The following is a 144179-nucleotide window of genomic DNA, read 5'->3' as shown; positions in this document are numbered from 1 at the left end:
CTGGGGCACAGGAACGACAGAACCCAGAGCACTGGACAGCTGTAGATATGTGGTCCAGTCAGTAGGTAGAATCAAGACAGTCTCCTGCATCTATAGAGCAATCAGGAGGGATGTCCAGAAGCCCCTGGAGCACTTGAGAACACAATGGGAGGGGGATCTGGGGGTGCCGATCCCAGAAAAAGATTGGGAAACCATTGTCGAAAGTACCCTTAAATTATTGAGAAACGCCAGATTCAACCTCATAAACTATTATGTTCTGCATAAAGCGTACTTAACACCAGCACGTATAAGGCGATACTTCCACACAGAGGAAGCGGCCTGCCCGAGATGTGGGGAGAAAGAGGCGCATGTATTGCATATGTTCTGGGATTGCCCGAGATTGAGCGGTTTTTGGGAAGAGGTACTACACATAATTGAAAGAGTTATAGACAGGGAGGTACCACATACCCCTGGACACTGCATACTGCACTGTTTCCCGCACACAGCCAAGACGAAGGTTACTGGGAGGTTTCAGGGCCTGACGTATGTATTACCAAAGAGAGAAATTGCCAAAAATTGGAAGGCTGCAAGAGGGCCAAAAGTAAAGACCTGGAGAAAAGAATGCGAGAAGTGGGCAGACACAGAAAACAGAATCTTGCAAAGAGGCAAGGTGAGGTATAGGGAATTTAGAAACAGCGAGTGATTACGGAGGGTTATCAGATGAAATGCGGACACCAGACCTTGATGAGACAGAAGAAGCCCAATCAAACCCGCCTACACCAGAAAGGGGTAATGAGAGGAGACCCTCAGGAGACTAAGATCAAGAAACAGATGCTGGCCCTTCCCTGCCCCACAGGAATCCAGGACAAGAATAAAACATAATACGACAAAGGTGAACATATGATGCCAAAAACAATAAGCGACAAGTTAGCGACTCGCTGGGGGGGAGGGAGGGAGTTGGGCTTTGGCCTCTTGTATTGCATGTGCGATAAGAACAGTAAGAGAACAATAATGTAATTTTTACATGTATGCACAAATCCTGCTATTGTAATGCTAGAAATGCGTATAACTTAAATGTCAATTAAAAAAAAAGAACCACTTCCGGGTCTGTGCATGATTGGTTATGATGTTCATGATATGGTACTTGTACGTTTGTATGAGGGGATGCTGCTTCTAAAGGTATGTTTCTCAGACCAACACAATGTAAAACTAACAATAGGGTTGGGTGCAGGACTTTCAGGAAGGGCATAGAGGCTACAGGTGTCGGCATGCACATTGATCTTTGGTGTCACAATATTGATACTGGAGCTTAAGGAAAGAAAATATGCGTCCCGCTCTCACTGAAGGAAGATACGTTTATGGTGGTACCACTTCCTTTAGACTGAGACCATGCTCGCAGTCCAACTGCAAACCTGCTGACCAAAGCACAGCAATGTGCAATGAACAGTGAGCTGAAGGCATATGAGGGGTGAAAGTAGGTTTACAGACTCCAGGAGGTCCTGGAATGTGGCAAATGGTCAGCAGTGGCTTATCTTGGATCGAGTGGGTCATAGCGAGAGCATCCATCACAGAGAGGTGCTTAGAGATAAAGACTACACCTATACAGCTTCGACACTGAAGGCAACAAAGAAGGAAAAGCACAGCAAAATTGGTGTCTGCCTGTTTCTACTGAAATGCAAATGTGTTTTATCATTTACAATCGGTTTAACCTGTAATTCCAAAACACTAACTATATGTATGGAGAGAATGAGAATTTACTAGAAGTCGGGTCTCTAGGGAGGTCTTTGTTTAATGAGACAGATCTTCATTTTTTCCAGAGGTGAATGATGGAATGGACTTGTCGGATCAGGATACCAACGAAATTCCACATCGTAAGAGGGTATGCACAAAGGCACTGGTATCTTGTTTTCCTCTTCCTGCTCTTTCTGAATTCCACCCTGGCTGTGTTACTCCTTACGAAGAGAGGTGGGAACGTCCTCCAAGGATCATCGCTTCTTTTTTCATTTGCCAGATATGGTGGAGTCTTTAAGATCACCACCTTGAATTTGTTGAGGCAGAATCTGAAGGCAAATCAGGCAGGTAAGAAGGAGCCAATGGAGTTCTCCAAGGACAGGCGTTAAGTGTACTTAACCTGGACATTAGAAGGACAAGCATTGGCAAAGCCAATAATTCTGGTGTTGACTGACAGACTTTTTTCTTCGGATTGATTTTGGTCTCAAAAAGCATAAATTGTCATGGTAGGCCCTAGCACGTATGGGAACGTTGAGTTCAGATGTGTTCATTGCAAAAGGGCAGATTGTTGTCATTCACTGTGAAGTTAACCAATTCCTGAAGTGAGCTGGCCCATTGCCCAAGCTGTACGCTGTAAGGAGTGGAAGTAAAATGGGAATGACACAGTAAAAGAGCAATGGATGAAGAAGGCTGAGTGAAAACCCCTAAATGTAAACATATTATGCATTTAATTTTAGTGAAATCAAAAGACCTTTGCTAACGCCAGACCACAAAATCAAAGTAGAAGCATTAAAAAAAATTATCTTTCTGCTTTTAACAGTAAAACCTTCAGTCCCTATATGCTTAGCAAAATTTATTTTCTACATACTCTGGCCTTAAGACACTCTTTTACAATCCACATTAGTGTTCTCAATATCACCGTCCCCGCTGACAGCAGACTTTTTGGACGCACATCAGAATTAACTTAAGCATAGACATCACAGCCAACATTAACTGATCTATAATTATCCAAATAGGAATCATTGTCTTCCTTTGATGTTTCTTAATCTACTTCAGCAGATTATAAGGGAGTAAATTAAACTACAATGACATCCCGTTTACTTCCCTTTCTGCTGATTACTTTGCTGCGCTTTCTTCTTTGATAATATTTCCTTTACTTCGTTATCGGCCATCATCCAATGGAAACGTTCTTATCATTAGTGTATGTTCTGAAAAAATAGACATCCTTTCCAGGTAAGTTCTTTACCCTAATTATATCACCCTACTTTGCTCTTTCTCCCCCACTCTTCTCTAAACCCCTTAGGATCACCAATCACGTGATTACTTCCATGTGCTTCCTGAAGCTATCTTGGGACTAACTTAGTAATATTATCTCATTGTCAAGGACTTCCAAGGTGAATCTCCAGTATTGGAATGCAGTGTAAGATGAGACTTCTAGGCGCTCTCCTCTTCATGTGACCCACATGTAACCCAGAAGCAACTGCTGTTTGAGTCCATTCTTTAATAACTGTTTTAACTGTTATTTTACTATCTTTTGACTCGGAACTAAAGAGCATAAGATGCATTATATGATTTTGAAATTAATTCATAATAGCTGGACTAATCTGGATGTCATGATCAGAAATGATAACTGGGAGTAAAGTATTCTAGGGAAACAAATCTCAGCTCACATGCAACTTTCGCGAAAATCTGAAAATGTTGCCCTTCAATTTGTCTCACGTGGCTGCCCTCTGCTTAATATGACATTTTACTTCCTGCAACAACACAAAATCATTCATCAAAGCAACTTCCACTCCTCCACTGTCACTGTCTCTTTCTTTTTCCCTGGCACCAGCAAAGTCAACCACTCCCTCAGATACATCCTCTTTATTTTCTGGATCAACGTATTCATCCGGGAGGCCAGACAAAAAGGCAGCTCTGATGTTAGCTCCTTCAGGGATGAACTGCATGCTAAAGTTATAGTTCAATAATTTCAACAGAAAGCATGCTAGCACTGGGATAGATCTACCCAGGCCCTCGTCTCCTGTTAACTCACCTACGATCGATGAGTATTTACTGCAAAAATAAAAATACTTCTGAGTTACAGGGCAAACCAACCACGGATCGCTCTACACTGGCAATGAAGACAAACTCACAGAGAAAAGGCAAAATGCACATTTATATCTTCCCACAGACGTTTCTAGTATCAAACGCTTGACTACATTCTCACCAAGAGCCCCAGCAGGTGCAGAGAGGAGTGCAAGAGAGAACGCATAGGTGACTCTGACGCCTGAGTAACAATAATGTACACGGTTTCAGCTGAGCAATCAGTATTTTTAAAATTCACCCCTCAAGAGTCAGGGCACATTTTGTCTCGTCTAAGATAAGGGCACATCCAGAGAGCTGCTCTAGCATGAGCAGAACGCGACAGTTGTCAGTTACTGCTGTCAAGCATTAACATTTTAACTTCACTCTCCTAACAAAATAATAAGTGACATGTGACCAATAAAATGTCTAGAAATGTCTGATGGCTCAAACATGCAAGGCCTTCGTGTTCAATTGTGTGGAAATGGTGTTGTGTCTTTCTCAATAGGTCTGAAGTGAAGGTGCTGTGTCCTAAGGGCAGGCTTTAGGGCAGTGCGACCGCTGCCACTGCCCCAGGCGCGGACTATGGGTTCAGCGTTTACCAGCTTATTATGGTTTTTAAAGCACCTGCTGCCGCGTTCCTTGCCTCCAGCAATTTCCAGGCTACAATAAAAATGTCGAGTAACTCCATCAATTAATGTTCTTCTTGGAGAGAGATGAGAGTTTTGTCTAGTTGAGGCTTTGACTCATCATAAAATACGCCTGCTTCAAGGAACGTGTACCATGCAGATCACAAAGCGCATACAATGTAAATAGGTTAATGGGTAACTGCTTTTCTAAGAGACATCCTTTTATTACTTGCAGTTCATAAGTTAAAATCCTCATATAGAACAGTGAGCTTTTAACTGTCATCAAAGATCCGCATGCACACTGCAAAGTATAGATTAGAGCATAGATTAATGTTGCAAAAAGGGATGTTTTGAATAGAAATTGATTCTTATTATCAAAGAGAACCCCCAACTGGGTTATTAAGTTTTAAATTGTGAGTTTCTGCTTCTCCAGACCAAGCACTCAAACTACACTGCTTACAAGTTTGGATGGAATGTCACTTCTACACCTTGTAGTCCTCTGGCTCATGTAACATTTCCTACACACTGATTTACAAACATATGATGGATTGTCTCTGTGTATCGTGTGGGTGATGCAAAGTGCCCTGACACCCTACATTGGTATGAGTGGCACTATATAACTAATAAAAAAGCATCTGAGACAGAGTGGTTATGGAGACTTGAGGGTCACTGTTAAAGGATGGTGGTGATAAGGAAATCTGTGGTGGAGGTGGGCACTAGCAGGGCGCCAGCAAAAAGTTTTGCACCGGGTGCCACCAGGACTGAAGCTGGTAACGTGTGTCCTTGTTGACTTCCAAGGCCATCATTGGGAGTGGTGTCTTAATCCCAATAGGGCTGTCAACATCAAGGCCCCATTGGAATTGAGATCCGCGGGAACACCGCAGATCTCTTAACTTTCACCTGGAAGTCTTGGCCGCAAAAGCAGCAAAAATTGTGGGGTCAGAGCCCCAAAATGAGGAATTACTAAGGGAATGAGAGCCGAAATTACTGATTTACCTGATAATTCCTCCTTTCTTATTAGACCTCCTGTTGCTGGTGGGCCTGGTATGGGAATCTCATGGGGTGGGGAAAATCTGAGTTATGTACCGGAGCACCCACAATGAGGGTCTAAATATTGATTTAAAACTGTACCTGATCCATGAGCCACTGAAATCTGTGTGAGACTCAGAGGAAAAACATGCAGGAGCCTTTGCAGGAACACTGATTCCCACGTTATTCCCCAAACATGTAATCCCTGTTATTTCCAAATCCCTGGTATGACCAGGACTCTCATTAATAGCAATTAATGTTTTTTTTATGGGCCCCTCATAATGAGCACCATAGTCCAGTGCCGTCTTGACGCATGGACACGCTGGGCAGTTGCCCGGGGCCTCACAAGCTAGGGGCCCCATGCTAATCTATTTTATAGATAATTTGCATTTTTATTCCCGTGAGTGGTTGTGTAGGCACGGCCCAGGGCCCTGCTTTGGCCGGGGGTCTATAATGCTTTTAAGACGACCCTGATAGCAACCAGGACCAGGGTGCACCCTCTATGTCTCAGCACCGCAGACACCGCGTATAATTGTTCGTATTATCACAGCACCAAAAATTCATCCACCCCCATGGGTTAAAAGGCCATAAACAGACGCAGAACAATGAAAGACTGATGAGGAGATCTAAAGGGCTAATCAAACATAACTCGATTACCAAACAAAAATAGCCCAAAATCCAAATGCATTGCGAATAAAATTAAATATTTGGCTGACCGGGCTTGCTGTTGAAGGAAGGAGAGTAAACCTAGGTCACGGACTGAAAGCAGTAGAAACAATATCGTATATGTGCTTACAGGCTTTACTGGATAACTGTGGGGTTCAAAAAGAGCCAAGAGCCACAAAAGGCCGGGAAACCCGCCGCTTATTTTGTAGCATGGACCCCTGTACAAGAAGCTGCTGAAAGTTCTGAAACCAAATGGCTGATTTTCCCATCTTCCCACACTATGTTTTTTTTTACATTTTCTTTCCCTACTCTCCTTGTGCTCATTGCTTACTTAAAAAAAAATAATAATATTTATTATAAGTGCTGGGGCCTGGAGTTTTTTTCTGGAGCCAACCAGCGGTATTTCCAATACCAGGACTGCTGAATACTAGGCCTGGGGGGAGTTTGCGGAGTTCAACTACGTAGAACTCTGTAAATTGACCCAAAAACGCGTAGTTCCGCAAGCAGCGGAAAGTGTTACATTGCGCTGTTCGTGTGAATTTTTAGCGAGTGTCACAACGCACCGCGCAAGAAGGTGCTGCTTCTTTCTGATGCTCGAGTAGTAGTTCTACTCCAGCGGCAGATACCTCAACGTGAACTGAAGGTTTTTCAACGCAAGCAGTAGCGACTATCCGCGACCTTCTGCACTGTGAAATCTCACCGAGAGGTGGTCTAGTATAAGATTTTCCTCACTCGACAACTTAACGTTGGTGAAGCAGAGCAAGCAAAGAACTCCGCTCTGTGGAGTTTTTCGTAAATCCTCACAGCGTGGAGTGGGAAAAAATCTGCAAACTCCGCAAGCGGAGCAGAATTTCACCCCAAGGACTACTGTCTTATGGCCCTATCCCACACTTCCCGTCTCTTTATCTCACTCTTGCAGGTTCTTGTTCAACCTTGCTTTTGCCACTTGACACTATTTTCATCTTTCTTTTCCTCAGTCTTTCTCTCTTTCCTTCCTTTCTCTCTCTTGCTCTGAGTCAAGGTCTGATGATGAAAAATAAGTCACGGTCCCAAAATGAGTGCACTTCCCACAACCTGCAGACACCAGCACAAATTAAGCAGTGCTTCTACTTTGTAAAGAGTCCCTTGTCAGAGGAGGCAGCAGTAGGGCCATAAGTGACTTTCGTTGCTGAAGCTTTCATTAGATAAAAAGGCCCTCACCCTGCTACTATTACCACGAATCCTACTTCACAGTAGTAGTAGTAGTAGTTAGAAGAAGCAGTAGTAGTAGCAGCATTGCTGGCAGTAATAGTATTGTCAATAGCAATAATGTTATAGCAACAGCTGTAGTAGAAGGAGTAAATAAAGTATAAGTAGTAGTACTAGTATTTTTGAATGAGTAGTAGTAGTTGCATTAGTAGTAGTAGAACTAATAGTACTAATATTAATTTGAATGAGTATTAGTAGTTACATTGGTAATAGTAGTATTAGTAGTAACAGAAGCAGTGCTTATAGAAGTAGCAGAAGTAACAGTAGTCGCATTCTTACTAATAAATTGTTACAGCGGTACTAGCAATAGTAATACTGGTAATAATAGTAGTATTAGTAGTGTAATCAGAAATCAATGCAATTTTTATCAGTGCTAAAATTAGCACTAATTAGTATTTTTGCTAGTTCTGCGAGTAGTTGTAGTAAAAGTATAAGGAGTAGCAGAGCTGGTAGTGGCAAATCTCCTTAGCCCCTGCAGCTCACACACAGCTGTCTGTCATCATCTATAAGGACATACAATAACGTATAAGCAGGTATCAACAAAGTTGGTATTTCCGCCTCTTGTTTCATGGTGACATTATGGCTCGAGATTTGCTCCAGTCACAGAGTACTAACATAAAACTAGGGCACTAACTCTGTCCTCAGAATGGCCCAACATTGGGCACCACACTGCAGTACCAAATAGTCTTGGAATCTTTCCTTTTTAAATGCTACAAGCAGAGGTGAAGGCAGAAAATGTTCCTTGCTTGCTCTGGTACCAGTTATACCAGCTTGGAAGGTACTGTAACTCGTTACTTATGCTTCCTTGTGTTATTTATATGTGTTACTGCTCCAGCGGAAAAGGGCAAATTTACATATCCTCCCTATGTCACAGACTCGTCACCACATTAACTCATTCATACATTCATTGGTGGGGCCCATAACACCAACACTCATATGTCTCACTCTAGGCTGCACACAGGAGGAAAAGAAGCGCTAGACATGTGGGGGTACCTTGTTACCTATCGGGAGACATTTCTTTACATTATATACATGATATACATCAGTAACTATAGAATCCTAAATTTAACATCAAGGCACTCCACCACTTGGTCGATGGACCAATTAGTTGGACTGGTTGATGGTGATTTAGAACCAGCTAAAACACATTTAAAGTTTCTGAACCTTTTGGTTAACTCTCAATACCTTATTAAAGAATCACAAACTCATTTCTTATTAATCAAAGTTTAGTTTATCTAATTAGTTCATTCTGTGTTGGCATATTCAGGATTACAGTTCAAATCATAATTCTATTGAGCGATTTCCAATCTTTGATCTTGAACATAAATTGACATAACATTTGTATTTACATAAACTTGAATATTGGCGACTACCTCAGAAGAACCCGTCAACCCACAGCAATAATCAAAACCCTTCAGATGGAATCGTCCTTTTATAATCAAAGAAAACCCAGGTAAGTCCAGAAAAACTCCTTCAGCACGACGCAGTCCCCACGATTTAACCAAGGGACCAGGCGACCGCGCCAACGAACCAACAATCCAGCAAATCGACTCTCCACATCAACAGCCTCCGACAGTGAAAATGACAATACCCCTCTCTTCCAAATCCCTCTCTTTTATACCCTTTTCCTTCCTTACTTTTAGGATGATGCGCAACAATTTAGGGGTAGAAAAGTGTTCTGATTGGCTAAACCCTCAGAAAATTGCAAGTCTCTTCAATATTCTCATGTTTGCCTGTTTCCCATGAGACTGGGCATGACATTTCTCAATTGTATTCTTTTTGGTAGTTTCACAGGCAAAAGTTCTGAAGTAACAACATGTAAGCTTTCTTCTACAGGTCTCTCATTGTCCATCGGTCATTCACACTAGTTTTTATCTTGGCAGTCCTCCATGTTCCTATCCTTGACAAGGAACATCTCGGTTCTCTTCGGAGGTCGCTTGGAGATCTTCAGAGCCATCCGAGACTGCACAGTAGACATCGCGCTCACATGACGGTGGCCACTTCCGAACTCCATTTTAAGTACTGCGACCTAGTAGGCCCGAATGCCAATTTAAGCAAAAACAAACATAGCAGTAATTAATATATAGAAATGAAGATTCTAATCTTAAACCCGCACTAATCCCGATATATATTAGTATTTTCCTTGCTTGTAGCAACATTCAAAGCAATAATACTCACCATTCTGCAGCACTGGAAGCACAAACCATCACAAAAGCAACATGAATCATGCAATTCTCTATTTCAACACATCCTTAAGTTAGTTTGCGTACCACAGTTAATCATTCAAATCAAATAAAAATTGACTTTATTTCGGATATATTGCAATCCATAAAAGTACACAACATTAAACAATTCATATTAAAAAAAACATCACAATAATTACAAAGTCAATCTAAGTTACATACAACACATATATTTCTTAAAAGAGTGCATAGACCCACAGGACGACTCACAATCAGACACTTCCGACTAGTAGGGGAGCACGCGGAGGGATTGGGGGAAGGAGATGAGGGAGTATTGAAGGAGACAGGTGTCAAGATAATGAAGAACCCGACAGGGGTCTCTCCTGTTGATTACGATTGTATTCGCAAAAGCTGTAATGTACGTTGTGAAACACGATATGGTAATGCAGTAAAGGTTGTAAGTAAAAAGGTTAATAAAAAGATTACAAAAAAAAAAAAAGAGTGCATAGACAAAATCAGTACAAGAAAAGTGCAAGTAGTGCCCACATACAGAAAAAGTGCATTAGTGCATTGGGCTGCAGATGATTCATAGTTACTCATCTAAACATTTTCTTAGTCTCATGGTTAGTTTTAAAAATTCTAGCACCTGGAGGACACTATCAGAGTGCAGCAGCTGTAAGTACATAAGGGCGGGTCTAATTTGTTTAAGATTTAATTTCTTTAAAAGAGTAACAAGATACCGCCTACGGGGATATTCATAAAATGTACATAAAAATATAAAATGCAGCATATCCTGTGGAGACTTCCCGTCGCAGCCACAGGGAGCTGCAGGTTTCTTAAAAATGTCCGACGTGGGTCTAATTAAAAGATGATGAAAGATGTTAAACCTAAATCGGGTCAGCAAAAATTTCTCATGGGAGGTAAAGGAGCATGTTAGGTACATTTCCATAGAATCACAAGTTCTCAACATAATATACTTTCTAACATTGGGTTTCGAAAGCTCAACTTCATCTCTTAGGGCATTACAATGCAAGAAAAATGCTCTCTTAATTGTTGCAACATCACCCATAACTATATCCCTCGGGTTATCAAACAAGTTCAGGCGGCCAAGCTTCAAAAATTGGGACTTCAGATATTTAAGCCAAGGTACACACGTTGCATGATCGAGTGATACAAGATCTTCCACTATCTGGTGTGTTAAAGGAATTACATCACTTAACCATAATTTTACCCAGCCTAACAGTGGTTTCAATCCAACAATGTCGGATAAATACAGGCAACCAAGTTCTTACAATGTACAGCTAAATTTGGTGTGCTACCTGGGACACATAACAGACGCTTTAAGAAATTATTTTCAACTATTTGTAGTTGTTCGCCATTTATGTAGCCCCATATCTCGCTTCCGTATACTGCGGTGGCTATGGATTTAGTGTTGTATAATTTCATCATAGCCACATTTGGCTTTTTCCCCAATTTAGAGGCAAAGTTGAAGATGGAGGCATTTACTCTAGTCATTTCCCCCTTCTTCTTGGCCAAATGTGGGGCCCAACTAAGCTTCGTATCAAATAAAACACCCAAATATGAGAACGTCTGGGTGATGGGGATCAGAACATCATTCAGTTTAAAATTGAACTTCTTTTTAGGTTGACGGCCAACATGCATTATGTAAGATTTAGAATTGTTGACCATAAGGTCCCTGTCAGACATAAAATTATTAAAAGCATTCAAAAGTGCCTGGAGACCTAATTCTGTTCGTGAAATTAAAACCGCATCGTCGGCATATAAAAGTAAAGGAATACCCCTCGCACCAGCTCTAGGACAATCTGATTTTACCTCTTGTAGTTCAGCCTCTAAATCATTTATATAAAAATTAAAAAGAAAAGGGGCCAGGATACACCCCTGACGTACTCCTTTATTAATACTAAAACTTCCTGTGGTTTCCCCGGTCGATGAAAACATCACGTTAGCTCTTGTGTCATTGTGCAGATCCGCTAGGAACTCCACGATCCCCCTATCAATACCTTTATCCTTCATGGTCTGCCACAGCCTCCCCCTGTTAACACAGTCGAAGGCTGAGGGCAGATCCATGAAGGCAAGGTGAATTACTCCTTTCTGTACAACAGTATATTTATTCAGAATAAGAAACAGATTGAGACACTGAGTTATGGTAGAGCGCCCTTCACAAAAGCCATATTGGGAAATCGACATGGTGTTATTTTCATTCGACCAGCTTGTTAGGCGTTGAAGTATAACTCTCCCCATGATCTTAACCATTGAATTGATTAGGGATATTGGTCGGTAACAAAGAGCACTTCCCCTATCTCCCTTCTTGAAGACAGGAACTATAGTTGACAGACCCCACGTTCCTGGACAACCCACTATGGCCGCAGCATTAAAAACAGCAACCAGAATGGGAGCCCAGAAAACTGGATCAGATTTGTAAAGATCCGGTGGTATTCCGTCAGGACCTGGCGCTTTATTTGCAGTGAGACCCATTATGGCAGCCACGACCTCACTTTTGTCAAAAATAATGGTGCTGTCCTTATCATGGGGGGCAGCAGCCATGGTTCCAGAACCCTCAGAATAGTACAGACTTTTAAAATGACTTTCCCATTCCTCTTTGGTTATGCAACAGACAAGTCCATCTCCAGGGTCCTCGGTCAAAAAAGGTTTTTTAACCAGGGCCCAGAATTTGGTGCTGCTATTCAGGGTGGAGGGATCAAGCAGTTCCTCCCAGGCCTCTTTCCTCAGAAACTCCTTGCGGGCAACAGTAATAGCCTTATATTCCTTTCTACAGAGTTTTACGACCTCCCGGTTCCTCGGGGAGGCTGACAGTGCAAGCCTCAGTTTGCGAGCAGCTATAGTGCAGTCGTGGCTAAACCATCTCGGGCCTATATTAACCTGAGTTTTATTAGGGACCGATAGAAACGCTGACACCTTCTCCGAAATATTTTGATAAGCCTCTAGAACCAGCCTAGGTTCACCCCCCCGTTGGTACAGACTTTAATATCCTCTGCACACCCTACAGAGATGTTCTTATAGAGGATATCCGCAGAGACCATAGACCATTTTAACCGCCTCCTCCCATCTGTTGTGCCCAATATACCTTGATTGATGATCTTATTACCTTTTTTTAACCAGGGACATTTTAAACAGATTGTTAGAGGGTTATGGTCGCTGAATTCGCTAGGAACAATGCAAAAAGAATCTAAAAAAGTTTGCATCGTCCGCGAAACAAGTATGTGGTCTATAAAGGTACCCCTTCCATGCCCCTTAAAGGTAGGGGTATCAAAGCAATATAGCAGGTCCTTTAATGACATAGCCAGAGAGAGGTCATAGTCATTCAGTAGGTCATTGCACATTTCCCCCTCCTTAGTGTGCTCCATATGGAGACAGTCCACACGTTCACAAGTCATTTCTGATAGGCACTTGTGCAATGAGTCTATACAAGGATGCAAGTTAAAATCCCCCATAATCATGAGGTTATGGCCCACATTTTTCATAAATTAGAGACAAAAGAATTTAATATATGAATGTGATTCCTGCCTGCACTATCATAAGCAGCATTGTAAAAATTCACCAGGCCCACAAGGACATTACCTCCAGTTAGAGTTAAGCCCATTACACCTGTATGTTGTGCTTCAATTCTTCGTACTTCACAGGGTATTAGTATGGAAACAAAAATTACAAGACCCCCCTTGGGCCTACCCCGCAAAGATGGCAAGGCTGGCACAAAGAAGGCCTTATACCCTTCTAAGAAGAGGTTACAGCCCAGCTCCCAGGTCTCTTGTAAGCAAACAATCGAAAATTGCTTAATGTAAGTCACCCAATTTTCATCAGACATTTTGGCCGCAAGACCAGCAATATTCCAAGAGACAGCAAGACATCCTGGCATTTTGCCCACCGGGTTATCTGAGTTTATAGATTCACCTGTAGCCCTAGTATCCTGAGCCGCAGGTGCCCCCCGTCAATCACACAGCTCAGGACCGGATAACACTTCATACCTGTTCTGTGTGTTTAAATTCGACCCATATTGATAGTGTCCAGCACTGGGGCCCCTGTTATAAGGTCCAATGGGTCCACCTGACCCACAAGGATTAGTGATGATGTAAAGGGATTGAGTCTCTTGCACAGGAGTATAAGGTTCAAGCCCCCGCCTGGTTAGACTCTGTTGTGGTGGAGATTTGCACAAATGCGCATAAAAGTAACCCAGGGGGCGTACACAGATACTGTTCATATTATATACCAGTGCAGAAGCTCTCAAAAGAACAGTTGCCACATGCTGGGTGTTTGAAATTTACAACTATACAATCCCCAGACCCAGACTTTTTAGACGGCCCCACCCAGTTTACACGCCTTACTGTCATTATCTGGTCAAAATATGAGATGGGAAAACCACAGTTTTTGTTGAGCCATGACACTGTCTTATTTTTCAAAGAGGTTTGAGATTCATCAAAAGGAGATGCGGGATGGGTACCACAGGGGGGGACATTAGTCAGTACTACCACAAACGGAGCACAGTCTGGTGGTAAATTAAGATAGCGGTTGTACCTCGGGGGTCTGGGAGCTCTACTGCTTTGGGGGTTTATAGATGGTTGTTGCTGCGAGGCAGTTGCCACAGGGATATCCGGTCAAATAGGTGTTACAGATCCTGAGGCCACTGCAACAACAATATCCCCCCTCCCCTTATTTCGTGTATCATTAACTTCAGCAATTTCTCTCCCTTTCCCCCCAGAGTGGACATTTCCACTAGATGTTACAATCTTCTGTGACAATAACAGACCACCCAGCCTTGTCACTTCCTTGACTAGGTTATCTATCTTAATGGTTAATGGTTTAATAAGCTCCTCCATTTTTGCTGTTAAAGAGACTTCTAAGTTTTTTATAAGTGAAGCAAGCAAATCAGGATTTAAATTTACTCCATTACCATTACCATAGCCATTAGTGCCCGTGAATACAAAAGGGGTTGTTATAGCAGGAATGATAATTGCCTTACCATCCTTTGTTTTAGACTTAGAATTGTTATGTTTCCCATTCTCCCTTTGAGACAGTGTTCTACAAGATCTCAGATGCCTGATTTCAGGTTGGATCTCATTCAGCACACCAATGTCTGGACTTGACAGCGCCCGTGAGTCAGGATGAACCTCCACATTCACTAAAATGGGCGCTGGAGGGTCAGTAGAGATGACATCACTCGTGTTAATTTCACAGTCTTGGGTCAGACTAATAGGGAAATTTTCAGATCGTGTTTCCCCTATCACAATGCCTTTCCCCAGAGATACACGTCTATCATTATTAATCTGATTTACTTTCCTAACCAGGAAATTGTCTAGGGTAGCAGGGCCCCCATCACTTTGTCAGTTTTGGATTTAGACATTATGAGCAGTAATGATGTTAAACTTCCACGCAAATACCCTTAAGTCTAAACACTCACAAAAAAAAAAAAAACGGAAATAATAATAATGTGTAAAATGTCTTACATGCTCATAGCACGTTAGAGGTCCAAAAGAGGCACTATAAAGTTCCTGGCCCAGTCCAGTCTCCTCAGGCCTCTGAGGGCCACAGAGGGCCCGCCCTTGTCCCGGGCTTAGCCCGGCGCAGACCCGCGCGCGACCCGCGTCGCGGGGGAAGTCCTCCGATTTAAGCGCCTCCGGGCGCGCTACTGACGAGGGCGGGCTTCCGCCGAGTAGGAGCTTGGGGGCTGTAGTCCTCGCTGTGCCCCGCGGTAAAGTTTAGCTGTGGCGGCGATGAAACAAGAGGGAGGTGAGTGCCCCGATAGTCACCAGCCACAAACACGGACCAAACTGCTGCAGAGTAGCTCCAGTCACCGTCAGAGACACCCGCTCTGCCGGGGAAGTCCTCCGATTTAAGCGCCTCCGGGCGCGCTACTGACGAGGGCGGGCTTCCGCCGAGAAGGAGCTTGGGGGCTGTAGTCCTCGCTGTGCCCCGCGGTAAAGTTTAGCTGTGGCGGCGATGAAGCAAGAGTGAGGTGAGTGCCCCGATAGTCACCAGCCACAAACAAGGACCAAACTGCTGCAGAGTATCCCCAGTCACCGTCAGAGACACAGTTAATCATTAAAGTATTTGCCATGCAATTAGCATTTTAGTCCCACGTGTATCTCGTGTATATTAAGGTGCACTTTCTTGATTAATTATACCACTCCACACAATTAGTACAAGTTAATATTTAGAATGATTACGTAATTAATGGTTCATGCAAAAATAGAGGAGGTATACAAAATGTTGCTTTACCTGCTCCATCATTACCTTGTTTTGAAGCCTGTAAAAAATCAAACTGTAGAGTTTTTATTGTGTTTTTAAAATACCTGCTACATTGCTGTTAACAATTGCACTGGTGTAGTTTGGTTACAGAGGGCACAGACAGGAAGTGTTGTGGTTTTAAGAAATAGCAGTTTTGTAACTTCAACTTGTCTGTATGATGTACAAATTTGACTGTGGTATTAAATATTCTGCAATATAGAGTACAGTGTGACAGGAATGCCGTCATTTTTGTTTCTCTCAGGGAAGGTTCTTTGCACGTCAGGTTCAAGGCCAACCCCACACAAGACTGTTGTTGTTGTGTCAATGTATCAGTATTTATGCTTACAGCTATTTCTTCTTCACAGTGTTATACTCACTTTTTTGCTGGGGGATGTGGCTTGCCAGTGACGGCCCCTGGGGAAAGAAAGGTGCAGACTATTCTTTCCCCGGGGGATTTTGTGCCTTGAACAGGACAAGGGTGGGGATAGGTTGTTTAGTGGGAAAGGGGCGGGACAGCTATTTTACATGTAAGGGTCTGGCGAGGCGTAAACGGCTTCTTCCGGACCCTGTGCATCACCAGGTTAGGGGCAGAGATCTAAAGAGTTAATTTGTGGGTGGGGAAGATTAAAGTTGTTTAGAAGAAGCTATTTAGTGCTTTATTAGGTCTCGGCTGCGAAAGGCTGCGCTTGCGCAGTCTCGCTCCGAGATTTAATGAGATGGAGTGACTTTGAGAAGAGGGGCTTGCACCCGCCCCTCTTCTCTCCTGTTCTCCATTGGCTGGCCTCTTAAATGCTGGCCAGCCACTGGAGAAGAGGTCCAGTCACTCCGTTGAAGCCCCGTCCTTTTCGGATCGGGGGGCGTGTTTTTTGCGAGAAGTCTCAGGGAGGAGACAACAGCAAAACACGCCCCCAAATCCGAAAAGGACGTGGCGTTTCTCCGAGGCATTTTCTGCTGTGCCTCGGAGAAAGGCGGTGGTGTCCCGGCGTTGCTCCCTCACCTGATCTCCTTCGTACTCCCACGCTGGCTCCTGCGTGGTGTCTCTGGTCTTGCTGTTTAGGCCCAGCTCGCCCGGCAGCCTATTGCCTTCCTCCGCCATCCTTACCGGAAGTAGATCTCGCCCGCCACCGGCTCCTAAGGCACCGGAAAACAGACAGCACAGACTGAGGAGAGTGCGCGAGTTCCCGCGAGAACTGGCTGCCTCGCGAGAACTCAACGGTCGTTTCCCAATCGAGCTTCAGCAACCGAAAGTACGAAGCGTCCGAAGTACCAGTGGAAAGAGCCGGAGATACCGAGCCAACTGACGACGGCTGCTAACAAGTGACCCACTCTGGTTTGGTAAGTTTTAGGATGTTTCCCTTAAGCACGTTATTTCAGCCCCCGCAGACATTCAGTGGAAGGCGGTAGCCTCCCCTGTCTTGGTCCAGCTTGTCATCACAGTGGTTGCCTGAGAGAAGCTGTGCATGGCCGCGGTGTGAGGTATCCACAAGGACACCAGCTTTGCTCTCCTTGGAATGGGATACAGCTAAGAGCATCCCATGTCTATTTCGCCTGGGAGGCTTCCTATAATCGTGCATGCGGTCCTTGCTATATACCCATTGTTTACGCTGAGGAGTGAGGACGAAGCGGGTAAACGCACAAAATAGATCGCTCAAAATACCCACAGCACAAATGAGCTCAACTTCAAAGTAGCAAAAATGTGCCTATGTTATTCTGAAGTGGCGCCTTCTTTACGTACACCGCGCTTCCCCTACTCATTTTGTACATTAACGTGATGCAGTACGATTCGGTGTGAACCAAAGACTGTCTGTTGGTGGTGTAGACCAGCCATAAAGATCTTGATCATGTATACAGTATACACCCACAAGTGGATTGTCTAGGAATGCTTCATAATTCTCTCACCCCTGCTGGATGGTTTACTTACTTTAGCCTGATGTGATGAGATTTGTGATTTCTCTTGGCCCCCAGAATGAAAAGATATACCCACCAGTCTTGAGTCATGGAGCACCTGTCCGCTTCCTCCACTCCACAAGCTATTTCCGCTCAGCTTTGGAGAGTTCTTGACTTTTTATTTAATGATGCGGTCATTTTAACATTCCTAAAGCACTCCAATGACACCCCAATGAATGACACCCCATTTGTGTTAGATCTGAAATTCATGCTGTGGTCTGTTCTGAAGCCCAGCTGTATGGGCCAGTTTCTTTCCATTGGCCATTGCCCCCTGCTTCAACCATATCACATGGGGACGAACAAACCCGTCTTGTGTGATACTCGGCAGGTTATTGATCAGTGAGTTCCCTTCAGCCAACCCCTCAGGGTAGCAGACACATGAGATGTATAGATCGATATGCCATCGATCTATTTTATGACCCAATCTAGCGCAGAAAATATGTAGCAAAAATCGCAATTATGCTGCCAATAGCAAATATGTGCCCTCTTTGCATAAGGAAAAAGCATTTACAATGCAACGGTCTCGGCATTGTTAAAGTTAGAGCTATTGGCATTGCTCATGACAATGCCGTTTTTTAAATGTTTTAAAAACGAAAAACATAAGCAAAAATAATGTCATGAGCAATGCCAATAGCTCTAACTTTACCAATGCCGAGACCATTGCATTGTAAATGCTTGTTACAGTGGCGAGGAGGTGAGCATGTTTTCCCCCTCTGTCGGTGAAATCAGGGCCGCGCTCCAGATGTTGGGAGCGGCGGACCGACACGACCTCCTGTGACCTGGAGTGCCAGAGGAGGTGTGAGTAGGCATGATGCACCCCACGTATCTGGCCGCGAGTGGCGTTGCTGCCGCCCTGGCGACCTGCCTCCCTGGGTGTGGTGGAGCCAGAATTAAGGTAGGACAGCGTGGCCAGGCAAGGGGCAAAAGATACTGGAGCACCGGCGCGAGCAAGGGAGGTAGGCGCGCCAACCTCCCAGCCCGTCCAGAACATGCTGAGCCCCCCGGCAGGTGCATGACACAGCAAGCAATGCAGAGGCCCAACACACAACGGGTGGGGGCAGGCTGGGCAGCCGAGTGGTGTAGTCCCACGGAGAACGGGAGGAGCGAGACCCTACCTCACCACAGAAACCTAGGAGGGCACTAAAGGGCTGGGGACCAAGGGCCCCACCCATGAAAACTGAACGACCTGTAGGGGAGAAGGGGGGGGGGGCAACAGGACAGGGACAGGTGGCCATGGGAGAATGCTGGGGCAGAGGGAGCCGGGGCCCCTATGATAAGGGGCCGGAAGCGCCAGCCACTAGATGGGCACAGGTTGATATCGAGGTGCAGATCAGAGAGCAGCTCTGCGTGGTCCAAGAGAATGAGGCGCGCTGGTTTGCTATGTGCGAAGCCCGTGAGAAGGAAGACGCAGCCAAGGTGCAGGCAAAACAAGCAAAGACCAGGGAGGGGCACGAGTTTAGGCAAGGTACTGATACCACAGGCCAGGGCAAGGGTCAATGGGTTTGGGTGCCAGCCAGTGGGGGGCCTGGAGATGACATTAGGCGGTCTTCCTTTGCCTGAGGGCATGGTGATGCACAGGACCTTCCTGGTTGGCACAGCCAGGGGGTGGGGGCGCGGAGGCAGGGTCGGCTACAGAGGCTGACCGAAGGAGGGTGTCACCAGAGGGGTGCAACACGGCCTTGAGACGCTGGCATGAAGTCATGGGTGGGTCCGCAGCGGCCAACCCTACACCGAGGGAATGGGCTTGAGGTGGCAGCCGTTCAAGAGATGAATTTCTGAACAAGGATGACTGTGAAGATGAAGGAACGAATGAGGCGTGCAATGGAGAGGGTGCAGAGTATGTGGGGGAGGATGCATTGCAGTTGGATTATGAGAGTGACAAATGGGAAGAGGGCGAACCGCGTGGGGAAGGGGGGTAGTCCAGCAGGGGCCACGCTGCACATGCGAACAGCGTGCAACACGCTCTTCAGTTGATATCGTACAGCAGTCAAGTGCGGAAGCAAAAAAGGGCAAAGGAAAGGAGAAGATCGAAAGAGGTGTACACAAAGCGGACGGACGGCGGACTGAGCTATTACCTTCAGGTACAGGTGAATGGCAGTCAGTTTGGGACCAAGGGGACGGGCGGAAGGAGAAACCGGCGAGAAGGTAGGTGGGGGTCGGGGATGGTGAAGCTGTAATAAAGAAGGATAAAAAGTGAGAAGATACAAGCAGCAAGGAATCAGGGAAACGTGTGAAAAGGAACAGGCGTAAGGATTAGAAAAGGAGACAGTCAGATAGCTCATCTGAGACAGACAAAGACAAATTCTGTTAGCTAACGTCAAAGAAAATTAATTAAAGGTCAACATTAGCTTTGTGCGGTCTGTGAGGTCTCTACGGTCCCAGAATAGAATTTGCCTTGAAAAAGCCCCCGGCTGTCTAGCCATTGGGCGAAACACATGTCGGCTGTTTTTTTTTTTTTTTCTCGTTTTGCACCAGCAACTTGCCTGCACATGACAATAAAGATAGTATTTATTGTCCTACGAATATATCGTATGAACTCTATTACCGATCAAATCATTGCATGATTAAGAAGGGTACCAACCTCAAACAACTACCTACGCTGGTACTCTCTTAGTATGGCTTGCATGAATCCAACTAGGCAATCCTGCACATTTCACTGCTGTGGTTGTAACCAATATAACCTGATGTGGTTTTCCCCACCTGGGTGCTAGGCACGACTCTTGAGTGTGTTCCTTCACGACCACCCAATCACCAGGATTCAGATCATGTGCTTGATTCGGCTGCCTGGCAACTGCGTCTTCTCCAATCTGGTGAGAGATAGAACGCACTAGGTCAGCTAGTTCTTTGCAATATTCCAACACCAAGTAATCAGACATATTTAACAGTTTGTGTCCTGGTATACATGCCTGCCTCATTGCTCTTCCCATGAGTATTTTATGGGGACTCAACCCTGTATTCCTATCAGGAATACTTCTGAGCCCCATCAAAACAAGAGGTTAAGCATCAGGCCAGTCCAGTGGGGTGGATGCACATACCTTTCCCAGTCTTGCTTTTATAGTGCCATTCAGTTATTCTACCACCCCAGAAGCCTCTGGGCAGTATGCATAGTGCAGTTTTTGTTCAATTTTAAATGCTTCACAGATTAGCCGAATTACTTCATTATTAAAATGAGACCCTCTATCTGATTCCAAGGTTACTGGAAAACCGAACCGTGAAATCAGTTCTCTCAACAATAGTTTGGCAACTGTTATACTGTCATTTCTTCTAGTAGGGTATGCCTCCACCCACCATGAAAATAAACAAACTATGACAAGTATGTACTTCAAACCTCTGCAAGGTGGTAATTGAATAAAATCCAATTGTAACCTTATAAATGGCCCTTCTGCTTTTGCAATTTTTCCTGTACTGACCACTGTCTTGTGACCTGGATTAATTTGTTGGCAAATTAAACACCTCTGGCATATACTCTCTGCTACACTCCTAAACCTTGGGTTATACCAATCCTGTTTAAAGAGTCTGATCATGGCATCCCTGACTATGTAGGTGTCACCGTGGTACATCCTACCAAATTGTGAAAGCATACAGTTTGGCATTACTGGCCTGCCATCTAGATAAACCCACACATCGTCTTGTGACCTTTTTTCGCATCCTTCTTTCACCCATTCTTCTATTTCTTTCAATTCTTCCTCCTCTTGTAGTTGTCTTACTTCCTCCCATGTTTCTAGTCCTGAGAGTAGCATAAGTTGGCAGCTGATTCCACTTGTTTCAATTCTCCTGTTCACTGCCATTTTATATTTGGCACAATGCTCGGCAACCTGGTCAGCATTCCTATTACCAGCTGTCACATAGTCATTTCCTGACTGATGTGCGGCACACTTGACCACTGCCACTTCTTTTGGGAATGGTATTGCTTCAAGCAGTACTTTTACGAATTTACCATTTTTGATGGGGGATCCTGAAGAAGTCAAGAAATCCCTCTGCATCCAGAGCTAGCCAAAATCATGCACAACCCCGTAACCATACTGGCTATCAGTAAAAATTGTTACTTTCCAATTTTTCCCAATTTTACATGCTATAATTAAAGCCACCAATTCGGCTACCTGTGCAGATTTGACTCCTGATAAATAGGATGCTTCAACAATTCCAGCCAATGTACACACAGCGCAAGCAGCACTTAGTCCTCCCTCCTCATGGCGCATACACCAGCCATCTACAAACAGCTCATATTCGGCATTCTTCAAAGGTTCTTCCTGTATGTCTGGACGGGGTTTGGTGCAAGGTTCAGTTACATCCAAACAGTCGTGTTTGACTTCATCTTTCACCTCTTCTCCATATACATCTGGCAACAAATCAAATACAGTTGGTCGCACTCTGCTCGTCACACCAGCAAGTTGCCCCAAGGAACTATGGTCAATGTAGTGGCGACGGCGAGTACGCCTGTGCCACAGTGTTAACAAAAAAGTATGTGTCGCATTAGCCATCCCTGGACACGTGTTTCGAGGTAGTTGCCTCTCGTCAGCAGGGAGCAGGTAAGTGTATAGGGGTGCCGCGTGGACTGCCAAAAAGTAATTAAAACAGGTAGAGTACCTCTCATGGCGCGCAGGTGCAGGTCCAAGGCTCGTCAGCCCGTTGGCTCAAGGGAGCCGTAATAAATAAATCAAATACAGTTGGTCGCACTCTGCTCGTCACACCAGCAAGTTGCCCCAAGGAACTATGGTCAATGTAGTGGCGACGGCGAGTACGCCTGTGCCACAGTGTTAACAAAAAAGTATGTGTCGCATTAGCCATCCCTGGACACGTGTTTCGAGGTAGTTGCCTCTCGTCAGCAGGGAGCAGGTAAGTGTATAGGGGTGCCGCGTGGACTGCCAAAAAGTAATTAAAACAGGTAGAGTACCTCTCATGGCGCGCAGGTGCAGGTCCAAGGCTCGTCAGCCCGTTGGCTCAAGGGAGCCGTAATAAATAAATCAAATACAGTTGGTCGCACTCTGCTCGTCACACCAGCAAGTTGCCCCAAGGAACTATGGTCAATGTAGTGGCGACGGCGAGTACACCTGTGCCACAGTGTTAACAAAAAAGTATGTGTCGCATTAGCCATCCCTGGACACGTGTTTCGAGGTAGTTGCCTCTCGTCAGCAGGGAGCAGGTAAGTGTATAGGGGTGCCGCGTGGACTGCCAAAAAGTAATTAAAACAGGTAGAGTACCTCTCATGGCGCGCAGGTGCAGGTCCAAGGCTCGTCAGCCCGTTGGCTCAAGGGAGCCGTAATAAATAAATCAAATACAGTTGGTCACACTCTGCTCGTCACACCAGCAAGTTGCCCCAAGGAACTATGGTCAATGTAGTGGCGACGGCGAGTACGCCTGTGCCACAGTGTTAACAAAAAAGTATGTGTCGCATTAGCCATCCCTGGACACGTGTTTCGAGGTAGTTGCCTCTCGTCAGCAGGGAGCAGGTAAGTGTATAGGGGTGCCGCGTGGACTGCCAAAAAGTAATTAAAACAGGTAGAGTACCTCTCATGGCGCGCAGGTGCAGGTCCAAGGCTCGTCAGCCCTTTGGCTCAAGGGATCCGTAATAAATAAATCAAATACAGTTGGTCGCACTCTGCTCGTCACACCAGCAAGTTGCCCCAAGGAACTATGGTCAATGTAATGGCGACGGCGAGTACGCCTGTGCCACAGTTTTAACAAAAAAGTATGTGTCGCATTAGCCATCCCTGGACACGTGTTTCGAGGTAGTTGCCTCTCGTCAGCAGGGAGCAGATAAGTGTATAGGGGTGCCGCGTGGACTGCCAAAAAGTAATTAAACCAGGTAGAGTACCTCTCATGGCGCGCAGGTGCAGGTCCAAGGCTCGTCAGCCCATTGGCTCAAGGGAGCCGTAATAAATAAATCAAATAGAGTTGGTCGGACTCTGCTCGTCACACCAGCAAGTTGCCCCAAGGAACTATGGTCAATGTAGTGGCGACGGCGAGTATGCCTGTGCCACAGTGTTAACAAAAAAGTATGTGTCGCATTAGCCATCCCTGGACACGTGTTTCGAGGTAGTTGCCTCTCGTCAGCAGGGAGCAGATAAGTGTATAGGGGTGCCGCGTGGACTGCCAAAAAGTAATTAAAACAGGTAGAGTACCTCTCATGGCGCGCAGGTGCAGGTCCAAGGCTCGTCAGCCCGTTGGCTCAAGGGAGCCGTAATAAATAAATCAAATACAGTTGGTCGCACTCTGCTCGTCACACCAGCAAGTTGCCCCAAGGTAACAATTACTATTCCCACTCCAGTGAGTGCAACAGTAGGGAAAGTGTTGGATAGCGTAGCAGTTAAAATACTATTCCCACTACAGTTAGTGCAACAGTAGGGAAAGTGTTGGATAGCGTAGGGGTAGAAATTGCTACTCCCTCCAGTGAGTGGAACAGTAGGAAAAGTGTTGGATAGCGTAGGGGTAACAATTACTATTCCCACTCCAGTGAGTGCAACAGTAGGGAAAGTGTTGGATAGCGTAGGGGTAAAAATTACTACTCCCACTCAAGTCAAGTCAAGTCAAGAATGCTTTATTCGATTTTCAGAGTAAAATCATAAAAGCGTACATTTAAGAAAATACGGGGCATATTTAATACAAGTTAAAACAGGTAAAAAACATTAAAATGGTCAAAGACATAGTGCATTTTAGGATGGTTGCATGGAGTTCCGAAACTTGATGACCAATTTTAAAAAGCTGGTTACTGCAAAAATAATATGTTCATTTTCTAGTTGTAATAGCCTAATCATGGCTAGTTTGCAAGTGCGGATTCCCCAAGCCTTTAAGATTGGTTTCAGAAAGGCTCTCCTGGGCAACTGATAAAATTTACAAAATAAAATACAATGAATATTTGATTGAGCAGAAGTGTCATCACAGGGACATAGTAAAATTTCATTAGACCAAGTATTACAGGCAGGAAAGGTGATCATGCGGAAGAAGTTACCAAATCTGAGACGGGTCAATAGCATTCGTGCATAGCAATTTGGCTGGATTAAGAGGTACCTTTGGAGGCCTTCATGCATGGTTATTTTTTGGAAATCGGTTACTGTTGTTTTAATTTTTTCCAGATTCCATCTTTTGGTTGTTAGATGGTTGAAAGCCATTTCTCTTAGCGTTTTTCTGGGCACCATTTCCAAACTTGATGGCCTCACAAAGAACTCAGGGTGACCAAGATCAGTCAGCATATTTTTTACATAGGTGAGCCATTTAATGTTGGTTAATCCATCGAGACTGAGACAATCTATGATTAAGTCTCTGTTTAATGAAGTCTTGGGCGTAACCCAGATTTTATGCCACAAAAGTATAGGCGCAATTTTAATAACATCTGAGATGTACGGCAAGCCCAATTCAATATGTATAAAATATGTTGCTGTTGTTTTAGATACACCTAATAGATAACGTAGGAACTGATTTTCTGATTTTTGTATCAGATGTGAGTTTTCAATGCCCCAGAGACCAGCTCCATAGATGGCGGTAGAAATGCATTTAGCTTTATAAATTTCAGTCAGCTCTTTTACTGGTCTACCACCTAGTTTAGCTGAGAACTTTTTCAGGGCGCCTATTTCTCGAATGAAGGCTAGATTTCTGGCATTAATAGCTACATGCCAGTTTCCCTTCCTATCGAAATTTATTCCAAGATAGGAAAATTGATCTGTGGTCTCGATCCTCTTGTTGTCTAAAAAGATTGAGCAAGGGACTTTCTTTGTTCCGGGACCACAGGCCATGGTATATGTTTTTGAGATGTTAATTTTTAGCCCTCGTTCTTCCATATAATTTGCAAATTTCAGGACAGCCCTCTGAAGGCCAATCTTAGTTCGGGACATGATGGCCGCATCATCAGCATAGAGGAGTAGTGGGGCCGGAGTTCCCCGAATCATCGGATAATCATACTGTGATTCCGTTAGGTGTTTGCCAATAGAGTTTATATATAGGGTGAAAAGCAGGGGCGCTAAAATGCACCCCTGCCGCACCCCTCTCTTAATGGAAAATTTATCGGAACACTCCCCCTTATTTCCAAAGCGTACCCTAGCTCCTACGTCCCTATACAATGCTTTTACAAATTGAAGGATATTAAAATCTATGCCCATCTCACGCAAAATAGACCATAATGTCTCATGGTTCACGCAATCAAAAGCGGAACTCAGGTCCACAAAAGTAATGAATAGTTTTCCCTTTTTTGCCTGGGTATATTTTGATAGGACTAAGGCCAAATTTAGGCTCTGTTCTATGGTGCCTTTACCAGGGCTAAATCCATATTGTAGGTGTGATACTACCTTATTTTCTTCTGCCCAGAGTTGTATTCTATTTAAAATTGCCCGGGCTGCTACCTTCATTAATGCGTCTAAAAGTGATATTGGCCGGTAGCAAATGGGGTCGTTTCTGTCTCCTTTTTTAAAAATTGGAACGACTATGGCTTCAGACCAGGACGATAGAAACCCATGTCGATTAGAATGATTTAAAACATTAGTTAACAGAGGAGCCCAGAGATCGATCTCAGCTTTATATACATCTGTCGGAACACCATCCGGCCCAGGTGCTTTGCCTGAGGGGCTGTCTTTGATTGCCTTTTTAATCTCCAGGCAGGAGAAGGTTATGCCTAACGGGAATAAATTCAGTAAGATTGTAGGCTGCTGAATAAATACCCCATCCAGCAAAAAGTTACCATAGTTGGAATTTTCAGCTTTATCATATAGATTTCTAAAATGCTTCACCCAGGTTTCCCCACTTATGGCTGTATCTATAATGTCTGTTTGATTATTCTGTAAATAAGGGGCATTAACCGCTTTCCAGAAGGCTGTATTGTTCTTAGATTTAGAGGCTTCAATTAGGGCCAACCAGGCCTCTTTCCTTAGTGTTTGTTTCCTCATTTTTACAGCCAAATTATAAGATTTTCTGGTTTTGCGAATCTCAGCTGGAGATTTTGGAGTTTCGTGCAATGCCCTTTTGAGAGCTTGGAGTTCTTTAGTGCAGCTTTTGTCGAACCAACCTGGGTTATTTTTCGTGTTGGATCGAAGCTCTCTAGTTAACAGTTTTTTAAGGTCACGTTGAATTTTTAAAAAGGAAGTCATGATTTCTGAAGACTCCTCAGTTTCTGTTAAACAGACAAATATATCGGGTTGGGAGATTTCCAATAAGTTCTGTATAAAATCTGGGGGATTTACCCGGTCCCATTTTATAGAATAGCCATTTTTTGTGGCTAAGTTAATGTTAGGATGGTAATTAAACTTATCTATAAAAGTTTGATGGTTATTTTTAATTTTCAGATTGAAAGAAATTGGGTAGTGATCGCTAAGGTAAAAAACATCATGTGTTTCCCAATTAGAAACTAACCCTGCACTGGGTGAGGATATAAGGGTGAAATCTATGATTGAGCTGCAACCCCGCCCATGGAAAGTTGGCTGGAAGGGGATAATTGGGGTGCATGATTCATTGATGTAAGACACATTAAAATAAAAAGGCATATTATTAAAAGAATTTCCCAGATTAGAGTGGACAAAATGGGTTGGGTTATCATCTTTATGTTCACCAAGGCCGCAAATGCCTTTGGAGCCATGTGGGCAAATTGTACAGTTAAAATCACCCAACCAAATCAGAGCCAGCTCATCCTCTTTCTGGGACTTAAAAGTGTCAACGCTCTGCATGAGTTTATCGATCTGGCTTTCTAGGCTGTTGCTTGGGATGTTATTATAAAAATTAATGAGGGTCAGAAATTTTACATGACCCCAACTAATGGCTAAAATCTGGTAGTGCTCAGTAAATAGATATCTTATAACTTTTATGCCCTGTGTTATAGAGACATATATGGTCAAGCCTCCTTTGTTTCTCCCCTGTGGGCTTATTTGTGCAGGTGCATGAAAAGTCTGATAGCCTGGTATATGTAGTTCATCTACGGCCCACGTTTCTTGAAGGCAGATGATACTGTAATTAGTTACTATGTCTAACCAGGGTTGATGCGATATTTTATTAGGAAGGCCTGCAACATTCCATGAAATGATATTTTGGGCAACTAATGTCTTCCTTATTGGGAGATCATCGGTGATTTTGTCTCTACGTATGGAATTTAAGGTAGGAAGGGGACTAAGATCAGTAAGGGAATCAGATTGGGGGAGGGATCCAATATGGGATTTATCAAAATTAATATAAACCTGGTTATTGGTTGCCTCATCAATTGGGGTTCCCTGATCGCAGTAGTTGAAAGCGGCAATACCAGGAGTTACAGTTTTAATATAAGAATTAGATACCACAATAGGGGATTCATAAGGATGGTCTTCCGGGTTAATTTCCGTCTGTCAATCCAGATCATCTAGGTCTGTCAATGCCTCAAAGCGATTTGTAACAGGGACAGACCATGGTGAGTACTACTCCCACTCCAGTGAGTGCAACAGTAGGGAAAGTGTTGGATAGCATAGGGGTAAATCCAACTCCAGTGAGTGCGAGTTATAGTTATCTGAACTAACTATAACGGGGGAATTTCATTGGTTTTTTACGAGTGAAATGTCCACCTAACTATAACCTGTGTGAAACCTATGGTTTTTTAAGTGAATTTGCAAGGTTTTTTAAATGCTAATTCCTAACTATAACGTGTGTGAAACCTATGGTTTTTTAAGTGAATTTGTACGGTTTTTTAAATGCTAAGTTATGTATTTATTAATATATAATTTTTTTTTAAGGTTTTTCACCGTGCGCGCACCGTGCGCGCACCGTGCGCTGCGCCCACCGAGCGCCGTGCGCGCACGGTGCGCACACCCCGCGATGTTTTTAAAAATAAATAAAATGTTTTTTTCACCCTTGGGGGTCCTTCTGTGACCCCCTTTTCACGTTTTCCACCTTTTTTCCACCTTTCCTTATCAGTGCAACAGACAAAATGGCGGCCGACACTTCCTGATTTCGACCGATTCGGATGTTGACTGACATCAAACAACCAATCAGAATTACGCTTGCGCACGTTAGGGTGCGCGCACGGTGCATGCACGGTGCGCGCACGGTGCGCGCTTTTAGATATGTATATGCTTTTAAATGCAATTTTCTCAGGAAATACTGAACAGATTGACTCCAGATATGCAAAAGGCACTTCCCTGACCTGAGGACTACCCCTTTGCCAAATTTCAAGTAATTCTGTTCAGCCGTTCGGGCTGTACCTTCGACTAAAGGTCCTATGGGAAAATGCATGGGGAAAACGTGTTTTGGGACCCCCCTTTTTTCTCGGCCCCCGCTTGACGAATCACCCCGAGACTTTCAGGGTAGGAGCTGAGCGGAGCGCCCCATTCGTTTTGAAAATTTTGCGAGGATTCGTCAACCGGCGCCAAAGTTATTCAAAATAGAATTTTCAGATTTCCTGTGGAAACACGGTCCTAACTATAACTATCTACTGGCGACCGCCAGTAGATAATATATATATATTACCTACTGGCGGTCGCCAGTAGGTAGTTAACCTCTTCAGTGCCCATGACGAGATAGTCTCGTCATGGAGCACGGTTGCACTGTGCCCATGACGAGACTATCTCGTCATGAACCCCACCCACTAGTGCAACGCCCGGCACAGGAGGGGGAAAGGACGTGGCACTGAAGGGGTTAAAGTTAGGACCAAGTTTCCATAGGAAGAGCATTTTTTGTGTTGCTTATAACTTTGGCGTCGTTTGATGAATCTTCATGAAATTTTCCAAACGAATTCTTGTTCATATCAGCTCCTATGTGGGAAGTTTGGGGGTGATTCCTCAAGGGGGGGCAGAGAAAAAAGGGGGGTCCCAAAACGTGTTTTCTCCATGTTAATTTCCATAGGAAACTTTAGACAAGGCTACAGGGTAAACTGAATTGCCCAAAATTTGGCAGGGAGAAGGGTCTTGGTCTAGAAAGCACGCTTATGTTTATTTTGTGTAAATCCGTTCTGTAGTTTTGGAGAAATATGGAAATTTACAGATATCGATATTTGGGAATTCTGCCATCTGATTGGCTGAGGTGTTACGAGCACGAGCTTGCTGCTTATTAGTTGTGAGCGCTGCAAGCGGTTGCGACTAGGAAGTGTTGGCTGCCATTTTGTGATTCCATTGAAGCGAGTAAGGGGGAAAAAGGGCGTAAAGAGTAGGAAACAGGAGGATAGGAGCACTGTAACCTCTGTGGGGGAGTGCAAAGCGAAGTAGTCACACCTACCGGTCTGAAAGTGCGGTGTTGCTCAGAGCGACATGGTGCTGAGATGAGATGCTGCTACACTCGGGTATGAAACCTAGAGCCTAAACCGGGAGGTCATTGCTGTAAAGTGATGTGCTGTGGTGTTTGTAGGATACCTGTGGAAATAGTGTTAGTAGGCGTTTATACCATACAGGGAGTGGGAAGCGAACTACTGAGCTCTACCGTGCGTTTATACTATACCGGAAGTGGGAAGCGAAGTACTACGCCAATCGGTGTGAAGACTCGGGGATCAAACCGAGCTGATTGTTGTAAAGTGATGGGCAATGGCAGCTGTAGTATTACTGTAAGTAGTGTTAGTATGCGTTTATACTATACAGTGAGTGGGAAGCGAACTACTCATCCCTACTGGTCTGAAGACTCAGGGATTAAACCATGAGCTCATTGCTGTAAAGTGATGTGCTCTGTGTACTATTTCAATGTAAGTCATAGTACAATGTTAGTATGTAATGATACTATAATGTAAGTATGTAATATTAGAATGTAGGGCTGTTATGAGGGGAATCTTGGGGAGTTTGTACACGGTGCTGGAGAAGACGGATGCCTTGGTGTCTGGTCCTGTTGGTGGCTGTTTAAGCTGTCTTCTTTTCCTGCAATAAATCTACTTATGGGATCCACTGCTGTCTTCCTGTTCACTACATAAATTTTGCGACGAGTGGGAGAAGGTGAAAAGAAGGCAGCACTCACCATGATTTTGCGCTTGCTTGCGTTGTGTTGAAGACCCGTTTTCTTGGTGAATCTGTTTCTACTCATCCCAGGGTCGTGTGCTGAAGACCCGTTTTCTTGGTGAATCTGTTTCTACTCATCCCTGGGTCATCGGCTGATCGAACTATGTGAACCTACCTCTGGTAGGATTTATATTTTTTGATTTTGGGCTTTGTCTGTCTCTTCACTACACTCTGGTTGCTGTACCACATGTGTGCAAGTTGTGTTAGTATGCGTTTATACTAATTCTGTAGTTATGCATTAAACAAAGCATCATGGTCTCATGGAGCGCCAACTCCCAGGCGCAGGTCATACAATGCCCTGGGGTGTGCAAGTGCGGGACATTTATGTTTGCTATTACAGGGCGGGAGCATTGCTTACACCGTGTGATAGCAAATTATTGTTTGCCTCATTGAATCGAGAGGAGGAAAACCTTGTATTGTTTCAATAAAGTGGAACAGATGGTAAAAATGGAGAGAAAAAAGTGAAGCAGGGTTTCACCCGTTCATTTAAATGAGCCCACTGGTGGGTAATGTTCCGGGGCCAATCCTATTATTATATTGCGGGGTCTCTGCAGCACTGGGGATCTTAATCTCACATGTAAATTAGGCGCGGGAGGGCACAGAGACGTTTCGCAGACTAGGGTATCGATACCTCCCCGGGTATTGTTTACGAATTGTTCGGGGGGCTTCGAGGCCAACTCAAGACCGGGGATCGGCAACCTCCGGGGCTTTATTTAAATTTGCAGGGTGGGCCTCGCCAGTCCTTGAAGCCTCGGTGGCCCTAGGCAGTGCCTTATTGGTTCTGAAATCACACGGGCAGTACTCATGGTGTTATAAAGTGATACACTCATAGAACTCTTGCCGTTGTACAATTACCCAGGCTTCATTTATGTAATAGTCTGTTGGTTTATATTTGGTAGGTGCACCAGAAAATTAAACAATATTTCCCTTATAACCTACTATCAACCACTTATTTTCACAATAAACTACAGACAAGTGTTGTCAGAAAAAGAAGACCCATACACTCAGTTATTTATTGGTAAAAAAAATAACTTTTATTAACACAACACAAATAAATGGAAATTTAACTTTATTCGAACAACAGTAGAACATGAAAGAAGTGGGTGGGACTCCTCCGGAAGCAGCGTACAATACCTGCAAGACAAAAAAGAAACATAAGTATGTGTGCCATGTCTAGGAGAAAAAGAAAGGAAGTGAGAATGGGACAGAAAGCGAGTGGGTGGAAGGGAGAAGGGGAGGGAGAGTGAAAAGAACAGAGGGAGGAGGAGACAGAGCGCCGGCCTACTGCACCCAGCCCTCACTGTTCACCTCCCATCACCCGTGTGTCTGCGACGCTGGGGTTCGCGAGAAAAAGGCCGGTCCAGCAAGTACTTAAAATGAAACAGAGATATGAATGAGGCCAGAGATTACATTATTATCTATGGCAACATCGCGTGCCTGCACCTGTGCACCCATGCTGCTGCACCCCAGCCCCTTTCTCCGCTCTGTGCTCAATTGCAGCTCCTGCGCGCCAAAGCTTGACTGCTCACCTGCCACAACCGGTGTGTCCAAGGACGTGCCGGTGCGAGCTCCAACTCTGGTGTGCCGCTATCAGGCTGGCCCAGCAGGTCTCCGGTCGGGGACGGTGTCTTGATACCATGGTGGAAGGCGTCAGAATGCCCAGGGCATCATCACGGGGTGAGCACCCGCTCCGCCCATTTTGGCTCCACTAACCCAGTGTCTGAAAAGGGAGAAAAAATATAATGTTGGAAACGTCTTAAGGTAAATGAAGGTTTCTTTCAACGTTAATAGAGAACACCAGTTGAGTGCATCCTTCCTTCTTGAAGTACGATCTTCGAACTGTTAGTGGTGATCGTGGTTCAAAGAAGAGTTGGAGTGCACGAGAATACACAAGGTTAAATAATAATATGTTATGCCAACGTTCACATACAAAGGAACAGAGCGCATGGTAGAAGCATAATGTGTAATGTAGTGGTGCAAGCCTGTGTGGATGTACACTTAGTAATCAGCTCACTACAGTGCCCCAAAAGCCAACGCCACGTGTCTGTAGGGCAGCGCTGCCCGCTGGCTCAGGCCTACAGTACGGTCCAGCAGGTCCTTAAAATGAGACAGACATGTGACTGAATGAGGTCAAAGAACACATTATTAAGCAGGGCAATATCGCTTGTTTGTACCTGCGCACCGAGGCTGATGCACCCCACCCCTCCCGCAGCATCGCGCTCAATTGCAGCCCCTGTGCACCCAGGCCCCACTGCTCACCTGCTGTCATTGTTGTGTGTCCAAACACGACGGGCAGCAGGGTTCCGAATTCAGGTGCAGTGTTGATTGCGACGATGGTGTACGCCTTATGGATCCCTTTTTTTATTGCGCATTGTGATATGCGAGGTGGATGCGGCCATATCACCTGAGGCAGTGTAGAAGAACTGGGACATGTGGCGTCGTCGTTATCCTATTTATACGTATGGAAAGTGGGCTGCGCTTGTGTACGCCAGGTGAGCGTAGGGGTGTGAATAATAGTTCCGGGTACCTGGGCGCTGTTTAGTTCCTGCCTGGCCAGGAAGTGTACTTATGGGTGTTTCTGTTGCAGTTTTGACGTCGCAGAATGCCCAATTTACATTAATGTAGCATGTACCGGGAGGGCGGCAACTATCACTAATGAGATGCTGTTCGAAAACATTGAATGGCCAACATCACATGTCATTGCCAAGGTTGTGGATATGCGCAGACACTCATGTCAATGGCGTGAGGTATTATTGAAAGTGTTGCTATCGCGAAGTGCACACATGTGAATGTGCTCGGATGGAGGGAGGATCAGCAGTTAGGCTATGTCAGAAATAGTGATAACATTCATTATAGTCAAGCAATGCATGCCAAACGTGAATCTGAAAGACTCACATATGACACACTACTATACTGGTAAAGCCTGACAACAGAGAATACAGCACTACAAATGTACACATTACTGTTTACTGTTTGTCACATGTGATCTAGGATGTGCACTCTGCCCGTGGCTGATGATACCCCTTCAGGCCAGCAATACCCAGGCCGAAAGGCAGCACATTAATGTGCACACACACACACACACACACACACCAGGAGCATCGTGTAACACACATTTGATTTTTGATGTAACTTTTGAGATGCATGGCCATCACACGTGGAAGGCTAATGTACAGACCATGAATATTGATCAAGATGATCGTTGCATGTTGTGTGCAGTAGAAGATATGTGTACATAGCAAAAAAACTTTTCAAAAAAGCTCTCTAAGCAAAAGGGGTGTGTCTCATCAAACGCTGTAGAAAGAATGACTAAAATGGGTGGAGTCCTCCAACTGCTAAAATGGGAAATGTTATGAACTAATCAAATGCTTTTTTTTAAGGTCACATGGCAATCGCGCATCGAGGGCGCAAGGAGGCTGCACCCGACAAGATTTTGACAAAATATATTTATCATAATATAAGTTTATTACAGTTAGAAATATATAAATGTTTAAAATATTTTAGATTATCGCATGCTTTCATATACAGTTTAAAGTTATTTAGATATAGTTTTGAGACATAAAAAAACCGAGGGAGTGGCATACCCGGCGCGACACTATATGTCTATGATGTAACACAGGGCCTGGCAGCGTGCACTCATCACATACGCAACATGCAGCGGGCGCGACCCCATAAGTACATGACGTAACGCGTGGCTTGGTACTGCGTACCTGTCGGATACCTATGTAGCAGCTGGCACGAATTCATACGTATATGATGTTACGCGGGACGCGGTGCCTCGAATCCGTCGGATACGAAATGCGCATACTTTACGAGTTTAGCAATATGGTGGATAGGATTCGCGTGGTGATGGAGCTTGGCACACTACCGTTATGGGAGTTCAGTTTTCTCAACAACAACAAAAAAAGATATACATATTTTTGGGGGAAGATATAAAACATTCCTTAATTTTTAAAGTAAAAAAAAAGAAGTATAATAGAGTTCCAAAATATTACAAAAAAATAGAAAAAATATAGGTTTTATAAACATTAAAATATGAAATTAACATTTAAAAAAAACCTTCAAATTCACTGAAAAAACCATAGGTTTTACAGACGTTATAGTTAGGAATTAGCATTTAAAAAACTTTTGAAATTCACTAAAAAAAACATATGTTTCAGGGACGTTATAGTTATTTGGACATTTGACTTGTATAAAACCAAAGAAATTTGCCTGTTATAGTTAGTTGAGCTAACTATCACTCAAGCACCCGCAATGCACTGCTGATGATGTCACATATTACATCACTCATGACATGGTCAGTGACATCACTGATGACATCACTGACGACATCTCAAATGACATCACTGATGACATCATCCATGTGATAATCTGATGCACATACTGATGCCCTAATATAAACTTTGATACACCCATTCTAAAATGCAGACTACAATTTATGAAACTATACACACAACAATTCCATATACTACATACCACTCACTGTTTTTCTAGATCTACACACACATCCAGTCACTTATACATGTAGTTACTCATCAATACAGTAGAATAATATGCACTCATACATCTATATATGCAGTCACACTCCGTCGCTGTGTTATACAATTACTGATACAAGCAGACACTCATTTATACACGAACTCTTCAAATAACTTACTCTCATGTATAGTCATTTATGTACTCCAACACTCACATATAGTGTCTTAAAACATATGTAGTTAGTCACACGTATACCACTGAGACATTCATTCACTCACCAACACACCCATACACACAGTAACTCATCCATACAGCCCTTCCCAGATGCACTTTTGAATCCATACAACCAGTGAATCACCCACTCAGACATCTATGCACAGAGTCATACATCCCCCCACCCACCCATACAGACACTCAGGGATGCATACAGATACTCAGACAGCAAATCAATAACCCATATAGATACTCATGTAGCTATTCAGCAACCCATGCAGTTGCTTACACACCAACTGAGAGACTAATACAGACTTTCACACAGTGTAGTCACTAACCCATGCATTCAGTAAGACACGTTCAATCACTCACTTATACAGTCAGTCACGCACCTACTAAATAATTCCTTCAGGCACTTGTAAATGCATTCGTTCTTCAATACACCTTGGCATAGATATATATGAAAAATATTTAAACTTTACAGAAACACACAGTCACTGGATGATGTCATCAGTGATGTCATTTGAGATGTCATCACTGATGTCATCAGTGATGTCACTGACCATGTCATAAGTGATGTAATATGTGACATCATCAGCAGTGCATCCCGGGTGCGCGAGTTATAGTTGGCTCAACTAACTACAACAGGCAAATTTCTCCGTTTTTTTATGAGTCAAATGTCCAACTAACTATAACGTCCCTGAAACCTATGGTTTTTTTAGTGAATATATATATAGTTTTTCATCATATAACAGATATATATTTAATATATTAAAAATGTCACATACACCAAATATAAGACCACATACTACCTGTACTCACAAAAAGGAAGATTTCCTTTAAGACAAATCACTCTGTCTTTGAACATATACACTTCTCCAATACATATCACTAAGCATCCATAAATTTGATTTTGATCATGTGAGAATGCTTAGTGTCGGTAGGTTGTGTCACAGTAATTTTGTTGAATTGTTTTGGTGAGATTTATTTATAAATTCCACCTTCTTCAGGACTTTGACACATAGAAGAAAACCATTTTTTTTCACGACAAAACTACAGCGGTGCATCCAATTCACCATTTAAGGAATTCAATGGTCTATATATCTCTTCTCGGAATTACTTAAGCAGTAGATAAAAGTATCACTCCACCAAGCAGAAAATACAAGCTCTATTTTCAAGCTTTGTCTTATATTCCAACTTTCAAAGGCAAAACACCTCTGTAATTCTGTTGATTCTGTATGATCTTGTTTCTGTCAGGATCATTACAGCAATATTATAGCCCAATCCCTTTATAGGACTTTACTCAGGCACCAGTTTGCTTACATTCTTGTTTATACCTCTGGTGATAAACCAGTTTTAATCATCAATTGGTACCACAGAATAATTTGATTCCTTTTTTTCACTTCGTGTGTGGAAATAAAGGGTTGTCATCACTGGAGCCATGCCCCCCAAAACTTATATTACTGGCTACGGTCCTGCTTCTTACTCCAATTCCGTCCAATCCAGTGGCAAAGTGAGCAAGGGACTCACGTCTGAGCATACCCTGCCAACTTATGGCGAACAAAGCAAAAACAAAAGGAAATGATGGACGGAGTGTTGAACATTGCAAGCACTCACCCCCAGTCAACTGATCTGGGTTTAATCCATCACCGTTCTTTAGCCCACTCTGCCACCCCAGTTCGGCCGGGGAGGGTTGAACCATCCATGAGGAGGACCAAAAGCAGTGACGGCTCCTCCTCTAAGGCGGAGGAGCGTCGCCCCACTGCTTAGCAGCAGTGAAATAAAGAAAAAATAAAATGATAATAATTTGATGTTATTATCATTTTATTTGTTCCTGCTGAGGTAGCTTTGCAGGGCAGGTGGGGCTAATCTGCTCACAGAGCTGGGCAGGGGAGTGGTGGCGGGCGCATGACTCTTTGGCCGGCCGTCTCGAGCCAGCCAAACCGTCATGCGCACTTAGTATGTTCCCCACCCAGGCTGGAAGCGCTACATCGATGATATTTTTGTAGTGTGGCGAGGGGATCTATCTTCCATTTCAGCTTTCTTACAGTGGCTGAACAGCCGCAATGACTTTTTGAAATTTACAGTGGGATTCATAAAGAAAGATTGGCTTTCCTCGATCTTTCTATCTTTGTAACCCCCACAGGTTTGGAAAGCGAACTATACAAAAAACCTATGGCTCGTAACTCCCTCCTGCGGTATGATAGTCAGCATCCTAAATCATTAAGAGACAATCTACCATATGGGCAATTTCTCCGCGTGAGACGCAATTGTTCCACAACAGATAAATATCAGTGGCACGCCCGCAACCTGACAGAACAACTGATGGAGAAGAAATATCCTAAAAGACTAATTAAAACAGCTTTCAAACGAGCTACTAACAACAACAGAGAGGCATTGATAGAACCTCCGTTTGAAAAACCTCCAATGGACCGACTAACTTTTGTCCATACTTTTAGCACTCTGACCAACGGCATCCAGAAATGTGTCAAAAAACATTGGCGACTCTTAAACTCATATAAAGAGAAGATACAACTACCTCTTTTCTCTCTAAAGAGAGGTGTGAATCTTAGAGACAAATTGGTGCACACCAGACCACAACAAATCAAACCATGCCAAATTGGAACTTTGTGGGATTTACCAGCAGTTCCGGGACACCATCCTTGTGGCACTTGTTCAATCTGTCCACAAACTAAACATTCGAATTCGATAGACATTGGCATGAGAACATCTTGGGAACAAAGAACGTTCACGAATTGCAACAGCGACAATCTGATCTATCTGATTGAGTGCCCATGTAAGTTTCGCTATGTGAGTATGACTACTCGTAAAGTCAGACTACGTATGCTTGAGCACAAAAGCACTTTCAGATGTAAGAAAAACAACACTAGGTTGACAAGGCATTTTCTTGAAACCAACCATCAAGCCACAGACTTCACATGGACAGTCCTGGAGAAACCTTTTGTACCATCTCATGTGAGTGATGTATCCCACTTCCTATTCCGGAAAGAACAAAGATGGGTCATCAAAATTCACAGCGACACTTCAGGTCTGAATGATGCAATCCCTCGGTCCTCTCTTTAACACACCGTTTCCAAAACATGTGTTTACAAATGATTTTACGTCATCTACTGTTGCCATCCCTTGTGACCAATAGATACCACTATTTTTTGAGCGCTGTTCGCAGTGGGCCAGTCATGTGGGCATCGTTCACTGAGTAATTCTCCCTACTCTTTCTGCGATCGCTTCATCGATCTCATTAAGTCCTACACATTCTATACAGCTGGTATGTAAGGTGCTCTATTTAAAACCTCTTAAACTATGGTTTATATTGAGTACTTTGAGGTTTTTTGCTTTCTACAAAACAATAGATATTTCACATATCTTACACATTGAGGATTAAATCAATTATCCGTACGAGTCGAGTAATTGTATTTTATCCCTTGACTCAATAAAGTTGTATACATTCAATACAGCTTTCTTACATTAGACGCCTCATTTCTAGCCTACAGGGTGTTAAGCGACTATTATACTGCAGTAGACACTAGCGAGCACCACACCTTATCTAATAACACTCTGCGTCTAATAAACAAATATAGACACAGATCTGCGCATGCAAGACTCCCGAGTGTACGTTTTTGACCCACGGACTACTAGTTCCGGGTTTCGATACGTCATCTGGTAGTTTTTCCTTGAGCAACGATGACACTCGATAGGCATTGGTTGCTAGACACAGTCTTTCGCGCGCCTTACTGACGACATAAGGACCGCGACCCAGTCCGCCAGTTACCTCCCACACGACTCAGGAAAACTCTGAGGTACCGACGGACAGGTAAACGCTCTGTTGCCGCATTACTTCTCTTTGCTGCCCTGTAAGGCTAACTTCCCAAGAGTTTTTGAATAGCGTAATTAACTTCCTAAGCAGCGCTATGTATTCGGTAATATAACTTTTAAATACCGAGCGACACTAGAGGCGAATCAGTCTAACGAGTGCTTGTATTTAGATCACGAGCATGTTTGAAATCATGTATTTAACCGGAGCTTCTCTCAAACAGCGAAAGGATTCTCTAGGCAGCGCAATGTTTCTTTGCTGCATTTTTGCTGTTTCTGTATATGTTGGGGGCGGTTTAGTATTGCTCGCTATTACAGTCTACCAGTACATCAGTGTCTTCCTCCGAACGGGCATCCCTGTTCGGTTTTCTACCTTTAACATCATCCCTCCACCTATGACGATTTTGCTTTTGAGGAGTGTCAATTTTGGGTACCTACCTTTGGATCCACAATGGGATCCCTTTTAAACCACAATGTACTTTTTTGACATATGGGAGTTTCGTATGTTTTACTCTCTCATTAATAGCCTCATATGGCAACATTCCCTTCACTTCACAGGGCGGGGCCTCCGTCAACCTGAGTCTTTTCCGGGTAGGTGAGGCATATTCCTCGTGCTAAACAGGTAAGCACCTGGAATCATTATAGTGTTTTGCTGTTTTTACACGAAATTGTTATAACACAGGAGAGTGAAATGTACAATAGAGTCATTGTAATTTTCCAGCCCTTGTCTCCTTCCTTTCCTATGTATTCAGGTAATACAGATATACCGTTTACACGGAAGGAAACACACCACAAAGGTTGTATTTTACAGTTTTTCTTTTTTTCACGAATAATGTTGCAGTAGCAATACTAACATGGTATGAGGTCCTGAAGAAAGCCATTTGACCATTGGGTCATTAAGGCTGAAACATGTCGACCGTACTTTAACGTAGCCTATTTGTTTAAAGCTGTTTTGTTGCACCATTTTTTAATCTATGGATTAGTTGGAATACCCTGAATAAACATTCTCTTCTTCCTCTAAATCCTTTTTATCTCACCTTTTTGCACTGCACCCTTCTATATCATTTAGTGATATACATCTTGGTCAGGACAAGAACCCTTGTTGCTCTCCGGTTCCTTCCCTCTTACACCATTGGTCATCTGGTTGACACCCAACCGAAACAAACACCTCATGTTGGAGAGGTTGGCAGTGGTGGTAAGGTTGGATATCCAGATGATGAAACTGACCAATCACTGGTTATTGATGGAAATCCTTCGAGCGATAGAGCACTTAAAGGTTCTTTGTTCCTTGCATTTCTCTTTTCATTTCTCTCTCCTGTATATCTAGACCTCCAGACTCTTTGGGTTTATGAATCATTGGATAGGGGATTTAGTCTGGTCGTGGTCTTTAAACTGTCCCTCGGACCCCCTTCACTTTATATTTGTTAATGCAGGCTCCCATTCCCTCGCTGAGAGCTGAACCACAGCGCTCAGACCAGTCAATACGCTGCATAGCAGCCTTGTGGTTGGCTTATGGGATGCCTGGTGCTTCCTGTTTGTCCCGACGTGGGTGAGAGACCAAGTGCAAGAGACGCAGCGATAAGGTAAAAAAATGTTACACCCCCTTACCTCCCACCCTTCCTCAGCTCCGCCACCCCCAATCCGTGTCGGCTGCCATTAGGAGTACATCCATACCAGGGCCCTTGGGGCCAGTTCTGGCAGTGCTGGGATCAATTTCTCCAATTCAGAGGCCCATACTGGGGCGGCATTCTTTCAAGACAGGCCTTTCTGCCAGGCCGGACTCCGACCATCCACCATTATGACACCACCACCCTCAACACCGGACACCACTTTGTCTGCCACCTCGTGTCGCTGAAGAACACCCATGGCCCGTTCACCTGCCACACCTGCAACTGCATGTTCGATGCCCTCCGCACACCAGAACCACCGACCGCATGACCATCAAGAACTGGACCCGACCACCTCAGATGTATCCTACTCAGCACCTGCTCCCTCAAAAGACGTGCTCTGGAGATCTGAGACCTGCTCGACTCCATCTCCCCAGACGTTGCCTTCTTCACAGAAACCTGGATGAACTCCAGCTCACCCCCAGACATCGCAATCGCCGTCCCCAACGCATACAAAATCATCCACAAGGGCCGCATCAACCGACCAGGAGGAGGCATCACTATCGTACACAATGACACTCTCCACCTCCCAACCAGCTCCAATGACCCCTCACCTGATATGAAGCACCTCCACCTCTGGATCCAGACCAACCTGAACGTCACCCTCCGCTGCACCCTCATCTACAGACCTCCCAGACCCGCTCACCCTTCAGGGAAGCCATAACCGACTTCATTGCACACCACGCTCTTGCCGCAATGGCCTACTTCCTTCTCAGCTATCTCAGTTTTCACCTGGACAGCCTTGAAGCCCACAACACCTCCTCCCTACTGGAGAACCTCACCTCCATCAGACTCAAACAACTGGTCACAACGCCCACCCACTCAGCAGGACACATACTCGACCCCCTCTTCTCCGCAAGCAACAACATCTCTGTCAGCCGCACCTCCAAGCCACCCTGGACTGACCACCACTGCATCCACTTCTCCTTCATCAAACCCACCATATGCCACCACGCCCCCGCAATCCTCACAGAAGCTGGAACAAGGTCACTGAATGCCAACTCACTTCCTCCCTCAGCAAGACCCTACCACGGACATCCACAGATGCCAACACCCCAGCATGCAACCTCTACCACTAGATCTCTGACTGCGCCAACACACTGACCCCCCTCAAGCAGCCCTTCATGTAAGCCAGCTGGTTCTCCTCCACCCTTGAAGTGTCCAGGCACACCTGCAGACGGCTCAAGAAAAGATGGAGGAGCAGCAAGATAAATGCAGGCCACGCTGCTTTCGAATCCGCCATCATTGCACACCACCACCTCATCAGAATGACAAAGAAAGCAGCCATCGAGGAACACAACAACGCCAAAGCATACAACATCAAAGAACTCTTGACCGTGGTCACAGAATTCACCAAACCCAGCACAGAGACAACAGAAATCCCCCCCGTCCTAAGACCTCTGCAACAGCCTTGCCACCTTCTTCCACCGCAAGATCAAGGAGATTTACGACAGCTTCGCAACCCAAGACTCACCCACCCCACCTGCAACCACCACGCCCAATGGCCCCAGCCCCCAGCAGATCCTGACCAACTGGACTACTCTCACTGCTGACAACACCTTTAGGACCCAAAGCCCCTCGGATCCCTGTCTTCACCACATCTTCAACAGAGCCGGCACCTCCATCACACCCGAACTCTGCTGCACCATCAACTGTTCCATCGAGTCCGCAAGCTTCCCGGAAGACTGGAACCACTCAGAGATCGACCCCCTGCTGAAGAAAACTTCTGCCCACCTGACAAACCTCAAGACCTACAGACCCATTTCTCTGCTCCCCTTCCCAGCCAAAGTCATCGAGAAAGCCATCAATGCCCAACTCTCCAAGTTCATCGAAATGAACAACATCTTGGACCTCTCCCAATCAGGCTTCAGAAGCAACCACAGCACTGAGAGTGCTCTCCTTGCTGCTACAGACCACATCCACACCCTCCTCGACCGGGTCGAGACTGCAGCTCTCATCCTCCTGGACCTCTCAGACACCTTTGACACGTCTCCCACCGCACCATCTTTCAAAAGACTCAACAATGCAGAGAGTCAGACTTCCACCGTTCAACTTAGAACCCACAGAGATCAGCTGCAGAGTGCCTCAGGGATCCTCCCTGAGCCCCGACTTTTTCAATATCTACATGGCCTCGATTGCAGTCATCATCAGAAGCCATGGGCTCAACATTGTCTCCAACGACACCCAGCTGATTCTCTCTCTCACTGACGAAACCACTGCTGCAGGAGCAACTTCCACAATGTTATGAAGGTAGTCGCCACCTGGATGAAGGACAGCTGCCTCAAGCTTAACTCAGGCAAGACCAAAGTCCTCATCCTGGGCTCCTCTCCCTCTGCCTGGGACAACTCTTGGTGGCACGCAGAGCTCAGAATCCCCCCCCACACATACGGACCACGCACAAAGCCTCATCATCATCTTGAACTCCTTGCTCTCAATGAAGCACTAAATCAACATCATTTCACCCTCCTACTTCCACACACTCTGCCTCCTACATAAGATCTTCAAGCGGATCCCCACAGAGTCCAGGAAAATGGTCACCCATGTGCTCGTCAGCAGCAGACTCGACTACGGCAAAGCACTCTACATTGGCACCACCGATAAACTCCAAATAAAACTGCTGACCATCCGGAACACCTTCGGCAGACTCATCCTGAATATCCCACGCCACAACCACATCCCGGCCACCTGAGAGACCTTCACTGGCTACCTGTCAACAAGAGAATCACCTTCAAGCTTCTTACACACGCCTACAAAGCCCTCCACAACGCCGGTCCTACATACCTCAACCACCGTCTCTCCTGCTGCACTCCCACCAGACATCTCCGCTCCTCCAAACTAGCCCTGGCCCCCATCCCACGGATCCTCAAGACCGCAACTATGGGTGTTCCAGGGGCCTAGCCTTCTGCTTTTGCTGTGCAGCTGCATCAAGAATACAACCACAGCAAGGTATCACTACACAAATCAGCGACATTGAAATTACAATTACTATGAATACCCCGACAAAGAATTCGCTAATTACAAGGCTAAGACTGCTAAGTTGAAGCTAACATTAAAGCTACAGTTTTAAATTGATTAACAACAGAGAAAAACGAATAAAAAAATGTTAACAAAATACATCTGAAGGATATTGTGAATTGTAATGAATATGTTTTATATACAGTGATTGCCTGTGAGAATTTTGCTGAATGTTTGCCTAAAACATGAAATACATTTGGTCTATATAGGGTGCTGAACCGACAAAGATTGATGTAAATTTTGGAGTATTCAGTTTTCTCCTTTAGAAGTTGATAGGGGTTAAACCTCTGGTCGGTGCACCTCACTTGGGATACAATTAGTTGCCCTTACTGAGTGGCAGGTGCAGTAGGTTATTGCCCTAACCCCTTTTGAATTTGATGTTTCTAACCATAAACCCCAAACCATGACCTTGGCTTAACTGCAAATGTAACCCTAGGTGAAAACCTTCGAGAAGACTATGCTCTGCCTCCCGTTCACTTGCCCATACTCCCCGCATCTACCGAAGCAAAAGTGGAGGATGATCCTTCTGCCACATCGCAGCAAAGGCCTGGAACAGTCTCCCGTGCAACTCCAGACCATCACCTCACTTTGGGAGTTGCAAATGGTCCTCAAGACCTGGTTGTTCCAATGAGCCTCTGGGCCCTGGAAGCTCCTGGACAACCTACTGGTTGAATAGCTGCGCTTTATAAATCACGATTGATTGAAACCTAACCCTAAACTTTATTCTACATCTAGCTCTTACAGAGAGCATAACATTAAACCTTACCATAACACTAAGCCTTATCCGACAGCTCTGTCAAGCCCATGCCCAAAATCTATTCCAAAACTTGACCATAAACCTAAAACTTTTTCACCCCGACCATCTACACTACACTAAACCAAATCCAAACTGCAACCTCTGAACTTACTTTGCCCCAAACCTGATTCTAACCCTAACATTACCCTCTACTCTACTCCTTACCCTTGTATTTACCGTAAATGTGGAATGGTATTTTCAGGAAGGCATTCTCAGTTGTGGTAATTCTGATTTAGTGGCATCTGTGAAAAAGAACATCAATGTAGTGGGTGCTCAATAGTAGGAGTGCCTCATTCTCTCTCTACTCTGATCCTCTGGACTTTCTTCAAGAAGGGGTGAGCCTCGGCGTGTTCCAATGTGAATTAAGGCGTTGGCCTCACGAGTTGTAAACATTGGGCACCTCCAACAACTCTTGCCCAGTATTCATGACCGGATGACTTGCCACTTTCTGAGGCTCAATTCTCTGAGGACAGAGGGCCTGATTCACAAAGGTTCTCCACACTCGTAGCGGAGGCCCCGCAGTCGTGGTGGGACCTCTGCAATGAGAAACTGCAATGCGGAGTTCTGGCCACAAGTGTGGAGAGCCTTTGTGACTCGGGCCCAGAATTTCTAATCCTCTTCTGTAGTCTTGTAAGTTCTGATCCAACTCTGGACATCACAAAATATGATCACCTCACTTCCTTGCAGCCCTGCATGCAAATCTATTTGTATTTTGTTCCAGAATCCACATCTTGTCATCCACATCAAAAAGACAGAAAAATCTGCTAATTTTCGGCTACACTGACTGCAACAGATGTGAGGTCAAGCAATAATATGGACCTTGAAGCGGGAAACAGCTTTCATCATTCACACCTTTCACAGTTACTTCTTTAATTGGGTATTGTATTAGTATAATGTCTACATAACCATGAAGCCATGTCAGAGCACTATTGGGTAAGGCAAGAAAACTGGGGTATACAGAAAAATGAATAAAAAAGGAGAGTTTACAGTAGCAGAATAAAGGGAAATTGAGGACTGGAGTTCAGGAGCATTAAGGTGACATGGAAAGGACAGAAAAAGTAGTTTTCTAAGGCTCTGATGGTCTTCAAGTGTCCAGGAACCATGGGAAAGAGTTCTAGGGTGTGGGGCCTTGACCCTGCAGAATTGTTTCCACGCTTGATGATGAAGGATGAACTGAACTTTTGGGGTCGAAACGTCAACGCAGTTTGAAATCGCTACCACCTTAAGAGGGGCTCGATGAAATATTGGACTCTTAAAAACAATCCAGCACCGATGAGATTATACATTTGAGTGGACTGACAAAAACATTATTAAGTTGATCATTATGTTCTTATGCTTTTCATGCGTACTCACAGTTTGCACAAACATATTTCACACTGCGCACTGAACATCTTGTTTTAAACAAAAATTGTCTATGTAGTGAAGTGATCTACTGCCAAACAAGCATACTAATTGAAAAGAGAAACCTTTTATAGTTATTGTGTGCTTTGATTCAATTGCATCAATTAATGTGTTTAGGTGAGGACTGTGTTTGAAGTAGACTACCTGTAAGCTGACAAATAGTGTCTTGAGTAATTCCGACAGACAATACTTTTGTCTATATATCGTAGAAGGGCATCCACTCACGAGAAGCAGACCGTAGGCGTCTGGTAGGCTGATACAGTAGAAATACTCTGGATAGTGTAGAGCAAGGCGGTGTGGTGCCTTTGGGCCCTGCACAGTGGTTTGAGGCCTGTACATTCCAAGTTCGGCAACTAGGGCAGAAATTTCAAATCAACTGTGATGTGGTCAATGCATTTTGACCAATGATGAGGCGGGTTGCCAGATTTGGAGATGTGTAACTTTTAGGATGGAGGCCCACGTCCATGTAGATCTATGGTGCATGTATCTGAGGTCAACTGTCACCTATCCCTTTATCTCCTGCGGGCATGTGGTGCACTCACTTTGACTGCTACTTCTGGGCATCTTCAAAAAGAGAGAAGCCTCACAGACACATTGTAAAGCAACGATAACAAACAAGCATTGGAAATGCAATTACCCACGCATTTGTTTGAGTTAGAGATATTGGCATTGTATATGGCAATGTCTTTTACCTATGTGTTTTTGAGTGTACGTATGTGGGTGGTGTGTAGTGGAATTATGTGGGTTGTATTGGATTAGTTAGTTGTGAAATTGTGTGCCGTGGAATTGTGTTGTGTGCGAGTGGATTAGTGTAGGGGAATTATGTGACATGAAATGCTGTGGATATGTGGCTAGTAATTAGGTGGAATTTAGTGTACTGGATATATGTGGAGTGGGATTGTGTGTTATGGAGTGTAATTATGTGGAATGATATTTTGTGTTGTGGAGTGGTATGTAAAGGAGTTTATTATGTGGTGCGCTGTTGAATTTTGTGGCACAATGTGGAATTATGTGTTGTGGATTTATGGGGTGTTTTGTGTAATTGTGTTGTTGAGTTGTATTAGGTGGTTTGGTGCCAAATTCTGTGCTTTGGATTTGAAATGTGTGCGGTTGAATTGTGTAGTATGGAACTGTGTGGCTAGATTTACCTTTTAGGTGATGAAAAAGAACAAATAGGTAGGAGATAAGCTCTGGATCTTTGTGTTTGGGTGTTAAAAAAATGAAAGAGTGTTAGAGATATTGGCATTATAAATGTAAATGTCTCTTACTTATGTGTTATGGATGGAGGTGATGTATGTGGTGTGTAGTGGAATTATGTGGGTTGTACTGGAATTATTAGTTGTGGAATTGTACCATGCATATAACATGTCAGTAGGATTTTCCACTTGCACTAGCAAAAGCCCTCTGAAAAAATCCTCAAGCGTTTTGCTGCTATTGGTCAATATTGCAGTTAGGTTGTTATTGACAAGTCGGTTTAGACCAGCTGTGGGAGGCACAGCATTACGTTATCATTCTGCTCCACAATATACAAAGCAGCCTCCATTGAAGACATCCCAAATAAGATCCGAAAGGCTACCATTTGGGCTTCATTGCTTATTTCCTCCAAGCATTACTGACACAAGGACTAAAGCGATCTTTGAAAAGTCATCCCACAGCATGTTTTCTGTTGATCCCTTGTCAGTTCACACTGGCAGATATTTTATGCTGCTTGATGACAGGATTTGATGAGTGGCAACCTATACACCATATTGTGTTGTATTGTAATTGCATTTATATAGCGCTTACTACCCCTGACAAGGTGTCAAAGTGCTTTTTCGTCGAGTAGCAAGCTACTCCGGGACCCATAGAGGATTAGTGGTGAATTAGTATAGTGAAAATATAAAAGTAATTTGAGTGTTGGATATGTTAGTCAGTTATTTGGATTGAGAAGGATAGCAGAGGGATAGAAGAGGGAAAAAGGTGTGCACGTCTGATGGGGCGTTGAAGTGCTTTTTCGGCGAGTAGCCCGCTGCTCCGGAACCCATAAAGGATTAGTGGTGAAATGCTACTGATCCGTGGATTCCTAGTCCAATCTTTTGATATTCGCATATGACCACTTGACCATGGAGGACTAATGCGCATTCCTTTACAGACTCTTGATGCTGACAGATAACGTTGAACTATAGGAACGAACCATTCATTTACATTTACTTCAAATAGACTAAAGATTCAACGAGCCAAACTACATATTTCAGCTGGTTTTGAACACGCAGCTGCGAGTGAGAGACCTGGGTTGGGTCAGAGTGAGTCTCATCTCGCCGCCTTTTTTCTACTGACCATCATAAAGGTATCCCGGCCTCTGGCAATGGGACAAAAGAGATGAGGAGAGGTGCAAAATAGAAAGTGAATTGCACATAGGCTGATCAGCGACTGTTCCAGTGCAGCACGAATGGCTTTTGCTATACCTCCCTGGCATAGCTGGCAAAAGATCACCACATGTCTCAAGGCCTGTGAATGTGTTGCCAGCACCATTGTGGAATCGAGCAAACCAGGAGTTATCTTCATACATGTGTCATGCATGCTCGAATTTCTCCAAGAGGTAGAGGATTCCAGCTCCTTTCACCACATCTTCATGACATGAAACTTGGTACAGAATAAGGAAGCATACGCATTACAGTTTAGTGACAGAGAGAGGGAAGCAGTTCCTCATGCATGCTGCAAAATAGAGGGTTGTCTGCATCTTCACTTCAGTGTCCCAACACATGGTGCACTGAGAACAAAGCAGGGTGGGTGGCAATCCTCTAACAAACACAGAGAATACAAAACCACCAGTCAAGTGCGAAGTGTCAGAAGTTAGGTTAAAAAAACTTGTTTATTTGGACATGCGATAAAAGAATTGAACATTTATTTTTGAGTGCAAAAGGGAGACACACTCCTGAAACAGGAACGTGCATTCATCCATTGGATTAAGCACAGACACTCTCTGTCGGAAAGAACAAAGGGATTTTGAGTATAAATATTGGGGCCCACACCCCAACATTTTAGAACTCGCTGGAATCAAGGAACCTGCCAAGAAGAAGAGCTGGAAGAGCAGCCAGGAGGAGTACTGCCCCTTTGCTGTGTTGTTGCTTTGTTGGGTTGGCCTGTAGTTGCTGCTTCTGCCTTAGGCAGTGAAAGGACTGGACTGAACTTTCTTTTACAATTCAATTTCAAACTCTTTATTTCGGTAAAATACCATAAAAGAGACAAACATTCAGGATAGACATCATACATTCCAGTTTAGGAAGGAAAAAACAAGTAAGCATTAAAAAGAAATACAGTTAAAAGATAACACAAGTTGTCAAGACTGTAACAGTGAGCAATGAGATACCTAAGCGCAACAATTATCATATAATTCACAGCTTTCAGGCCACAGACAAGCCAAAGGTTACTGTACATAGTGACAAGGTCCCTTGTCTAAAGTGCAAATGCATTCATTAAAATTTGTGCGGTCGTCAGACCCAAGGTTTACAATCATGAACGTTACACACAGTGCTTAATTTGTAAAATATGAAGTCCAGGTGCTCAAGTTTTTGAAGTAGGCCACACCCACTTCCACTGGCTCCACCCTCTTCCTTCGCTAACTCCACCCACTTACTCTATTGGCTCTACCCATATCCTCAACTGGCACAGCTGAAAGCCACATGTAATACCTGCCGGATTGGAATTGCTCCCTTGGTAATATGATGGTTGACTTGATACTTGCTGGTTTTCAAGCTCCTTGGAAAGTATATCTTAATAAAAATCAAGGCAAAGCCACAAAAGAGACTGGATGTCATGACTTTTGGAACCGAAGATAATGAACTTTTTTTTACCATTAAAGGTCTGATTCCAAACTAATTATGATATTACTATCTACTTCTGTTGTATTTTAAGTCTCCTCAGTCTTGACCCTAAACTGCCACAGACCAGTCTATTACTAAAAGACAGTATGATATATGACATCATAGAGCTCTGAGGTACAAGCCCACTATGAAGGCATCTATCACATGAGGAATATATTGAACTCTGCAAGTGATCTTGATAGAGCGGGTCATCACATCTCTAGCTCTCAGGGGTGGATAGGGGGAATTAACAGTGCTCTCCTTCTGATCGTCCAACAGTGACCCAAGAATTTTGCAGTTGCGCAAACGAATAAGGGTCTTGCATCTGATTTCAATATGCGCAGGGCCACTCTAGAGTCTCGAGCCCCAAGTTGTTTGCAAACTGGGGTTAACCATTTTCCCCTGGGTTTAGCATATGCTGTACAAGCAAAGAAAACATGGCCTATTGATTTGTGCGGGCAGGGGCAGCAGAGCAGTCCTTTGGCTGGGCTTTGTTATTCAGCCAAGAGTTTGTAAATGCATTAATTGGCAGACTATCATCCCTGAATTGGATGTAGAGCTTCCTGTCAGCAGGCACCTTGATAATGTCAAGATAGCTTTCTAGGGAGCAGCAGGCTTTGAGGTCTCTAAATTCTTCAGTTAGTCTGCCCTGGTTGCTATTAGAGTATGCTTTTTGCTCAACTCATATACAGTATAGTAGTTTGATCTGACTTCTGGTATGTATTGGCGGACAACCAATATTATGTCCTGATAGGCCAATGCTGAACTTAAGGCTTTTAACATGTTTGATCCAGCCTATTTTGCTCGTAGCACAGACCTCATTGAAAGCTGCAGCATAGGGTGTTAATTCGAGAGTGGTGACCATTCTCTGCCAAAATAGCAAGGGGCGAAGCTTCGCTATGTCACTAATAGGCTTAAAACCCATGTTGAGCTTTAATGGGCAGAGGGGAGTGCTTTGCGGGAGAGAGACCAAATATCTGAGGAACTCATTCTCCGTAACTGAGGTCGCTTGCTCTTGCCATGCCTCACAGCTCTGCCCCATAGAGGGCACTGCTCACAGCCTTGCATCTATATAGTTTCAGTTCTGGTGCTATTGGCTTGGTATAAGAGAGTTACCTGGGAGAATTTGAGGCAGGCTTTGTTGAGATGGTGTTTCCAGGCCACCCTCTGATAGTTTGATTCCGAGGTAATCGAAGGAGCTCACTCTCTCTAGGGGAGTATTGTCTAAGAACAGATTTCCTTTGAAAGACTTATGGGGGTTCAGTAGCATTAGCTTAGTTTTGGAGGTGTTTATTTCCAAGCCCCTCCCATCGCAGAAGAGCTTGAATTGATTTAATAATTTCTGTAAGCCCATAGGGGTCTTTGAAACAAGGAGGGTGGCGACTGCGAATAGAAGAGTGGCGATTTTTTGGTTAGCTAATTAGGGAGCGTCCGCTGAGATGGTAGATAAAAGCTCAACCACTTGGTTGATGTAAAGTGAAAACAAGGTTGGAGACAGGATGCAACCCTGTCGAACCCCCGCTGTATTTTAATGGGATTGGTGACTTGTCCCTAGCTACCCCATCTTACCCTGGCAAAGTTCTCTTTATGTAGCCTTATTAAAAGTGCCAGGATTCCCAGGGGCATACCTATCTCCCTAAGCACCCACCATAGTTTGTCCCTGGGGACAAGGTCAAACGCTAATTTTAAGTCTATGAACGCTATGTATAGACTCCCCTTGCCCAGAAAAACCATCTTCTAGTACAGCATAAGGAGGCCGAAGACCCACTTGGAATGGAGAGAGGATATGATTCTCATCCATCCAATCCTGGACCTTAGCTAAAAGAGAGCGCAGAAGACCTTTTGGACACGATCGATCAGGCTAATTGGCCGATAGTTGGAGGGATTGGTCCTATAGCCCCTTTTAAAGATATGAATTACCTCAGCCCCTTTCCATGATTCTGGAATGCTCCCCCCGCTAGCAATATCAGTAGATAGTGTCAGTATGTAAGTTGCTCAGTTCTCCCTATCAGAGAGAAAAACGTCTTTTTGGAATGCCATCCGGGCCCGAGGCTTTAGCAGGTACAATTGCCTCCAGAGAGGTCAGGATTTCCTCTCTGGTGAACGAGAGGCCATATGTTGATAGGTGTAAATCAAGCAACATTGGATCCTTATCTCGGCTGCAGAATGTGGAATACAGAGCACCAAAATGTTCTTGCCACACGTTTGCCGGAATGTTATTAGCCAAGGGGGGTGACCTTTCAAAGTCTCTCTTGCTCACAAGTGGCCAAAAGAACCTAGTGTCTGGGTGCGAAATGGAGTTCCCAAGTTCTTCCCATCTCCTTTCATCCCATTCTCTCTTTGCCTTTATTTATGCTAGTTTGTATTGCCTCCTTAGATCATGTGTCAAGGAAATATCCCTTTGTCTTATAGCTATGGACAGCCACCTTCTCAGGGATCTACACTCCTATCTAAACCACGGGTTTGTTTTCGCGGGTCTCTCCTGGTTTGGCCTGTCCCTATGTGAGTGGACAATAAAGTTTCTGGCCAGATGCTCAAAGAACTTCGAATGTAGGGCACTTCAACTTGCCACTGTGGTTGGCTCATCTGACGGGGATAGCAACACCCCGATGGATCTCGAGGTCACTTTTTAAGGTATTGAACTTGAGTTCATCCCCCATCATCATGGACCATCTGAGTCGGCGTTTGTCGATTGACGGATTCACCTCCTTGGTGGCAAGTATACCAGGAGCTGCCCTCACCTTTTCTCCCCATGGATGCTCAATAATCAGGCTAAGGAGATGGTGATCGCTCTCACAGGTCTGGATTATAGACATATCTGGCACTAGTGGCCATAGAGTAAGGCCCACGAGTATATAGTCTATCCGGCTAGTCCCATATGGCCCAGCGTAGGTCATCCCCCCACCCTTGTCAGACCAGGTTCTTCCATTTGCGGCCCGTAGCCTATATTCCAGGTAATGGCATTCAACTGCAGTGCTGCTTTTGACCACTTCTTTATAGGAGGAAGCTCCAACAATGGAACCAACCACATTTTATCCTCCTCATTGGCCTCTTGCATATCTTCCCAATCGAGTGGCTCAAAAGTGACATTAAAGTCCCCACCCACAATTAGGGGGTGGATAGCTTGCTTTGCATCCAATATTTCATCCATAGCTTGTAGGGTTGGTGATCTGCCTCCTCTGAAGCTCCTTGCATAAACATTAAAAATATCAATGCTCTTACCCATTGTGCCTTTTAGTCTAACCCCGAGGTTATCTGTTTTGCAGGTGGGAAGCTCCTTAGTGTCACAATTTAATGTGATGTTATTCAAAATAAGCAGCCCTCCTGAGGGGCGCCCATGTTTAGAGGAAAATGCCGGTTTATAGAAAGTCACAGACCCAGGAATAAAAATAGGAGTCAGACTCCAGGTTTCCTGCAAGATGTAGACCTCGAGCCGATTAATACGCTCGAGCCAATGGGGGAGACCTAGCTTCCCCCTTATGCCCGCCACATTCCACAACGTTATTTTGAGCTTCCTTGTATCTGTGGGGGGATGTGGAGGGGGGATGAAGCAGCAATTTCATCCGCGTGGGTAGTCGGATAGATACATATAATTGAATCTCCGGCCTGCAATCATCTCCCATTTGCAGAGCAGTCTAGAACGGGATGAGGAATGAAAGTAATTAACCCATTCTCTAAAAATGGGCCCTCCTGTCCTATATGCATCGTGATAAAAGTGTGATCAGATACTGTGTTGGAGGAGTACACAAGTTCCTGAGAAGACTCTGGGAGTAGGGAATTGTTCTGGGATAAGTACGAGAGTGGACGGCCCCTTAGCGGCATCATAGCGGTCTTAGCTGTTACCGCCAAACTAGGAATGGTCAACTTCAATTGAATGTTTGTGGTGGGTGGGGGACAAGTTCTGGCTTCTAGGGCAACTAGGTGGTGCACTAGACTTTCGCTTGCTAGGGTAAGTTCTACTGTGTCGGCAGTACTATTGGTCAGGACGCATCTTCTTGCCCTCAAGATGTCATCTCTTATCACGGATCTACATCCCCTTACGTGCCTGATCCAGTGTATGGCTTTGCTTTTTAGGGTCTCATCATTCTCGTATTTGGTATTACGGTCGACTTTAGGTACATTGACCATATAGATGGTGCACTAGGAAGCGATGACATGATAAATTGGGCGGGCCTAAGAAGTGGAGACACCTTGTTACGACCTATGCTCGAACGTGGTGGTTCTTGTTCTATGACCATCATAGGCCCTATTGTTCCCCTGGTTTCCCGCCAGGGACACTCTTAATACTTGCAGTGCATGAGTGGTGTGTTGCAAAGGACCCTATCGTGATGGCCTCAGGCAGCAATCAAGGGTACAAGAATAGTGTTTGGAGCATTGCATGTTGTTTGCATGCTATGTGGGGGTGGGATGATTCGAGTTTGTAGCAGTACTTGAGAGACATGGGTGGTAAGATTTCAAGGCTACTTCGATCATCTAGTCTGAGGTACAATTTAGAAATAAGGGCAGTCAAGGCTCCCATTGTTTCTTTTAATGCTAATATTTCCCTCTGGAGATCTAGATTAGAGGGTGGTGTTTCAATACCCACCGCCCTACCACCAGGATGAGGGATCGTATGTGTCCTATTGGTTACTGTACTCATAGCTTCCGGGCCCTCTTTGCAAGTAGATGTGCTAGTTGTTGCTGGTTGTTCTGCTGGTTGTTCTTCGAGGGGTGCAAATCCATTGCTCAATGGGAGGTCTGCTGGTATCGCACATTGATACTCGCTGGGATCGCTAGATGCGCTAATGGCGGCTCTTTGAGTGCTTCAGGGGCTTTCGATGACTGGTTCTTGCTAGCTGCCTTTTTAAATAGGCTTGGTATGTTCCCAAAACCTAGGTTAGTAGGCACAGCGGGAGTGTGTGTTTGAGGGGCCTTGGGAGTGAAAGCAGGAGTGTCGGCAGATAGTGCAGGTGTCGTTATCAGGCCCTCACAATCTGATATTATATTATCAATTTGATTCAACACACTCTCCCCAAGCTCCCCATCCCTCGCAATCAGAGGGCTTGGGTTCAGAATTAGTTTCTTTGTTTCTTTCTTCAAAGTGCCTCCCAGCCCTTCCTCGGTCACTTTCCTATTCCCCATATATGCAAAGGTGCAGTTTGGCACATGAAACGGCCTAGCTGTGGCTTCTTATAAATGTCGAATTGAGTGCAGTACCTTGGTATGGGGAGTGGTCCAAATCCTTGGAATGCAGATTTTAGGGGGATGGCCCAGCCTCCTCCTGGCTCTGACGGGCGTGAACGGGCCCGCCCATCCCGCACTGCGGGAACCCTGTGCCGGTAATATAGCGCCTCCAGGCGCAAGCATAGCATGACACGGTGGCGGCCGTGGGTGATGCTGGGGCTTGTGGTCTCCTGCCCCCTCTCCGTCTGCTTTTCCTGAGCTTACCGCACTGCGGGAGCCCTGTGCCGGTAATAAAGCGCCTCCAGGCGCAAGCGTAACAAGACGCGGTGGCGGCCGTGGGTGATGCTGGGGCGTTTGGTCTCCTGCCCCCCTCTCTGTCTGCTTTTCCTGGGCTTCCCACACTGCGGGAACCCTGTGTCGGTAATATAGCACCTCCAGGCGGAAGCGAGAAGTGACGCGGTGGCGCAGCGGCCATGGGTGATGCTAGGGCTTGTGGTCTCCTGCCCCCTTCTCTGTCTGCTTTTCCTAGGCTTCCCGCACTGAGGGAGCCCTGTGCGTGTAATATAGCACCTCCAGGTGCAAGCGTGACATGACGCGATGGTAGCAGCGGCCGCGGGTGATGGTGAGGCTTGTAGTCTCCTACCCCCCTCTCTGCATGCTTTTCCTGGGCTTTCCTTTACTTGTGCTGAGTATCTCCAAGAGCTTGAAGTAGTGCTTGCCTCCTGTTCTGAAGTCTCAGGGACTGCAAAGACTTCACCAACCTCTGGGTACCACTTCTAGAACCGCTGTTTCAGTTGCCACAGAGAAGGGAAATGCAACTGACTCCCTCACTGGCTCTGAGTCCTGACGGCTCCACTGAAGGCACTTTCCGCATCTCACACCGCAACCTCTGTTTCACCGATGACGATGACCGATGCCACAGAGCCGCTGCTTGCACCGTGACCTGTGGGCACCGCACTCCGCACCGCCTCGCCTAACTTCGCCATCCTGGTCTCACCGACACTGTCGCTGATGCTAACTTTGACACCTGTGACCGCATCGTGGCTGGGGGCACCGCTCGTAAGTCTCACGATGCACCGCCTCGTCCCACACAGCAGTCTGGGCCGACCAATGACAGCTCCCGCTCCCGCTAACCAGCTCTGTTGCTTGCACCGCAACCTGCCAGCACTGCATCGAGCACCGCCTTACCCTGCACCGTAAGCCTTGGTCTCAGCGATGCCGGATGGACGATCGCCGCCGAGCCACTGCCTGCACCGCATCGAGAGGGCACCGCACCATGCACGGCTTTTTTGCAACCAACCGCGACAGTTGCCACGACCAGCTCGCCCTAATGTGCCAGCTGCAACGAGAAAGGTACTGCTACCGAGTCTGTCCAAGCTTTCACTGGCTCGTACCAACGCGCTCGGCTGGAACTGTTAGACTCTGTTGTTTTCAGCATCGAGGTAGCCCCGGATGGAGCTACCGACTTGTACAAACTGTGTTTTGGAGTTATTTCTGCAATTTTAAGGATATCTTGCAAAGTATATATTTTTTAAGTACTGTACATTGGATTTTTATCATTTTGGTCTTGTTTTGGATATATACAAAATACTGGATATTTTCTAAACTGGTGTGGTGTCCTTTTATAGTGTTTTCACTGTATTACTGTTGGTTATGTGCAAATGCTTTACACACAGCCTCTGAGATAAGCCTGACTGCTCGTGCCAAGCTACCAAGGGGGTGAGCAGGGTTATTTTAGGAGTGTGACTTCCTTGCCCTGACTAGGAAGAAGGGTCCCTACTTGGACAAAGGTGCAAACCATTGCCAACTAGAGACCCATTTCTAACAATCACCCACTCTATCCCATCCACATCCACAACCAGATTAACACACACACAGCAAATGTACTCTACTCATTTACTACATACTAATCCTGCACACATTTTAATATCTCAGCACCCACTACAAATCCCCATAAACCACCCCTTTACACCCTTCAACCCCAACAACCACACATTTGCACATTCACTAACACACAAAACACCACTCTATACTATACCACTAACTAATACGCTCATTACAAACAAAACCCAAAACCACACCATATTTAACTATATCCCATCCAAACACAAACTCTCTGCTCTAATTACTCCAAATAGAACCCCTTCTGACAGCACCAAACCTATACTCAGCCTTCCATCAATTCATCCACGCCCTCCTCTTCTTTTTACCAAAAAACACAATAACACAACCCTTACACTTCACCCCACCACACATATTACCTCTTTTAGCAATAAAATCTAGCACAAACACTCTGAACTCTTGTCCATCCCCTCTCACATAAACTCTTTTCCAAAACACGCCACCACCCCTTTACCTTGCAGCTTCCACTCACCAACAATACTTTACATCCAAATTCCTCTCAGAAACAATGACATCATCACCTCCTCTCACTACTCCTCAAACACAAAACATAACACACACATCAGCAGAACAAAATCTCACGCACACAACACCTCATAAAACTTTCCGTCACAAATTAGAAACATACACCAACTGCCACCTTCCTGACTACACAAATAATATACACTGTAAACCAACTCCATTGCCAAGCTTTCTCTCTTCCCCCACACCTAACCCATATACAGGCTCAGCAATTCTCTTTTGACTGCCTCTCATCCATTGGACAATTTAGAACCTTACAGCATGATCCACATGCTGCACCACCACCCCTAACCCATACAACTTCCATTGTAAACAGACGCAAACCAAATAAGCAACATGCCACTCTTCTCACAACTTTGCATCTCCATGTCTACTGCACAACAAGGCTACTCTACAAAAACAACACAGCTCACCAACTCACTTTCAACCACCATCTCCTCCACTTACACATGCAGAGCCATCAAAATATCTTCTTAGCATGATGGACGAGGAACAAGATACAGACCAGCTACACTATTGCTATCCTCATACTGCCAATACAGGCACTAAGGACAGACTTGCTATAAGCCCACATAATACTGCTCACTCTTCTACAAAACAAAGACACTCCATCACAAAAGCACATTCTCTAAACTGCCTTTTAATAAATGCTTGGTAAAACTATCACACAAAATTGTATAGGCAAAAGAGGAGGTGGACTAGCTGTTGCATTAAAACAAACATTAAATATCATTAAAGCTTACAACATCCCGATACAAGGTTGTGAGACCCTCTTCACCAGATCCAACCCTACATAATCTTCTTCCTATAACTTCCTGCTCCTTTACAGACCTCCACCTAGCAATGTAACATTCCACAACACACTTCTAGACACAGTTTCAAACCTTATAACACTACACACTACACTCCAACCTATGCATTCTTGGTGACTTAAACATTTGGTTTGACAAACCCAATATGCCCCACTCGAAAGCATTAATCAATGACCGAGACACACTGAACCTGTATCAGATCATCCACAAACCCCAAAACATTGCTGGACACATCCTAGATGTAATTTTTGCAAATACAGAACTAATTACCTTTCAACCGATGCCTCCAGACACATGGTCAGGCCACCATTTGCTTGCTTTCCAGCATAAAAAAAACACAAAGCAACACACCTAAAGTCACCTTACATGCATCCACCTATCGACCGTGGAACAAACTCAATTTTGAACACTTAAAAACACAACTAACATCCGATACAGATCTAGACACAATAAATTCCATTCAAAAAAACATATAACTGGCTACAGGAAGCTTTTGATATCCTAATACCACTAAGAACAACAAAACGCACCTTGGGGAAATACAGAGCTAAAAGAGATAAAACAGCAAATTAGAAGGCTGCAATGTACCTGGCTCAAAACCAGCAGCAAGCAAGACAAACTTCCCCTACAGATTACACAAGTGCAATCAAAAATGTTAAGAAAAAATCATATTGAGACAAAATTCAAAATGCTAAATGCGAAATAAAGAATTCTATAAAATTCTCATTGAATTTCTTAAGCCAAATTGTCGACAACGAGCTCATCACAATACCCAAGAATCCACTGACAAACTGGCAAACCAATAAACAACCAAAACACACACGTTGGATTTCTATTTAAAACAAAGAAAAACCACAAGCCCCAACCCTTTTCCAAACAACACTCTAAGAGTAAGCTAACCAAGCCTCTCCATTCCATCCAATAAATATCAAACAATGAATTTATAAACCTGGTCAAAGCAAGCAGGTTTGCCGGCAGCCCTTCTGGCCCATGTCCACCACAAACCTTCAAGAAAATTCTTCTAGCTACCTCTGCTGCCACACCAGTAAGAAAATCATCAACAATTCCTTCACTACGAGAATATTTCCTGTAGATCCAAAAAAGTGATAAATAAGCCCATCACTAAAGAAAACAAACCTGGACCCACTTAACCTCAACAACTACAGACCGATCACAAATGGACCTTTTCTGGGTGATCTTATGGAAAGAAAAGCATTCGTCCAGATGTCACAATTCATTGAAGATAATTCCATACTTTCAGACTTCGAAACAGGATTCTGTCCAGGAAGAGGCACAAAATCTGCCCTCATTGCCATCAGGGATGACCTGAAGAAAACAGTTGACAGGAATGGGTTGCTACACTACTTCTCTTGGACCTCTCAGCTGCCTTTGACATGGTTGACCAAGACATTTTAATACAAAGACTCTAGAAAGCCGGCATATAGGGACTGCTCTTGACTGGAACACATCCTACCTTCTACACAGAACTAATGTCAAGTCAAGTCAATAAATCTTTATTCGGACGATGGAGGCCATAAAAGCGCATTAGATAAAACAACATAGAACTGATGTCATCCACACCCACTCTTTCACGCCCAAACTGTACTTCACAAAAGCAGGGTTCCCTAAAGGCTCTGTCATCTCCCCCATGCTTTTCAACATCAACATGAAGTCATTGCTGGCACTGATCAATCAATTTCAACTCACATGCTATAACTATGCAGATGACACACAAATACTCCTTAAACTGGAAAGCCCCAAATACATTGGCAACTCACCGATTTTCAGTTGCTTCAGAGCCGTGGCTCAGTGGATGACATGGAGCCATCTCAAATTGAATGCTTCCAAAATGGCAATGCTCACATGTGGTGATTGGAAAAATTTTGACCCACTCGCCGCCTTGCCTGATGATCTGGGAACACTGCCTAGGGAAGAATGAAACCTCGGAATTACCATGGATTCCAAAATATCAATAAATGCCCAAGTGGACAAACTAGCAAGATTAAGCTTCGTTGCTATAAAAACTCTGCTACGCATATTCCCCTACCTGGGGTTTCCACACAAGGTCCAGGCTACTATCTTTCTTGTTCTGTCTAAACTTGATTAGGCCAATAGCTTTTACCACGGATCATCAAAAACAACTAGGAAAAGACTACAACAGATTCAGAACTTGTCCCCACCCCCGATGGGTGGATGTGCCCATCTGTGACTCACCACCCCTCCAACGTACTGCCAACCCAAAAAACAAACTGCAACCTGTCCTAAACTGGCACGCTCAATCAACCCATAACCCTTACCCTAAGACTTGTAGGGTGGGTGGGTGGACTAACTTTAACAAAAACCTTCCCTGGTGGTACCAGGTGCAGGAAGAGAAAGGGGCTCTCCTTTCCTTCACCTTTATAACCACCCTTATCCCTCCCATGCCCAATCCCTTGACCCCCACCCAAGCTTGTCCTTCTGATTCTGCACAAAGAACCCCGGGGGAAGACTGCCAGGGCTGCCCGGGGGGACCCTCCAACAGGGCGGCCACCTTAGTGCCACAGGAAGGCACAGAAGTCTGCTGACCAGGCTCCCTGGGCTAGGGAACAGGGGGTCTGCTGGCCGCGTCACTTCCGGCCATGGGAGGGGGACAGGGGTACAAAAGCCTATCCCCGCCCACTGTGCAGTCTCTTGACCACTGCCCGTCTCTCCTGGGTTAAGCACAAAATAGGCTACAAAGTATAGCTTTATCAGACATGGTTTACTTCAGGCCAAGTCTACTGGATGCTGGGAGGTGGATGGGGTTCACCTCTCAAGGGTAGGCATGGACTTAATTTTGCTGGACCTTGTGGAGGCCTTGGAAGCAACAGGATGTAAGTAGGAATATATGCCTTGGTGGGGGGCCCTGGTTGTGCCGGTGGCCACCCCCAGAGCTGTGGAGGAGTTACAGGGCAATCCAGAGTCTGCAAGGTACAGAAGGGTACTATATGCAGCAGCACAACAAGGGTGCTAAGCCAAGGATACCCAGGGATGTCTTAGCGTGTCCACTGGAAGAACTATGGCGCCCTGTTAGTCCTACGGACGGTTGAGGGTCTGAGCAACCGGGTGCTGCCTGGAACACTCTGCCCACCTTTTGGGGGGCGTGAGTAAGGGAGTGGACTTGCGGTCCACTGATGGGAGGGGTGGCCCCTCCCAATGAATGGTAACCACCGATTGGCGACGGCCACGGTGCAATTTGGCTAATCAGGCGGGCAGGCAGCATAGGGGCTGGTCTGCCCTGGGATCGCCCGTAAAATAACCCACCATGTTGGCATATTGGTTATGCAAATAAACCTGCAGCAGATTTCTCCACTAAGAAGGTGTTGTGTGGTTTATTTATGTATGTTGCTGTATGTGAACTGAGTGTTGCCGATATTGGCACTATGGTCTGGCGACCCTACTTCCCCTGGGGGCTGACATTGGCGGTTCTCAAAGTAGGGTCCATGTGAGGTGGAGGGATTCTAGAGAAGAGCGGTTGGGGGGAAGCTGAGAAAAGCCCAAGGGAAGCACAGATGCATTTCCACTCTTTGCTGTCGAAATAAAGTTATTTTACTGATGGGTCCGTGTCAGTGTAATTTGTCAATATACACAGCACCACCATAATATTGGCCAGAACTATGATCTCTTAGTTGCAGCACTTTGAAGCCACAGAATTGCTGTATAAAGCGCTTTATATGAGCCGGACATTATTAAAATGTTAAGGGAGTGAAGCAGGGAAGCAGCGATGGGCCTGTGGAGAGCTGCGCTGCGGGTGAACGGTGACCTTAGGTAACTCTGCTGGCTGAAGTGGAAGGAGGGAAGGACCACACAGCCCGCAGGAACCCGGCCCAGGGAGGCCAGGCCGGGGGAGACTCGAGGGACATTCCTTGATATTTCGGGACATTCCTGGACAGGTTTTACAACGTTTTTTTCTAACAATGAGAAGAAAACAAATAAAAAGGCTGGGAAATAATCCAAAACATGAGATTATGTCTAATGTTTCTTCGCCAGCTCCATTTCCAGGAAGAGGGGGCGGGAGGGTGATTGGCAAACATTGTTCTACGGGAGAGGAGATCTCCCCAGTCCCCACGCCCCTACTGACCAGAGGTTTCACTTGTTTTAGTAGAAGTAACAACAGGACAGTGTCACAACCACCCTTCCTCCCTGAGTCTTGCAGGTACACGAATCACCCATTCCCAGCACCCCCATTAGGAACCATGGGCTTCAAAACAGATGTTTTTGTTGTTGCACCAATTACACCCCTTACTCGCCCAGACGCACGTGTAGGGTTGAAGGCAACTGTGAATGCTCCTGGTGAGATAGAATAGTAGGTTGAGCGCCAGCTGCTATGATCCTACAACAATGATCTACGGCAACGCAGTTTCATCCTTCTGAGGTCGATACAAAGGATCCTATTGAGGTAGATGACGATAACACCTGCAAGACAATTCGGTTTGTGATGAGAGAGGGGAGGGATGGGGATGAGGTCTGGGGACAGAGTTAGGTAGGTGGGTAGAGGGAAGAGAAAGAGAGAGAGAAAGCATTGGAGATGGGAGAGGCCACTGAGACGAAACGAGGGAGGCAGTGGAAAGGCACTCTGGGGCAGGGGCGGGTGTTCGAGGTAGCCTTCTGGGTCCAAGGGGATTCTCACTGGTTCTGATGAGATAATTGTGAGAAATATGCAGACCATTAAAATGCACATTCCCCTCTTAGGAGGCTGTCGGGGCTTCCTGTGAGGGCCCATTGCCCCGCTTCCCTTCCCAGGCCTGCTACAGCTCCCCTGGGAAGCACGTCACCAGCACTGCATCCAATTAACCTGATCAATACAATGTGTGACCCTATCAGTGACAGGAGTACATCTACACCAGGGCCCTCGGGGCCAGTCCCAGGCCGTGCTGGCATCAATGTCTCCTATAGTCGGAGGCCCATACCGGGGGCGGGATTCTCTCAAGACAGGCCTTCCTGCCAGGCCTGGACAGGAGTGACAGGAAACATCCTCCCAGAGTCGATGCTTTTAAAAAATATTCCTGATGGCCATCCAATTCATCAGGAAAGACTAAAATACTTTGGACTCACTCCCCCCCAAAGTCTAATGTAAGCAATATCATAACAGCGGAAACAGCCAAACTTTGCACTGGAGTGAGGCCTGAGAACCGCCATTTTGGCTATTACTCATGTTCATGTCTCAGAAGATAAGGCCTCGCTCGGTCCAATTGACGGCCCGCCTTGCAGAAGCAAACATGCTTAACTATAAACACATTTTAAAAATACATAAAAATGGGGAGCCTAATAATGTGAGCGGCGTGTTCCAATGTGACCGAAGGGTTTGGCCTCACCAGTCGTAAACATTTGGCACCCCCAATAACTCTTACCCAGTATTAATGACTGGATAACCTGCCACTTTCTGAGGCTCAATTCTCCTAAGACAGAGGGTCTGATTCACAAAGCCCCCCCCCCCCCACTCGTAGCGGAGGCCCCGCATCATGGCTGAACCTCCGCAATGAGAAACTGAAATGCAGAGATGTCGCCACGAGTGTGCCTGCGCACACATGCGCACTTAGGATTCTCCAGCCTGGCTGCATTGAATGGCCGGGCTGGAGAAACCCCCATAGACTCCCTGGTCTGAGCGGGGCATCTTTTCAGCCCGCTCAGGCCAATCCCTGCTGCTCTCATAGTATGAGAGCAGCGCAGGGATTGCACAGGTAGTCTGCGTCGCTCTGCCAGTGCTTACTGGGACCAGGAAGGAACAGGAATGACGCGGGAGGCGGCCAGCAGCTACAGGTCAGTGTTTAAAAACAATTATTTTTTTTATTACTAACCCGCCGTGCGCGGTCTCCCTCCCACGCTCCCCCTCGCCCCTCCACACGCAACCTCCCTCTTCATTGTGGCGTTCGCCACTGCAAATTGCGACTAGTATATGCCAACCAGTAAATAGTAAATTTGTCCCTAAATGCCATCACATTTGGTCACTACAGCCATAAAAAGCATTTGGTAACTATGTGGCACAAATCGCAGAAAAACATTCAGTAGTGCTTGTATCAGGGTATATTTTATATTCTTCATTTTGACCATCCCAAACCCTGGATGAACATTGGGCCTCATGTACTGTATTCCATTCACAAAAAGGGATATCAAATTGTGCACTGACTTTTAGTGAATGGAATGGTATTTTGCAAACTGACCTATGTACAAATATGCCAGTTAAAAAATACTGAATCGAAGGGGTCACAGAAAAGCCTGCCTAATTAACGTCCATTAGGCAGACCGTAGTTCGCAAAACCTGCAATCGACCACAGTTACAGGGATGACGGCCTGCAGGGTTCAGCAGACCACCATTTCTGTAACTGTGCTTAAATAAATAAATATATATATATTTTTTTAATGTAGTCCATTTTTCTTGATGCATTAAACAAACAGTTTTTTTTTTTTTTTTTTATAGATTCCCTGAGAGTTGGCAGTGGTCCCATGGGCCACTGCCTTCTCTCCTTGTGTTTTTTTTCAAGATTTACAAAGGGGTATGGGTCCCAAGGGACTTTAGGTGTCGGTAACTTTTAAATGTTTTGCAACTGGATTACAGTTGCGAGACCCTGATACTTCAGGGTCAGAATCTCTGTTTTGCAGGAACCCCCAAAGCACACCCCTTCCAAATAGCGATTCTGACACCATTTCTATACGCCGATTTGGGAAACGTTTTCTGCATCGTTAAGCCAGGTTAGTACATTTGAGAAAGGGTTTTAGCGTTGTAAATCTTCTAATTGACTAAATCAGTGGAATTGCTAATGCCAAACCCCTTTGTACAAGAGGCCCATTGTGCCATAATGCTGTCACTGCCTCTGCAGGATTTAGTGTCCAACCCTACGTGCCTCCTATTTGATTTCATCAGCACACGCAACACTTTCTGATTCTTGGGTTCTCTGCCTGCTTTTCTGGATGAAAGGCAACGTCCACAGATTTTTATAGGGATCGGACCATGCCTGGTACTTACCAAAATGGGATATTGGGACGGGTGGGTTTATGGTTGGCTTCTGACCTTGGCGCAGTGAAAAGAGAACATTCATTGGGATCGAGTTCGAGGCCACGCTCTGAGGATGATTCAGTTTGACGTGGAATTTGGAACAATTCCAAGGGCTTTCTGCAAGGAGTTGAATGAAATTGTTGGGACGTACTACACAGATTTGTCTCTGTCACTCTCTGAAGGGGTGAGTGGCAGGTCATACGATATGAACTTTGAAATGTTTCCCTGGAGTGATTTATTTCTCAATTATTTTCCGAACTATTATGAATCATAGAAATTCTTTAGTAAAGTTATATCAGAAATGTAACATTAATGCATGCCAGTAGATTGGAGATATGCTTCTTTGAAACAATCAAAGGCAAAAATATTGTTGACACTTTTGTTTGATGAGTGACTATTGTGAACTGAGAATCATATACACCATCAGTAACATTTTTAAGCCACAGGTCATGTTGGGGTTATGTTTTAAGGAGTCAGAGCCTGTTGCATATATTGTCCAGGACTTCTTTAAGTAAAGATTCAGAGACTGTGAATGAAGGTACCGAAGCCCACTTTCCCGCATGGGCCTCCATCACGGCATTCACAGTCATATGCAGGGAGGTGCAAATGGATTCCTATCTCACACATATAAATGAGGCAATATTTTTGTGTCTTCCTGTAAGTTGGGGTTTCGAACTGTCAACTGATTTGTACATCAGGGTCTACGCTGAAGTAATTTTAGTTTGCAAACGTGTTGATGTGTAAAAATAACGTGCTTGCAACTCAACCTTAGTACACCGGGTCCTCTGGAACTTACCTGGATAGCTTTATTTGATAGATGATAGCATTTATCTGTGGATCAGGGAGAAGATTTAGCTTTGCCTTCTCCAGTTCAATTATTAAAGTAAGGCATGGGTAGAGCCAGGTCTTGAGCGGCTAGTGGAATGTTAGGTGCCCTCTTGGACTCATGTGTGTGAGGAGGTTGTTCCAGCGTTTGGAAGCTTGAACTGGGAATTCTTTCTCCCCAGCTCGTAGCTTGGCTTGTTGAAGTGAGGTTCTCTTAGCGAAAGATCTAAAGCAGTTCTTAGAAGGAACCTGGTTAAGTAGACTGAAATCACTCATTGATTACTTTAGGTATTGCCTTTTGTGTTAAACACATTCTCTCAAAGGCCTTCAGTTAGCCAATGTGTAGCGTTCAGAGTTGTGGCGATGTCCTCATTTGATTTCATATCCAGAGAAATCCCGGGAGCTGCATTTTAGTAACTATCACCACCTGTTGGTAGGCCCATCTAGTTTCCGTTTGATTCGTCAAGCCTGGCTAACTGAGTATGAATGACAGCATGAAGTGTTTGTGTGAGGCTAGAAAGGGAAGCTCAGTCTGAATGAACCTAGTAGGAGAAGGTTTCGACCATGCACTTTATGGACTTAACAGAAGATAAATTCAGTTTTAACCCCCTGGTTTTAAATTACTTGAAGGTAGAGAGCTAGCTTGGATAACTATTGTCGAGGATACGGGATCAGTGATAAGTTAAAACTTTGCTTAATTTCTGTTGTACCTGTGTTCTGTCCAAGATGGTGGGCTGACATCCATCAGTCTAGTGCTCTACTGCACGGACACAAAGTCCACCAATCAAAATCTGATCTTCATCAAAGCTGATTGCGATTTACATATCGTTAGATTAGAGCTGTATGGCAGAATATTGTATAAAGAAATAATGTCTAAGATAAATATTGTCCTAAATATTATTTATAAAAACATCTTTTAATTGCATGTAGATTTTCTGTTATTAAATCCAGTGGGGGGATATTTTGTAAATATTATTTAGTATGTTATATTTTTGTCGATAAGATCCTGACAATGATATTCTGGAACCATACCCGGTTTAGTTAAAGTAGAGATGAAAACTTAGCTAATTAAAGAATCTAGTGTGCTTGAGTGGACAAAGAACAGTTGGAGACTTAGCATGATATCCTGTGGTATGATAGTCAGATATGGTTTGTTTAGGAAGGCACTTCTTCATCACTGTTGGCCCCTTGCCAATTAACAAGGTCCTAACAAGAAGCTAGCACCCATCATAGTTGCTCTGATGTTTAATGAATGAATCGTTCCCTTCAAGCAAGGTTAGTAACCCACGGCTTCAACCATGTGTTGGTTAATCTATTTCTTAAGATTGTGAACCACTTTAAGGCCATGCTCCAGAATCCCAGTAGTTAATATGCATTGAAGGGTACTGTCCTAGCTGAGGGCGGGACCATCTGTTCTAACAAGAGTTATTGGAAATCAACCAATCAGGTTTTCTCCTGACACACAGCATCATCTGGCCCAGGTTGTCATTTGTACTAAAGTTGTTTGGGTTAGACACCAGTTGCAACAGGTGGTACTGGTTTTATTGGGCCCCTTGGGTGCCGTTGACACTCTAGAGCCCTTCATTCTGCTTGAGATGCTTGAGGAAAATCCAGAATTGCTGGGCATGTTCTGGGCTCTGCTGAAGTCCTTCCTGCAAGACAGACTTCAAAAGTTCAAACAGTCCTGTTCTCACGCTTGACTGTGAGGTGTGTGGTCTTACAGAGGATAGATTTGTCCTCTTTCCCCTTTAAAGGACATATTTTACCACTGACTGTGCTCATCAGAGAACGCAAACAACAATTTAAATTGTACGCAGATGACACAAATTCAGCAGTGCAGATCGGGGAGATGCTCAGGCGGTGACCCCTTAATAATTTATTTGCCCGAATAAGGATCAGTAAGTTCTTTTAGTTTTTTATTTTTAGTTTTATATAGTGCGAACAAGACCCGAGAATTCGGGTATCAGAGCGCTTTACATGAGCACCAGTTGCGTTACATGAGGACACATTCATTTTTTTTTGTTAGGCACAAGGAGATTAAGTGATTTGCCCATAATCACAGGATGTTGAGCGTCGTTGCCGAGACTCGAACCCGGTTCCACAGCTCCGAAGTCGACTGTTCTAGCCATAAGGCTGAGGCATAATGGAGCTCTGGTGGGACTTACCTGTCCCCTCCGCTTCACCTTTATAATGTCCAGAGGGATATGTTGGGACATGAGAGTTATAAGAGAAATTCAGGATAAAAAATAACAAGTACATTGAAATACTGAAATGATGAACAATTAAATATTTGAAATTATAGAAAATGGTACTACCACCTATTTTTTGCTGGGATTTTAATATCCATATGTGTGGAGATATCAGGCAAGGGGGGTGCAAGCCATGGGATGCGCAAGGGATATAGGTCTGCATATGGAACATTCCATCCAGGGCAATGTTCTAAACACCTTATTAAATTAATTTGCCCTAATTTCAGCAATGAACAAACTGCCCCCTCATAAAACTGATATTGTCCCTACATTCAGTGGGAGAGGGTGTGAGTCCTTTATTGATTTTATTTTTGTGTCTTTTCCCTGATTAAGGCATTTTCAGTTGTGAGGAGTATTTTTAGTGATCATAATACTGTTTGTTTCTTAACAGAATGGCCCAGAGTTAACAAACCTATTAAACAGGCTTTGGTGGTGCCCCTTAAAGCTGTAGATGGTGGGTGTAGATTAAAGTGGTGTCAAATCGTCCCAGAGCAGTTTCTCGAATCCCTCCTATTTCAGTGTCGTGGGGAGTTTGCCATTTGTCTTGATAGCAAGATCTCTCCAACTGATATCTGGGATGCTTTTGGAAGCATTTCTAGTGTTATAGAGAAGTTATTACAGGCCCCTGGTGGGTGTGCCACCTTTTCTGGACTGCAATGGTTTGATTCAGAATGCTCTAGAGCCTTCAGGAAATTGAAGCAAGCCCTAGGAGTGACGCCTCGTGACCAGGTGGCAGTTAAGCACCTCCGGGGTGGTATACAAGACAGCCTTAGAAAAGCGTAAGTCCGCCCTAAAGGAGGAGGCCTGGTCGGAATTAGTGAAGGCTAGTACCTTTAGTAATTCCTCTAAATGTTGGAGCATCATTAATAACCAATTGTTAACTGGTAATTCACTGGACGCCCATATCTTAGAGGAAGATTGGGTAAAACATTTTGAGGGCATATTTCAAAATTACACTATGCTGGTAGTAGTGCAGGAAAGGGAGGAAGACACATCTGAGATCTTTATATTGTGAAAGTGGAAACTTGGGTGCCTGTATTGACAGCAGTCTTCAACGCCTTGGTCCAGGTTGGCTGCCCGGATTCTTGGGCTTTATCAACTATTGTTGCTGTTTTTAAAAAGGGGGATCGGGGTAGTACCTTTTGTTATAGGCCTATTTTCCTCTTGTATTCTGTGGTGAAGGTGGTGAGTCGCATGGTTTTAGACCGACTGGTAACCTGGGCAGAGGAGACTAATATCTTAACCGAGGTACAATACGGTTTCCGTCCCGGGCGCTCCACAGTGGAACAATGTTTAAATTTAAATATGGTATTGAACAAGTACATCGTGGTGCGTACCGGTTCGATTCATCTAGCTTTTATGGATTTATCCTCAGCTTTCGATCGGGTAAATAGATTAAAGCTATGGCAATTGATGTCCTCAATGGGTATCGACAGGGATATCATCTTGTTTTTAAGGACCTTCACAGAGATACTAAAGTGGTTGTCCGCTATTCAAAAGATCATAAGGTAACTCGTAAGTTTGACATTAGGAGGGGGTACGCCAAGGGTTCATCTTGGCCCCATTTATTTTTAATTTACATATCAACTCCCTGGGGAAGGTCCTTTTGGAGGCACAAGCTGATTGCCCACAGGAGGGCAAGCGAAGCTTGCCGGTTCTCTTATATGCAGATGATGTTGTCCTCATGGCGAGGACTGCTAGGGGGTTACAGCTTTTGCTAAACTCCTTCATCCACTATATGGGAGACTTAGACCTGTTGGTCAATCATAGCAAATCATTTGTCATGCAGGAGGGTCTGGGTACACTCCAGCATTTTACTTTTAAGATAGGAACCTTGACAATTCCAAAGACAAATGTTTTCAACGCTCTGAGTTGGTCCCCCCTGATTACCCGGAAGAAGGGGGACCTGGTCAGAGCGACGCAGCTGTTTTTCATTTTGCTTCCAGAGTGAGGGGGGGGGTGATAGGGGCTCTTATGAAGATTTATAGAGCCAAGTGTATTGCCACGGTCAGCTATGGGAGTGAGAATTGGTGTTATGCCGGGTTGGAGGCCCTGCAAGTGATAGAAAACACCTGCCTGAGATAGGAACTTTCCTTGCCACAAAGTGCTTCGTCGTATTTGGCACATCAAGAGTTGGGGATGGCTTTTTTGTCAGATGAATTGGCGTTCCGCCCCCTAGCATTGTGGTTAAAGATTTGGACCAAGAAATATTATGTTCTTGGCAAGGATATTTTAAAAGACTGTCTGTCCCTTGACAATGTCAATCGAATCCGCTGGCTAAAGTATGTAAGAGATGGCCTTTATAACCTGGGAAGGATACATGTATTCGATAACCCAGAGGGCTTATGTAAGAAGGATCTTACCTGGGCAAAATAATGTTTTTAGCTTTTTTTAGTAGGCGTTGTTGTGACAGAGAAGCAACAGCGCTGAGGAAGCCTAGTGTGTGTATGTACATCGGATAAAAACTGGACAAACTATTGAACCATACCTTTTGGGGATTCAAATTAATCATGATCGATTTTTACTTACCAGAATTAGGCTTGACCTTTTTTATTACCTGTTGGCCCAACCACAAGGTGCCCACAGAGGCCAGTGCCCTGTGGCTGCGACAATCTATCTCCTCAGGACTTGATGCACTTTTTAATGTTTTGCAGTTTTTATGAGGCTTCCAGGAAGTCTTTTATTATTCCTATTCTTAAAAAGGCTTGTTTTAAGAGGGTGAGACTTGCTTTTATATTTTTGCAACTTTTATCAAATGGAACTGCTTTGTATACTCTTCGCTTTTTAAGGGCTGCCATTAGGCTTAGGTCAAGCTGTGACTAATTTTGCTAGTAGGTGCTTCTCTTTCTTTTTATTACCTCACTGTAAAGATTTTATTAAGGTCACCTTGTTGGGGCATCCTGTATATACTTGGAGGTTTATTGATGTTTGCAAGACTTTTATGGTTTTATCTGAAAAAAATAATAAAGTTTGTTGTTGTTGACTTTATTTTTTTGTTTTTTAAAATATTTTTATTCAGGTTTTTTACAATTAACAATACAAGACATTATTAATTTATCATTCCCACCACAACAGCATTTAACTTGCAAAAGAACAGCTCTTTAACAAGAAACATACTTAGGGGCTGATTTATATGTTGGCCATAAGGATATAAGGAAGCTCTGTCACAATGCTGAAAAAGTATTCTTATTGCCTGCATAATAGTCTGCCTGCCTGATTAAAATGTGGTTGGACCTTTAGGGTAACCATGGTGGAGACTACTCTGTCTCTGCCATGGTGATGCCCCCCTCGATTCCCCCGACGGAGTAAGGGCCGTCTGAGGGTGACCTCTGTGTCTGCCCATCTTAATTTAGACGAGCAGACATACAGGTTAGTTTTCACTGCCCATCACCGCCAGGGAAACCCTCACTGTGAGGGGCAGTGAAAACTGTCTGATGCCCCCCTCGTCATAGGAGATAACTCCCATGGGGAGGGGGCATTTTTTAAACATTTTCAAAAACTAAATCCCACTTTGGGGTTTTGTTTTTTAAAATAAAACAAATAAAATAACTTGCCGTACAACTCTGTCATGTTTGACGGAAAACTGTGCAGATAAGCAACAATGCATTGATAAGGACACCTTTGTATCAGATCCTTTCAATGAATTGAATGTCTGCTGGCCCGACGGACATTTATATCTTTAGTCGACTCGTCTGGACCTTTGCCAGGGCGACAGAGTCATGTTGTCCATTTCCCTAGCTGAGGATGGCTGGATTTCTAAAATATATATCAGGCCCTAAGTCCCACAGTCTGAATGTGTCCCCACTCCAGAAGCATCATACTTCACAAGCGTAAGAACAGGAGGCAATGCAATTTCAATAGCATATGAATATTCTTAAGGATGTAGTTCATCATATTTATTTAGCAACTGCAGCAATAGAAACGTCCCATGCAGTCACATCTGGAAGTTTCTTAGATCACTTCTGCATGGATATCTTGAAGTCACCCCCGCGTCCTTCCACTTTACTCGAGGTTAGCTTGACGTTTTCCAGGCCATAGCTATCTGGCATAATACCAACAGTATACCCAGATCTATGCATCTGGATTCCAGCCTAGTATTTTTAGGTCAGCTCCCAAGTCCCAGAAGGCACCTCCTTGCGTGCAGCAACCCAGTTCTCCCAGTGACTTCATACAGGACATCTGTGACCTCCTGCCAGATGGAGCTCAGTTCCACAAACTGCAAGTCAGCTTTCCCATGTCGGAATCCTAGGACAGGCACCTCTCACTTCTCGGTATGCAGCCTATGCCAGGTTAGGTATGCTCCTCGAAGGACTTTATGCTGAATAATTAGAATTTCACATTCCTAGTTACCACTGTCAGGTTTTAAAGGATTTTTACCCATCCCCAACCCAAGCAGTGTGCACATATCTGTTTCCCACCTTTCTCTTAATGTTGCGAGGCTTGTTTTAGTTTATTCACTAGTCGAGCAGAACAACATTGATGTAAGCCTCCGACCCCTTCTGTGCATGAATCCCTCCTGCAAGGCTGTGTGCATGAAAGGTTCATCATTACCAACCTTCCACAGAGCTTTAATTGCGCAGGAAACAGCTCCATACACCAAAAATTAACCCTCAGATCCCCACAATTCCTCGAACGATCTAAGCCGGTGACGCTCAAACAGTGCACCTAAAGGATCCAGTCCTGCTTCTCGGCACTGCGCCCCATGTGCCTCAGTTGCTGTGTAAGTAAAATCATGATACCACCACGGTGGGAGAGCAGGCGCATGCGCCGGAGGCATCTTAGCCCATCGCTTGCACAACCTTCAGCAATGTTACACTACCCTTAGCAGCAGGGCCGGACTGGCCGTAGCGGGCACCAGGCGTTTCCCCAGAGGGCCAACAGCAGCTGAGTAAAAGATTCAGGCCCTTATTTATGAAGGGCTTATGCCACTGTTGCTTCACCTTTTTGTGACGCTGCGGCGGCTTAATCAATGCACCACACTGCACCCTATTTACAAACTGATGCATCTAGGCAACTGCGTCACTTTGCAAATGCCTGCAATACATTATACGTGCGTCAGCTATAATGTATGCAGGGTGGGCGTTCCCACATAAAAAAGCTTCGTAGAGGTAGTGCAGTGAAATCTGTGACATTTCACTGCACCACTTCTACGACTTGACTGCATCAAATCCTTATGCCTGCTTCGAGCAGGCATAAGGATTGAGGCAGGGCTTTTCACATGGGACTCGCCCATGTGTAATGACACATTGATGGAGTTGGGTCAGGTTTCTGACACATTCCAGCAATGCGTCACTACTGAGCCAACAGATACGTCAGGATTCCTGACATATCGGTTGACTCCCTGCGACATGGAGCACCATAGTGTAAATACTGCGCATGGTGTCCAAAGGAGGGCGCAATGAAAAGTGACATATCGCTGTTTTCCCTAGCGATGCACCACTTTCCATAAATGAGGCCCCCAGGGGCTTATTTACAAGCCCCTTGCACCGCCTGTACATCACTTTTTCCCATGTTAAAAGTGAGACACAGGGGGTGCACGGGGCTTCTAAATAAGGCCTTCAGAACACAACACAAGGGGAACAGGTATCAGCATTATAGCCCAAAATGCATGCCAGTTCACTTACCACATCGGCTCAGTGCCATCAGGACACCCACTGCAGCTGTGATGCCATTTAATAATAGTTTATAGTATTAGGTATATAGGCATTTTCTCCCCTGCACATTCAGGCCATCCTTTGCGTTGGGGGATTGAAGAGTTCACAGCATAATTTTGCAAAAAACCCCCACAGGTTCATTCCAGGAGTTGAGATCTCAACATAGTAAAAAAGCAGTTGAGTATGATGATCAGCTCATTAGTGGAAAAATACAGGAGCCTGGGTAGAATTATCATTTAAGCCAGGGCTACTTTCCCCATTTCAGATAATGGGAGCTTGTTCGTAAACGAGATGGACTCGCGGGTGCTGGCTACCATCTGCTCCTGCCCATGTTGCCCTGCACAATGCCCTTCGCCTTGTGATGCACCTGAATTCCAAGGTATCTAAATAACCTACTCTCCGAATGCAGCAGTAACTACGGGGGCGGGATATTTCGGACATCCTCATGCAGAGGGAACAAACATGGCTTACTCCTATTAACCCTAAACCCGGAGATCTGCCCCAAATTTCTCCAATTCATTAAGCACCTGTTTGATGTCCAGCTCTCGATTATTCACATAAACGTGCACATCTTCTGCGTACAGAGACATTAGATCCCTCCAATGATATAGGGCTATTGCCCTGTCCATTTCCACCCAGTGCATGACAGCTGGCAGTGAGACCAAAAAAAGCAAGGGCGACAAAGGCCACCCCTGCCACTTTCCCCTGTGCCCTTCCCACACATCAGAGATTACTCGGCCATTATGAGCATCGGGCTGTGGGGGCCGTGTGCAGTACTCTGATCTATGCCAATATCTACCACCCAAATTCCATGGCCTCCAAGACTTGAAGCAGTCCCAGCTGAGAGAATCCAGAGCTTTTTCCATGTCTGAGGAGACCACCGCTACCAAAGCTCCTCTCTATGAAGGAGGCTTCAGTAGGTGATATAGTTTCCTAACGTTTGCAGCTGTACTCCGGCCAGGAACAAATCACGATTGGTCAAGGTGAACCAGGTCCATCAGAGACCCTGACATGTCCTTGCTAGCACCTTAACTAAAAGTTTATAGTCCAAGTTCAACATGGACCAAGGTTTATTTGAACTCATGTCCACAGGATCCACTTTTGATTTCAGCAGCATAATTATTAGTGTTTCCCCGGCGGTGGATTGCAAGTGACCCCATGTCCTCACAGCCAAGTACATTTCCAGCAGATGTGGAGCCAAGAACTTCAGGATACATAGCATAGAATCATAACAGCAGGTGGTCACTTCCCGGTGTTTTGCCCTTTTGTAGATCTTTGATGGCTGCCTTCAGCACCCCTTCAGACATAGGGGATTCAAGTTCCTTCCTCTGTTCAAGTGTCAACTTATTCAAACCCGCCTCTGTATGTAGGCCAGCATATATAGTCAGGCATACAGACATTGAGCAGAGGATTTGCGGCTGCATATAACCATCCATAATACTCCATAAAGGTCTGATTAATTATGGCTAGAGTATGTATAAATTCACCGGGCACCCCAGAGATGGCAGCGATGGCTCCCAATCTAACCATACTTATTAGCGACCATGCCAACCAATGCTCTGCTTTATCTCCCTCACTGTGCTTCTTGGCAATGCATGCTTTGCAATGCTGTTTACCCAGTTTAGACACTAATTCCCGATGATCCGCTCTATCCCGCACCAACAGCGAGTGGCAGGATACGGAGAGAGCTGCAGCCAATTACAGTTTTCTTAGTTTTCCTACCCGTTCTGTAATCTGCCTCACAAGTACCACCTTGACTCCCATATCATCCCGATGCAACAATCCTTTGTGGTCGCCTTAACTACCTCCCAGACAGTGCAAGAAGCCTCCACTAAAAGAACTGCATCACCATTTCCTCCAGGGTTACCCTTTGTGGCATGTCCTGTAGTGCTGCGGCCTTAAGTCGCCAGTTTTGTATGTTTGGGATCTGTTTACGCCATTGTATTGACATTTTAAGTTGGCTGTGATCTGAATATATCCCACTTCAATATTCTGCACTGACCAAAAAGGGTTGCTTTAGTACAATGCAAAGAAAAAGGGTAACTTCTGGTATGCGGAGTATGCATGTGAAAGTAGTGAGACAACTCTTTAGTGTTTGGGTGTTCCCCACTCCAACTATCAAACAGCTTCCATTTACTCAACCAAGCCTGGATTCTGTTTGTTGCCTGCACCACAGCTGCACACCTTAGTAGGGGGAAGGGTCTATCCAGCTGAAGGTCGGCAACACAATTACAGTCACTGTCCCACACCATAGGCAGATCCAGATCTCCCAGCAGTTGAGGCATTATATACTCCAAGAACTCCACTACTTGCTTTTTGGAGGCATGGATATTCCAAAGCCTCACTGATCTACCATTGGGCCTCCCCACTACTGTGTATCTACCCAGGTAATCAGAAATGCTCTTCTCCATGACAAACAGAATCCTGAGGTTGATCCCCATGAGAGTGCCTCTAGCATAAGAAGAGAGCATTGTATAAAACAATTGCTGTGTCCAACTTTTCTTCAACTTCACATCCTCCACCCCAACTAGGCGAGTCTCCTGCAGAAATGCACAATCGATCCCATGCGTATTCACAGATGAGTATATCCTAAGTCTTCTGATTACACTGCCCACATAAGCAGAATGTATACTGGTGCCCTAATCAAGCAAACAGAAGTGCAAGTTATCAACTAGGGCCATTGCATCGAGCATATTGGATTCAGGTTGGAACAACAACCATCCCACAATGGAGTAGCCCTGAAGGCTATTTCAAAAGACCACATCTCGAGAGCCCATCAACCCTTGGTTATCCAAGGGGAGAATACATTTTCCAATTTAGAACATCCTTCCCACCCACCCCCTGAGCTTAGTCTCCAAACCTCTGCGCTCATCAAGGAAAAAGTGAAAAAACAATTTAGCAATGTCAATCCCACCAATACAGGTATTGTACGATATTGCTAAGGGGAAATGGGCTAAAACCGACAGAACCCCAGGAGGCTGCACATGTGTAAAAGAATGCACTCAGCAGATCCCTGTCCATAACTTCCATGACCATAACCATCAACCACCAGCACAGTTTCATGCTCCTATCTCTGAGGACGATTTAGGCAATTATGTCGCCCACTGTCATTGGAGTAACTAGTGGTCGTGCAGCCCCAGATTCCGAGATGGTTCCATTCTCTCACCCAGAGCCCTCTGACACCCCTCTGAGAGCCTGAGAAGTGGGACAACACTCTCAGAGCATTCCATCTGCCACCTTCAACTGTTCCTGCTGTGCAGCCGCAATTTGGTCCAGAGATGGTCTGGCTCCAGTCCAGAGTCTACAGAACCTGGGATGCCATGGTTGATGAGCTCTCTGTGGGTTTGGGGAATCAAAGAGCTTACAGTTGGCAAGAGGCCATTTCAGCAACCCCTCCCAGGCCTCCTCCAGGCTGGCAAAAAAATGTGATTTAGTACTGCAACTCAAGCATTCTCAAATCTATCCTAATTTCCAGAAATTAGTACATCATGGACAGAACCACTACAGTTTAATTGGCAAACAAGCACACTTTATGATTGTCCACCATTACTGGTCCACCTTTTCTAGAGTTATCGAGACTTACAGTCTTGAGACTATATTGTAGTAGCTGAGCCACTATGGGCCGTGGAGGTGCCCCTGGGGCCGGGGCATGCTGAAACTGTGTGCACATGTTCCACCACATAGAATTGTGAGAGGTTTAGTGCCATTTTGTCCATCAGCCAGGTTTCAAAGAAGAGGATTATGTTCTGACCATTTACATTTTCTGGCATTCCTAGGATTCGAACATTGTTGCAGCGTGACTGGTCCTCTGAGTTCTCCATGTTCCGGTCCAGTGCCCTCACTCTAGCCTGGTCTATCCTCAGTAGAGCTAGATTTGAGGCCACATGGTCAATCTTTTGTTCAAGTGGTTCTCTGGATTCACAGATGGCTCTGACTATGTCATCAAGCTTCTCTACCTGGTCATGCCTCTATACGCTCCTAATTTGCAGACTGGATGCGTCACCATCGTCTGGGCTCCTGGCCCTAGTTTTAATTGTTCTTGTGGGCCCCATCACTCTGTCTCTTCAGCCAATGGTTGGCAGTTTCAGGATGTATACAATTCTTGGTCATGTTCCCCAGGTTAGGTGACCAAGCAGCGTCCAGGAGGGGCTGAAGGGGAGAGGTCAGAAAGTGGGAGAGGGGGTTTGAAGGAGCAGACTACTGGCCCCTCAGTTCACAAAGTTCTCCTCAAGCGGTAAAAACAAGTCTGGGTGTTAGGCAGCTCAGTGTAGTCCAGGTCGCACACCCCAGGTGACTGACCACTCAAGTAGTAATGTTACCTCCACCCAAAACTCTGCTGTCACAGACATACACTAGTCTAGTACCACCTCACAGCGGACAAGCAGAGGTGGAGCTAAAGGGCTGCGCAGTTGAATGAGGAAGGGTAGCTGTCCGAGTCATCCAGAGCAGCCCAGTGCCCGCAGCACCCCAGGCTCAGTAACACTCACTGTTCTTGTGAGCTGCATCTTGGCCCACGTTGAAGCTCCACCACACACCAGCTGAGCACTAATTCATGCCCTGCTCACAAGGGTCTTCCAACCCCTTTTCTCCCAGCTCCAATTCTTGGCACCCCCTCAACCTTCAGGTCGAGTAGTAGAAGGGTTGCAGTGGGTGCTCTTTGAGGCCCCAGGTTCGCGCCACCATCTCACTGCACTGCAGGCTGGCCACAGCCTCATCCATCCTGGGGCGCCATCTTGTACCCAATCATTCACTGCAGAGACAAGCATATCGACCTGGCAAAGCAGACGGCGCACATCACCGCAAACCACTCCACGGACTTGCCACTCTCCACCAGAACAATCACCGCCGGGATAGGAGCTGCCTCTGGTGCAGGATTAACTGTCCGGGCCTATCATGTCGCCTCGGAGGTTCAGCCATGAACGTACACCACCATCTCTGGCAAGCCACATCCCCCAACAAAAAAGTGAGTATAGCTCTGAAAAGAAGGATATAGCTTTAAGGATAAATACTGATACATAGGCACAACAACAACAGTCTAGAGTGGGGTTGGCCTTGGACCTGACTTGCAAAGAACTTTTCCTGATAGAAAACAAATGAAGACATACCTGTCACACTATACTCTAAATTGCAGAATATTTAATACCACAAACAAATTTGTACATCATACAGAGAAGTTGAAGTTACAAAAAAGCTATTTCTCCAAACCACAACACTTCCTGTCTGTGCCCTTCTGTAAGCAAACTACAGCAGTGCAATTGTTAATAGCAATGTTGCAGTTATTTAACAAACACAATTAAAAATCTACAGTTTGATTTTTTACAGGCGTTAAAACAAGGTAACACAAATAAATAACACATGTAGGGCCTCATGTAGGAAGCCAAATACTGGTCGGTAACGGCCGATTTTCGGTAATTATACCGTTACCGACCGGTATTTTGGCTTTTGAGATGTAGGGGGAGAATTTCATGATTCGGTATTTACCGAATCGGTAATATTACCGATTCGGTAAATACCGAATCATGAAATGAGATGTAGGGGGAGTGTGTGGTGGGTGTGGGGATTCGTTATTTACCACCAACTAAAGGTTGGTGGTAAATGACGAATAGGTGACAAAAAGCATTTTTGTGCACGTTTAAGTGTGCAATGTGGCAGACATACATGCCCTTAGGGCATGTATGTGCACCACATGTGCACACATGGCCGAATCAGGGGTGCAACAGGGTGTCAATGTGACACCCTGCCACCCTTGCATGTGCTCCCCCATTACCGAATCGGTATTTACCGATTCGGTAATGAGGCATACCTTCCCATCAATGGGAAGGTATGCCTCATTACCGAATCGGTAAATACCGATTCGGTAATTACCGAATTTTTCCGAATCGGTAATATTTACCGACTCATTACCTACATTGCATTTACCACTTCATAAATACCGAATCGGTATGATTCGGTATTTATGAAGTGGTAAATGCAAGCCCACCTACATAAGGCCCGTAAGCACTAGCAACAATTTACAGTACCACCCAAGCCGATATAACTGGTACCAGAGCAAGCAAGCAACATTTTCTACCTTCACCTCTGCTTGTAGCATTGAAAAAGGAAGGTTTCCCAGGCTATGTGGTACCGCAGTATGGAGCCCAATGATGGGCCATTCTGAGGGCAGAGTGAGTGCTCTAGTTCTATGTTAGTACCCCGTGGCCGGAGCGAAACATAAGCCATGATGTCACCCTGAAATAAGAGGCGGAAACACCAACTTTGTTGATACTTATTTATACGTTATTTTATGTCCTTATAAATAATGACCTGGTGACAGACAGCTGTGTGTGAGTGGGAGGGGCTAATGAGACTTGCTACTCCCAGTACAAGAGCTGCTATTCTTTTTACAACTACTCGTAGGAATAGTAATGATAATAATTACTACTAATTTTAGCAGTGCTAAAAATTGCATTCATTTCTGATAACACTACTAATACTACTATGACTATCAGTATTACAATTGCTAGCACCACTGGTAACAACTTGTTAGTATGAATGAGACGTTTGCTACTTCTGCTGCTACTATAAGTATTGATTTTGTTACTTCTAATACTATTACTAGTACGAATGTAACTACTAATACTCATTCAAGTTAATATTAGTAATACCATTAGTTCTACTACTACTAATGCAACTACCACTACTCATTCAAATAATACTAGTACTACTACAAGTTGTACTTTATTTACTACTTCTACTGCAGCTGTTACTATTACACTATTGGTATTGACAATACTATTACTACAAGCAATGTTACTACTACTACTACTGCTACTACTACTACTACTGTGAAGTAGGATTAGTAGTAATAGTAGCAGGGTGGGGGCCTTCTTATTTAATGAAAGCTTCAGCCATGAAAGTCGCTTATGGCCCTACTGCTGCCTCCTCTTACAGAGGACTCTTTACAAAATAGAAGCACTACTTAATTTGTGCTGGTGTCTGCAGGTGGCGGGAAGTGCACTAATTTTGGGAGCATGTCTTATTTTTCATCATCAGACCTTGACTCAGAGGAAGAGAAAGAAAGGAAGAAAAGAGAGAAAGACTGAGGAAAAGAAAGATGAAAGCAGTGTCAAGTGGAGAAAGCAAGGTTGGACAAGAACCTGCAAGAGTGAGATAAAGAGACGGGAAGTGTGGGATAGGGCCATAGGACAGAAGGTGGGAACAAGACTAGGCAACCGTGGTATTCCGCTGTCCTGGCACTGGAAGTACCACTGGCGAGCTCCTGAAAAAACACTCCAGCCCCCTGGACTTATAATAATTGTTATTATTATTTTTGTAAGTAAGCAATGCGCATATGGGGAGTATGGAAAGAAAATGTAAAAAAAAATATAGTGTGGGAAGATGGTAAAATCAGCCATTTGGTTTCAGAACCTTCAGCAGCTTCTTGTACAGGGGTCCATGCTACAAAATAAGCGGCGGGTTTCCCGCCCTTTTGTGGCTCTTGGCTCTTTTTGAACCCCACAGTTATCCAGTAAAGCCTGTAAGCACATATACGACATTGTTTCTACTGCTTTTAGTCCGTGACCTAGGTTTACTCTCCTTCCTTCAACAGCAAGCCCGGTCAGCCAAATATTTAATTTTATTCGTAATGCATTTGGATTTTGGGCTATTTTTGTTTGGTAATCGAGTTATGTTTGATTATCTCTTTAGATGTTCACATCAGTCTTTCCTTGTTCTGCGTCTGTTTATGGCCTTTTAACCCATGGGGGTGGATGAATTTTTGGTGCTGTGATAATACGAACAATTATACGCGGTGTCTGCGGTCCTGAGACATAGATGGTGCACCCTGGTCCTGGTTGCTATCAGCGTCGTCTTAACAGCATTATAGACCCCCTGCCAAAGCAGGGCCCTGGGCCGTGCCTACACAACCACTCACGGGAATAAAAATGCAAATTATCTATAAAATAGATTAGCATGGGGCCCCTAGCTTGTGAGGCCCCGGGCAACTGCCCAGTGTGTCCATGCGTCAAAACAGCACTGGACTATGGTGCTCATTATGAGGGGCCCATAAAAAAAACATTAATTGCTATTAATGAGGGTCCTGGTCAAACCAGGGATTTGGGAATAACAGGGATTACATGTTTGGGGAATAACGTGGGAATCAGTGTTCCTGCAAAGACTCCTGCATGTTTTTCCTCTGAGTCTCACACAGATTTCAGTGGCTCATGGATCAGGTACAGTTTTAAATCAATATTTAGACCCTCATTGTGGGTGCTCCGGTACATAAGTCAGATTTTCCCCACCCCATGAGTTTCCCATACCAGGCCACCAGCAACAGGAGGTCTAACAAGAAAGGAGGAATTATCAGGTAAATCAGTCATTTCGGCTCTGATTCCCTCAGTAATTCCTCATTTTGGGGCTCTCACCCCACAATTTTTGCGGCCAAGAATTCCAGGTGAAAGTTAAGAGATCTGCGGTGTTCCCGCGGATCTCAATTCCAATGACGCATTGATGTTGACAGCCCTATTGGGATTAAGACACCACTCCCAATGATGGCCTTGGAAGGCAACAAGGACACAGCACCTTCATTTCAGACATATTGAGAAAGACACAACACCATTTCCACACAATTGAACACGAAGCCCTTGCATGTTTGAGCCATCAGACATTACTAGCCATTTTATACATCATATGTCACTTATTAGTTTGTAAAGAGAGTGAAATTAAAATGCGAATGCTTGACTGCAGTAACTGATACTATCATGTTTTGTGCTCATGCTAGAGCAGCTCACAAGATGTGCCCACATCTAAGATGAGATAAAGTGTGCCCTGAGTCCTAAGGTGTGAATTCTTTTTCACAACAAATTTTATTGGGATTTGACAAAATAGCCAAGCCAAACCGGCCCACATATATAGGTAAATAAGTGTAGGGTGAGTACCCATGAACAAATGTGAATCAAAAACTGGCACAGTCATTCCACCCTCCCCCTAACCCCCCTCCCCCCGTCCCTCACAGAGCCCGCCGCATGTAGATATGTTCTTGAACCCCTCATTGTGTCATGTTGTGGCTTTGTGGGTCCGTATGTCAATATCCAACTAAGCCTCAACAGTACCTGAGGTGTGAATTTTAAAAATACAGACTGCTCAGCTGAAACCGTGTACAATGTTGTTACTTGGGGCAGTCACGTCCGAGTTCTCTCTTGGACTCTTCTCTGCGCCTGCTGGGGCTCCTGGTGAGAATTTAGTCAAGCGTTTGATACTAGAAACGTCTGTGGGAAGATATAAATGTGAGTTTGTCTTCATTGCCAGTGTCGAGAGATCCCGTGTTGGTTTGCTGTGCAACTCAAAAGTATATTCATTTTTGCAGTAAATAACATGGACCACCTTTAGGGGTCACCACTGGCATGTCCCTCGTGACCCCTGCCACTGCCTTTGAAGCCCCCAGTGTCAACAGTGGAGAAATCAGGGGCAGGAACAGAAGCAGCTCGTCCTTGTGGACGTCGGTGGGGGCTTCACTCGCATCGTTTTTTGTAATTTTTTTATTAGACTAATAGTGAATTATATGACATTATTCGCTACGAGCTTAATAAAAAAAATGGAGCACAAATTGCTGGAATACGACTTTCCCTGGCAGCTGAGGTAAGTAACAAAAATGATTTTAAATGTGTGTATGTTGTGTGCGTGCTTGCAGTTTTGAGAGTGTTTAAATAAGAAAGTGTGTATGTATGTGTGTGTGTGTGTGTAGGCGGAGTGTGTGTGTGTATGTGTGAGTGTGAAGGCGTGTGTAGGGAATATGACTCATTACAATGCGTAATAATACCATGTGTGCCATTACAACGCAGGTATTGCTAAGCGTTGTCTATTACAACGATCTACCATTACATCGCATACTTTTACCACGAATATACCTTTACCACGCAAAGGCATGCGTGGTAAAGGTATACTCATGGTAAAAGTATCAATGGTAAGTTACACTACCCTGCCCTACCCTAAACCCTAATTTAGTACCCCTGCACGACCCTCCCCAACCCCCATTCCTCTCCCTACCCTAAAACACTACCCTGCACAACCCCCCAACACTACCCTAAACCCTAAAACAATACTCCTGCACGACCCTCCCCCGACTCCCAGTCCTTTCCCTACACTAAAACACTACCCTGCAGGACCCCCCCCCGACACTACTAAAACACTACCCCCAGCACAACCCTCCCCCAACCCCCAGTCCTCTCCCTACACTAAAACACTACCCTGCACGACCCCCTGACACTACCCAAAACCCTAACACACTACCCCCAGCACGACCCTCCCCAACCACCAGTCTTCTCCCACACTAAAACACTACCCTGCTGACCCCGACACTACCCAAAACCCTAACACACTTCCCCCAGCACGATCCTCCCCCGACCACCAGTCCTCTCCCCACACTAAAACACTACCCTGCACACCCCCAACACTACACTAAACCCTAAAACACTACCCCTGCACGAATCTCCCTCGACCCCCAGTCCTTTCCCTACACTTAAACACTACCCTGCACGACCCCCCGGCACTACCCTAAACCCTAAAACAACACCCTGCACTAGACACACACACACACCCCACCCAACTCCCCTTTTACCCTAAAAAAGTGACCACCACCCCAGGCCCAATCCCCCTTACCGATCTCTCCTCGTAGCTCCTCTCTCCTCCTGGTTCCTGCTTCACGTCAGCTCTGAGGGGCGGTGCACGTCGTTGTGAGGAAACGAAAGAGCCTCTGTTTCCTCACAAGGAGGTGGATTGCCATTTTTTTTTACATGGGATGTGAAAAAATGCGTAGTAATGGCTATGCGTTGTTACATCGCATGCGTTGTAACGCTTGCGATGTATTTGCATGCGGAGAAAAAGCTGCGTTGTAATGGCTGTTTCTCGTGTGTAGGTATTAGCCCTGGGCGAAAATTTCGTTCCATTCGCGGAAATTGCGATAATTTGACATTTTCGCGTTCCGCGGAAAGTGCGAAAATGTCAAAATTTCCGCATTCCGCAGCTTAGCGATAATTTGGTTCTTGCTCGCGCTGTAAAATAATACATTCTCGCGCGTGCGCGAGCGCCTTACCTGAATCCCTGCGTTCGCCGACAAGTTTTCTTGATCCGGTCGCGTTCTCCATGAGATGTTGTATTGTTTTTAGCCATTTGCGCTGTCTCGCGACAGTTCGCGCCCGCAGTGACGTCATGCGTCGCGCTATCAAGTCTTTCTTCTCGCGATCATGCACCGCGAGACAACTGAAAACAAGATGGCCGCGCCCGCGAGCAACCACATGGGTAAGTTGGCGAGCCGCAACCATGCAGAAAATCTCGCGAACATGCGGGAAAAAAACTTCCGCATCTTCGCGATATTTCCGCGTGTTTGCGATAATTTTTAAAATTTTCGCGATAATTTGCGAAAGTGGATTTCGCAAATTCCGCCCACCCCTAGTAGGTATATGCATATGTGTGTGTTACTGAAAGTGAAAGTCACGGGGCATGTGAAGTCACTTCCTCTACCCCTGGCGTTTTGGTAAACTGACGTCCGTGGTAAAAACTCATCGCAAACGTAAGATAACAGGAGAAGAGGGCATGGGTAGATCTATCCCAGTGCTAGCATGCTTTCTGTTGAAATTATAGAACTATAACTTTAGCATGCAGTTCATCCCTGGAGGAGCTAACGTCAGAGCTGGCTTTTTGTCTGGCCTCCCGGATGAATACGTTGATCCAGAAAATAAAGAGGATGTATCTGAGGGAGTGGTTGACTTGGCTGGTGCCAGGGAAAAAGTCAAAGACTGTGACAGTGTAGGAGTGGAAGTTGCTTTGATGAATGATGATGTGTTACAGGAAGTAAAATGTCATATTAAGCAGAGGGCAGCCACGTGAGAAAAAACTGAAGGGCAATATTCAGATTTTGGCAAAAGTTGCATGTGAGCTGAGATTTGTTTTCCTAGAATACTTTACTCCCAGTTATCATTTCTGACCATGACTTCCAGATTATTCCCGCTATTATGAAGGAATTTCAAGATCACATAATGCGTCTCATGCTCTTTAGTCCTGAGTCAAACGATTTAGTAAAAAAGAGTTAGAACAGTTATTAAAGAAGGGAATCAAACAGTGGTTGCTTCCGGGTTACATGTGGTTACCATGAGGACACCTGAAATGCCCAGTTTACACTGCAATCCACCACTGGCGATTACCCTTGTGAATCCTGGACTATGAGATAATATTACTAAATTAGAACCAAGATAGCTTCAGGAAGTACATGGAAGTAATCACGTGATTGGTCATCCTAAGAAGTTTCAGAGAAGAGTGGGGGAGAAAGAGCAAAGTAGTGTGATATAGTTAGGGTAAAGAAATTACCTGGAAGGATGTCTACGTTTTCAGAACATACAAGAATGATAAGAACTGTTCCGTTGGGTGATGGCCGATAGCGAAGTAAAGAAGGAATTGCCAAAGGAAGAAGCGGGCAAAGTCTTTAGCAGAAGGGGAAGTTAACAGGATGTCATTGTATTTTAATTTACTCCTTTATAATATGCTGAAGTAGATGAACAAACAACAGTGGAGGGTAATGCTTCTAATTTTGATAATTATAGATCATCGGTTAATGGTGGCTGTAATGACCATGTTGAAGTTAATTCTGATGTGTGTCCAAAAAGTTCTGCTGTCAGTGGGGTCTGTGATATTAACAACACTAATGTGGAGTGTAAAAGAGTGTCTTAAGACCAAATCTTGTAAAAAATAAATTGTACTAAGCATATTGGGACTGAAGGGTTTGCTGTTAAAAGCAGGTTACATGTTTGTTTTATGCTTCTCGACTGATTTTTTGGTCTGGCGTTTAGCAAAGGTCTTTTAATTTCACTAAAATTAAATGCATAATATATTTACATTTAGGGGTTTTCACTCAGCCTTCTTCGTCCATTGCTCTTTTACTGTGTCATTCCCATTTTACTTCCACTCGTTACAGCGTACAGCTTGAGCAATGGGCCAGCTCACTTCAGCCATTGGTTAACTTCACTGTGAGTGACGACAATCTGCACTTTCAAAAAGATCACATCTTCACCCAACGTTCCCCTCGGTGCTTGGGATTACTATAGCAATTTATGCTTTTTGAGACCATAAACAACCCAAAGACAAAAGCATGGCAGCCAACACCAGACGTATTGGCAAGCAAATGTAGCTAAGCTAATGTAAGCTATGCCCTACTATTGTCCTCTCAGCCAAACCAACTTCCTTCACAGTGAGGCTCTTGCTGACATCATAGTACCAGATCTTGCTAGAATGCCAAGACCGGCTTGACAGGTCTGCTTGGGTTTTTCATATGACACTTGGGTGCACTTCAAAGAAGCCTCCACTGTCACAGGAAAATATTAGCTGACACTTGGGCATGGCCGTTTGTTTTGTTCCCGGCAGTCTTTCAGGGCCGAATCACAGCAGACTTCTTTATGACATTAAAGTGTCAAAACCTGTTTGACAGGTCTGCTAGGGTTACATGTAGCATTTGAAGCACACTTCAAAGGAGGGAAAACAATTTGTGTGCATCCAGAACCTGTCTGCTGAACCAAGCCTTTGCTCTTCCTGACTTCTGTCTCTGAGTTTGTCGGGATGCAGTGACTGCTTAAAACTGGATTTTAGAGTGGGAGGAACCTGAGATTACCATTGTAGACTCTCCCCACACACACCCCCTGACCTCAACGCCTATGTGTAATGTGGCCGAGGACTTTCTGCATCTTGAAAATGGCTAGGGTGAGGCCTGGGAACATTTACCCCATTGGTTACTGTGTTCAAATGGTCAATCCCACCCAGTAGCTTATGCAGGCATAAATGTCACACCTCCAGTAACCCACTTCAGAACACTTCCGGACCTGTAGAAGTTCAGAAGAGGACTAAACCTGCTGTCTGGGACCTGAGAAGAGTCTAGAAGACAGAACCTGCTCTGGCTCTCGTACCCAGGATAAAGAACCGTACTCCAACGGTCATCAGGTTGACCTTGTGTTAAACTACATGGACTGAACAAACTACAAGAGACCTTTTCCTGCTACTGCCCTGCTGACCAGTGGCAATAGGACCTGAACTGGTCCCTCTTGTTGGCCTCTGTCTTCCACCGTGTGAGTCTCAATCTGTGCCCCCTGATGTCTTGGGATGCTTCAGAAGTATACTTGTGGTGGATTTTGACCAAGACAAACGTGGTTAGTGTATCTGGCTAATGCTTCATCGTGGTCAGCATCAAATTGTGTCTAGGTTCTGTTGTACCGCAACCAGTAACTATTGTTGGCACTTTGTCCTTCTACTTAAAACTTTGAAAAATCATATATCCAGTTCCTTTTTTAGATTTTTGTCCTTTGGTATCATTGTACTAAGTTTTATTCTATTTTTCTAACTTGTTATAAGATCTTTATAGTTTTGCATTTTTACTTTATTACTGTTTTAGTACTTGCATAAACACTTTACACACTGCCTTTACTGTACGTGTCTCTGCACTGTGCCATAGCTACCATTTGGGTTGGGCTCAGGTTTATTTAGTGGCTTTTCGTGATTCACTTTGACATGGATTGTGATTAGTACTTAAGGTTGGTTCAATGAACGCTTATCTCACAATCAAGATCCACTGCATGATACAGAAATTATAAAGGAGTACATAAAGAAGAAGTATCTTAAAGATACACTCAATTGATCCATAGATAATGGATCATGAGAAACTAGCCTAAGTCGACAGACAGTGGGTTCACCAAATTGGTGAGCCTCAACAATTTAGAAAAGAAAAATGCGTTTCAAGAGTCCCCTCACTCACCCAGGGTTGCCCCTAGGTGACATGCTTCATCATTGGGGCCATCCCAAGCATCTACTGCTTGGGGCGTGCTACGACTTGCGAGATTTACGTAGGAGCACTTTTTTGTGTGAAACTATGTGTTGTGCAGTGTTGGGAGAGTGGTGTTTGTGTTAGTTAAAAATACCTAACTAGTGAGTTAACAATTTATTCCTACTCCTAGCTGGTAAGATAAAAAGGGGTTAGTAACAGGAAAAATATAACTGTTATGTGGTTATATTGCCTATTATTTTGTCAACATGTTTTGAGGTATCCCCTAACCTCTTCTTCAGTACAGCATGGGATCCAGCCCCACGTGTACCACTCCGTGCAGAAACCTTAATTAAGGTGAAAAATTAGACTAATAACGTGCGCCTATTGAGCGCACTTGGTTATATACATACGGTTATTGATGAACACGCAGTATCTGTATTAGAGAAAAAGAAATGCAGGTTAGAAAAATACATCCTGCCTCAATGGGCAGGTGCTGGTATTCACGTTTTGGCACACTCATCTTATCAGTGCCTTTCAAAATAAAATAAGAAAGTAATCCAATGTTATTAAAAAGGAACAGTTAGTAGTGCTTGTTTTCATGTTGTTATCACACAAATCTCCAGTCTAGCGAAAACGGAACTGGTTACAAAACACCACCTTTTAGTCGTAGCACGCCCCAAGTAGTAGATGCTTGGGATGGCCCCAATGATGAAGCATGTCACCTAGGGGCAACCCTGGGTGAGTGAGGGGACTCTAGTAAAGTATTTTTCTTTTCTAAATTGTTGAGGCTCACCAATTTGGTGAACCCACTGTCTGTTAACTTAGGCTAGTTTCTCATGATCCATTATCTATGGATCAATTGAGTGTAATTTAATGATATTGGAGGACGAACCTAGCCTGAACCTCCTTCTCCCTCTTATTCTGACAAGTATCTTAAAGATAGTCACTGGAGGGGAAACAGCCTTTATAGTGAAGTCTTTACACTGCAATGCCTTTACCACACAGCCGTTATGACTCACGCCTTTACCAAGCATGTAAGTAATTGAGCCTTTACAAAGCAGGTAAGTATTTTCGTTTAAAAAAAAAGTAATTATTATGTAATTTAAAAAAGGGTTGAGGGGTGGGCAGTGGTAAACGGAGGTTAGGGTTTTTTTAGGGTTTAGAGGTGGGTTGTGTTAAAGGGAGGTAAGCGTAACTCTAGAGTTAAGAGGTGGACAGTGTTAAAGGAAGGTTAGTGTAAACTTAGAGTTTAGGGCTGGGTATCAGTAGATGAGGTAAGGGTAAATTTAGGGTTATGGTGAGATGGGCACTGGTAAAGGGAGGTAAAGTTAATTTTAGAATTATGGAATGGATAGTGGTTAAGTGAGGTATGGGTCATTTTAGGGTCTAGGGGTGAACAGTGGTAAAGGAAGGTAAGGGTAATGTTAGGATTTATGGTTGAGTAGTGGTAAAGGGAGGTAAGAGTAAATTCAGGGTTTGGTGTTAGGTAGTGGTAAGGCTAGAAAAGGGTAATTTTAAGGTTTATGAGTGTGCAATGGTAAAGGGAGGTAAGGGTTATTTTAAGGTTTACGGTGGACAGTGAAAAAGGGAGTTGCAGGTATGTTTAGAGTTCAACGGTGGAAAGTGGTACAGGGAGGTAAGGGTAAATGTAGTGCTGAAGGTAGGTAGCAGCAGAGGGAAGTAAGGGTAATTGTAAAGTTTAGTGGTAGACAGTGGTAAAGGGAGGTAAGGGCAAATATAGGGTTTACACTGCCTGCCAGTTGTCAAACGTTCCCAATTCAATGCTCTGACTTTCACATTTAGAGCCTCAGCCTTGCAAGGACCTCTCTACATCGGAAAAAGGCTTAAACCTAATCATCAATTCAGGCCTTTAAGATCTAACAATCTCAGGCTGCTCCAAGTTCAATAACTTCTTAAAGCCAGAAAAGCCAACAGATCATATTCTTTCTTATGCCTAACCTCTGGATCTCTCTTCCTATTAGTTTATCGGTGGCACCCATCTTAGTCCATCTTCCTAAAAGTACCTAAAGACTTTCCTCTTTAAAGAAGACTAGCACTAATTGCCCTCCGCCTGCCTGCAACAGTCTTCAGCTGAGCTGCTAGCATCGCAACGCTTCTTTTGAAACAGCTGTGCACTGTACAAATGTAATTGACTGAGTGATAGAGTTAGATAGTGGTAAAGGGGGAAAGGGTAATTTTAGGACTTAGCGGCAGGTAGGGGTAAATCACGATATGGGTAATTTTAGGGGTGGATAATGATAAAGGAAAGAGTAAATTTAGAGTTTAGGGTTGGGTTGCAATAAAAGAAGTAAGGATAAATTTAGGGTTTAGAGTTGGGTAATGGTAAAGGGGTTAAGGGTAATTTTAGGATTTAGGGGAAGTAGGTGTAGAGCAAACTACGTGTAATTGTAGGGGTGGATAGTGATAAAGGAAAGAGTCAATTTTGTCTTTTTAGGGTTGGGTCATGGTAAAGGAGGTATGGGTAAATTTGGGGTTTAGAGTTGGGTAGTGGTAAAGGGGGTAAGGGTAATTTTAGGATTTAGGGGTGGGTAGGGGTAAAGCAAGGTATGGGTCATTTTAGGGGTGGATAGTGGTAAAGGAAGGTAAGGGTATTTTTATGGTTTAGGAATGGGTAGTGGTAAAGGGAGGTAAAGGTAAATTTAGGGCCTAGGGTTAGGTAGTGATAAGAGGAGGTAAGAGTAATTTCAAGGTTTGCGGTGGGCAGTGGGCAGTGGTAGAGGGAGGTAAGGGTTATTTTAATGTTTACAGGTGGGCAGTGGGAAAGGGAGGTAATGGTATTTTTAGAGTTTAGGGGTGGGAAGTGTGAAAGAGAGGTAAGGGTATATTTAGGGTTTAGAGTTGGGTAGTGGTAAAGGAGGGGAGGGTAAATTTAGGGTTGGGGTGGGTAGTTGTATAGGAAGGTAACGTTATTTTAGGGTTTAGAGGTGGATAGTGGTAAAGGTAGGTATGAGTAACTAGGCTGTAGGGGTGGGTAGTGGTAAAGGGAGGCTAGGAGTAAATTAGAAAAAAAGAAATATTAAACTATATGTATTATTATAAATATGTATGCAAAGGGGTCTTACTGACCTTACATACCAACCATGCATGGAAAAGGCATTTGTGATAAAGGGATCTGCTTGGAAATAACATGCGCAAAAAGGGGGGAGGTCATACATTCTCCCTCGAGTACTCAAAGCTGGCTGCAGTGAGTGCATAGTATTAATGGCACAAGGCCCGTATTGGAAAAGATGTACATGTGGGGTCTTCAGGGACCTGTACTGTCCCATTAATCTGTTTACTTGGTTAATTCTGATTGAGGCTTGTTGTCAGTTTGTCAAATAATATGATGCATGAAACCACTTTCATTTTGTAAGCGGGCACCCAAAAGACTAACAGTACCTCACTAAAGACCTTAAGTCCATTGGTTGATGTCCACAAATTGGCCGTGCCTTAGTAACACACAATTAGAATAACGATCCCTGGGGGATGGAGTGGTTTGAAGATTATTGGCCTGCCCTAAAGATTTTGATGCCCTAGGCCACACTGCATGCAGACTCCATGGCTTTCCACAAGAAATATATTGCTACAGTTACTACAAACCATGGGCATATGCATCTGACAATGAGGAAACAGAATGTGACTTTGGGGCCCCCTAGCAGGGCCCCCTTCTACCTGCGGTCTCCGGTTGGGGGCTGAGGGGGCACCTACGGTGCTCCCCTGTAAATCCCTGCACCATGTGGCAGGCACTGTGAGATGCCTGCCACACGGTGCAGGGATTTGCACAAACTCCCATTTCACTATGGGAGCTTGTGCTGCGGCCGGTTTATGGCATCGTAATTATGCGGACCGGACCGCCACCGGAGGTCAGTCAGTCCCAAATCCGCAATGATGTCCATGGGAGGCAAATCAGACCAACATCATAATTGGGCCCTTAGTAGTTATGAAATGTAATTCAATTATTTCTTGTGATTTTTAGTACCATAGCAGGTTGTGGGTTTATAGGGGTACAGGATGGGAGATAATTTATTTATAATAAGTTAGTAATTAGTTTTTAGTTAATATTATTTATTTGATTGCAAATTAATTATGCAATTCTTTTTTTTAATTAAAAATTAGGTGCGAGTGGGGGGGTTTATAGGGGTACAGAGTAGAGAGTATTTTAAATTTAATTACTTAATAATTTTTTGTTAATTAATAATATTTATTTAATTGATTATTCTTTATGGTTAATATATAGATAACTTTTTTAGACATTTAAGTTGTGGGGTTTATAGAGGTACAGCGTGGGAAGTAAATTAATTCTAAATGATTAATAATTAGTTGTTAATTGATAAAAATTCATTAGAAATAAATTGGGCTAATTGTGTAATTTTTATTTTTATTTTTCGGTGGCGTTATAGGGTTTATAGGGGTACAAGGTGGGAAGTAAATTATTTATAAGTAATTCATATTTTGTTTTTAATTAATAATAATTGTTTAGTTGATAATTAATTATGGTAATAGTGCAATGATATTTTTATCACTTACATTTTAGGTGTGGGTTGTGGATTTTGTAGGGTTATAGGGTGGGAACTAAATTAATCTTATTTAAGTTACAATTACTTTATATTAATTATTAAGAAGATAATTCATCATATTAATTGTGTAATTAATGTCCTGTTAAGATACATTTTAGGAGTGTGTTGTGTGTTTAGTGAAGGTATATTGTGGGAAGTAAAATAATTCGAATTAAGCCATAATTATTTTTTAATTAATGATAATTAGTTTATTGATAATTATTTATGTTAATGGTGTAAATAATGTGTTTTTTAAAGTAAAGTTTTAGCTGCGGGTTGTGAGTTTTGTAGGGGTGTAGGATGGGAAGTAAGTCAAATAAAATAATTTAATACATATTTGTTGTTAAATAATTTTTACATTAAATTATTTATATAGATGATTTTTTATTTTAATTATATTAATAATTGCAGTTATTTATTAAATGTATTTAACATTGGCACATGTATTTATTTTTTAAGAGAATTTATTTGTTTCTAATGTTGCACTGACTTGAGTGGGAATAGTAAATTTCACCCATCCACAGGGAATAGAAGATTCGACCCCCCGCAATCCAACACTTTTCCTACTGTTGCACTGACTGGAGTAGGAATAGTATAATTTACTCATCTTCATTCCAACACTTTCCTACTGTTGTGCTTATTGGTGTGGGAATAGTAAATGTAACTGCTCTGCAATCCAGCACTTTTTCTACTGTTGCATTGACTGGAGTGGGAATAGTAAATTTTACCCCTTGGTGATCCAGCATTTTACCCAGTGTTGCACTCAATTTGAGTGGGACTAGTAAATTTGACCCCTACGCAATCCAACATTTACCCTACTTCTGTATTGATTGGAGTGGGAATAGTACATATTACCTCTGTGTGATGAAACAGTTTTCCTACTGTTGTGTTGTGTGAAGTGGAAGAAGTACATTTTATGCGTCTTTATATTATGTTTTTGCTTGTTTAAAATTATATTATTTATACTTATTATTGTTTTTAATATGTAAAATATTTTTATCAAATTGTAAGAAATGTATGTTGTTTACTTTTTATTTGATTTAAATGGTTTTAAAAAAAATATTTAATGTAAATTCTGAAATTGTAATATAAATAAACATGATTGGTTTAATAATAGCTTTTAACTAGATATATGTAAATGTGTGTATAAATCTGTGCCTAACATTCGATGGAATGCTTAAATTAATCCCAGCTACAGGCATTCGCTTGGGGTTGCATCCCACACCATGCAACCTCAGTTTCGACCCAGTCATATGCAAATCAGTCTTGACCTTGCTCTAATGAGATCAGTCCAGCCCGAACTGCCAGGTCAGGTCCTCCCTAAACTGGAACACAAGCAATCCATGACCAGTTTCACCCTGATTAAGGTTCTTCAGCCAGGTGTAGCTTGGTTCCAGTGGCATAGTGAGTAAGGGACTCACGTCTGTGCATACCCATCGCAAATAGGGCATTCACTGCAACAACAAATAAGACTGGTGACCAGTAGTAGTGACACCAAATTGACAGTCAAGAGTCGGTCTTTTTTACCCCTCTTATTTACTGGTATAACTGCACCTCTCTGGACGTTGCTGCTTGCCTTCACAGGTAAAAGTTCTGTCCAGTTGCCATAACTGGGACCCCTTGCTTTCATCACATGTGGAAAATGTATGAAACTGTGTGTGGTGTATGTACTTTACTGGCACTAAGTGATGGGTAGAGTTAATTTGGAACCCCAGTTCATACTAGACAAGCTGCATCTTATTTGTGATAAGGCTGGCCTTGACCAGGGTGATCATAAACCCTCTTGTACCTGGTGGGGGGAGGGGTGTGTGTGTGTGTGTGCGCTTGCGCATATGCATGCTCACACGCTAACTATTTCGCTGTTTCCTTTGATAGATTTTCCATTTTTCAAGTGGAACACCCCAGCCCCATTTCCCTGTGTTGTTGGTTTTCAAGAACAGATGCAGAGCTCTGTCCTTCGTAAAATCCACAAAAAAACCCTTGGCCAGTCCAACCGACCCTGACTTGTGACTCGTGGCTTTAGTATCGGGGGAAATGTGTATAGCAACAGCAAGATATCTTTCTCAAGGATTCCAGGAGTTCCTGAACTTTTAAGAAACAGTAGACTTCTGGTTGGCTCTGGCTCCCTGTCCTGGAGCAGGATAAATATTGCCCCTCTTGGGCAAGTATTTGGTAGATCAATTTGGGTGTCTGCATGAAGCCTTGCGGCTGTGACCCGGGGAGAGAAGGGTTTCCTAATTGGCTGCACGAGGCACTGGGCTGCACCACCTAGGATGAGTAACCTGTTTGTAGGAAGGTCTGCACATGCCCAAAGGGACTGGAGGATCTTTAAGGATGGTGGTTCAACTGTCTGAGATTGCCTAGGAACCATAGGATGCTAGCAGGCAAGGACAATGAAGAACAAATGGGCCATACAAACGCAGCATCACCTGTATTTGAATTTATGAACCTGCACTATCCCTTTTCCCCACGTTATTCTGTTGACACACAACTCACCTATGACAAAACACTTTAGCCATCAACCTAAACTTTGGATTAAACCAGGTTTGTCAAATCAACCTAATCATGACATCACTCCCTCCATGAGTCAGACCATGATAATGCCTAGCCATTGGAGGTGAAAGACTGTTAGGTAACAACGACATCCCATCTGCTGAAACCCAAATCTAGTTTTCATCTCTATTAACACACCCTGCCTTGACCCAGCTCTGCTGCTCTGCCTACGACACTTGACTTCTTCCCAAGTACCAGCTGTAGTTAATAGAAGGTTGTAGTTGGCCTCGTCTGTTTCCTCATTTGTATACTCTCCACTAAAGGTACAAGCATTGTAAACACAGTATCTAGGTATCTCATTGGCATATCTATTGCCGACTCTCACATAATCATCACCTTCATAATGTGCCGCACACTTGACATCTGCAACTTGTGCAGGCATTGCAATGCTTTAAGAAGTTTTCAGACTTGCTCTCCATTTCAAATGGGTGAGCATAAGGATGTCATAAACCCTCTATGGGACCATAACTGTCCGATATCATGAACGCCACAAAAGCCGTACTGACCATCTGCGAAAATGGTCACTCTGCTGGTCCGAGATACAGCATGCTCTAGTAAGAGCAATCAATTCAGCCACTTCTGCTGAGAACACTACTTGGATGCATGAAACTTCTACTTCTCCTGAAACTGTACAAACTGCAAAGGCAGCTCTCAAATTTCCTTCATGGTCTCGCAAACATGAGCCAGTCCCAAACAATGAAAAATCCATTCATTCAATAGACTTTATTTCTGGCACTAGGGCCATAAAAGTACACGTAAATATGATAGAAATATTCTACAGGAAAAAATGAAATACAATGTAATTGATAATACAATGCCATCATAAAGGAATATTAAAAACCCATAGCAATAATACTTTAAATAACCACATTAAGACTTCCAATTGAAAACTGCAATCATATGAAATATCAGCTCCATTATCAAGAAGGTAAGAGCTTTCTATGTAATATCCACATGGTCACAAGGAACTTGGTAAAAGGGATAGCAAGAGATGAGTTTGAATCTCACCTCAAGATACAGAGAGCAGCTACATGACTATGCTGGCCTAATAGTCTACAGACGAAGGTAACTATAGTCTATAGGTCCTGCATACGCAAGACATGCAAAAAAGACATGCGCAACACTCTCGGTCTTAGTAGAGCATTGGGGGCAAGAATCAATAGCCCCCTGCAGTCCAGCGCTTTGAAAAGGCCCTCAGTGGGAGCGTGCCTGCTCTACATTGAAAGTACAATTTTCTATCGATTGGGACAGTCACTTAGTCGCCAATATGCCTCATATGCTACCTGGTTCTTGATATCCAAGAATTCCCTTGATGTCCTGGGAAGATCTATTCTGCATTGAATTCTGGCCTCTAATGCATTCCAATAAAGCTTTTTCAGTGCCAATTTAGATGGAAAATGGTAGTGCCTGTATTTACCCATAACTCATAGCTCCAATATCATATAATAACTCGCTTGATATGGAATAACCATGGAATTTTATCAGAGTGAGCGGCAGGGATGATGTCCTGTAAGGCCAAGGTGTAATGTGAAAGTTTTGGCATGGTCCATAATCGCCTCCAGTATAATAATGGATGAAGTTTAGCTTTATCATATATGCTTCTAACACCAAGATCCAACAGAAGAGGTACCAAGGGAGTACTAACCGAGATAGAGGTTACTTTACGATAACATTTGTTTTCAGTGAGGGTTAATGCCTCTATGTTTGTATGTCCCCATAGCTCCATAGAGGACAAACCCCAAGAACCTGGACTCATATAAATTGAGAGCAGGCCTCATGGGTTTAGTAATAGAGGCATTATACATGCAAAATCAGATTGAGGTAATGGTTCATCTTGCATATCTGGAACTCTGCTGATACTCAAATCAAGCATAGGCTCTGGAACTGGTACTGGAACTAAGACTGGGACATTAACTATTCTCATGTAAAGAACCCTAACTCCCTATGTCAGGATCTAACCATCCTCCGCTACCATCTGACAAAGCACAATAGACGGGCCCCCTTTACTTACACCTACACCTACGCAATGGAACTTTCTTGGGTGCCTGAGAAATAAAAAGAGTTAGGATCAATTTCAATTTACGATTACCATGTAACCTACACCGTAAAACTCAGAGTAAATAAGTAAGGTTAAGTATAGATTTATTATAAATTCAGAGCCAAAGTAACATAAATCAGTCTCAAAAACATAGTATAACAAGCATTTACAATGCAATAGGTCTCACATTTTCTAAACTTTGACCTATTGGAATTGTAACTGACAATCCCTTTTAGTTATGTGCACTTTGTACTTCTAGTCCGTGATTGCAGGTTTTCAAAACACACAAATAAAAGGCATTGTCATTTACCATGACAATAGCGCAAAATCTCGCGAATGCGAGACCTATTGCATTGCAAATGCTTGTTACTCAACAGCATTTGCCTATGGGGATGTCCAAACGCTTACTAGTGTTGACGCAAAAAAGCTGACCAGCCCCTAGTCTGCAGCTGACGGAGAAAAGGCCTGAGTAACAAGATAACTGGTCCGGTTGTGGCCGGCTGTGCTTGAAGCGAATGATTAGCATATAGCAATTTATTATTTTATGTGGTCTATCATTTTAATTCGTTACCTCGACCATAGGCAGGGAGTCCGGTGTGCCCCTCAGGTGTGAGATCTCCAGTGCGTGCTTCGACGAACCTGTGCAGCGAAGACTCCGCCGAGGGTTCTGGCGGTCAATGATGAACCCATGTCCCTACCCCTCCCCCACCCCCCTCGCCTGAGGTGTTCAGTGCACACACGGCGCAGAGGCACATTCAGCAAACAAGCCGAAGGCCCCTGTATATGAAACGCCATCATGCGCATTCAGCAAGCGCACTCCCTTCAGGGCCCCTACCCGCTTCAGAAATCAAGGGAATATGTATTTATTCAGCCGTACTTCTTAACCGCTTTTTTCGCCATAAGAGGGCAGGGTATGCTCAGACGTTGAGTCCCTTGCTCACTTTGCCACTGGATTCAAGCAAGCCTGGCTGAAGACGGCTGAAATGCCAGAAACCGGTCCTAGGAAGCTTGTTTCCGGTCCAGGGAAGGCATGGCTTGGCAGTTCGGGCTGGACTGTTCCCATGAGGCACAGGGTCAGGCTGATTTGCATATGGCCATGTCTGAACTGGGGTGGCAGAGTGGGCTAAAGAACGGTGATGGATCAAACCCAGATCTGTTGACTGGGTGTGAGTGTTTGATTGGTTCTGATGCTCCGTCCATCACCACCCCCTTTTGTAACGCTTTGTTCGCCATAAGTTGGCAGGGTATGCTCAGACGTTGAGTCCCTTGCTCACTTTGCCACTGGATTCAAGCAAGCCTGGCTGAAGACGGCTGAAATGCCAGAAACCGGTCCTAGGAAGCTTGTTTCCGGTCCAGGGAAGGCATGGCTTGGCAGTTCGGGCTGGACTGTTCCCATGAGACACAGGGTCAGGCTGATTTGCATATGGCCATGTCTGAACTGGGGTGGCAGAGTGGGCTAATGAACGGTGATGGATCAAACCCAGATCTGTTGACTGGGTGTGAGTGTTTGATTGGTTCTGATACTCCGTCCATCACCACCCCCTTTTGTACCGCTTTGTTCGCCATAAGTTGGCAGGGTATGCTCAGACGTTGAGTCCCTTGCTCACTTTGCCACTGGATTCAAGCAAGCCTGGCTGAAGACGGCTGAAATGCCAGAAACCGGTCCTAGGAAGCTTGTTTCCGGTCCAGGGAAGGCATGGCTTGGCAGTTCGGGCTGGACTGTTCCCATGAGGCACAGGGTCAGGCTGATTTGCATATGGCCATGTCTGAACTGGGGTGGCAGAGTGGGCTAAAGAACGGTGATGGATCAAACCCAGATCTGTTGACTGGGTGTGAGTGTTTGATTGGTTCTGATACTCCGTCCATCACCACCCCCTTTTGTAGTACTTCTTAACCGAGGCCGCATCGATATCCTCAACGGGTGGCAGAGTGTTTTTTTTTATTATTCTACCTTCCAAATCTTTTTAAGAAATATGTAGTTTTGCGACCTTTGCACATAGCTCTGTGAGGTCACAGAAATGTTATAATTAGACGTCAAGTGGCAGCACCTCATTTATGTGGACTTCATGTCAGTCTCGGACAAAAGCACTAAGATTTCTGAGATTAAATAGAACAAAAATAAAAATGCAAGTCCTCAGGTTCGTAGTGCTGTTGAATAAAAGACCATAAAGTCACCTCACACTTGTATGTTTGTGTGAGGCAAGCTCCAAAACCTCGATTTTTACCTGCTATTACCAACAAAATGCATCCACAGCCTGCAAATGTGTTGTATTCAGAGGATCCAAGGTGCCCATGCAAGGCGCGCACGTTCTGCCAGCCTGGACTTTTAAGTCGCATCACTTTGTATTCCGGTACTTGTACGTTTACCTCCCCACTAGAAATGCAGTCAGGCTAGTACCGCGATGCAGATTACACGAACCGAAAACCAGGGCTGGCAGATTACTTATAACCTAGCAACTTCATGGCTATTTGTACCAAAGCCTCAAGTGGAAGTTCAGAACTGAAAGCGCTAAGCAGGGGTTTCCTGATGTGAAGGGTGAGGGCTGAGGGGAGCGATTTGCTGTGCAGAATTGCAATTTAAGAGTTACCCTTGAGTACACTGTTTGCTATTTTTATACCAAACTCTGGTTCTTTGAACAAATGAAATACTGATTTCATTCTAGTTTGGCGCTGCTGTTTGTCCTGAATATTTTCAGTGTTTCTGCAGCAGCATTTGCCGTACTGTACGCGCCAGGCGTGCTTGCACTGCTGCACCTGACGTTATAATAGCAGCCTTCCTGTGCTCTGCTGTGGGTGAGGGGACCTTGCCCTCCTGCGGCTGGCTGGTGCAGTGCAGCGTGGCTAACATTTCGACTGGATGCGTCCCCTCCATTGCGGGTCTGCAGGGCTTGCGTTCGGCCCCTCCATTGACGGTCTACAGGGCTTGCGTTAGGCCCCTCCATTGCAGGTCTGCAGGGCTTGCGTTCGGCCCCTCCATCGCGGGTCTGCAGGACTTGCGTTCGGCCCCTCCATTACGGGTCTGCAGGGTCTGCGTTCGGCCCCTCCATTGCGGGTCTGCAGGGCTTGCGTTAGGCCCCTCCATTGCGGGTCTGCAGGGCTTGCGTTAGGTTTCCTTTCTGCAAGAAAGCCGGCGGTAGCAGTTTGCAGTGTGCAGTGGGTACAACAGCGTTGCGTCTGCCTTCGTGTACATGAACACGGAAATCGTTGGGCATGCCACAGTGATGGTAAAGCGAGGTTAGGGCGATCTAGTGTTATCCTGTACAGAAAGGTCCTTGGGGGATCGGGGGGAGGGGGGTGGGGGGGCACAGAAGTTCGGGGCATTGGAGTTTCCATGTCGTAGCTCAGTGAGTGGAGAGCCTGTGTAGCAAAAGGCGATTCGAATCTCGGAGAGCCAGCTCACCCTTTTATCACTGAGAGGTCGATTATAGTTGATTTGCTTTTCTAGTAATACCTATCAATTAAAGTCGAAAAGAGAATTAGCTCTGCAGAGTGTGCCTCCTAGCAAGTGTCATTAATGCATTATTATTAATGTCCATAGTCCTCTTGAATGCTTACCGTTTACACTTCGGGTTTCCATTGTCTGACGACGAGAGAAAAAGCTACATTTTTCACTGTATCTGTTGGGTTGGCCTACATTTTTTTTCAACTTACAATTCATCTTTTTCATTTATTTTCACCCCTTTAGGTTTGTCCTTATAAATGCCGAGGCTCACTGTGAGTTCTCTTTTTGGAGAAGGAAGAACAATGGCCTTTGACGCATTTTCCATAATTTTCGATTGACCGAGAACAGGAGGAAATAACTTTTCATCTACTTTTTATAATTTAGGGTTGGAGTTTAGGTTTCTTACAGCAATAAAGTAGCATCTGATGTTTTATTAGTGGTCGGGCCAGAATGATACCATCTTCACACAATGCAGTGTATCCAGGCATTTTATGAAACGGGCAATATATGCGGTTGTGTTTGCCTCGGAGAGCATGCGGTAACAGGTATTTCTCATATCCAGTCGAATGCAGATGGTAGTGCCTGGGACTCCATATTTGCTATGCAATGTAAACAAATATGGGCGAATGCAATACTAGATAGCATGGCATACAGAATGAAAAAATAATATATTATTTTGCAAAAAGTCAAAACACATCCAATCCTTCGAAAACCTCAAAGTAAGAAGAACACATAGTTCATTGTTTTATATTTTCCATCCATGTGTTCATGTTCGAGCTTGATCAGTATACTTAATTCAAGCCAGTGGTTTCAGCTGGGGCCACGAGTACTCGTTTTTGTTGACCTCGTCAGACTTTGACCCGGAGCATGAAAGCATGGGGATCTCTTGTCTTTATGGGACCATGTGTTTCTAATTAGAAACACATGGCCCCATAAAGATAAGAAAGTGCTTTGCAACAGCAGTAAAGCAGGCCACTGAGTCCGGATCAGAGGCGAAAGTGCGTGAACCCAAAACCCTCATTTCCAATGGCAGGCCACCATTTAGCATAAACGGTGATGCCAGCCAATGGAAATGAGTGGCGGGGCTTCAAGCCCTCTTCTGAAAGTCCTCCTTAACAATAAATCTCGCCGAGCGAGCAGCGCATGCTTTGCCACGCTAGGCGAGACCTAAAAATGAACAATACAGAATTACCCACGGAAAACCAAATCGGTGCGCAAGGTTTATCCTCAATAACAGAAAACAAATGAGGAATCCAGTTGCTACAGTACAAAGAATAAGGAATGCAGTTTAATGATTAGATTGAAAGTTTCAACCCTCCCGCCTCTGATGCATGAGGGAATATTAATTCTCCTAAACTAACCTACACTAAGTAATGCTAAATAAGAATGCCCAAATTAGATCCAATAAAATAGAAAAGTGTCAGCATATCGGAACTTCTGTAGAGGTCTTTCAAATAAAGACTATTGCATCGCATAAAGTCATACAACAGAAATTGTGTAAAGAGGTCTATACCGCCCGTAGTCTGAAAGGAATCTAAACAAGATAAAGAGTGTTTGCTTAACTATACCCAAAGAAATAACCTACCTTCTAGAATCCCATATCAAAAGGTCTCACTAATGTCCACCTTCAAACATCATTTTCTGCCAACTACACTCGTGACTCCCTTCTTTGATCTGCATATTCTGAATGTCCTTGGATTCCATCCCCTCATTCTGCACAGACAATAGTCCTCCCTTCATTAGTTAGTCTTATCGTCCACGCCAAGAGTACTCCTTTCGAACTTGCCTATCTTGTTCACACAATATGCCTTTCTTTATTCATTAGCCCATTCACTCCTTTTGCAAAGGAGAGAAAAACATTGCACCTGAAGCAAATATTCATGTTGAAGGTAAAATGCTGCGAAATCCAAACGCTTAACCTTTTGGTCAACTTTACCATTACAAGCATCTCAGCACACATTGTAACTGCGTGATTACAGTTACACCGTCACCTTATAAATGCAAACCGTTATTTGAGTAGATATATTTCCCACTATATAATAAATTCAGGATGTCATTTAAATTAATACATAGATACATGAAGATCAACAATGTAATTCAAGCCACTCATGTGCATATATATGAGAACTACAATTCATTGTTACTATAAAAGAAACAATAATATGCACACTCATATAAATGTCGAGGTTACACGGTAAATGCTAGGGGCGGATTCTCCATTAGGGATCTGGTGCTTCACCCCCCTGATATTCCTTCACATTCCTGTAGAAATATTAAATAGATTGATTTATTTAGAGATACAATCGTATCTCCAAACAAATTGATGTATTTAAGTCTAGGCTGTCTGTCCCAAGCTGCCTGCCTCACTCTGAAGCAGTCAATTGAAGCCAGGCAGTAAATCAGCGTTCTGTACTGTGACACACGACGCAGGGCTTACTGTTCTAAATCCCTTTGTAATGAATAATTGCCATTGTAGTCTATGGCAGTATTCTCTGTAGGACAGTGACGCTTTCAACTTCATGGTTTCGGGCGTTTCAGGTGTCTGAGTCTCTGTGCCTGTATGAGAGTGGCCGTCCGTCATTCCCAGGCATAAATACCAATCTTTCTGATTCGTCACACATAGGTGTGGATGCAAGCACGTGTGTTTTGGTGCCTTGTTCTCAGTAATGGCAAGTGTTAGAATGCTAATCTCCTGTTATGTATATTGTGCTAGACCCCTCACCACACTAACCTCCCCCACTGTGACATCTCAGGCCCTGGCTGCAAGTCACTGGCCCTGTTAGAAGTGGAGCTGCTGCATTTGCTCCCCCGGAAAATAGATCCAAAAGGCAAGCAGGACAGGGTTCTTGTTCCTTTGGAAAGTTTATCCAAATATCTGATCCAAGTGAAACGCAAAGCGAGAGAAATGTGCTTACAGTAGACAGTTATCTGATGTATGACATTAAAACTGGCCCTCAGTACCGAGTCCTGTTTAGAGAAGTACATGCTGTGCGCCTTAAAGTTTAAATTTGCTTTACAAGATAAAGGTGGACATTAGCGATCATAGAAGTCCGAACCATGGTCCTGCAGCCTGCATTACCTCAGTCTCGCACGCCAGTGATATGCCCTTAAGAACATTAATGTCAAAAACCTGGATTGATTTACAAAAAATGAGTGGTAAAATCCTTAAGAGAATGCATGTCGGCTGTTTAGTTTCACTCTTATTTCAAGTTTTACTTAATCTAGCCTCCCTCAGAGTTAGCTATTTAATCATGTTGCATTTCTTTCTGTATGTTTTGCCATGCATGCTTTGAGCTGTGCAGGTGCTTATGAGGGGCTTTGATTGAGAGCTCTGATGCTGACGTTGAAACCAAAGCAAAGTGCCTGTCAGTGGGTCGGCCTCTCTGCAGAGCGCCCAGAACAATGGTCATGCACAGCGGCGGCTCCTCCACAATGGCGGAGGAGCGTCGCCCCACTGCCTGGCTCAGAGCCAGCAAATGTAAAATAAAAGGATGCTCTTGCGCCATTATATTTTACATTTGCCGGGTCTTATCCAGCAGTGTTGGGAGTAGGGAGAGTGGGAGTGCTAGTGCACTCCACTCACGAAGTGTGCATATGTGCTTTGGCCGACCAAAACACACATGTGCACTTAGGTTTTCTCCAGCCCAGCTGCTCAATGCAGCTGGGCTGGAGAAACCCCACAGACTCCCTGGTCTGAGCAGGGTGTCTTTCCTGCCTGCTCAGACCAATCATCGCTCTACTCCGCAGCAAGGAGATTGGATGGGAGTCTAGGACCCAAGGGCTGCTGGGACCCAGGAAGAAGAGGAGAAGCGGCAGGACGAGACTCGAAAGCTGGAGGCGGCCGTCGGCAAAAGGTAAGCTTTGTTTTCTTTTTTTTTCCAAATGTATTTGTAAGCCCCCCTGCTTGACCTCTCCTGCCCGACCTCTCCTCCGCGTGAAAGTGCGGGAGATGCAAGGAAGTTCATTGGAGGAAGATTAAAAATAGGGTGCTGAAAAGGTAAGAGGGGTGGTTGAAGATGTGCACATGGACAAGATGTGCCGAGAAAAAGGACATATATATCTAACATAAAGTGCACATAACTAAAATGCAAAACTTCGTCTACAGGCCTCAACACTATTGAAATTTCAGAATTAAAACATTTTTAGGTTAATTATTTATAACAAATCCTTGTTGTAACTCATTTATGTTAAACAGTAAACAGCCATTGACATAGCCTTGACAGATTATAGGTGTAGGTCAATTGTTGTGTTAATATCTGGATGCAATTACATATCAGAGAGAAAACAAAATTCCGGTTGGGAAGCACATTATAGGAATCACAGAAATGTATTTAAAGAGTTCCCTTTTACAGAGTCAACGCATTTTTCATCCCACTTAAAGACCTGTCTTGCAATATTTCTACATGACTGATTGTAATCAGCATCTGTGGGTCCTTTCCTGAAGCCTGGTTAGAGCATTTTTCTCCAAAGTTGATGCTGCAAGCAGTGCAAGACACTGGGCAAGCACACTCTTCAAAAGGCTGAATTTGTCACATTGTACAATTTGCACATTAGAGTAACTGTTGAACATATTAATGAAATAAGATATAGGGCCGTTTTTAATGTGTTTGTTCTTTAAAAACTGTACTTTCCCACAGCTTAATAAGCCTTGATTTATCACTAAATAATTTTGCTGTAAAATGCATCATTTGCCAATCGTTTTTTAAATTTGTTTCTATGGAGGATGATCCAGTCACGTCTGGAGGAGGATCCACGTTTGTCCATTAAGCTTGCCTGTGCTGGGGCCCAATTTTCTTGAATCCATTTATCTCAAGAACCCACTCTGGTCGACTGAACCTTTTTACTTGCCCAATAGCGTGGAGGGAGCATACACAATTATCAAAGAATACCTTCCGCAATTTGACATAATTGAAGACTCGAACTCAATTTCTATTTCTCTCGGGATTTTATTATCAAGAAAAACATCTGCAGATATAAGCACCTTAGCAAAAGGCTCAACAGGTAAATGGGTACTAATACAAATGCCACTCTACGGAGGATCCGCATACGGCTGAATATGAACAAAAGTACAGCTTCTAAAAGCATGAGGTAGATAACTACCAAGCTAATGTCGATATTAGGAATCATTAAACCAAAGCATTTCTGTCCCTACTCTATGCTGGATGACATCCCTGCTTACCATTCCCTTGAGACCCAGGATCCCGTGAAAAAGGTGTCAGAAGTGAACTTCCTAAGAAGTCTTCACTTGGAGAGCTTGATCTAAAACGCTCCTTCTAGCTCCTCGCCTACCTCTTCTCTGCTCAACCCTCGGGGCGCTGTCCCTAATACGAAACCCCAAAACACAGAACACGCCCTCTGGCACACCTCCTCGACCAGGTCTTCTTCCAGTAATTTTTCATTCCGCTCCGTCCATCTTCCCTCGTCCATCAGCTTGGCCTTGAGTCCCAGACACCGTCGGCACTAGGAGTTACGATTGGCACATTCCAATGCACTCCCATGTCTGGCTTCCTCCATAATTCAACTATTAAACAAAGACCTTTTTACTAACGAACCAACTGTCCTTGCACCTGCGGTGAGATCACAGAGTGAAGAAATACTTCGCATCCTTTAATTCTACAATTTACTGCAGCCTAAAACCTCTACTAAAATAAATCACTTGCGGCCTACCGCATACAGCTAACATAAGAAATACCAGGCCTTTCTCTTCCACGATATATGTGACTTCGGACCTCTACTAGGTTAAACACACTGTTAAATTACATTCTAACATTCGTGCTTTTACTTTCACATACATGAATAAACGACATACATGAATTAATCCAATCGAATTACGCATTTAGTCTGGTACATTGCATTAAACAGAAACTTATCGTTTTACATTTTCTAAATACATCCATTATATATTTTTGCATCTCCTAACGCTTTTACATGATGATATAGCTAACACATTCCTCAGTACGATTCACATAAGATAATTAAAATACACTCATTATGTGCGGGTGCCAACTAACGGTGAATATGATGCACCCCTACAATTTTCAAACCTTTAAGCGCTACATCAGTTCCCCCCTTTGATGACAACTGTCATCACCCTATCCTTCTCATTTCTTCTGGTACAAAGTTGGTTTAAACTGCAGTTGCTACCATCCCACCATGTCGAATCCCTTCCATTTTTTTAAGATTCTGATACTGACGATCCTGTAATCTCTCCATTCGCTGCTCATTTGCTCTGAGGGCTCTTTCGGCCTTATTCCCTCTATACCACTTCCAGGCCCTTAAGAGTCCCCACAAACAGAAAGGTTGGGAAGTCTAGCGTTTCCAAAATCAGACCACGGATGATACTCAAGAATGGTGGATTCGGAATATTGATGGTCAGTACTCCTTCGATCTCCAAACCTGGGATCTTCAACAACACTTCCACTCTCGGAAACGGGAGACTGTTGACCAGTTTGATCGATCTCAATCTTCCCGTGTTCAGTAAGCTTGGCATCAGTCACTGTATATGCCCACTCTGGTGAGGCGTACTTTTGGCTCGGCACTCTGGTTCGCTTTGACCTTCTCAGAGCACCTTGGGGTCGATCTACGTCCTCTTGCTCTGCTTCAGATTCTTCAGAGACTGGGGCAAGATCTGTCCTGGGTGCTGGTTTCAAATTCTCCCGCCTCTGACTCACGGGCCAAACTTTTCCTGCTTCTGAGGCACCTCCGCGCTCCCTACTGGTACCCTGTGCACTGCTTTCTTCCTCAGCAGAATCAGACTCGGTACTGCCCCCTGTAGCTCTTTCTTCTTCTTCCGAGTCTCTCTCAGTGTTATTTTCACGTTCTCGGTTCAGTGCACAACCAGCTGCGTCAGCAACCCCTACAGCTTGACTTGCCCTCTCAGATGGCTCTGCCACCTCAACTGGGTTTTCGTTCTCAAGAGGGGCTGTTTCTTCCAAGGGTGCTGGAACTCTACGGGTATGGGAGGCGTGTACCCAGTTCGGAGTCCCCCACACTTCACTGCTGTATTCGTTATCAAGATTATCTGGTATGGCCCGTGCCAGCGAGCATCCAGGCAACTCTTCCTCACGTGTTTGCGCACCAATACCGCCTGGGCACAGGTCGTGGCACAGGTCGCTTGCGGCGGGAACCGTTGCTGTCTGCACCTGCTGAGACACAGAACGGACCACGTCAGCCAGGCCTCTACAATAGTCCAAAATCATGTCATCAGTGATGTTAATCAAAGCAGTAGCAGGTATTGCTGGCAAGCGCATCGCCCTCCCCATTATTATCTCGTGGGGTGACAATCCAGTCCTCCTATCAGGTACACTCCGGAGACTCATGAGAACTAAAGGTAATGCATCTGGCCATTTCAAGGATGTCGAAGAGCATACCTTCGCCATTCGGGCTTTCAAAGTTCCATTAACTTGCTCCACAATCCCAGAAGCCTCTGGTCGGTAGCTGCAGTGCAATCTTTGGTCTACATTTAAGGCAGCACAAAGCAGCTTCATGATTTCACTATGGAAATGAGTCTCTCTATCTGATTCAAAAGAGGTCGGGAACCCGTACCTCGGAATTAATTCCCTCAATAGCAACTTAGCTACGGTGAGTGTGTCACACCTACGTGTTGGGTAAGCTTCCACCCACCTGGAAAAGACACATGCTATAACTAATATGTACCTCAATCCATTACACTTCGGCATTTCAATAAAATCTAGCTGCATCCTATTAAAAGGTCCACCTGACCTACTTATGTGACTCAACGTCACAGCGGTTCTCTTTCCTACATTCATCTGCTGACAGGTAACACACCTCTGACACACAGCCTCAGCTACTGTCCGAAACTTCGGATTATACCATGTTTGGCGAAACACTCGCATCATTGCATCCCTGCCAAGATGCACAGCACCATGTATCAGTCTCGCCATGGGACTCAACAAACATTCCGGTAACACAGCACGTCCATCACTCGAAACCCATATATCCACATCTCCTTTCTCACATCCCGCTCGTATCCAACTGTCCCGCTCTTGGTCGGTGACCCCATCTTGCAACTGCTTCAGTTCTTCCCATGAGTCTGCCATAGCTAACATCACAGTATAATCCGTTTTCTCTTCGCTTTCCACAACATGATTTTCAGTATAATTACATCCCTGCTCTGCACAAAATCGAGCAACTTCATCTGCGTAATTATTACCTAATGACACAAAATCGGTTCCCTTAGTGTGTGCAGAACATTTAACAACAGCAATTTCATCTGGGCTTTGCAATGCCTCCAGCAATTGTCGTACATAATCCCCATTTCTGATGGGTGAACCAGAAGATGTCATAAACCCTCTCTGGGACCATAGCTGTCCGAAATCGTGAACTACACCAAACCCATATTGGCTATCCGTATAAATCGTTACACGGATCTTATCAGTGGCCAAACAGGCACGGGTCAGCGCAATAAGCTCAGCCACCTGTGCGGAGTGTACTCCTTCGAGACAGGCGGCTTCAACCAACCCTGTGATGGTACACACAGCAAACGCTGCTCTCAATCGACCGACACTGTCTCTTAAGCATGAACCGTCCACAAAGAAAATCTCATCTGAAACTGGGAGCGGTTCATCAACAATGTCAGGCCTCGGTTTGGTGTATAGTTCCGTCACATCGAGACAATCATGGTCCTCACAATCTTCATCATCATTTACATTTGGAATAGGCAACAGGGTAGCAGGATTTAAAACAGAACACCTCTTCAACGACACATTGTCCGCAGCAAGGATGACTTGCTCATAACGAGTCAACCTATTATTCGTGAGGTGCTGTGTTTTAGTCCTAGTCATCAGCAATTCAACAGAATGTGGTACATGAACGGTAAGCGGATGCCCCATCACAATGCTCTCGCATCTTTCGATACTGACACCTGTTGCAGCAACGGATCTGAGACATCCGGGCAACGCAGAAGCTACTGGATCTAAAGTAGCTGAAAAATAGGCAACTGGTCTACGGACTCCTCTGTGACTCTGAGTCAACACTGCTAATGCGCAACCTTCCTTTTCGCAACAGAATAAGGCAAATGCCTTGTTATAGTCTGGCATCCCCAAAGCTGGAGCGCTGCATAAAGCTTCTCTCAGCCTCAAAAATGACCTTAAACAGTCGTCATCCCATGGTACCGGATCACTCACATCCTTTCGCGTCAGCCGCTGTAAAGGCTTCGCTTCAAAGGAAAAATTTGGGATCCACTGGCGGCAATAGCCCACCATTCCCAAAAACATTCTGACCTCCCTCTGAGTTGAGGGAACTGGCATCTTCAAAATCGCATCAATACGATCTGGAGACACCTTTCTCTTTACCTTCTCAATTCGGTGCCCCAAATACTGTACTTCCCTCAAACAGTATTGCAGTTTGTTTGGAGACACCTTGTGGCCATTCTCTCCCAGGTAATTCAACAGAGCAACTGTGTCAATTCTGCAGGCGTCTTCCGTCTCTGACGCAACAAGCAGATCATCGATGTATTGCACTAAAACAGAGTTTTGTGGCAACACAAGACCTTCGAGATTCTTCTTCAAGATCTGATTAAAAATAGATGGGCTCTCCGTGTACCCCTGTGGGATACGACACCATGTTAACGCGCGATTTTCCAGCCTAAATGCAAAAAGAAATCGGCTCTCCTCATGCAGAGGAATCGAGAAAAATGCTTGACACAAGTCAATCACCGTGAACCATTCAGCTTCACATGGGATCTGAAATAGGATCACGGATGGATTCGGTACCACTGGACAACATGGAACAACTATTTCGTTTATTTTTCGCAAGTCTTGCACAATCCTAAATTTCCCGCTTGGCTTCTGTAGCCCCATAATGGGCGAGTTACATGGGCTACCCATAATCTCCATCAGTATTCCCTGCCTAATCATAGACTCAATCACAGGTTTAATCCCTGCGACTGTTTCCGGGGATAACTTATACTGGGGTGTCCTCGGGAATTCTACGTTTGGCTTAACCTGGATTTTCACTGGATCTGCTCCCTTGACTAGACCAATTTCCTCACCACTAAGATCCCATACATCAATAGACACTGAATCTCTCAGATCGAGTGGAAGTTCCTCCACCGTTAAGGCTGGGTACATTTCCACGCACGCGCTCTGATTTGTAACCTTAAAGGTCGCATCATCGTCTCTCGTCTGTACCTCCACTCCTTTCGGGGTACAGTAGATCGTACAATTGAGTTTGCACAGTAAATCTCTTCCTAACAGGCAAACCGGACTAGAGTCGCACACCACGAACTGGTGCGAATCACTGAAATTTCCTATCCTGATTGGAATTGGCTCCGTCAACGGACTAACCAGCTTCTTATTTGCCACTCCAACGACCTGGATACTTTGTCCAGAAAGAGCCAACCGTGGAACCACTGCCGACCTTATAGTCGATCTAGTAGCTCCCGTATCAACCAAAAAGGTCGTAGGATGACCGTCAAGATTTGCTTCCACAAAGGGTCCTGCCTGGTCCACTTCTAGAATGGCCCTAAGCATACAGTCCTCGTCCTTGTTAGACCCTAATCGGGCCAACAAGCTTATCTCATTTTCCTCTCTCACTTCAAACATTGGCATCTGCAAATAAGTGCGAGCTCCCTGCTGTACAGTCTGTATTCTGGATGGCTGGGGAACCTGCATCTGCGGGACGCCAGTCCCCCCTTTCACCATTCTAGGTCTGGTTACTGTCTGTACCACCTCCGTCCCAGGGACCTGAACTACCTCTCCTTCCGGCTGCGTCTGATTCCATGGATTCAGGGGACACTCGCGTCTCCAGTGTCCAATCTGATGACACTGGTGGCAAGCTGTAGTCTTTTTCAATATCGCCACATCCATCCCTGTCCTAGGATCTATTGGTCTTGGCCTTCCTTGCCCCTGGACATTCTGATTTCCTGCCTGATAATTCCCCTGTCTCCTTACCACTGCTCCGCCATTAGGCTGTCCCTGAGCGGTTTGCATCTGGACAAGCATCAGATTATCCTTCAATTTCCTATGCTTGGATTCGATCTCATCGGCACAGTACCTAGCGTACTGCAAGATTTCATCAACCGGTTTATTCTGCCAGCAGATCAAATGTTGCTGTATCATAAGGCTAACCTCTGGCCTCAATCCCAACACAAACTTTGAGACAAACTGTCCCATATCCTTTGTGTCCAACGCATCTAGACCACTGTACTGCTTAAAAGCCTGCAAGAGTCTCTCATAAAACTCATGCACCGTCTCTTTAGGTTCCTGCACTGTCCTGTCTATCTTTACCCAATCGATGTCTTGGGGAGAAACCTTCTCCTTTAACCAGGCAATCACTCGATCATACATCCTCATTACTGCCAGTGATGGACCATTCGTGTACGCATTTCTCTCAGGCTCTTGAGTTGGCCAATCAATGGCAGTCTTACATGCCGCCCACAAATCTCCCGGGACCACGATATCGAACAAACTATTCAGATCGGTCCACAATACCTTTGAGATCTTAACAAAACGATCAACTTGCTTATACCACTCTACCGGCTTCTCCCTTAGCCGGGGAAAATCATTGGTAAACGCCGCCAAATCGCCCCTACTCCAGGGTACGTACACGTATCCTCCATTCTGCACTTCCCTTAAAGGGAAATTTCCTATTTTTACCTGGCCTCCACCCGGAGGTGGGGTCCCTCCTATCATTCCTCTAGAACTTTTCTTCCTGGACCATTTTTCTTCCCATTTATCAAGTGTCATCCATATACGTATGGCTAGGATCAAATCTCTGCTATGGGCCCTCAATCCGACGACCCTTTTCTCCTCCAGTTCCTGGTCACTGTACTGCAACCTATGGCTTCCTTGCAATGCTTTAGTTTTAGACAAATCTACCTCGTATCGCCTGGCCAATTCTGACAATTTCTCATGTGCCGCTCGTGCCTTCCGAGTCACATCCTTCGCCACAAAAAGTATTTCATCCGGTCCATATGTTACCACTCTCTCAAGGGATAAGCTCCCGCTTATTATCTCATCCACTTCTGCTTTTAACCTTACTACATCTATCATCCCAGCTCCTAGGGCTCCTTTCAGCACCTCTCGGCAGACCACCCTTCCTCTACCGTCTTCCTCACATTCCTGGTCCTGCGACCTCCCTTCTCGGAACATTTCCCTTGGAGCGGACCGATCCCCGAAGCTGACCTGCTCTCTCTCTGCCATTCTTACCCTCGGGTCCTGGCCTCTCTGTGGCGGTACCCATGATCGTAAATCTGATCTCGACTCCATCAGGGATCTCGGCCTCTCTGGTCTCTGCTCTCTTTGCTCCCCTGAGGAGTCTGACATGGCTGGCAAAGGTGTACTCCATTCTATAGGGTTCGGGTTCCAGGTCATTGCACCCGACAGGCCACTTTCTGCGACCTCTCCCCTAACCTCCTCGGCTGTCCGCTCCGGGTTTTCACCCTCCCCTGTATCTGGGTGGTAAATCGAAACAATGGGTCCAATGGTAACCGGTACCTTAAAGGCGTCCGGTAACCTCCCCTCTCTCTCTACCTTTACGCTCGCCTCAGACGGGCTCCTTGTACTCTCTGTTCCTATTAAGAGTCTTCCTTCTACTCTCATTTCTGGATGGCTTATTACTCTTCTAGTATCTTCTATTTGAACCAATGTCCCTTCTGGGACCTCTGGGTTATACAGAGGTGGTCTCTCTGACAATAACCTTTCCAATAAGTCATCGTCTATCTCACTCTCATCGTCTTCTTTTGACTTTACATTCCTTACCCCCTCTGATGTAATCAACAAGGGGTAAAGTCTCTCCTCCTCTATCGCCTGCACTCTCCATCTTTTCTCCGCTGCGTCCCATCTAGCATCCTGATAAGCCCTGATCGACTTCTTCACTCTTTCCTGATTCCTCCCTCTATCCCTATCATGCGCTGCTCTAATCCACGCATGTAGTGCTTCAAACTTTGTGGGCCTTGGCAAAGGTCGTTACCCCGCCATTACAGATTTCAACTGGTACAACACTGCTAGCCTGAACGAGCCATACCTCGGGAATGCTAATTCCCCTTCACTTTGGGTCATTTTAGGGCAATTCTCAAGCCAAATAATCGTATGCAAACCCACATTCTTTGCCATATAATGTGCTGGAGTATCCTCGGGAGGGGCTTCTTCTCCCTCTCGAGTAACCACATGCTTATCTCCTCTGCACATTTCTCGAAAAACTTTAAAAAACTTCATGGTTGACAAATTCGATCTCACACACTGTTTACCTCCTGGTGTTGAATCCTCCAATAACAGCGCGACTAACACCAACCGACCTATCACAGCGTGACACTCTCTAACGTCACCTGTCTTCGTTCGCAGCAGTTCCCTCTCCTTACCGTTTACCTTTCACGCCCGCACTCATCCCATGCATACCCTGAAATTACTTCTCTGGCTGTCCGTCCACAGCCTCTGACTGTTCGTCCACAGTCTCTCGAAATTGTTGACCTCGGTTGGCAACTGTCTGTCGCCTCTGATAGGTTACAAGTTCTCAAATCCACATGTAGCAACTCACGACCAGCGTCGAGTTGCCATGCACTCACACATTCACTCCCCCTATCTCGGTCCAGGTGATCGATGGTACCTCACGATCTCCTTTGGGTGGTCAACAAAATCTACCACGGGTGTCTTCTACACCCCGATTCCCGGGCTGCGCGCGCTCACAGCCTGATCTCACAAATACTCAACATTCACTCTAACTCCGCAAGACATCACACAACAAATCAACACCGCAATCTACAACATCTCCTCCTGTTGATACTCACTCCACGAACTGCTGCTTCCTGCCGCACTGCTACTCGCCGTCTATGTTCATCATCCGCCGTCGTCCGCTGCTCACCATCTGATGATTCACCATTACTTATCGTCTATGGGTCTCGAGGATCACTTATCTTATCTAATCGTCCCTCGCTATCGGAAGTAACCATCCTACTCTGCTACCAACTGCTGGGGCCCAATTTTCTTGAATCCATTTATCTCAAGAACCCACTCTGGTCGAATGAACCTTTTTACTTGCCCAATAGTGTGGAGGGAGCAAACACAATTATCAAAGAATACCTTCCGCAATTTGACATAATTGAAGACTCGAACTCAATTTCTATTTCTCTCGGGATTTTATTATCAAGAAAAACATCTGCAGATATAAGCACCTTAGCACAAGGCTCAACAGGTAAATGGGTACTAATACAAATGCCACTCTACGAAGGATCCGCATACGGCTGAATATGAACAAAAGTACAGCTTCTAAAAGCATGAGGTAGATAACTACCAAGCTAATGTCGATATTAGGAATCATTAAACCAAAGCATTTCTGTCCCTACTCTATGCTGGATGACATCCCTGCTTACCATTCCCTTGAGACCCAGGATCCCGTGAAAAAGGTGTCAGAAGTGAACTTCCTAAGAAGTCTTCACTTGGAGAGCTTGATCTAAAACGCTCCTTCTAGCTCCTCGCCTACCTCTTCTCTGCTCAACCCTCGGGGCGCTGTCCCTAATACGAAACCCCAAAACACAGAACACGCCCTCTGGCACACCTCCTCGACCAGGTCTTCTTCCAGTAATTTTTCATTCCGCTCCGTCCATCTTCCCTCGTCCATCAGCTTGGCCTTGAGTCCCAGACACCGTCGGCACTAGGAGTTACGATTGGCACATTCCAATGCACTCCCATGTCTGGCTTCCTCCATAATTCAACTGTTAAACAAAGACCTTTTTACTAACGAACCAACTGTCCTTGCACCTGCGGTGAGATCACAGAGTGAAGAAATTCTTCGCATCCTTTAATTCTACAATTTACTGCAGCCTAAAACCTCTACTAAAATAAATCACTTGCGGCCTACCGCATACAGCTAACATAAGAAATACCAGGCCTTTCTCTTCCATGATACATGTGACTTCGGGCCTCTACTAGGTTAAACACACTGTTAAATTACATTCTAACATTCGTGCTTTTACTTTCACATACATGAATAAACGACATACATGAATTAATCCAATCGAATTACACATTTAGTCTGGTACATTGCATTAAACAGAAACTTATCGTTTTACATTTTCTAAATACATCCATTATATATTTTTGCATCTCCTAACGCTTTTACATGATGATATAGCTAACACATTCCTCAGTACGATTCACATAAGATAATTAAAATACACTCATTATGTGCGGGTGCCAACTAATGGTGAATATGATGCACCCCTACAATTTTCAAACCTTTAAGCGCTACATCACCTGCATCGCTCACTACATAAAAGTCAAACCAAAACCTTTATGTCCACCACTTTCAAATGCTAGCATGAGTCCATGAGGCAGTAAGAGCTAGGGGCAGCAACTACTCGAGGCAAGAAGAGCATTGGCTAACCTGTATAATTCAGCAAGTCTGCATAGTTCGCGAGGAGATGCTCTCCGCATCTGTTCTATATCAGAGGTGAGGCTAAGAAATGAGCCCGTGTCAGATCTCCCCAATAGGCAGAGAGACAAGAAGGAAGCAGCATCGAAGGACCAGGGGCAAGAACTCATCCCTCCAAAAGCGTTGTTAATATATTTAAGCAAGTCCGCAGGTGATGTCAGTAATCACTTCATTATGGTACAACATTCCAAATGATGATCATCCGCTCACAAGGTGTAAGAGTAGCAAGTAAAGTATATAGTTCAATTAAAAAATGCACGGAAACTGGTTGTGTCATGACACACAGGTCATTGTACAATAGCCTTTTGATCCATCATCTTCCTCATGAGAAAAGAGCGAATGTTGGAGTCCCATACGAATGTTGTTCACAAGTATACAAAGGTAACATTTGTCACAAGAATGTCCATGGGAAAGGGACAAAAGAGTTATATGAGACAAACAGCATTGTCATCGTTTCCATGAGTCTGAGTGGAAGGTGTAAGCTTTGCATTTTAATGTTAAAGCTTTTTAATCAGAATTCGAATAACACAGATATGTGTACTCTCAGAACTAAGTGATATAATCCAATTAATGAATTATTCAAATGGTCACATATTATAAATGTTCCATGTGCCTGGCCGCAAGACTGGCTGTCGAAACTGGCACAAAGACTGTAATCGAGGCCTAAGACAGAGGGACACGCGACTGGCCTCCCCCAGCTTCTGCAACAAACCGTAAGCGGCAGTCATTGTGTGCCGCATGCTGTGGCCCCCTGGGGCCTGGAGCCAGACATGTCTAACGGGCACGGGCGGGCCAAATCGCGGGACGGAGGAAGAGCTGAAGCCCTAAAGACTAATATCCTCTCCCTGGGCCAGAGACACTGCTGCTGGTGGTAGCACCTTGCCCAAAGTGGTACACACGCCTTGGTGGATTGCCCTGGGGCCGGCTGGCCTCTTTTCCTCCTACTGCCCTGTGCTGATGGGTGCCTACATTGTGGGGCCCTCTACATGGTGTAACTGAGGCACTTGGGGCTGAACCTGCGGCCTCCCCTGGACGTGCGCCACGCTGATCTGTTCAAGGAACCGGTGTTGCAGCCGCCACCTGGAATCTGATTCCCGGGCCGAGAAGGCTGCACACAATTGACCTCGCACAATAGAACTGAGGTAGGAGTCCGGCGCCTAAATTGGAACCATTGCTGCCCCCCCCTCCCATTACTACCTGAATACGCGAGCGGATAAAGATCACATAGGAGCAGGGCTAAACAGCACAGGACAATTGACGTAAAGTCCAGCTTGAAAACAATTGATTTTAAGCTAGACCTTCTCACAGCCCGTCTAGACCAGTTCAAGCAATGGGTCGATGCGCATGATGACCATCTAGAACACACAGACACAAGGATATCAGACCTTGAGGACCTCAGAACGGATGACAAAATAAAACTGGTAGAGATGGACAAAGTATTGGCACTCCTAAAAGCCAAAAACAAGGACTTAGAATCCCGCTCTCGTAGAATTAACCCCCGAATAGCGGGAATTCCGGAGTCCACGAACATCACCGAGTTGGAAGACTTCATCGAAGACTTGCTACATGAACTCTTTGGTACCGAGCTGTCGGCGGTTTTCGCTTGGATTGTGGCTGCCTCCTGGGGCTCCGTCCCGTCCCATAATTGCCCGGAATTCAGAACTACCGGGACCGCGACAAGATCCTCCGCAATACAAGGGAGTGCGGGGAGGTGCGTTACCAAGGCAATACACTCTCCTTTTACCCGGATTTCACCATGGCGGTCCAGGCCACCAGGCGCAAATTCCTGGCTGCCAATCGTGTGTACCAACAACTGGGAATAACATATGGCCTTCTCTACCCGGCTAAACTGCAGATATCTCTTGATGGTACTACAAAATTCTTTACAGACCCTGCAGCGGCTTAGACGTACACTAAACATCTCACTAAAAACAAGCGTGCTTCGTCCAAGTCCCCTCGACCGTCTGAAGAGGGCCGCACAAGTGACAATGGCTAACCTTGCTATCGAGCGAGGACTGCCCACATGCCATTTCTCAAGGTGGAAACTGGAGCGGGACGGCGGCCCTTCTCGAGAGGACAGCAGATAACATGTCCTGTACCATTTCCTTTGGCAGCATGCTCAGCTGCATGGCCAAGTCCCCTTCATTGCTCTTGGCCGCCTGTTTTTAGAGAGGGCAATTCACCGGTGAATCCATGTCTCTTAGGGATGATTCCCATTTATGTTATGTTGGGGGCTATATGGGGTAACGTAAAGTGGGTGGGATTGATTTCTCAACCTGATTGGGGGGTTGGAGTTGGTGGCTGGGGGAAAACACATTGGATTATTCTTGTTGTTGCGACATGTTGGGGTGGGGGTGGGTTGTTAATGGAATGCCATTTACAGGGCAGTATTTACCTGGGTACTCTCGCTGGACCCGCATTTCACATTCATATACTTGGAGGGTCTTGACATGACACCGCAGTTGACAACCCTCTGAAGCATAGATGAGCCACTGCAGATAACAATATTCACATCCAACCACAATGGTTAGCATTAATTGCTTAACCTGGAACGTCAGGGGCCTAAATGATCATCGGAACTCCCGCCTGGTACGATCAAACTTAGTGCTCCACAAGACAGAGATTTGCCTTTTGCAGGAAACCCACCTGGCCAATACCACACTTACTAGACTGCAGGGCCGCTGGCGGGGCGAAACACATTCCGCTATATATTCAAACTACAGTCGGGGGTTTCAATTCTAATCAGAAGGGGGTTGCCATGGCACACCACTGGGTCTTGCACAGACAAAGATGGGAGATACGCCATTGTAACTGGCACCCTGTATAAGTGACCTATGACGCTGGCGGCTGTATATGGCCCAAACGTAGATGACCCGGACTTCTTTATGAATGTCTGGAGGCAACTGTCAAACTTGGGGTCAGGGATGATTTTATGGGGCGGGGATTTCAATGTAGCGCTTGATGAGACGAAAGATCACTCTGGGATGCGCGAACAGCATTCGCGTTCGGCTGGAGCACTGAATACATTATTGACAGACAACTAACTCACAGATGCACGGCGACATATTCACCCTAATACACGTGAGGGCACGTGCCTCTCCTCCTACCATAACACATGGTCACAGCTAGACTACTGGATTATTATAAAGGGTGCCCTTGCCTATACAACTAGCTTTGTACATCTCTCAGACACGCTATTTGACCATGTTTCAGTACTCCTAGTGCTGCAGATCCCCCAGACTGTACCCCGAGCTTTTGCGTGGCGCCTCACCCCGACTTTGCATTCAGAGAGGAAATCCGTGCTGCAGTTACGGAGAGAAACTCTTATCCTTTAAAGAGGAGGCAGAACGAGAAACTCTTTATCTTGGTAAGGAGGCACAGGTGCGTAAATATGGAGAGGGAGATGGCCGGCCTACTACGTTAGCCGCATGCCACCACATATGTGTTGGAATTGAGAGATGCTGACGCTCAGCTAATTTCATCACCGTCGCAACTGCCTGAAGTAATGTCAACCTTTTATGCTAGACTATACAGAGCCGGCCGAGATAGGGAACCGGAGTCACTATGTGCCTTTTTCGACACCATCCAGCTATTATGGCTTGATCAAGGTCACAGAGAATACTTGGACTCGCTGATTACACCAGAAGAGATAACGCAGGTTATCGCTAGCATGGCGACTGACAAAGCCCCGGGCCTAGATAGGCTCACACCTGCTTTTTACAAAGAATATGCCCCCATCTTAATTCAGCATCTCATTGAAATGTATCAAGAATCATTAACAGTGGGGAAACTCCCTCACTCGCTGCAAGAGGCAGTAATAGTGACCATTCTTAAACCGGACAAGCACGCAGATCTTTGCGGCTCATATCACCCGCTTTCCCTCATAAATGTAGACAACAAAATCTATGCGAAAGTCTTGGCAAATTGCTTGCTCCCCCTCCTACCATTGATTGCATGACCGGATCAATCGGGCTTTGTCCCCGGCCGTGCGACTTCTCACAGTTTTCGTACAATCTTCGCGATTATGCACCACATCCACCCAGACCTCCCGGCGGTAGTTGCCCTACTAGACGCCACTAAAGCCTTTGACACACTAGAATGGCATTTCCTCTTCCCCCTACTGCGGAGGCTGGGTCTGACTCATGATTTTATCCTGAAGATTCAACTTTTATACACTCTCCCCATGGCGCGCATTAGGATAAATGGTAGTTTTTCGGAGGCAAAAACTATTACCCGTGGCACTCGACAGGGTTGCGTCCTCTCGCCGATTCTTTTCGCGATAGCGATGGAGCCGCTTGCGGCAAAGCTGCAACAGCCTCATGCAAAACGGGGTATTGGTTTTACCACCCACGGCTTAATTGTCTCCATGTATGCTGATGATGTGGCACTATATGTTAAAAATCTGGACTCAAACTTAGAACCAGTAATACGTGAGGTGATACAATATGGCGGATTCTCTGGGATCCAGATAAACTGGTCCAAGTCGATTCTCTTCCCACTAACGGATTCCGCCGTGCCCTATACAGGCAACTACCAGCTGAAATGGGTGAATGAACCAGTCAAATACCTTGGCATATGGCTGAACAGAGACCCAGACAAACAACGGAGAGTCAATTATGGGCGCGCCATGGAGTGGCTGGAGGCTTGGATCCCACTCTGGACCAAACTGCCTTTATCGCTCACAGGCCGCATAGCCATTGCAAAAATGGTGGTACTTCCAAAGTTCTTGTACCTATTTGCAAATATTTCTCGCCCGCTCACTGCACACTTTTTTAAATGCTTGAGGTCAAACTTGATTACACTCACATGGACGGGACGACAGTCTAGGGTGGCATATGAAACGCTCACGCTGCCACCTGCACACGGAGGGCTTGGAGCTCCAGATATGCAGCTGTATGAGCTGTGCGCTCAGGAGCAATTTCTGCACCACTGGCTACATCCAGCCCCTTTCCAGCCACATCTGGCGATTGAGCACTATCAGGTGTCACAGTGGCCACTCAGAACTGCAGTATTCCATAGGTATATGCCCCCCAAAGCAGAAATTAGCACGGTGGAGTGTGTGCGTTGGGCGTGGACCGGTCTCCACAAACGGGCGGGCCTCACGGCGGCATAAGCACCTACTGCTCCTTTAGTGGATAATCTCTTATTTCCTCCTCTGCAAGATAAAGGAGCGGCCAGACGCACAGGTGCGCTCGGTGTCAAGGTATTTGTCAGTCTATATCTAGATGGTGACTTTATCCCTAGCCTGCCACCTTCCTGCCCAGAAACCCTCAGACATACTGTTATATTATCAAATTTGCTCCACTCGCAGCACAATACATGAGTCTTTCCCAATCCCCCCCACTTTTAAGGCACTAGAATATATGTACACAACTGCACCCCCACGCAAACATATAACGCGCCTATACACAATAATGCAGTCCGCCTCCACCACTGACACCACGAAGGCTAGGATGGCTTGCGGGGAGGACTTATACTTTGAGATACCGGAAACACGATGGACGTACTGTTGTGCCCAAATTTACCACTTACTGCCCAACTACAGGCTCCGCCTGATACATTTCAACTACCTACATAGGACATACAGAACACCAACACAGCTACACAGGATTGCGTTGAAGGATAGCCCACATTGTGTGTGGTGCCACAGCCCAGATGCCACTTTCCTGCATTTAGCTTGGTCCTGTCCCAAGTAGCAAAATTCTGGCCTGGGGTATGCACCACGCTGGGAGATATTATGAGGGCACCAATCCAGCCAGATCCTATGGTCTGTCTGTTGGGATATGTGAAGGCTGTTCTGAGAGCATACCGCCGGCTAGCGGCACTACTACTACTGATGGCAAAACGTAGGGTGGCAATGCACAGGGGGCAGCGCCCTGCACCGACTACACAAGCCTGGGTGGTAGACGCCACATACTGTCAGGAACAATTTTTCGATCTATTGAGATCTGATGCCCCTTGAGACCCAAAGACATTTGGGAGCCCTAGCTTGTCCCACGTAGGCTATTGCTGCTGCACTGGGCCCCGCACCCCGGCAGAGTAGGATTGCTGTTACTGATTGTGTAAAGTGCAATAATTAATGTGTAGTGTTGCTCTCTGAGGTAATTGCCTATATACAATTACAATAGTAACAGACTGTATTGGGCACTGCGGGAACGGTGAAACTGCGTTGTGTACTTACGAACGGCTATGTTATGTGGGTTATGTTTTCTGTTTGAAAAGCAATAAACAAAGTTAAAAAAAAAAAGTCTTCCATGTGAATGTGCATTGCTAATTATGGCCTATTACCACATTTAAAGTCTATACGTGGTAGTAAGTAAACATATAGATAAGACATTTTTTTTCAGAAATCTAAATTACTAGGGTTATAAAGAACATGTGTGCGAAGTTTTATATTTCTGTCTCCTAATTTGACAGATGGGCACCAATATTTCAAACGAACAATGGTGCATTACAGTGAGAATGAAAGGATAGGCTTTAGGCTTTCACGCGTTAGTATTTGTCATGAATTGTCACACAATAATCAAATGGAACCTTTATAATGCATTAATACTTTAATAATTCTTTGATTTTATAAATGCAGAAGATTCATTTTCATGAGTTATTAGCTATAATAAATTCAGACATATGAATATAAACTATAAGGAAGTTAGGCACACTCTATTTACTTTATTTCTAAATCAAAGCATGCTTTTACGGTGCTTGCACTGCAAGTTTATTTCTGTCTTCATTAACTCTTTTCAAACTCGTTCAAGGTGCACACATGTATTATGTATGTTTTCATTATCACAATCGGGCTATATGTCATGAAAGGAGAAATCAGCATTTAGGCTGCAACACAAGCCATCACAACAGGCACTCAATGCAGCATTACTCCAATGATCCTAAAAGGTAGAGGTGGACCGGCCTAATGAGATGTTAGGTGATGTTGCGGCAGGCTAGGGCTTCTAAGGAGTTGACCAGACTAGAGAGATCTAAGTCTAGAAACTTTTCTGAGGCTCATTGTCCTGGAAGAACCTCATATTCACAAACAGATCCCTTCACCTTGCCATGTAAATAAGAATTGTGTCTTCACTGCTGTTATCTCTGGCCCTGCCATTTCAAAATGTGCTCTCCTGGGACATGAAGACGGCAGGAGGGACAGAAATTGAGCAGAGTCCAAAAGGCTTGTCAACTTCTCTGCATTTTCTGCTCATTGTCATTCCCCCTAACCTGAGTGTTGGTGGGCAGCAAGTAGGAGGTAAATGAGGGCAAGAAAGGGTCAAGGGGTCAACCATGTGAAATCTTTGGGTGTTAAATGATGCACAATATCACTGCAGCTTCTTCTGACATTTTGATGAATAGACATCTATGCGCCATTCGTCTGTCTATTCCGCACGTGAAGAGGCAGAAAACATACCACCTTACTAATATATTGTTCATTAAATGTTTATTTTATTCAAATCACTCCCACGGGATCTATGCATCTATATTTATAAGGTTTGCCTTTTTTCAGGAATGTTTTTCTTCAACATGGCGACTCAAAATCCATAAAGATCATTGAACAACTTGCATAAATCCAATATTGCGCAACTATATGTATACTATTACAATTACAGCACTCCACCTTGTCTCCGATCTATAAGTCCCAGAACGTACATATGAAAACCAAGTATAGTTTGTCCTCAGCCTACGCTAACTGTAAGCCATAGGCACAACATTTCATAAGACTAGTGCAGTCGGCCATGTGTTCCCAGTTCTATAATAGTTCCACGCCCTCTCCCAAACTTACAATTCAAAACAAGGCACATTTTAAGTTTGCCCCACACCAAAAGAACATATTAGATACGCCCCTTGCAACATCCCACACTCAACTCAGCATCAAAGTCCTTAGTTGCCTAAAATGACCAGCTCAACATCACACCTGTATCCTCTCACCAACCAGAATATAAACCATATAGAACAAGCTAACTTAAGAGCACCCCACCCACACCGCCACCATCTGCACAGCATTAAATCAAGGCAACTGGTCAGCCACCCTAAACCAGCAAAGAACAACTTGTACATCAGTAGTCCCTCCCGCACACACATACATGTGCATGATGCACCACACTGATACATGTCAGGATCTTCTTGGCCACTATCCCACATGATTCATTGGCAACCAATGCTAGTTATCCCCAGCCAACCACTCTCCAGTGTGATTCATTACTACACAAACTCAACCAAACACAATGTCAGCTGATCATCTTGACTTTGGATAATCAGAATTGCAGGACTGTAAAGGTCGCCTGGACCAGGAAAGCAGATTGGGTCTGTACAAATGGTAGAAATGTGCTTTATAGTGCTTGTAAGATAACATATAAAATATCATATATTATATATATATTTTTTTTTTCAACAATTGATCCTCTATGCAGCTCGACCAGTGCGAGTAGCAGAATGGATCAAATTCGGCATAATACTTTTACCAACAAGAAGAACACTCACACGCCAGAGAGTCAATGTATCAAGCAATTTTATTTCATTATTGCCACCATCAACATACATAACCGACGCGTTTCGACCCGGAGGTCTTGATCACGGTTAGCTTGGTCCATTTTCTGTTTCACTATTTATACTTTCACCCACTTCTCCCACAATGAGGCATTGTGGGAATTGCATTTCTTTGGCACATAACTGTTAGAAAAAGATTTATATATACATTTTTCACGGTATCACAAGTTTAACCATTTCTCTGGGAGTGAAGCATGTAATATGTTTGTACCATTTTTGTGTCATGAAATTATATTAAATTGGGACCACATTTGAGCTTTTAGTCATTTTTTTTACATTCAAAATCATTTTAGAAATCATTTTTGAATCAACACGTGAAAGTGATTGTATTGCTCTATTTTACAGGCTTCCAATCTTTCCTGGTTGGTGGACCGCTGGCTAAGTGCCCTTTTTCCCCACCTCTTTTTACTAGTCAATGAATAGTTCATATTCCGTGGTCCCCTGAATAATTGTTTGCTCGTATAAGGGATAAGTGTCATTTCATTCCATTACAAATAATGTAATCCTAGTGGACAAGGCAAAGAAGGGGATGAGTTCTTAGATTATTGTCTTCATAGTGGAACGGTCATTGTGCAATTTAAAGATGTACATATAATTCCTCATCCCCGTTCAATCCATACGGTTGTCTTGTACAAAACCGTATTATCAATCTTGATTTGAGGTGTCTGAAAATTGTATATATAAATCTTTTTCCTAACAGTTATGTGCCATAGAACTGTAATTATATAAGCTCTTCCAAGTCTGTTCACAGCAGCGCAAGTAAGGTGGCTGATGGGAGAGGTAGTTGCTGAACTTTAAACAACGAGTGGAGAACACCGTAACCACATATTCAGCAAGGATGGCTGATGAATTGCTGTGGGCGCAAGCAGCCCAGGAAGTTTTCAATGATGACTGCCCTCCGGTCCCGGATGGGACGAGAGAGAATACTAGACCGCAATCGCCAGGAACCAACTTGAGGTCTCATACGCGAAATCTAGAGAAGTTATGTAAAAACGAAATATCGAAATGGTGGGAGTGCAAGTCACTCCAAAGGTATCTCGATACGGTCAGGATCCCAAGAGGGTTACTGATCTTGGTGGCACCCACCTACGAAAACCCAGACCCTAACATGCTTAAAAATGGGAAGTTAACTGTGCTGAATCATCTCAGCCCATGCTACGAATACTTATTAAATATCCGTTCAGTGACAGAGAAGCAATTATGACCAAAATTGATATTATGCTCAAAGAACTAGACCAGTTCCCTAATAAAGAAGACGCAGCAAAATTGCAGGCGGAAATGACCAGTAGACTGCAGAAATATGAACAGTCTATTAAAGAGCGGAAAGTGACTAAATTCCTTCTTGATAAGTTGGACTATCAGAAGGGGAAGATCTACACCTTCTCAAGACGCTTTGATAACATAAGACGTCAGCAACTCTAAGCGAGTGCAGAACACATGATGCAACAAGCAAGCGGATACACCAGCTCAGAACAGAGCCCGGAGGTAGATACAGATCTTCAAGAGAGTAATGCTACGGGTGGTGTGGGCACTGGCGGAGAGGTACCATCAGTTGTGGAAGAGCTAAGTATTTTATGGCTGGACAGGACTTTCAACCTACGGCCTCGGCCACAGCGCAAAGAGAAAGTAGGAAGAGGAAGAGGAAAAACAATAGAAAAAAGCAGACGCTGGGGAGGGAAGTTCAAAGAATACAACAGAACAGACACGGAGAAAGTAACAAGTGAGCCGGATATTGACAACATAGTTATAAATCTTTCAGATTTCTCTCTCTTTATATATATGATATGACATCACATAAAATGTATGCTTTTTTCCAGCAAAGTTAAAATATTTGTCCTGTTAATGCAGGGGTGAAATGCTGGTTGGTTTCCAAGTGCTAAGATGAATACCCGGTTTTGATGTCCTTTAATTACTTTCTTGATGTCTTTGGGTGGAGGTTCTCAACAGCTCTTTCTTGAAGGAAGGACAGGCTGTGGTTTCTGGGAGCCAAGGGACTGCGAATCAACACTTATTTACTCCCCTCTTCTCCCCTCCCACAGGAACGAGTCATCCTTCTTCCAGCAAATGACATATGCTTTGAAGCCTCCAGTCCCCTGGAAGCCCCTGGCATTGACTTCTGAAGGCAGCTGATGAGAGAAGAGCTATATCCGCAATCCCCCAGTCGTGCACTTTGAACTTAATCAGATTTCAGTTTCTGCACATCCCCAGATCCTATACATGAATTAAAGGCCCGTGTTCCCAGACGTGAGAGCAAACCATAATCATGTGCAGCATTATCCTTCTAGAAATGAGGCGGGGAAATAGGATTTAACCACACCTACAAAGCCATCGCCCCATCCGCCCCTGACACAGCCTTTCCACATCCCTCCCAGCTAGGTTACATCAACGCTTGTGCATTACCCCACCACCACCCTTGCACAGTGTCATCTTAACGCCTGGGCACGCCCACAAGCATAGGGGCCCCATGCAGACCAGAATTTAACACACATTTTCCGTTAAACATTTTTATTCCTGAGTGGTCGTGCAGGCAGAGCCCAGTGCACTGCTTTGCCTGGGGGGCAATAATTTTGTGCAGACTGCCCTGCCCTTGCGGACTGATTTCTCACATAATCCACTATCTACCCTCACCACGACCTTCTCATACCACTCCCTCCCCCTCCCCCGCGCACCCCGCATTCCCACATCACTTCCCTTTTCTGCTCGTTCTAACAGGAAGATCTGACTTTGAATCTGCCCCAGGTCTGGTGTTTTAGTTTTTTAACTTGAGCGTTGCTGTTCGTGCTCATTGTTTTTATTTCGGTTTCAGTGGCACAGCAAGGGCGCCATGCCCTGGCGCAAGCAAGGAAAATGGGCCCATCTCCCCCTGGATTTAGGTGAAAGACAGCAAGCCCTGCTGAGCAGAGGGCCCCTCACAACACTGGGCCACAGTGTGATTGCAACAATTATAGCCACACCTCCTGCCAGAAAGCTGACACCTGTACCTGCAATAATGATGTATCACTTGCTTAAGTCAAATGAAACGTAGCATCACCTCGACACCCTGATCTTCCTCATCTAGTTTCTTAAAAATCAGACTCTTCTTGCTTGAGGGTCAGTGCACTTTCCCTCTTCTTCCACTCTCAGCACACTGTGCTGCGGTCTCTAACTCACATGTTCCACCTGTCTCTGTTCTGCGCTCATCTTAACCTATTTCCTCTTTTACCTCCCATCACCATGTTTTTTATCCCTCACCTTCCTCTTCTGGCTTCTATCTCCATACTCCATACTCTCCCATCATTTTCAGTTTTCACTCCAAATGTGTTTTCACCCCTGATTGGATTAGTTCTAAGATCCAATACACAAGCAGAGCTGGCAAAATGCCAAATGAACATCTCTCCACTTTCTCTAACTTTTACTCCATCTCACACCTTCCTGGGCTTTCGTTCACCCTAATTTCTTCTCTCACGCCCATGTCTCTCTTTCTCTTCTCCCTCTGTCCTGTAGCTTCAGGGGGGCTGTTTGGGACGTTACACCCAGTGCTTAGTTTGTAAAAAGTATAAGTGCCAGGGCTCTAGTAAGGAGGCCTCTGCAGCTTGCACCACCCATTGCCCCTGCCAGCGCTGCCAATGACATTACCTACACAACTGCTAACCAGCACACTGCTACAAATGTGACAATCCTGACTATTTCAGGCCCCCAAAGCTATAAAAATAGCGTGGGCGGCAGGCATTATTTGTTTTTAATGCATACTGAATTAATAAACAATTGCTGTTCTGCTCGTCTCTAAATTATTCAAACAGTGCCGCCATGTGCCAGCTGTCATAAGTGCCGGTGTCGACATTTAAGTGCCTGGTGCCAACCATTAAGTGCGGAGCACAAGAAACCACTGACTCAAATAAAGCACTGGATACCCCCCCTAAAAATGTGTTATGTAGTAAATAGTTGGATATAGGTGCTTTCAGGCGGGTATGGTGAGGTGTCTGTCGAATTTCACCCTGGACTTTTACATTCACACACAAGCAAAAACACACACACACTCTTCTCTGCCTTAAAACTTGGTTAGTTTGAAAAAAAATTGTGCTTTAAGCACCCCTAACAATCTGCACTCCTCTCTCTTTCCACTGACTCTTAAGCCCCCCTCGTGTCCTGCTTGTCATAATGTATGTTAACAAGATACGCCAGAGTGATTGTCGGGAAACCTGAAGCCTACTGACCAAGCTACGTACCTGATCCTACGTCTCTTACTGGCTTCCCTTTCTAAGGGGCAGTTACCTTAGCGATCTGCGGCTTCATAGAGAGCTTATCATCCATAAGAAAGCCCAGGTTTTTTACCTTAGATACCGGAGTGAGAGGGGTCTCTAGCAATTCTGGCCAATGTTTGGCACCCCAAAGGGAGCCGTTGTTACCTAGAACTAGAACCTCTGTCTTATCACTTTTAAGTTTAAGTGAGTTTTTATTCAAACAAGCTGCAATTTTCATCATACTCAGATGCAGTAAAGACGGATCATGGCCCTGTGCCGAAGACAAGGAGAAGATGATCTGGGTATCATCGGCATAAGATAAACGGGTGAGTCCACAACTCTCTATTAGGTTAGCCAAAGGGCGAACATAGATGTTGAACAGTAAGGGGTTTAGAATGGATCCCTGCGGGATGCCAGAAGTCAAGACTTGTGTTTGGGACCTCACGTTGGATGAAAAAACTTGAAATGTGCATTCCCTTAAGAAGGAGTTAAGCCATCCAAGGGCTGAGTCTGTCATGCCTATTGACTCCAGCCTAGTATGAACCAGGATAGAGTGGGACACCGTGTCAAAAGCCACGCTCAAGTCAAGTAAGATGAGCGCAGCAGTGCCTCCCTCATCCAGGTATTGTCTGATATGTTCCGTCACGCAAAAAAGGGCGGATTCAGTGCCGTACCCAGCCCTGAAACCTGATTGGGAAGGGTGGAGAGGATAGTGAGGTTTAACAATGAAAGTTGGGCATTGAAATGCTTTTCCAGCACTTTGGAGAAAACAGATAACAACGAAGTAGGGTGGAAGTTCGAGAGACAGTCAGGATTCAAGTTGGCTTTTTTTTAAAAGAGAGAAGACTATAGCATGCTTCCATCTCTGAGCTACCAGCCTCTGTGTAAGAGATGTATTCAGAACCTCCATAATTGTCATTAGGACAGGCAGGTCCAACAGGCAAAGCTTATCTGGGGGAAGAGAGTCCAGTGGAGAGCCAGATTTAGTTGAACACAATGTACCAACAAAGAAGGGTCCAGAGGAGATCATTCACTTAAGTTGGCAGCACATTCTGTTTAGATGCCAAGTAATTAGACATTACTTTATGCCTATCATGGAGATCGCTATTAGAGTTAGCCGCTAGCAGCAGCAAATCTTTGCCAGCTGAGAGTGAATATTTTCCACTATGTGAGTGAAGAAGAGAGCTAGCTCATCACATTGTTGTTGGGAAAGAAAAGGCTTGGACAGGATGTTGCTAACATCCGAAAGTTCTTTCACCACTTTAAAAAGGGTCTTCTGGCAATTCTGGGCCTTAGTGAATTTAGCTGTATAATATAAAGCACGGGCAGACTTACAAGAAGCATGGTAAGCTTTAAGTGATTCTCTTTTACTAGACTTTCCATCTACAGCGTATGACTTTCGCCAGCTTCTTTCCAACACCTTGCAGTGTTTCTTTTCAGATCTAAGTGACTCAGAGAACCAAGGGGCAGAAGGATAGGTTCGAACCATGCCTTTAGTGGACTCAGGAAGATGATACCAAATGCCTCATCCAGACAATGATGGATCGTAGTTTGATCCCAATCAAGATGTTGTAGGAGGGTGGGCTTAGCGCTGACTAGCTGCTTATTGAGCGCTACAAGGTTAAGCTTAGACCAGTTCCTAGCTTTAAATTTCAAGGAAGGCCATTAGATGGAAGAGAGAGAGGCGGCCACCCTAATCTTTAATGGTACCGCAAGATGGTCTAACCAACAGAGTCGAAGTGGAGGGTCCGTCAGCAAGCTCTTGATAGTCAAGAAAATAGGATCCAAGAGGTGCGCTGCAGCATGCTTGGGTAAAGAATTGCGCAGCGTCAGATCAAAGATGCTCAAGTCCTTGAAAAAGGATCTAGAGCAAATATTGTCCAGATCCTCAAGATGAAGATTAAGGTCCCCAAGCAGAGTAAAATTAGAAGTACACATGGGGGGCCAAAAACTCAGGCAAAGAGGTGTACTATTTTCCAGGGTATCCAAGGGGGCGATAAATCAGCGCCCGAGAGAATGTGAATTTGGGTGTCAGAGTAAGTGTAAATGTCAAAGCTTCACAATCAGGAATTTGAAGTTCATCGATTTTGCTAATGTGCTCTTTTTTAAAAAAATAACAGCAATTCCTCTACCGAGTTTATGTTGTCTGTCTATTCTAACCAGGGAGACGTTAGCTGGCAGCGCCGCAGTAATATCCGACGATGAGCCTGCATGAAGCCAGGTATCAGTAAGAAACAGTGCATCAGGTTTGTAGTCACAGAGAACGTTGAATACATGTTGTTGTCGTGTAAGAAGTGAGCGACAATACAAACTAAAAAAATGAAAAGTTTTAGTAGGGTGACAATGAACAGAAGACCTTACCTCATGAAGGCAATAGTTGCTGTCACGTCAATGACCTGACAGCAACTATTGGGCATTGCTCGCAGCGAGAGCAGAAACGCTGCAGTGTAAGGCTTACACTTGGCCTCTGCTTCTTGCTGAGAAGTAACAAGGTCCCTTGCCCCTGGCCCCGGTCAGACGCTGATGGGCGCTGACCGGCCTGCCATTGGCGCATCAGCGGCACGTCCACCGTGCTTCCGACCAGCCATTTTTATTTATGAGTGGACCCCTGCAAGAAACTAGCCTACTATGCAGGACGGAGAAGATAGTTCCGTCTTCCCTCCGCTCAATCGGCTCAGAGCCACGTCGGACCAAGGAAGGCGTGGGAGCGCAAAGATTAAAAGGAAACAAGTAAGTGGGCAGTAAAAAACGAATTGAAATTGAAAACCTTAAAAGCCCAAAGGGTGAGCTGAAGCTGTCGGAGGAGCGTACCAGCTAATGGCCACTGCGTGTCTGACCAGCCATTTAATTTATGAGCCCACCCCTGCGAGACAAACTAGCCCGCTAACCGGGCAGGAAGTGCAGGAGCAGGAAGTGCAGGACGGAGAAGATAGTTTCGTCTTTCCAGCTCAATTGGCTCAGAGCCGCGTCGGACCATGGAAGGCGCGGAAGCGCAAAGACTGAAAGGAAGCAAGTAAGCAGGCAGTAAAAAACAAATTAAAATTGAACACATGAAATGCCCCAAGACTGTAGGGGTAGGCGGAATTTGCGTAGTCGCGCTACTCAAAGCTGCGCGAAACGGTAAAAAATCTCCGCGAGCATGCAAAAATTCCACGAACAAGCGGAATTGCTTGTTCGCAATGCTTTTTTCCTGTTCGCGAATACTGTTTGCGTGCTTGGGGGAAATATCTCGTGTACACGCATTTTGAAAGCACAAACAAGCAGAAAATTCCACAAAGCTGCGGATCGCAGAATTTTTGGCATTTTCGCGTTCTCCTTGGAACGTGAAATTACCCAAATTTCGCAAATTCCACGAGCGGAACGGAATTTACCTCCCAGGCCTACCCAAGCGTGAGCTAAGGCTGTCAGAGAAGTGTACCTGCTAATGTCCCTGCACGTCTGACCAGCCATTTCGGATGGATCGTTATTATGTTGTGCTAAAGCCTGTAGGCAGGTATTTTGTTACATGAAATTTCACAGATTACGGTGGTAGGCAAAGGTTTTTGTGTTAGTGATCCACCCAAACAAACTGTTGGGATAGAAGATATGCAATACATTAATCCCGGTTAGGCTTTCTTAGTATCGTTAGTATATCATTGCTAACTGTAATTTTATAAGCATTTGTATTATTTTGACTGTATGCCAGATGGTCGACTTGTGGAAGCTTACACACAGTAGTGTAGGTTTGAGTTAGTTACAATAAAGGCAGTAGACCTGGCATAGTGACTGTGAAAGACATATGTTAAAGTTGAAAAGGCATTTTAGGTTGATTTTTATTAACCTTTATTAAAGTCTACTGATAGCTATTTTGTTATAGGAAATTTCATAGATTATCTTAGTGGTATCAACAAGTAAAGAGCGAGGATTATATAGAACACGTCCTTTTCCCCTCGGTAATCAGTTTCAACAATAAGGACGGGCTCTGACAAAGTCAACTGCATCCAAAGGCAATCATGCTAGAAAACCATTAGGTTTTTCAGAAGAACCGTCACCCACCAACCTAGTTGGTGGCCTGCTTCATCATTGGGTTCCTACCTAGGGTGCTGAGTGCATCCTAGGGGTGCTTCGAGGCCTGATTACAGCGGAGCGGGTATTTTTGTGAACGACTGTGAAAAAGATAAATTAAAAATTGTCTCACGGATCTCCCTCCAAACTAGGAGGACTTTTAATAGTGGGGTCCTGGGGCAAAGTTAAAAACTGAATGCGTATATTAGGAGATATAATTGATCTTAAACATCCTTAGGTTGGTCTACATGTTTCAGCGAATTTCGAAGAGGTTCCAAGGCTTTCTTCAGGACCAGAAGTGAAAAGGCCATTTGAAAACAGCCTCAGTGTGGTGAAAGAACACGCGCTAAGGTGTACCATCTAATTTAAGGGTGAAACAGTCACTCACGGTTTTCACCCAGGACGCTGTATCTGTAAGAGAAAATGGCACAATGATCGATAGTTACCATAGCATAGAAGTTATCGAATGCAGTATGTGGTGTAGTATACCCATTTTGTGTCACCTTCACCATAAAACATTCATGCAGAAAGGAATTGTATTCCAGCATGGCACACGTGTAGGGCGTGTGATATTTTATTAATTGCATTCAGAATTACTATGCATACAGTTGTGAACTTGTAGACATTTTAGAAATAGAGTTGGATTTTTAGACATAGATTTGGAATCTGTTTAGGATAAATACTTCTCAATCAAGTGAGGGCCGTCCAAAATGACCCTCTGGCATTTTTACATTGTTGGTTTTATATTCCTGACAGTGTATGTACTGATTACGTAAATGAGAAGATTAGCTGGTATTCAGTGTGTTCCAGGGAATGTTGTCATTCAGTCCTTTTTGTGAGTGGACAATTTGATACACCCATCTTTGTTCTTTTTTGTAGAGTCAGCTCGATAGATTATCTTGGGTTTTTTCCAATTGTTCTATGACAAACCATTTTAGATCATTCGTTGTGTGTCCTGTTTGTAAAAAGTGGGCATTCATTCTCAATGGCTGACCACTTTTTACAAACAGGACGCAAAGCTATCAATTATATCTCCTAACATCCGCATTCAGTTTTTAGCCATGCCCCAGGACCCCGCTATTTGGGTTGAAGGGTAAGTTATCCACTATTCTGATCGTTTGCATGGTGTCCCTTAGATAAGTGCCGGTTGCTTCCGCGATGGGTTTTAAAAATAAATTGATATATTTACAAAGAGGTTGCAGTAGGAGACTGCAGCCTGAGACTATCGGTCGTCCCGGAGGATGTTGTAAACTCTTGTGAACCTTGGGTAAGGTATAAATTGTCAAAAGCCGTGGTTGTCTCTGGTTGAGGAAATCAAATTCCAAATCTGATATGTACACTTACCTTCACTTTCACACTACGCTGCACTTACCCTTCCCTTTCCAGTCGGGCACCGTTTTCTTTTATTTTGTGAATTTGATGAATATGAACTTTCGTTGGATTCTCAGTGACATGAGAACTATTCCCTATCTTCACTATATTAGTTTCTTGGTTTAAGGATCTGTACATTTGGACACCTATGACTCCTCTTTAGCCGAATGATTCCTCTCTAGCATCAGCAAGCAGGACAAAAAAGATTCAAATTATGTGGCGTTATTAACTTCAACAAGGCATGCTCCAATTGTATGATAGTTAATCTTGTTGTTCATTGAATATAAAACATCATTTCCTGATTTAATCTGGATATTCTTGCAGACACTGAGAGTTAGTTTGGGGAACCATGGGCCACCTATTAATCTTCCCATCATTTTGGGCATATACATCAAAGTCCCTTGGTGCAGATAATTGGCAAACTTCTCCTCTGATGGCCATTGCCACAGACCCTGAAAGTATGCTTCTCTTTTCAGGGGACTTGTATCACTAATGCCTTAAACAAGTTGTTTACATGATGTGTTTCACTCCAACAGAGTCCTAAGCTTTGTTGGGTGGTTGAGGTCCAGCTAAAGTGGTTCTCCTTTTAAAATGGGCAACAACTGTTCCCATGACCATGGCGTGACACTACTAATGGTTGGTGGTAGCTCAATATAGTAGGGAAGCCCTAGCTATTTGTTACTTGCAATCCACTGGGGAGACTGCCTGCGGCTCTGTCTGGTGAATCCATGCAGTATGTCATGACTGGCCCACTAATTCCCCCTTACTCTAATGAATGAATGAATTAATTAATCATTTGTTCAGCGCACATATACCTTCAAAAAGAGGTGTCCCGGCTCTACTCAAGCCACTCATCCCAAAAAAAGAAAAAGACAAGCAGAAGATCAGTTATTAGTTGAACAGGTAAGATTTTAACATCTTTCTAGAATGTTAATGTCTTATTCGGCACTGACGAAAGTAGTCAAGACATTCCATGCTTTGGCCATTAGGACTAGCAGCAAGCATCCTCCTTGTCTGGCTCTTTTATATTTCAGTACGCTGACCAGAAATTGTAATTTGGGTAATAAAGGTGAGATGAAGAATACCATGAAAACATGGCTGACGTGTATGAGCCGGTTACAGTATGGTATAGTTATTTGTGGCCAAGGCAGAGAGCCTTATAAAAGCTTCTTTGAGAAATGGGCAGCCACTGTAGCTGCCAGCGGTGGGTAGAGATAAGCGTGCTTCTTTTTAATCCCAAAATAGCTGGGGCAGCAGCGTTTTGCACTATTTTTACCATATGTACCAGATGTTTAGGAAAACCCACAAGTAATGAATTGCAATAGACTAATTTAGATGTTGTGAGGGCTTGGCCAGGGCCGGCTTTTGCGCTGGTGGCGCCAGGCACGGCGATGTTTGTTGGCGTTCCCCCATCGATGGTGGAGGTGGTGACCACCTCCACCATGAATTACCTCTGCACCACCTTTTAACAGCGGCCCTCAATTCTCCATAATCACTCTCTTTCAGATGTATTTAATTAGTTATATAGCACCACTCATACCAGTGTAGGGTGTCAGAGCACTTTGCATCACACACATTACACAGAGACAATCAATCATAAGTGTGTAAATCACCATATAGGAAATGATTCATTAGCCAGAGGACTGCAAGGTGTAGGAGTGACATGTCATCCATGCTGGTAGAGAGTATAGTTTAAGAGTGATTGGTCTGGAGAAGCACAAACTCAGAATTGAAAACGCAACACCATAGTGAGTGGTTCTCTCTAACAAGAATTGATTTCTACTCAAATGAACCCTTTTTGCAACATTAATCTATGCTCTAATCTATACTTTGCAGTGTGCATGCAGTTCTTTGATGGCAGTTAATAATTCACTGTCCTGTATTAGGATTTTAACTGATAAACTGCAAGTAACAAAAGGAGGTCTCTTACAAAAGCAGTACCCCACTGACCTATTTACATTGTATGCACTTTGTGATCTGCATTGTATACGTTCTTTGTAGCAGGCATAGTAATCGTCTGTGCTATTTTATAAACAGTCAAAACCTCAACTAGACGAAACTTCGATCTCTCTCCAGGAAGAACATTAATCACCGGTGATATCTTGACATTTTTATTGTTACCTGAACATGGCTGGAGGCAAGGAACACGGCAGCAGGTGCTTTTAGGTGAGAGGGCGGTGGTGAGAATCAGGTGTCACTCTGTGCCATTGACATGCTTTTCTTTCTCCGTTACCCATGACGTACATGGCGGAAAGTGATAGAGGTTGTGGAGGTATATGGGGAAGTCTCTGGCATAGTAGTTGATTGGGAAAAGTAGGTCATTGTTCCTGGTCAAGGTGGATAGAGGGCGACCTGTTGGCCATCCCAATCATCTATTAAAACCTGGAGGTTTAGATACTATACTTCCAAGATTCCAATGCAATTTTCAGGCACAGTGCCGTGTCAGTCTCAGTCTTTCTAGTGGATGGGTAAGCTTCCTGATATTCAGTGGGATGAACAAATACAGTCAGCTTATGATATCAGACTAAGGTGCCGATTACGATCCGGTAAAAACCGGGTACGAACCGTCGGTCGGAGAGTTTTCTCCGTCCGACTCGTACCCGGTCGGAAAACTTTACAAACATGGAATTACGATTCGCACGGAAACACCATTTCTGTACGAATCATAAAAAACACCGACCGACGAAAATATACGTACGAATGTGATCCGGGAATGCAGCGACGTGATGTCGGGACGCTTTCAGGCAGCGTTTCACGACCCAGGAAGTACGATTCGAACCGACAGCAGTCCGGATGGCGATATTTTCACGGCTCTAGTCACAAAACGGTTAGATACCGGGGGGTCAGAGGGAACATGTTTAAAGACCGCACAGGATTGAATCCCCCAACAAAGTACTAAAGACACTGAAAATCCTGAGGTCTGAAATAACAAAGAAGAAAGGTGGTGTGTGAAATGAGGAACAGAAGCCTAATGTACGTGGTGAAAGGACAAACCCTTAGAGACGTGGTCATTCACTCACCCCGGGTAACAAACCCCATCACATGGGATTTTCATCCCAAAGAAAAATCTCAAACTCTCAGGGGGCCATAGGCCCCTCTACGAGAGGTAAGAGCTTTACGATGTTTTGTGTTTTGCACTGAAAGGTGGACTAAATACACAAATGAACTGGGTGTGAGTGGGGGGTGCAGTGCTGATGAAATAATAGTGCAAAAGGAGTGTGTTAAAACTAGTTACGGGACGGCCAGGAGGAATCTCTTGGACACCGCCGTACCGATGCTAGATTAAAAGGAGTGAACGCCCCACTAATTCAATGTAATCAATGTATAAGATAATGGTCAACATGTTTCAGCCGTGGCGCCTAACTAGGCTCGGCTTTCATCAGGACCTGGTAAGCTACTGCAGAAATGAACAAATAGCGTATCAAAGGATATAGAGGGCACCCTCAAGTTGCTTGTAGGGTGTGCGTCTCCTCAATGATTCATACATCACCTAGACAAAAAAGACTCAGTGTAAATATGTTGGTCACAATTGCTCAGTAGTAACAGGTGTGAATATATAAACTAAAAGCAAGCTCCACTCACCCGTGTAAACTGGGTGGAAAATGGACCTCCACCTGGCAACCGCTCAGGAAGGAACACCGCTCTGAAAAAAAGGTGTAAGACTGCTGAAGAATGGGGAGCTTACATGTCATGAGCGCGTGTGAAAAAATGTGAGTAGGTAATCTAACAACGAGGGATACTGACAAAAACAGCGTGTGCACAGAATGCTGATAAATGCAATGATCATCGATAGCCAACAGGGTAGACCGGTGGGGAAAACGTGACCTGTCCTGTTGAATCGATCTGAGTAGTAAGAAATTAAAAATGTCTGTACATTTGAAATCAAATGTCAAAATATGTGCCCAAACATATCGCTAGAAGGTGGGGGGTTGGTTGCCTTCATAAAAATGTAAAAAGAAATGAAAAGCGGGACAGTGTGTGCCCAGCGTCAGAAATCCTACCTCTCCGTCGGGGAACCGGGCTGGAATGAGCCTGCAGCCGGAGGTCCCGCGGGGTTGGACGGAGACGGATTAAGAAAAGATGTGTCAGCACTAATGGGCCAATCAGGGGGCAGGTTGCTCATCCTGTGAGGACGGAGAACCAATAGGGAGTGCTGAGCCAGCCGTGTGGCTGTAACCAAGGAAACTGGTATGCAGCTGACGGGTTACGGGTTCCGCTGTCAAAAAATCCAAGGAATGCGCGCCACGGTAAATTAGGGAAAAAGGTGGTAGCGCTTCTTAACACGGTGTGTGGATGGAAAGAAGGAATCTCGGAATAAGGGGCGAGACAATGCCTGGAAGGCGCATGGAGAAACATCCTGGGCAATTTCAAATTAAACACATGTTGAGTGATCCGAGCGGAGACGCACTGGTTAAAACGGCGCTAGCTCTCAAAACGTGGATCGCTCAGTGGGTGTTGGTAGCTGAAATGGGTGTGAACTGATGTGAAGACATCGGTTCTTGCAGCGCGGTCGAAGCTAGTAGAGAGTGCACTAGGTTCGCCGGAAAGTGGATGACAAGTGAAATATAAATTAAAAGCTGCCGATCAGTAGGGCAAGACAGAAGGAAACTGTCAAAATAGAGAGCAAGTACAATCGGTGGTTGGCCATTAGCCTGGAGAAGTGCGTGCCAGTTACAGAGGACTTGCTTAGAGACTGTAACGAATGTATACAGTAACAAAGAGTTAATCAGTATACTTAATGTGAGATGCCCATGAACACGGTGTGAAACATGGGTCAAATGGTGAGCTCAAGCCATAGTATGTTACAAGGATAACCAAGGAATATCGTCGTTCAGTCCTTGAACGTGTGTCTTCAGTTTATACACCCACCTTTGCTCGCGTTTAAATAGAAAAGAAGAGCTATCTGTAAGATGTGGTGGTATGTAGGGTTTGTCAAGGACTGTCCAGTGTAGGTCATTAGGAGCATGATTGACCTCTAGGAAGTGGTTGGTGAGTTTGGTAGAGGAACGACCACACCGTATCGTGCTTTTGTGTTCCAAAATACGAGTTTTGATACGACGGGTGGTCATTCCAATGTATCTCAGCCCGCATGGGCAGGTTATCAGATAGATCAAATTTGAGCTGTTGCAATTACTGTGGCTTCTAAGAGTCCACGGTCTACCAGTGCCAATGTCAATTTCTTTGGTCACAGAGGTGTGGCTGCATGCCGCACAAGAACCACATGGATAGTGGCCCACTACTGGAGGGAGACCCCACAGCGTTTGTTGGGTGCATGTTTGGTTAGTTCGTGGGCGAGTGTGTACCAACTGGTCTCTGATGTTGCTGCTGCGTTTGAACGCAAAGAGGGGTCTAGGCAGCCCTACATCGCCTATGTTCAGAATCTTCCAGTTGGATAAAATGATTTTTTTGAGTTGGTTGGAAAATTGACAATAGGTGTGCACGCAAGTAAGTCTGTTCTCAGATGTCTTGGGGACCTTAGGTGCCAGAAGAGCCTCCCGATTGTTATTTGCGGCACGTTTGGACGCTCTGCGGATCAAATGTTTGGGATAGTCTCTGGCCAGTAATTGTCTGGATAGATTACTAGCATGTTCTTTGTACTTGTCAGTGGAGGAACAGTTCCTTTTGAGGCGCAGGAACTGGCCAAAGGGCAGATTGTCTCGCAAAGCCCGTGGGTGAAAGCTATCATACTTCAAAAGAGCGTTCACCGCCATGGGTTTCTTGTATAGCTCAGTACACAAGCGACCATCAGACGGGGTTATCAGAATGTCAAGGAATGGTAGCTGAGTCTTAGAGTACTCACAGGTGAAATTCAAAAAGGGGTCACAGTTATTGAGCCAGTTCTTAAAGGCCAAAAGTGAGGAAAGAGGTCCCTGCCAGAGTACGAACACGTCGTCTATGTACCTTTTCCATATCCTGATTTGATTTCTGTATGGATTGTTGGTACTAAGCACATGTTGTTCCTCAAAAACATGAACATACAAATTTGCCAGGCTGGGAGCAAAAATGCTCCCCATTGAAGTGCCTGACACTTGCAAAAACAACTGCTCCTCGAATTGAAAAAAGTTTTCTTTCATGGCGAGCTTCGCACATGACATGATGAATGAGACAGGAGTGATGGAGTCAGGTGGATTGGCCAGCAGGAGAGATTCGATGACATCTAAAGTCTCATCCTGCGGGATGCATGTGTACAATGACTCTACATCAAATGAGACCAAGAATTCTGTGGCACAATCAAAAGACAAGTCTTCGAGTAGGATCAGGATATCCTTAGTGTCCTTGAGGTACGTCGGAATTTTGGCCACAAAAGGGCGTAGGAAGTGGTCAGCAAATGCCGACAGTGGTTCCAGTAGGGATCCTAGCCCTGAAATTATGGGGCGGCCAGGAGGAGGATTCACATTCTTATGTACCTTGGGTAGAATGTAGAAATAAGGTACAATGGAAGTAGTGTTAACCAGATATTGGGCTTCATTAGAAGTGATCCAACCATTGGTGCTGGCTTCATTCGCTAGGATCTGAATGGTCTTGAGTAAGCGTGTAGTGGGATCTTGAGCAAGAGGTTGATAGAAGTTGGTATTGCCCAGCTGTCTCAAGCATTCAGAGCGATAAGCGGTGGTGTCCATGATAACGGTGGCACCACCCTTGTCAGCTGGCTTGATCATTATGGAGTCATCTGAGGTAAGGGAGCGCAAAGCTAGGCGCTCTGATTTGGTAAGGTTTTGGTACTGGCGGTTTTCAGAGACACATGAGGAGGATATCTGTGAGGTCACTGCCTTTTCAAACGTGAGTACCTGTGGAGGGACTTGACTAGGCAAGGGATTAAAGGTGGATTTATTGCGTAAGCCCGTATTCAAGTCATGGTCATCAAAAGAGGTACTGGGTTCAGCACGAAAAAAGAAATTCAAGCGAATCTTTCTGAGAAATTAGCGAGTTCCTGATTTATGGAGAACATATCTCCTTTAAAGGAAGGAACAAATCCTAGTCCTTTATTCAGGAGGGACTTTTCATCCTGTGTGAGAACTCTGCTGGATAGATTGATGACTAGGTTGTGTTCGTGCTCGGGACTGCTGGAGTGTCCCTCGAGCTCGATGATGGAGTTCCTTGTTGTTGATCTGACCAATGGACTTGGTTCCGTCTCCTTCCCCTTGACCTTCCTCGGCCAAACCCTAAAAAAGGCTGATTGGTATACATCTGTGGAGGAGGGGGATAGGGACAAGGTTGTCCAAGGGGGGGGGGTGGTTGTCCAAACGGAGGAAAGGGGGGATAGTTGTAAGCGGCAGGGGGCCACCATTGAGTAGGATACATAGGGTTATTTGCGCCTCTCAGGTTTCTCCTATTGCCTCTACCTCTCCTTTTGTTTCCTCTTAGCGAGGAATCTTCACCCGAGGCAGTGTCTGACCCACTTGACCAGTCATCACTGCCTGATGTAGAGTAGTCGGACCCATACCTGCGGCCCTGGCGATTGAGTTGAGGAGCCACGTAGTCAGCACTAGTGTATGGGTACACTTTCTCTAGTGAAAAACGTGCCAAATCTTTTTTGAATTTGGTAATCTTGGTCATCAGAACCGAGTCCTTGAATTCTTTGTTGTGTTTGTTAGATTCCTCTTGTTGTTTCTTGAAAAGTGCGCCAGTGAGTGTCACTTTAATTTGAGATTCCAAGGCCTGGATCTCAATTAACACGGCATCGGCCACTCGTTTGGCAGTGCTTATGATAAGGATTAGCCAATCTCTGGTACACTTCCAAGCTATTAGGGACCAATCATTGAGAAAAGTTCTGTCATCAAGGAACAATCTGGGAGCATTTGTCACAATGAGTCCTGTAGGGGCGCAATTGGCTCTCAAATATTCGGTCATGATTGCTCCGTGGATGTACACTCGGGAGTGTGATTTTTTTAAAGTTAAAATCTTAGTCCAATCAACCTCAGCGCTAATGGAGGGGCCTTGAAAGGTATCCATGATGCTTGGTGTATCCAAAATGGCTTGAGCTATGGTATCGTCAAAGGTTAAACCAAGGCGTTCTGCCATGATTATAAGAAAAGCTATTTAGTGCAAACAAGGTAAAGTCAGTCTCAACCAAGGAATCAGAAGGAAAAAACTCACAAGAAGGTACAGATAAAAATGTGTGCAAACTGTGCACACCGGAAGAAGAAATCAACCTGCAAAAAAGACTTGTTTTGCAAAACAGTTAAGGCACTAACTATGTGTCGTATAAAAGACCCACAGCCAAAAAGCTGTACATGAAATCTAGTCACAAAACGGTTAGATACCGGGGGGTCAGAGGGAACATGTTTAAAGACCGCACAGGATTGAATCCCCCAACAAAGTACTAAAGACACTGAAAATCCTGAGGTCTGAAATAACAAAGAAGAAAGGTGGTGTGTGAAATGAGGAACAGAAGCCTAATTTACGTGGTGAAAGGGCAAACCCTTAGAGACGTGGTCATTCACTCACCCCGGGTAACAAACCCCATCACATGGGATTTTCATCCCAAAGAAAAATCTAAAACTCTCAGGGGGCCATAGGCCCCTCTACGAGAGGTAAGAGCTTTACGATGTTTTGTGTTTTGCACTGAAAGGTGGACTAAATACACAAATGAACTGGGTGTGAGTGGGGGGTGCAGTGCTGATGAAATAATAGTGCAATAGGAGTGTGTTAAAACTAGTTACGGGACGGCCAGGAGGAATCTCTTGGACACCGCCGTACCGATGCTAGATTAAAAGGAGTGAACGCCCCACTAATTCAATGTAATCAATGGAGCAATGTATAAGATAATGGTCAACATGTTTCAGCCATGGCGCCTAACTAGGCTCGGCTTTCATCAGGACCTGGTAAGCTACTGCAGAAATGAACAAATAGCGTATCAAAGGATATAGAGGGCACCCTCAAGTTGCTTGTAGGGTGTGCGTCTTCTCAATGATTCATACATCACCTAGACAAAAAAGACTCAGTGTAAATATGTTGGTCACAATTGCTCAGTAGTAACAGGTGTGAATATATAAACTAAAAGCAAGCTCCACTCACCCGTGTAAACTGGGTGGAAAATGGACCTCCACCTGGCAACCGCTCAGGAAGGAACACCGCTCTGAAAAAAAGGTGTAAGACTGCTGAAGAATGGGGAGCTTACATGTCATGAGCGCGTGTGAAAAAATGTGAGTAGGTAATCTAACAACGAGGGATACTGACAAAAACAGCGTGTGCACAGAATGCTGATAAATGCAAT

The sequence above is a fragment of the Triturus cristatus genome, chromosome 7 (assembly GCF_964204655.1).
Source record: "Triturus cristatus chromosome 7, aTriCri1.1, whole genome shotgun sequence".
NCBI classification, from domain to species: domain Eukaryota; kingdom Metazoa; phylum Chordata; class Amphibia; order Caudata; family Salamandridae; genus Triturus; species Triturus cristatus.
Note: the sequence above shows the minus strand (reverse complement) of the source record.